This window comes from Gossypium arboreum, chromosome 5 (assembly GCF_025698485.1).
Source record: "Gossypium arboreum isolate Shixiya-1 chromosome 5, ASM2569848v2, whole genome shotgun sequence".
NCBI classification, from domain to species: domain Eukaryota; kingdom Viridiplantae; phylum Streptophyta; class Magnoliopsida; order Malvales; family Malvaceae; genus Gossypium; species Gossypium arboreum.
This window is the reverse complement of record NC_069074.1, coordinates 6,116,035-6,226,641: the sequence shown is the minus strand read 5'-3', so window position 1 is coordinate 6,226,641 and position 110,607 is coordinate 6,116,035. Positions and strand designations below refer to the sequence as shown.

At 31.8% G+C, this 110,607-nt stretch overlaps 9 protein-coding genes across 26 annotated transcripts; 3 read left to right on the top strand and 6 right to left on the bottom strand.

The window, feature by feature from the left end:
* Nucleotides 1-24,183: 24,183 nt before the first annotated feature.
* LOC108452628 (uncharacterized) lies at nucleotides 24,184-24,829 on the bottom strand. Of its 2 annotated transcripts, none has more exons than XM_017750430.2 (3): nucleotides 24,742-24,829; nucleotides 24,475-24,642; nucleotides 24,184-24,371 (listed from the first exon to the last, which is right to left on the bottom strand). In XM_017750430.2, the coding sequence occupies exons 2-3, from the start codon at nucleotides 24,628-24,630 to the stop codon at nucleotides 24,324-24,326; spliced, it is 204 nt and encodes a 67-aa protein (XP_017605919.1). In that variant the 5' UTR covers nucleotides 24,631-24,642; nucleotides 24,742-24,829; the 3' UTR covers nucleotides 24,184-24,323. The 2 variants fall into 2 exon arrangements, with proteins under 2 accessions (XP_017605919.1, XP_017605920.1); XM_017750431.2 differs by having other exon boundaries at nucleotides 24,475-24,631; nucleotides 24,742-24,806.
* A 19,630-nt stretch (nucleotides 24,830-44,459) lies between these two features.
* On the top strand, nucleotides 44,460-48,801 carry LOC108452973 (uncharacterized). Of its 3 annotated transcripts, none has more exons than XM_017750818.2 (10): nucleotides 44,460-44,852; nucleotides 45,601-45,734; nucleotides 45,948-46,092; nucleotides 46,190-46,317; nucleotides 47,187-47,258; nucleotides 47,359-47,482; nucleotides 47,558-47,682; nucleotides 47,827-47,868; nucleotides 48,107-48,319; nucleotides 48,481-48,801. In XM_017750818.2, the coding sequence occupies exons 2-10, from the start codon at nucleotides 45,603-45,605 to the stop codon at nucleotides 48,547-48,549; spliced, it is 1,050 nt and encodes a 349-aa protein (XP_017606307.1). In that variant the 5' UTR covers nucleotides 44,460-44,852; nucleotides 45,601-45,602; the 3' UTR covers nucleotides 48,550-48,801. The 3 variants fall into 3 exon arrangements, with proteins under 3 accessions (XP_017606307.1, XP_017606306.1, XP_052884870.1); XM_017750817.2 differs by having other exon boundaries at nucleotides 45,596-45,734; XM_053028910.1 differs by lacking the exon at nucleotides 44,460-44,852 and adding an exon at nucleotides 45,218-45,352 and having other exon boundaries at nucleotides 45,596-45,734.
* A 249-nt stretch (nucleotides 48,802-49,050) lies between these two features.
* Nucleotides 49,051-51,338, bottom strand: LOC108452975 (uncharacterized). Its single transcript, XM_017750819.2, has 5 exons — nucleotides 50,840-51,338; nucleotides 50,433-50,568; nucleotides 50,227-50,294; nucleotides 50,058-50,144; nucleotides 49,051-49,394 (listed from the first exon to the last, which is right to left on the bottom strand). The coding sequence occupies exons 1-5, from the start codon at nucleotides 51,245-51,247 to the stop codon at nucleotides 49,314-49,316; spliced, it is 780 nt and encodes a 259-aa protein (XP_017606308.1). The 5' UTR covers nucleotides 51,248-51,338; the 3' UTR covers nucleotides 49,051-49,313.
* A 355-nt stretch (nucleotides 51,339-51,693) lies between these two features.
* LOC108452972 (serine/threonine-protein kinase D6PKL1-like) lies at nucleotides 51,694-56,827 on the bottom strand. 12 transcript variants are annotated; one of them, XM_053028908.1, is made up of 5 exons: nucleotides 56,198-56,827; nucleotides 55,963-56,029; nucleotides 55,152-55,173; nucleotides 53,137-55,073; nucleotides 51,694-52,697 (listed from the first exon to the last, which is right to left on the bottom strand). In XM_053028908.1, the coding sequence occupies exons 4-5, from the start codon at nucleotides 54,867-54,869 to the stop codon at nucleotides 51,839-51,841; spliced, it is 2,592 nt and encodes an 863-aa protein (XP_052884868.1). In that variant the 5' UTR covers nucleotides 54,870-55,073; nucleotides 55,152-55,173; nucleotides 55,963-56,029; nucleotides 56,198-56,827; the 3' UTR covers nucleotides 51,694-51,838. The 12 variants fall into 12 exon arrangements, with proteins under 12 accessions (XP_052884868.1, XP_052884866.1, XP_052884867.1 ...); XM_053028906.1 differs by adding an exon at nucleotides 55,721-55,815 and having other exon boundaries at nucleotides 53,137-55,173; nucleotides 55,975-56,029; XM_053028907.1 differs by having other exon boundaries at nucleotides 55,975-56,029.
* Nucleotides 56,828-61,246: 4,419 nt separating this feature from the next.
* On the bottom strand, nucleotides 61,247-62,575 carry LOC108450253 (60S acidic ribosomal protein P2-1-like). Its single transcript, XM_017747788.2, has 3 exons — nucleotides 62,395-62,575; nucleotides 61,560-61,789; nucleotides 61,247-61,477 (listed from the first exon to the last, which is right to left on the bottom strand). The coding sequence occupies exons 1-3, from the start codon at nucleotides 62,480-62,482 to the stop codon at nucleotides 61,451-61,453; spliced, it is 345 nt and encodes a 114-aa protein (XP_017603277.1). The 5' UTR covers nucleotides 62,483-62,575; the 3' UTR covers nucleotides 61,247-61,450.
* A 200-nt stretch (nucleotides 62,576-62,775) lies between these two features.
* On the top strand, nucleotides 62,776-82,463 carry LOC108453596 (DNA polymerase epsilon catalytic subunit A-like). The gene is made up of 49 exons (XM_017751796.2): nucleotides 62,776-63,094; nucleotides 63,196-63,261; nucleotides 63,360-63,419; nucleotides 63,527-63,622; nucleotides 64,162-64,322; nucleotides 64,497-64,585; nucleotides 64,686-64,903; nucleotides 65,221-65,307; nucleotides 65,399-65,533; nucleotides 65,613-65,735; nucleotides 66,442-66,525; nucleotides 66,848-67,012; nucleotides 67,119-67,295; nucleotides 68,261-68,374; nucleotides 68,723-68,827; nucleotides 69,175-69,293; nucleotides 69,385-69,526; nucleotides 69,604-69,698; nucleotides 69,980-70,085; nucleotides 70,185-70,264; nucleotides 70,460-70,636; nucleotides 70,829-70,916; nucleotides 71,050-71,130; nucleotides 71,212-71,355; nucleotides 71,824-71,919; nucleotides 72,057-72,257; nucleotides 72,912-72,966; nucleotides 73,048-73,190; nucleotides 73,269-73,723; nucleotides 74,247-74,394; nucleotides 74,469-74,666; nucleotides 74,777-74,851; nucleotides 76,022-76,212; nucleotides 76,885-77,068; nucleotides 77,162-77,226; nucleotides 77,999-78,131; nucleotides 78,249-78,350; nucleotides 78,442-78,525; nucleotides 78,676-78,750; nucleotides 78,974-79,033; nucleotides 79,182-79,432; nucleotides 79,508-79,556; nucleotides 79,875-80,035; nucleotides 80,128-80,194; nucleotides 80,676-80,786; nucleotides 80,918-81,088; nucleotides 81,185-81,382; nucleotides 81,494-81,600; nucleotides 81,941-82,463. Exons 1-49 carry the CDS (start codon nucleotides 62,933-62,935, stop codon nucleotides 82,299-82,301), a joined length of 6,615 nt encoding a protein of 2,204 aa, XP_017607285.1. The 5' UTR covers nucleotides 62,776-62,932; the 3' UTR covers nucleotides 82,302-82,463.
* A 466-nt stretch (nucleotides 82,464-82,929) lies between these two features.
* Nucleotides 82,930-86,771, bottom strand: LOC108450401 (flagellar radial spoke protein 5). Of its 3 annotated transcripts, none has more exons than XM_017748006.2 (9): nucleotides 86,297-86,771; nucleotides 85,369-85,453; nucleotides 85,038-85,154; nucleotides 84,447-84,511; nucleotides 84,268-84,356; nucleotides 84,084-84,163; nucleotides 83,695-83,806; nucleotides 83,339-83,458; nucleotides 82,930-83,256 (listed from the first exon to the last, which is right to left on the bottom strand). In XM_017748006.2, the coding sequence occupies exons 1-9, from the start codon at nucleotides 86,628-86,630 to the stop codon at nucleotides 83,071-83,073; spliced, it is 1,188 nt and encodes a 395-aa protein (XP_017603495.1). In that variant the 5' UTR covers nucleotides 86,631-86,771; the 3' UTR covers nucleotides 82,930-83,070. The 3 variants fall into 3 exon arrangements, with proteins under 3 accessions (XP_017603495.1, XP_017603496.1, XP_017603497.1); XM_017748007.2 differs by lacking the exon at nucleotides 86,297-86,771 and adding an exon at nucleotides 85,796-86,112; XM_017748008.2 differs by lacking the exon at nucleotides 86,297-86,771 and adding an exon at nucleotides 85,907-86,112.
* An 804-nt stretch (nucleotides 86,772-87,575) lies between these two features.
* On the bottom strand, nucleotides 87,576-93,124 carry LOC108450036 (histidine-containing phosphotransfer protein 2-like). Of its 2 annotated transcripts, XM_017747463.2 has the most exons (8): nucleotides 92,981-93,124; nucleotides 92,587-92,678; nucleotides 90,108-91,268; nucleotides 89,671-89,801; nucleotides 89,519-89,587; nucleotides 88,680-88,751; nucleotides 88,311-88,383; nucleotides 87,576-87,787 (listed from the first exon to the last, which is right to left on the bottom strand). In XM_017747463.2, the coding sequence occupies exons 3-8, from the start codon at nucleotides 90,165-90,167 to the stop codon at nucleotides 87,743-87,745; spliced, it is 450 nt and encodes a 149-aa protein (XP_017602952.1). In that variant the 5' UTR covers nucleotides 90,168-91,268; nucleotides 92,587-92,678; nucleotides 92,981-93,124; the 3' UTR covers nucleotides 87,576-87,742. The 2 variants fall into 2 exon arrangements, with proteins under 2 accessions (XP_017602952.1, XP_052883776.1); XM_053027816.1 differs by lacking the exon at nucleotides 88,680-88,751 and having other exon boundaries at nucleotides 92,981-93,118.
* Nucleotides 93,125-103,233: 10,109 nt separating this feature from the next.
* Nucleotides 103,234-104,979, top strand: LOC108452299 (cytochrome P450 94C1-like). Its single transcript, XM_017750076.2, has one exon. The coding sequence runs from the start codon at nucleotides 103,354-103,356 to the stop codon at nucleotides 104,866-104,868; it is 1,515 nt and encodes a 504-aa protein (XP_017605565.1). The 5' UTR covers nucleotides 103,234-103,353; the 3' UTR covers nucleotides 104,869-104,979.
* The last annotated feature ends 5,628 nt before the right edge of the window (nucleotides 104,980-110,607 follow it).

Below are 110,607 nucleotides of genomic sequence, written 5' to 3'. Positions count from 1 at the left end.
CCAAACCTTCTATGGCGTTTTGGCTGAGAAATTATGAAGAAAATGTCTAGATTTTTCAATTACATCATTATTTAACTATTAACTTTTATCTATTTCCAATTTTGCCCTTGTTCACATTGTTTTCTTGCTTATTTCATACCCAAACCGTCCAGCCATTAACCTTTGGGTCTAATTGCTCTTTAAATCCATCTTTTAAATACTTAAGCTATTTACTCACAATTTAACAAATTTTGTGCTATTTTCAATTTAATCCTTTTCAATTAATTAGCCATCCAAACGTTAAAATTTTCTAACGAAACTTTAATACTAACTCAATGACACTCCATAAATATTTATAAAAATATTTATAGCTCGATTTTCAACTTTGAGGTCTCGATACCTCATTTTTGACCCGCTTGACCTAATAAATTCTTTTAATTCACTAATTTCACCATTTCACAAATTCTTCTAAATTCTTACTTGACTCATAAATATTAAATTACTATCTTGTTCAATCTTATTTGTCGAATTTAGTGATCTCAAATCACCATTTCCGACACCATTGAAAATTAGTCATTATAACTCTCCCCCTTTAAAAATTTCGTCCTCGAAATTTGTTACTGAAAATAGATTTGGATCTTGTGATCTCATCGACTCCTCTGTTTCCCAGGTTGCCTCCTCCATACCATGTCGATGCCATAATACTTTAACCAATGGTACTCTTTTGTTCCGCAATTCCTTAACTTCACGAGCCAAAATCTTCACTGGTTCTTCTGAATAAGTCATATATGGTTGAAGCTCAATTTCAGTATGGGGAATTACGTGTGAAGGATCTGACCTATACTGCCTTAGCATAGACACATGAAACACATTATGAATCTTCTCAAGTTAGGAGGTAAAGCCAAACGATAAGCCACAGGACCAACCCTTTCCACAATTTCATATGGCCCTATGAATCTCGGACTTAATTTTCCCTTTTACCAAATCGTAACACCCTTTTCCATGGTGAAACTTTTAAAATACTCGATCACCCATGCATATTCTATGTCTCTTCGTTTTAAATCCGCATATGACTTCGACGATCTGAAGCGACTTTTAGACTATCTCGAATAATCCGGACTTTCTCTTGATTTTCGAATCAAATCAACCCCAACTATTTTGATTCACTCAATTCAGACCAACACAATGGAGTCTTGCATTTTCTACCATAAAGAGCCTCAAATGGTGTCATTTTTATACTAGACTGATAGCTATTGTTGTAAGCAAACTCAGCCAACGGTAAATACCTTTCCCAACTGTCACCAAACTCGAGTATACAACATCTTAACATATCTTCTAAAATTTGAATCACTCGCTCCGATTGTCCATCTGTTTGAGGATGAAATGTCAGTACTAAAATTCAATCTCGGTGCCTAAGGCTTCTTGCAATTTATTCCAAAATCTTGAAGTAAACCTCGGATCCGATGCGAAATGATAGATATTGGAACTCCATGTAGTCTCACAATCTCCGACACATACAATTTCGCTAACTTATTAAGTGAAAAATCTATTCGATTGGAATAAAGTGTCTTGACTTTGTCAATCTATCAACAATCACCCATATCGAATCTTTCTTTCTGAGTCACAGCAATCGACACAAAATCCATTGAAATATGCTCCCACTTCCATTCGTGAATCATAATGGGTTGTAATAAACCCGTTGGCACTTGATGCTCGCTTTAACTTGCGGCAAATCAAACATTTTGTAATAAATTTAAATTTCTCTTTTCATACCAGGCCACCAATATGTCTTTTTCAGATCACCATACATTTTGTACTACCCGGATGAATAGAATACATACTATTATGTGCTTCGAAAGAATATCATTCTTTAAATCGAATTATTGGGAACACAAATCCTATTATGATAGCGCAATATACCTTCATCATCAATCTTGAACTCTAAATCTAAATTATCCCGAACCATTTGTCGTTCAAAGACCAATTTTGGATCTTCATTCTGCACTTCGAATTTGTTGAAGAAAAATTGGTTTTACCTTCAATTCTACTAATACAACACCTTCTTCATTAAGAGCCAAATGAGCATTCATTGCCGAAGTGCAAACAAGGATGACTTTCGACTCGAGGCATCAAGAACTACATTAGCTTTCCACGGATGATAGTCAATAACCAAATCATAGTCTTTCAACAACTCTAACCACCGTCTCTGTCTTAAGTTCGGTTCCTTTCGAGTCATTAAGTATTTCAAACTTTTGTGATCCGTATACATATAACACTTCTCACCATATAAATAGTGTCTCCAAATTTTTAAGGCAAAAACAATTGCACTAACTCAAGATCATGTGTAGGGTAATTCTTTTCATGTGGTTTTAATTGCCGTGAAGCATAAGCCACTACCTTTCCCGATTGCATTAACACACAACCCAAACCACTTAAAGATGCATCATCAGTACACAACATACGGTATACGATTCGGTTGAGTTAAGACCGGAGCTTCATTAACATTTTCTTTAATCGATCAAAGCTCACGACATTCATCGAGACCACATAAACTCAACATTCTTCTCGTAATAAACGAGTCATTGGTGAAGCAATCATGGAAAAATTCTTTACAAAACGGCGATAGTATCCTCGCTAATCCCGAAAACTTCGACTTCAGTTACATTCTTGGTGTTTTCCAATTTACCACCGCCAAACTTTACTTGGATCCACACGAATTCCTTGGTGATATAATATGACCCGAAATCCAACCTCATGAAGCCAAAACTCACATTTACTAAATTTAGCATATAACTGTTTTTCTCTCAAAGTCGTAGTACAATTCTCAAGTCTTGTGCATGTTCGGATTCTGTCTTTGAATAGACCAATATGTCATCAATAAATACCACCACAAATCTATCCAAATAAGACTGAAAATTTCGATTCATTAAATCCATAAATGCAGCAGGGCATTCGTTAAACCAAAAGGCATTACCAAAAATTCGTAGTGACTATACCGAGTTCAAAAGCGTCTTTGGCACATCACACTCTTTAACCTTGGTGATAATACCCGGATCTAAGGTCTATTTTTGAGAACACTGCAAGACCTTTCAGTTGATCAAACAAATCATCGATACGAGGTAATGGATATTTATTTTAATTGTTACCTTATTCAACCGCTCGTAATCAATACACTATCGCAACGAACCATCTTTCTTTTCACAAATAAGACAAAAGTGCGCCCCAAGGTGATGTACTCGGTCCGATGAACCCTTTATCCAATAACTCTTGCAATCGTGTCTTCAACTCTTTAACTCATTTGGTGCCATTCTATACGGTGTTATTGATATTGAGTATGCAGGAATTACATCAATTGTGAATTCAACCTCACGATCTGGGGGTAAACCAGGTAATTCCTCAGGAAACACATCAGTAAACTCATTAACAACTGACAATTGTTCCATCTTCAATTCAGAACCCCGAGTATCAAGAATATAAGCTAGAAATGCTTTATTACCTTTCCGAATCAATTTTCGAAGTGTAAAAGGTGAAATAATCTCGACATCATTCTTTTTATCCCCAAACTCAGCTGAAACTATTTCCCCTGTCTGACATTTTAAATCAATCCGTTTTCTCTACAATTCACTATGGCATCGTGTTCAATCAACCAATCCATTCCAAGAATAACATCAAATTCTCGGAAAGGTAACAACATTAAATCGCAGAGAATTCACGACCTTGTATTTTCGTGGACAATTCGACATATTAAATTAACCAACACACTTTGCCCTAGTGGATTAGTGACTTGCAATTCAAGGTCAGTGGACTCAACAGTCATTTTCTTTTCTGACACTAATGCAGTGCAAATATATGAATGTGTAGATCCAGGATCAATTAAAGCATATACAGAATCATCAAAAAGATAGAAATTACCAGCTATCACATCTGGAGCAGAAGCTTCTTCCCTTGCCCGGATAGCATATGTACGCGCGGTACTCTTGTCTCGATCGGGTGCAGATCTCTCGTTCCGAATGAACAGTCCAGTAGCACTACTTTGACTGAACGTTTACCTTTCGAGGAGTATTTGCTTGCTTCTCCCTTGTTCTCTATCTTCTTTAATAATTGAGGACAGTCCGAATAAAATGATCAGTTCCACCACATTTATAGCAAGCTCGGCTCTTCCCCAACACTCACCAATATGAAATCTACCACAATTTTACATCTAAGTCTCGGAATATTTTGCACACTACTAACACTAGCTGCTGGTTTCTTAGTTACTCCGACATCTTGTTGAGTCGTTTTATTGTTATTCGATCGTTCGGATTATAACAGTCGACCGAATCATTTCGAACTTTTTGGCGAAAAAGTCGAAGTTGGTCTAGAGAAACTTCTTTTGTATACCTCTTTACCTCTTCTTTCTCTTTGCATCTTTCGTTATACACTTCTTCCATCTTTTGAGCTCGATCGATGAATCACAAATTCCGAATCTCTGTACCTCCAATCATCATTCGATTTCATCATTAAGCCCTTCTTCAAATCTAATGCACATTTCTTCCTCTCAATTTACAACATCCCGAGCATATCTCTTGAGATACACAAATTCTCTTTCATATTCGCCTTTGTTTTATTCCCTTGTCAAGATCAAGAAATTCTCTTCTTCTTATCTAAATATCTCTTTCCCACATACTTCTTCTTAAATTCGTTTTGGAAGAATTCCCTGTAAGTTTATCTGCGGTACCACCGCCTCAATGGTTTCGCACCAATTATACGCTTCTTCTTTCAATAGCTAAATCGCACATCCCAAATAATCCTCCGGAGAACACATCATCTGTTTAAAAACTCTCTCCAAACTCTTTAACCAATACTGCTTTAACCGGATCATCGTCCGATCTCCTCGAAATTCTTCACTCCAAACTTTCGAGTTTTTCAATTGGTGTTCTTTTGCTAGATTCATCTATTAAAGGAGGAGCAACCGGGTTGTATGGCGGTGGTACAGAGAGGGGAGGAGGAGGTTGTTGTGCTGACTTCTTCCTTGTATTGTTTCATGATACCACCGATTCATTAATCCGTAAATCATATTTTTAAGTTCTTCCTCTCTCATCAAAGAAATCGGACATTACCACTTGTTCCTGCTCGTAAGTCTGTATTCTACTATTAACTTCCTCTTCCTGACTAGCACCATCGGGTCTATCAGACATCTTTACAATCTATAACAAAAATTAGTAATTAGATCGGATCATTCACATCACACTATCACAGATTTATATGGCATGTATTTTTAAACACTTTACACATCAAATTCGTTCCGAGAATCGACTAAACCAGGCTCTGATACCAATAAATGTAACGCCCCCTTTACCCGAGACCGTCGCCGGAGTCGAGCACGAGGCATTACTAAACTTATTTGAGCACTTAAACAAATTCAAACAATTTATATCACACTTTCCAGACAAGCTGTCCAACTGTGTCATAGTTGCTAAATAATTCATATCTCGAGTTATAAAACTCGAAATCCAAATCCGTAAATTTTCTATGAATTTATACTCATATATCTACTTACCAATTTTTTTCTAGAATTTTTGGTCAAGCCAATTAGTACAGTTTATTATTTAAAATCTCCCCTGTTTCAGGGTTTGACTACTCTGACCTTTGTGTATTACAAATCAGATATCTATCTGTACAGAGCTTCAATGACTATGCCGTTTGTCTCTAATAAAACTAGACTCAATAAGGAATCTGTACATGTAAAGTATGACTTCTAATTATCTTTGTAAAATTTATGGTGAATTTCCAAAGTCAGAACAGGGGATCCAGAAATTGCTCTGGCCCTATTTCACAAAAATTTAAACATCTCATAAAATATAGCTCATATACCTGTTTTGCTTCTTCCATATGAAAATAGACTCATCGAAATTCGATTCCATAATTTATTCATTATTTAATTCCATTTCTACTATTTTTAGTGATTTTTCAAAGTCAAACTACTGCTACTTACGAAAACTATTTTAGTACAAATATTGTTAACTAGTTTATAACATCTTTACTTCAATTCATTCAAACTCTATACATGCCATATAAATCTTCAAACATAAAACAAAAGCTACCGGAATTGATCCGGATAGTGTGCTTTGTTGTGTTGATCCGATCTACCCACTTCACTTCAAGTCAATCTACATAAAAATATTAAACACACACAAGTAAGCTTATTGAAGCTTAGTAAGTTCATAGGTTAAAAGTAATGCTTACCAAACATAATATTTCCAAACAATACCAAAACATTTACTAAAGTTTCCTGCGATTCACAACCATTGTTATAATAATTCACATAGTTGAGCTCAACAAGAATAACTACTCAATCTCTTTCATTTGGATCACTTCTCTTTATTTCTTATAATCAAATTAGGAAACGGCTTACGAAATTGAGTACGTCGTTGCTCAATGCCACGATTCACAACTCAGTATGGTTTTCCTCATTGAAATACCATACCTACATTTTTCAACTCGGTATGGGAAATGCCATACCTACATTTCTTAACTCAGTATGGATTTGATAATACCATACCTACATTTCACATTTCAGTATGGATAATACCATACCTACATTTCACATTTCAGTATGGATAATACCATACCTACATTTCACACTTTGCCATGGAACAACCATGGTCTTATCCATCAATTCATCACACGTCACGATACTGAACGTATTCAATCCTGCGTTTTCCTAATTTGCATTTCCACATTTATTCTTTCATTAACAAAATCTACACAATCCCACAACAAATTCAGTATATAATAACACATTATAAGCTTCAATCATTCACAAATAAACATTTAAATTCAACCATATGAACTTACCCGGCTAATTTGTAGAAGATATTGAAATTTTGGGACTATTCGCAACTTTTTCTTTTCCTCGTTCTTCTTTGGATTCTTGATTTATAATATAAAATATTTCTACTCATTAGCATTTATTTGATTTCTATTTCACTTCACAATTTATGCTGTTCAAATTTCGAAATTGCACTTTTACCCCAAAATTTGATTTTCACAATTTAGTCCCTACTCAATTCACCCATCAATTGAACTAATTTTTCTCAATTAACACTTTATTTTATCATTATAAACTATTTCAAAACCTTTTATATTCTTAATTTCAACAGCAACCTTCAATTCACAACTTTTTCACAATTAGGTCCTAAATATCATTTCCTATCAAAATCACTTAATAAAACCACCTTAATATGAAATTAGAACTTAAATTTCATAATAATTCATCATAAAATTCCCTTATCCATCCAGGGTAACTTCCAATTTCACCCATAAAATCAAAAACTAATGAATTCTACAAGTGGACCTAATTGTAAAAGTCATAAAAACATAAAATTATCAAGAAAAAGCAAGAATTAGACTCACATGATGTAAAAATATGAAAACCAGCTTTCTCCAGGCCTTCTATGGCGTTTTGGCTGAGAAATTATGAAGAAAATGTCTAGATTTTTCAATTACATCATTATTTAACTATTAACTTTTATCTATTCCCAATTTTGCCCTTGTTCACATTGTTTTCTTGCTTATTTCATACCCAAACCGTCCAGCCATTAACCTTTGGGTCTAATTGCTCTTTAAATCCATCTTTTAAATACTTAAGCTATTTACTCACAATTTAACAAATTTTGTGCTATTTTCAATTTAATCCTTTTCAATTAATTAGCCATCCAAACGTTAAAATTTTCTAATGAAACTTTAATACTAACTCAATGACACTCCATAAATATTTATAAAAATATTTATAGCTCGATTTTCAACTTTGAGGTCTCGATACCTCATTTTTGACCCGCTTGACCTAATAAATTCTTTTAATTCACTAATTTCACCATTTCACAAATTCTTCTAAATTCTTACTTGACTCATAAATATTAAATTACTATCTTGTTCAATCTTATTTGTCGAATTTAGTGATCTCAAATCACCATTTCCGACACCACTGAAAATTAGGCCGTTACAGACACACACGGCCAGTCCCATTGGTGTGTTGTCCGGCCGTGTGTTCCCTGCACGTAAAAATTGTAAGTCAGTATGTATGGTAGTAAACATACAGACAGAGACATGGTCGTATGTCTTAGCCGTGTGAAAGGCACGGCCTAGCACATGTACGTGTACTTTGGCTGTGTGACCCCTAAGGATTGCTGACATTAGAAAAAGAATGTTAAGGTTTTCGAACACGAGCGTGTCGAGGCCATGTGAGGGACACGAGCATGGCCTCGAGCATGTGTCAGGCCGTGTGAAAACCCCTGTAGGTTCGAATTGAAAAATAAATCTACACAGGTATAGGACACGGGCATGTCCCGAGGTGCTTAGGCCGTGCGTGGTACACAGGCCATCAGCACGACCATGTTCAAGTTCCACATGGGCATGTTGCCCATCTACACCGGCGTGTGCCCTATTTCAAAGGTCATTTTCTTAGTGTTGGTTAAAGGACCCAAGTGAGTCTCGAGTAGCTTCCAAGAGGTGTTTTGGGCCTTGTAGGCCCAAGATAAGAAGTTTCAAACAAAGTTTGAAAAAGTTTTAAGTTTTAATGAGCTAGTATAATACGACTTGTAAGTATATATGTGATTTGTGAACGGTAATGCCTCGTACCCGGTGTTGGTGTCAACCCCGGGCTAGGGGTGTTACATATAGTAGTATCAGAGCTATGGTTCAGTCGGTTCTAGGATTTACCTAGCGTAAGTATGAGTCTAGCTATACATGCCATAATTGTATATTAATAGTGTGACAACTCCTGACGAGATAAATTGTGTTTTTATTTATATAGTAAATGGATCCTAACGTACCTAAGGCAGATGATTTGGAGAGTAATGCGCTAGCTCCAGTTGAAGGGACCGTGCCGATGGATAGTGGTCCCGTGACACTAAGTTAACGCGAAGGGGCTAGAGAAGCTTACCTCCACATGATTGATGCTTGGTACACGGAGTTTGTCCGAGCAAATCCGAACACTCCACCTCCCCCACCTCCTTCAATTCCTCAGTATGCTCCTGTAGCTTTGCAAGGAGTGGATATGGTTAGGAGATAGAAACCCCCTGTAGATAAAATACGAAAGTAAAGGGCCGAGGAATTTCGGGCTAATATTGATGATAACCCAGAAAGAGCAGAGTTCTAGTTGGAAAATACCATTAGGGTATTTGATGAGCTAACATGCATGCCTGAGGAGTTTGTGGAGTGCGCAGTGTCACTCCTACAGGACTCAACCTACCAATGGTGGAATAGTCTCGTGCCCGTTGTACCGAGAGAAAGGATAACTTCGTAATTCTTCTAGGAAGAGTTCCGAAAGAAGTACATTAGCCAAAGGTTTATAAACCAGAAAAGGAAAGAATTTTTTAAGCTGAAGCAAGGTCGTAGAACGGTAACAGAGTAGGAGCGTGAGTTTATGAGACTCAGCAAATATGCACGGGAGTGTGTATCTACAGAAGATATCATGTGCAAAAGGTTTGAAGATGGTTTGAACGAAGATATCCGTCTATTAGTTGGCATCTTAGAATTGAGAGAATTTGTGGTGCTCTTGGTGAAAGCTTGTAAGGCCGAGGATTGGCCAAAGAGAAGAGAAAAGCTGACATTGAGTCCTGAGACTCAAGGAAAAGACAGATGGGGAAATCACAGCAGACCCCATCTAAGAGATCAAGAGAGTTTCCTACCCAATCAAACTCGTCAGTAGGTTTCTCGAGTAAGAGCAAGAACAAGCAGCACACAACGTCTAAAACTCAAACCACTTCTATCGCTAGTGTTGGTAGTGCTCGGCCAAATAGGCCAAAGTGTTCACAATATGGTAGGCATCATTTCGGCGAGTGCCGAGGGAATGAAAGAGGTTTCTTTAATTGTGGATCACTAGACCACTTCATCCGGAACTATTCAGAATTAGATGACAAAGAGAAAAAGCAAGATATGAGGGCGAATAGTGCTCATTTGAGGGGTAGACCACAGAAGAACCCGAGTAGTAGGGCCAGCAGTAGAGGTGCTCCTAGAGATTCAGCTGTGAGGTCCGAGGGCCGAGCACCTGTAAAAACTTATACCATTGACGCTCACGAAAAGGCATCTTCACCAGATGTGATTACGGGTACTTTTTCTCTTCACGATATTTCTATTATTGCTTTAATTGATCCAGGGTCTACCAATTCTTATGTTTGCATGAAATTAATACCCAGTACGAATATGTCTGTTGAGTCTACCGAATTTGTGATAAAAGTATCAAACCCGTTAGGCAGGTATGTGATAGTTGATAAAGTGTGTAGAGATTGTCCTTTAATGATTAAAGGTCATTGTTTTCTGGCTAACCTAACGCTATTACCGTTTGATGAATTTGATCTAATTCTTGGCATGAATTGGTTGACTGCTCATAATATGATAGTGAATTGTGGTAACAAGTTCGTTAAAGTGAAATGTGAGAATAGGGATATTATTCGGGTTGAATCAGGTGAACCGGATAACTCATCAATATTGATCTCATATTTGACCGCCGAGAAATATTTGAGAAAAGGGTATGAGTCCTACCTAACATTTGTGTTGAACACCAAAGAGTCTGAAGTGAAAATTGAGACAATGTCTGTGGTATGCGAGTACCCGGATGTATTTTTGGAAGAGTTGTCCGGATTGCCTCCAATTAGAGAAGTTGAGTTTGGTAACGAGTTAGTCCCTAGTACGACACCTATCTCGGTTGCTTTGTATAGAATGGCTCCAACGAAGTTGAAGGAGTTGAAGACTCAATTACAAGAGCTAACAGATAAAGGTTTTGCGAGACTCAATTACATATATATTTTAAATTATAAAAACATAATATTCATTTTATCCTTAATTTTAAGCATTTTACTTATTCTAAGCAAAAGTCAAATTTTAAACATAATTTTTTTATAAAAATAATCTCCACCAAGTGATAAGTAGCTCCTATTTACTTATCATATTTCATATTTTTATAAATAAAATTTTATGGGTTGTTTCCATTTTGAATTATCAAACATGTGTAAAAATTTAAATAATTTAATATGTTAATCTTTGTCAAACAATGTCTCTTTTTTAAATATGTGGCACCTAAAAGGGATGTTGTCATTGTGCCATTTATGTCTTCTTGAGTAAATTCTACAAATAGTCACCTAATTATTAGTGTGCTTCTGTTTTGGTCACTTGAGTTTAAAAAATTATATTTTAGTCATTAATGTTATCGAAATCTAGTATTTTAGTCACTCATCCGTTAAATCAATAATAGAATGTTGATTTGGCCATTCTTATTGGTATAATAACAAATTTAGCATTCCGATGTTAACAAGTTATATCAAATTGGTCCTAATTCTAAAAATTCTAACAAAATCAGCCCTCAATTTCACACATTTTGTTAATTTAACCTTGATCCTTAAAAATTTAAAAGGAACTTTTAAAAAAATTAAAAGTTCATTTTTCGCTAAAAATACATAAGATTTTTTAAAAAATACATACAAAAGTATAAATAAGTGAATATCCATTTTTCTCTTTCTTCTAACATGAAATTTATTTAATAAAATAATAATTTTAAAAATAAATTGTTGACTTAAACCAAATTCAAACTTTTCTTTCTCTTTTTTCTTTTGAAGTTTTATTTTACAAATAATAATTTATTCATTATATGTTTGGCCTTGTTCCCTAATCCTCGCCAGATTTGTAGAGTGTCAAGCACCACCTTCCCTAACAACAACCGACACTAATAACATTTTCTCCGAACTCCTTGATTTTCACATCCTCTGTCACCACGCCATCAAACTAGGAATCAATTGTGTAACTACCAGCATGGCCTTCCACATGCCAGGTCTCCAAGACCTCATCCTCGCTTACATATCCTGTAACACCCTTTACCCGTATTTTTACGCCGGAACAGGGTACAAGGTATTACAAGACTTAAACACAATTAAACACACCCAAAACCAGATCATAAAACTTCATTCCAAATTAACTATTATTCAAACACATGCTTAAAATCCATTATACGGGCCTACAAGGCCCAAAATATATGCTGGAGATAGATCGAGACCAAACTAAGAACTTTCAGAGCTTTTAGAAAACTTAAAAAAAAAATTATCATGAAACAGAGCCACACACCTGTGTGGGTAGGCTGTGTGGTCACACACACCCATGTCCCAAACCCGCGGAGCCCTCTGACTTGCATTCAAGAAGAAACTTGAGTCACACACCCGTGTTGCTAGGCCGTGTGATAATTAAATTTCACATTTAAAGTGCAGACTTCACACAGCCGTATCACACGACCATGTTAAACCCGTGTATGTGTCACACGGCCAAGCCACATACCCATGTGCTAGGCCATGTGCCTAAACCTGGACATTTTTATTTTAATTTTTAAGTTGCAGGGGACACACAACCTTATCACATGCCCATATGGTAGGCCGTGTGTCGCACACGGCTTAGACATACGCCCGTGTGTCTACCCGTATGGTTGAAAATAGGCTATTTAAGGCCGCTTTTCTCATCCTTTTAATATTTTCCTGCACAAAGTCACATTTATAGACTAATAAAGTCCAACAAATCAACTATTTCACGCCAAAACATGTATATTTCATTATCAAACACAACCATCACATTCAATTTACTTTAAATACTTAATCATTCATACTATTACATTATCAAATCAACCCATATACATGCCATATAAATCAAAAAGTTGTTTAACAAAATCTACCTGAATAAATCTGGATAGTGTGATCTTTGATGTAGATCCAATCCTCCGTATGTATATAAGTTAATCTACAAAACAAATAACATACACAAGTAAGTTTATTGAAGCTTAGTAAACTCATAGGCACAGAAAAATAAATCTTACCGAATATTGCACACAATCATATAATATTTAATTTCACTATACCTTCGTGTAAATCACAAAATCATTAATAAACTCATTCGATTGACTTCAATGTCACTATTCACAAATTTTAGATCTCTTGGGCCTATTTCTCATTTACTTTCATAGTCAAATTAGGGAACAATAATGGAATTGAGTGCTTCATTATCACATTGCCATGGTAAAACCATAGACTTGCATATAGTCACATATCACACACCGAAGCCATAGCCCAACCATGGTCTTACACGGATCACATATCATACAGATGTCATATTCCAGATATGGTCTTATACGGAAACAAATAATCACATCACACCGATGCCATAGTCCAGCTATGATCTTATACAGGAGCACATATTACATTGCACCAATGACATTGTAATACCTCGAAAATTTTTACAGTAAAATATTATCCGTGATATAGTAAAATAAAGAAATAAAGTGATAAAAAGAGAAATTTTGAGTTATGTCAATATTAGGAAGTATATTATGATATATTAATTCAAGAAAGGACTAAATTGCAAAGATGAGAAAAGTTTTGTTACACAAAAGTAAATACTCAAAATTTAAAGGGTTGAAGTGTAAATATAAAAAATTTGAAGGACTAATGGTGAAATATTTTAAGGGTGGAATGATCTAGAAACCAAGGAAAATTGATGAATTAGGACCAAATTGAATAGGTGAAAAATTATGAGGGACTAAATAAAAATTTTACCAAATTAAGTGATGACTCAAGGATGGAATTCTAAAAGATCATGAAAGGAAAAATGATCAATTAGTAAGAGAGAGAATTCTAGAATATAATAATTATGTTGATGATATTTTAAATTAATTAATTAGATAAATATTATTTTATTAATATTTTTATGAGATATTTATTATTATATTATTATTTACTTAGTATAAAAGGAAGGAAAGATGAAAAATTATCATCATATTTTTTCTTTACAATTTAGTCATTCCACCAAAAATTCATTATTTTCACCTAAAAATTGAAAGAATTTTCATAACCATCAAGAGAGAAAGATAGCAAGGAGATGATGGGAGCAAGAATATCAAGTTGGATTCAAGAAAGAGAAGTTGGAGGAGAGAGAAAAATCAAGTTAAAGATTGAAGTCAATAAGAAAAGGTAAGAACATCAAGATTTCAATATATTTTTAAGTTTAATATTGTTGAAAAAGCATGGAATTGATGTTGATTTAGAGTTTTCTTATATATGGTCTTATGTTCTTGTCATGTTAGTGAAGAGAAAATAAGAGAAAGTGATGAGAAATAGTGTAGAAAAAGAAAGTAAGGGTGTTATAAACATGGTAATTAATATCTTGCACTAAAATAGTTCTGGACAGCAACAATAGTTTAATTTTGAAAAATCACCAAAAATTGTAAAAATCGAATTATAGGATGAATAAAATATTAAATTAAATATTATTGGGTCTAGTTTCTTATAGAATAAATTATGTAAGAAATGGAATTTTAAATCATGAGAAAAAATAAATTTTGTGAGACAAGGTCAGAATGATTTCGGGTTCCCCTGTTCTGACTTTGTAAAATCATAAAAAATTGGAGAAAAATAATTATAGGTTTAAATTTATATTTTTAGAATCCTGAATGAGTCTATTTTCAATATAAATAAACAAGAACATCATTCTAATTCTTTAAGAAGAGATAATTAATTTTTAGTGAAGAAGGGTCAGAACTATTAGATAGCAGAACAGAGGTAAATTTAAAGAATAAAATGTACTTATTGGCTACACCAAAAGTTCTTAAAATTTTATGGTAAGAAGATATATGAGTCTCGTTTCAGGTAAAATTATCAGATATTAATTTGGAGTTCTATATCTCCAGATATGAATAATTTAGTGACTATGACACGATGGATAGCTTGAATATTCATAAAAGTAAATAATAAAAATTATAGATAATGTTACTTACAAGTGTGTTATATACATTAAGGATGTGGAATGGAGAGGAGAAGGAGGAAAATATATATGAATATTCAGCTAGCATGGCTAATTTGCATGTTTTGGGCTTAATGACTAAATTGAATAAAAGTAAAACTTCAGGGGTAATTTTGTAAAAATGTCAAAAATGACCAAATTGAAGGGAATTAATTGTTTTATTATCTAAATTAATAAATTGAATGAAGTTATCAATTTAAGATCGGGTGAAAATTGGAAAAATGGTAAATTACTAAAATGCCCCTGGATCTTGATATTTCTGCAATTTCGCCAAGTAAGTTCGTATAACTTGAATTATATTTTTAAATACTTGAAATGTATGTTATTGATATGAATATGATTTAAATATTCCTTGTATGAAAATTGATGAAACATTGATATATTTGATAAAAAAGGGAAGAAATCTCAGTTGAACGAAAAGAAATTGACAGTAAAAAGGATCAACCCCGGACGGGTGATCCTATCCTGATATAGCCCTCCCAAAGAATACGTGTAAAATGGTTTTAGCCCGGACGGGTAATCCGAATTAGGGTCTGGATTTAGCCTCGACTGGTAATTCAGATCCAAGCTCATTAGAGTAATTGTCGTTGCAGTGGGTTTAGCCTGGACTGATAATCCTGACAATACTCTATGAGTTTATATTACAGGGGATTTATCCTGGTCTGGTAATTCCACTGTAAGGATGAGGTTCGTGGGAGTGTGCTCTCTGATATGAAATGCGTAAGACCATGGTTGAAAGATACTTTGGCAATCTGATATGAAATGTGTAAGACCATGGGTGAAAGATACCATGGCAACCTAATATGAAATGAATAAGACCATGGTTGAAAGATACCATGGCAACATGACAGAAAATGAGTAAGACCATAGTTGAAAGACACTATGGCATCATGTCAAAGATAAATAAGACCGTGGATGAGAGACGCTATGACATCTATTGAACAATTGATTTTCATGTAATACGTATCAGATGACGAATGGTTATATGAAATGGTTGTGTGAAATGTTTACATGAACTGGTTATATGGAAATATATGTACAAAATAGTTGTATGAAATAATTATGAAAATAGATAAACGTAATAAGTATAAGTACATGGAATATAATTCATGTTAAGTTTGATATAAACTATTACCGAATAAATATACATAAAATATATGAAAATGATGGAGCATGAAATATTGATATAACGAAATGAATGATATATGCTTATGAAGAAACGGTAAGAGCATGATATGTTTCATGACATGTACATATATGATTATCTTTGATATGTTGATACAAGAAAATTATGTAAGTTGAGACTATTATTAAACTCAAGTGCGATATGTCGAGAAAATAGGTATATCAATGTTGAAGTTATATGAAATATGTGCTAGTATATTAACAATGTTGTTGTTTGACGCTTAGGCAAGTGCCAAGCTATTGATTGAATGGTAACATGTTTAATTATAAGGAGCATTGAAATGGTAAGTACTAAGATGAAATATAATTTAAGATTTTGCGAATTTTTTTCTATGATCCTGATTTAGTTCCGGTTGGTTTCTAATGTGTGTTTTGGGTTTTGAGGGCCCTATAGAGAGGCGTTATGATTATTTTCAAAATATGAATAATAAATGACTCAGAATTGTCTGAAAATGTTTAGTAAACTCCGGTAATGCCTCGTACCCTGTTCCGACAATGGATATGGGTAGGGGGTGTTACAGACATAGCCCAGCTATGGTCTTAAACGGGCGCACATATCACATTTTTTCTGTCAATTCATCATGGTCACAGAACGAAGGCACGCAAATCTATTGTTCCAACTAATTTGTACTTTTACTTAAATATTATTTCATAATTATTACAATTTGATAGTATTCATCTACAGTAATATATCTTAGCAAATCATAAGATTTTCATAACAAAACATTAAAATTTTCCATATGAACTTACTTGGGCTGATTTGCAAAAGTCGTGGAAATTTCAGGAACTATTCTTACAATTTCTCCTTTTCACAATTCACTTCGCTTTCTTGATATGCTGTAAAATATAAAACCAGCTTCTTAAAAGCTCTCTAATGGTGTTTTTAGCTTATGAAGATAAAGAAAAATGATGAATTCTCTAGAATTACCAACTACATCATATTTTACAATTAAATTTTACCCTATTTCCACTTTTGCCCTTTTTTCACACTTGATTTTTTTACATTACCTGCACACTCTTGCCGTCCAACCCACCTAATTTGGGTCTATTTACCTTTTAACTCCTTCCTTAATGGTCTCTTAAGCTATTTAATCATATTTTATAGTTTTATACTTTATTCATTTTAGTCCTTTTTCTTCAATTAATTACTGAAATGTTAAAATCTCTAAACAAAACTTTAATACTAACTTAGTAACATCCCATAAATATTTCTATAAATATTTATGACTCAGTTTATGAATTAGAGGTCTCGATACCTCGTTTTTATCTAGAAATTTCCTTTAATACACAATTTAACTAATTCAAAAATATTTCTAAAATCACTCTTAACTTTTACTTACTAATATCTAAACTCACATGTCAGATTTAGTGATCTCACATCACTATTCCGACACCACTGAAATTTGGGCCGTTACATATCCCCAATCATGTCTGGCCTTAAGCACAACCACAAATGCAACAAGACTATTCTAGGCAACAACCTAAAGGCATCAATTCTAACCATTTCCAACCCCAAGTTGTAATTTTTGATCCAATCTAAATATGATGATCGTTAATGTTGGAAAAATAGAAAAACTACATCTACTTAAGTTTTCTTCATTTTTTCCTTAACTTTTGTTGCTTATAAAAATATTGTTTTAATAAATAAATGTCATGTTAGAAAATGAGAAAATATATATTCATTTATTTATAAATATTTTATAATTTTGAATGCATTTTTATAAAAATTGGTGTATTTTTATCGATAAATTAACTTTCAGATTAACTTTTTGCTTTTAAAGTTTTTTTAAATTTTTTTTAAGAATCAAGACTAATTTAACAATGTACAAAGTTGTGGGTTAAATTTGCTTACTTTTTAGAATTAGGACCAAATTGATATCATCATAAATATTGGAAGGTTAAATTTGTTATTATACTAATTAAACAATTTTCATTTGTGATTTAACAAAGGAGTGACCAAAATATTAAATTTCGATAATGTTAGTGATTGAAATAAAATTTATAAACCTAAGTGACCAAAAGAAATACGTTAATAGTTGAGTGATTATTTATTTAGTTTACCCTATCTTTTTTATTTTGAATTCTTAACCAATATATACTAAATAAAAATAACTTTATTTTAATAATCTAAAATTATAAACATTTAATATTATACACATTATCTAAAGATAATAAATGCTATTCAAATTAGTTATTCATATGGACCTTTTAAAATATATATATAAGTATGGTTACAAATTATATCTATCTTGGCCCGGTCTGAATTTGAAAGAAAAAAAAAACTATTTTTTTTGGTGTTTTCTTGCTACTTTTTATTGGTTTGTTATTATTTTCTTGTTATTTTCTCACTATTTTGCTACTACTTCATTCTTATATTGTTATTATTTTTTGTTATTATTTAGATATTGTATAGCTATTGTTTTATTATTAATTTTGTTACTATTTTAGATGCATTTGCTTGTTAAATTATAATTATCTTAGTGTTATTTAAGTATACATGTATATATTATAATTTATTTTCAATTTTTAGGAAACATTTATTTTAATATTTTTAGTATTTTAATGTATTATATTTTTTAAAATTATATAAAATATTAGACTTGTTTTTAGGTTGAGCCTATGCCTAAAAACGGACTAAAATTTTGAATGAACTCGACGGACTCATAGACATCTCTATTACAAACACTACATAGTCAAATTAACTTTACTTAGAATCAAGAATAACATAGTACCTTTTATTGATAATTAAAATATATTAAAACTATGTTAAAATAGTTTTAAGCACCGGTAGGATTTAAGTAAAAATATGGAAATAACCTATCATACATGCAATGTAAGAATTCGACCTAAAACATTAAGGTATTATTTTTATGTAGGTATCCTTTTTTCTGTTTTGTAAAATAAAAATAAGTTAATGTACATTTCCTTAGAGTATACCCACTATGCAGGGTGAGAGCCGAATAAAAAATTAATGAACTTTTAAAAAAAAATAATTATTAATAAAGTAAAAAAATGCAAATAATTTTGTGTATTAAATTATGATAGTGTTGGAAAAGTTGAGTGCACCAAAATTCAAATATTTAGAAAAGTGAAATTTTATTTATTTTAAAATAAATTAAATTACGTTACTAGCTTTTGTTTTAAAAGTTTGATAGTTTATCAATATATAGGTTTTGTAAGAAATAATGGGCGCAGAAGCTAGTAATTGCAGAAAATAGAAAGAAATAGTGTATAATATTTCAAACATAGGAGTGGTGTCCATTGCTCCACGTTGTAGTTTTATTTGGTCGACTGATTTATGTGGTGGAAATTGAGCTTAATTCTTCACGCCCCAGCTAAAATCTTTGAATTACTTTCGTTGAACTCCAACTTCTCTTTCAATTCTCGATTTAGGGCTAATTTGTCCCAAATCTGTTTAAACATCAAAAACGACCGTCTTCTTAATTATTTTTTAACTCTATAATAATGTTAGGAACACGACAAGGCTTAAAAGTTAAAACAACTCAAATGCCACATGTAACAACGGGTACAATTAGACAAATTACTTGTTAAGTGTTATAAAATATAAACGAATATTATTTATTATTTGCTATTAAAGAAAAGAAAGAAAAAAAGTGTTTTGGAATAATTATAAAGGTGTTTTAAAATTATAGTAAAATGTTAAAAATGGTCATATGTTGCTATTCAATTGGTTAAAATGTCACATTAAAATTTGATTACTTAATTATAAAAATTACAAAATGATCACTCAATTATTTAATTTTATTTTTTATCACCAGCTACGTAATAAGAAAGTGAAAACATCAAAAATCTAAAATGGTTGAGTGACAAAAAAAAAGACAAATTAAATTGAATAGTTAAGTGATCAAATTTGTAATTTTTCATAGTTATGTGACAAAAAAAAATATTAATAAGTAGATTATTAGCAATGTAAAGTGAGTAATATCATATTGGTTGAGAAAATGCTTTTAAGAGAGTTTAAATATAACTTTGCCTTTTACCCTCGTTGAGTAATTGGGACTAAAAACTTAACACATGTGTGTCGCCACCCAATCCGTGTTCATGCATGTGTTTCTTTTTGTGGAAATTAACACTGTATGTTTTACCATTTTACTATTCAAAAAACTGTTTAAATAGCATACCATACTCCTCATTTTACACAATAAGAAAAACAACAACTTCGTATTTCTTTTCTCAATTCGCCTGTTTTCTTTTCTAATATCTTTTTTGGTCAAATTTTTTCAACCAAATCGTCAGTTTTATTTTCCAGACTATTTTTTCAATTCCTTTTGAGAAGAGTAATATCAATTGTGTTCCACTTTTTTTTATTCAAGTGTATGAATATTAAAATATTGTATTACTTTTAGGGGGCGACGTCCACTATACAATTATATCGATTAGGGTGGATTTGCTTCTAAGATAATGATTCTTTCACAGCACAATGATTATTTTTATTGATTTATGTTCTATTTATTTTATCTATCAGTACTAATAATTTTATTTTGTAAAAAAATTATTTTATCATAAGTAACTACTAATATAATTAACAAATTAAATATTCGTATAAATAAGACTGAAGAAACTACAGAAGAAAATGAATAGCAAATTAATGATATTTTGCCTTCAGAAATTAGAACTAGCAAAAGACCGACATCTCAACTTTGTGCATGCATTTTAAAACAGCTCCAAATCGAAGGGGAAGGTATTAAGATCCCAATAGAAAACGTGACTATTAAGTAAAGATATTCCACACTCAATAAAGTAAAATTTTTCCGGATATTAGTCATGTACCGTATTAGAATTTCTAAGTAAATTTTGACGCTTTCTTCGAGTTAGATGAATGTCTTATCATTGTTTGAATTAAATTGGTTCAATTAGTTAGAATTATAACCTGTCGAGGATCAATTTAATTTTGAATTGATTAGATAAAAATTAATATGAAGCAATTAAAAAATTGATTAAATTAATAGTTAAAGAAATTAAATTAATATTTTTATTTTTATAATTTTTAATTAAATTAATTAAACTAATTAAATTAATAACTTAACTGAATTAACTACTTATTCAATTTAAAAACATTGTGAATAGTAATGATCGTTTGAAGAAAAGCAGTTGCAGTAATGATGGGGATCACTAAACATATCAAAAAATTTAGTAGTAGAGTGTTGACACGTTTGGTGTCGAATCTGCGATTAGAGACTACTGTTTAAAATCAGAAACACTTGCCAATTCTCATTGAAGAACCAGTGAGAAAACGTGGACATGGAAACAGAAATGTATCAAAACATGGCACATCAATGTTTTTTCTTTAGGAAAGTGTCAAACATTGTTTTGCGAACGTGTATATACTTAGTTTTAACATTTTTTTTAAGATAAATAAGATTATGTTTAAAGAAATTAAGCATATAAGCTCCGAACAAGTATTAGCGTTACATCACTTATATCTCTTTTGAAAGCAGGAATGAACTTAGAAAATATTTTAGGAGGGATAAGAATTGAATTATAATTTTTAAAAGGTTAAAATATAATTTTATTATGTATTAATTTATAATTTTATAATTTTAAAAAATTATATAATTTTTTTTAAAAGTCAAAATATAATTTTATCATATATATATATATATATATATATATATTATAATTTAATAATTTATAAAGAAATAAAATTACAATTATTCAATTTTGGGAGTACACCTTAACCCCTTTACTTTCGCCTCTATTTGGAGGCAGAGGCAAATTTGGTAGCGGGGCAAGCAAGGGATTTAGATTAGAGGTGTTAATGGGCCGGGTTAAGTCGAGTTCAGGCTCAATAAAAAATTAAAGCTTGTTTGTTAGGCTTGAGTCCATTCAGCCCTAAAATGGGTTTAAAATTTTTTAAGCTTGGCCTAGATAAAATGCTAAAATTTGGGCCGGCTCGCCATATTAAATTTTTATATAATTTTTTAAAAATTTAGTACATCAAAAATACTAAAACATTCAAATAAATGTTTCCCAACAAATTGAAAATAAATTAAAAAATATGTATACCTAAAAAAGCATTAAGATAGGTGCAGCTTAACAAGTAAATGCCTCTAAAATAGTAACAAAATTAACAATAAAACAAGAATTATACAATATCCAAATAATAACAATAAAATAGTAACAATATAATTGGAAAATGGTAGTAAAATGGTGGGAAAAAATAGCAAGAAAAAAAAACAAGAATACAATAAAAAATAGTAGTTTTTTTTTTTTGCATATTCGGGCCTTTCTAATTGGGTTTTATTTTTTGTTTGCCCATTTTTAATTCATGTTTTACATAAACCCTTCCACTTTTAGATGAGCCTTTAAATTTGGGCCACCAGTCTACCTTGGACCTTCAAAAATAATTTTTTTAATCCAATCCTCTTATAATTAGAGAAATTTTATATTAATATATAGTTATTAATATAGTGAAATTGCTCTTTGACCTCTCAAAATAAAAATTTCAATCCAATACTCTTATAAATAAAAAGTTATAAATTAAAATATAGTAAAATTACACTTTAGCCCCTCTAAAATGAAAAATATTAGTCTCTTTAAAGTTGATGAAATTATAAATTAGTACATGATAAACTTATATTTTGATCTATGAAAAATTATAATTAAATTCCTTACATTACTAAAAAAATTTATGGATTCACCTCTATTTGGAAGAATAATTCTTGTCTAGAATAGTGTTTTTTTTTGCTTAATTCATGATTTGCCCCCTAAAGTAATCTCATTTTCTCCCTTTGGTGCCTAAACTGTTTTTGTCCCAATTGTTACCTATAGTACACTCGAATTCCTAATTTGGGACTTAAAGTATGCCCCGTTGTATTTTTTAGTCCATTTTTTGACAAACGTTAAAAAAATCTTATAGCCAATCACAAAGTACCATATGACATCTTTATATGAAAAACAAATGACGTCTTTATATAAAAAATAAACATGTTCTTTTATTAAATATATATACACATTAAACAATATAAAGATGGAAATAAATATATACAAAGTTCACAAAATATATAATCTAAAATATATAAAAAATATTTGCAAAAATTAAAAGAAATTAGCTGAAATTAATCTTATTAATATAAAAATGTAAAATTGTAAAAAAATAAAGTTTAAAATATTTTTATAAAATTCTAAAACATATAATTATAAATTTTAAAAAAGTATTTAAATTTCAAGTAATTTAAATACCTTTTAAATTTTTAAATTTTATTTATTATTTAACTATTTAAAATTTAAAATTATATATTTTAGAATTTTGTAAAAAATTATTTTCAAACCTTTTTGAATTTATATATTATATATGATTTTTATATTTTAATCAATATAATATATAATACTAAAACCACACATGGTGTGTTCTAATAGCTTCACATGACTGGTCAATGTCAATCAAAGTCAAAAGTATTTTTGATATTTAAATATTATATTTTCTATTTTTAAAATTAAAATTAAAATTTAATATTTTTATTTTAAATACTTAATTTTCTTGTGACATTTTTCAATAGCCAAAAAAATATAACGTGGTGTTTTTTCATTAGCGAAAGTTGTCTAATAATTTATTTTTAAATATTTAATTACAAAATGTACTAAAATAAAAATAAAATTGATACTTCAAATACGAAATTGAGACCAAAAATGAAAATACTAAAATAAGAAAATAGGCATACTTCAAAAACTAAATCTTAACTTAATTTTTTTATTAAATTATTGTCTTGATTAATTGTTTAGAATGTCTAATTTGAAAACAATAATTGTAATTGAAAATATCTACTTGAAAATAACAGCAATTCAAATAATTTCTATTTAGAATAAATTTTTTCAATATGAATAATTATGTTTAAAAATAACCATCCTTTAGAATAAGGGTCCTAATTCTTAAAAAATTCAAGACACATCTTTTGTTCCCTTAAAGATGGAGCGCTTAGAACTCAAATTTTTCGTTTGAATTATTTAAAATCTTTTCCTAAAAAGATTGAATTCAAATACGTTTAAACATGAAAAAAAAGAGTTGGATCGATGTGTACCAACTAATACCAATCATCAACATATATCTTTAACCCTTTTTGATGGCCATAATTGGCCTCCAAGGCCGAGGGGTGTGTTTTTGTGGTTGTATACTTGGGATAAAAAGTTTAAAAAATTGGAAAATTGAATTTAATAAGAAACCTACATTTTGACTAGACAGAAATGATGTTATCTTAAAACATGTTTATTTATATTGTTCTGAAGGAATTTTCACATTCTTCATAAACATGTATTAAAACATTAGAGCTAATGAAGATGCTAAAAAAACAAACAAAAGTCGAGTTTTCCAACCATGAGTAGCGTAGGCCTCATTCTTTCTTTCCAATCCCATGAGACATATTGTAAATCCCTTCTGCCTGTAACAACACACACAAAAAAAAATAAAAAATCACAACATCATCAATAGCTACATCTCTCAAATCTAACAAAGAAAACCTCAAAAAGTAGAGATAAGCTGACAATGAAATAAAGTGAAGTTGCAGCCAAAGCAGCGGGAATGGCAATGGAAGTGATCTTATCATATCGTCCTTTAAGGTAAGTCGGCTTATGGATGCTTTGAAACTGTTTTTGTTTCTCAATAAGCTTCTCCCTGGGCCTGAACGGTGGCTCCGACATTCTGCTTCACAACTAAATAAAATTCAGCTGAGTCAACCACACATATTTAACACAAAGGAAAATAATACCTGTGAAATCAAACACCTATCGGAAACAATAGAGAGTTAGTACCTGATAGAAAATTAACTCCTTCCTTGGATGCCAAAACCTTAGAAATTCTAGATGAATCTAAGCATATCACGAAATGGTCTTTATAGTTATTTACAGGAGACTACGAATTGTAGTAAATATTTGTACGGGCCTAGAGTGGCTTGGCCCACATGCAAAATTATTATCTAATTGGGCCTAGACTGATCGGCCGAAAAACGCTGGCCTAGGAAATCAAGTTAGAAATCTATAAACCATATTAAATAAATTTTATGTAGCAATTTATGATTTTTCCTTCAATTCAAGTGAGTCGTCTTAATGGACATATAATTTATTGAAGCATTTACAAAACATCAATAATATTAATAGATACATAAAATGATTTAATGGGATATTACTTATGAATCAAGCTTAAAGGGAGGATTCCAGCCATTAGAAACTTAATCCCTTGATACCTAGCATTTGCTAGAAACTCTCATAGCTGGAAAAATCGGAATCGATAGATCACATTTTTTTTGCAGAAATCATCGATGGATTGAACGCACATAAAATCACAATTGATAGTATGTATTTTTATTTTAATAAGTTAGACATACTTGAACAACTTGACGACATTACAGTCACATGTAGCAAGAAAATATATAAACAAGTCCTGTTTACTGCACTGGGTCTGGATCCTCGACAAGCAGACAAGGGGAGAGGTAGTAAGTATGTAAACAACTCAACCACCGCAGCTAAGAAGCAACCTATACTAAATAAAAAAAGACTTTAAAAGAAAAGGTCAGAGTTGAAAAACTAAAGTATTAAGGGTCACAATTAGTGCGTTGTCTTCTGTAATGAGCTTCGTGTTTAAATTGAAATGCTCGCTAGGATCACCGCTTTAGCAGGCGCAACAAATCTGGTTCTGGGTCTCGCTTGTTTCTTCTCACACCATTTTCCTCGCAGGTAAACCCACAAAATCTTCGGCTTCTTTTAAATATAATTTACCTCACTCTCCGATTCTTTATTTCCACTGATAATGATTTAAGAATTAAATTCATTAACTTTATCATTAAGTCTAGTATTGAACAGTTATAGATATTTCATTAGAATTTGCAATTGGGTTGTGCTTGCAATTGTATTTCTCAGTTCAAAATAATTAAAAACAAAATTAACTTCTTCTTTTTTTTTTTTTTTTTAAGTGAAACAGACATAAAATTAAATTGACTTACGAATAAATGTATTAGTTCCTTTAAATAATATTTAAAAATAAATAAAAATATTTTACAAGTATAAATTTTAATTAGATATGAGTAAATGTTTGAAACCAACACTTTAATATTCGTTCTTTCCATACCCTTTAAATATATTATTTAAAATTAAAATAATCATTATTCGAGTAATATTTAAATTTAGTTAAAATATACCATATGTCTTTATATTGTTTACAAATTTAGAATTTAGTCATCATAATTTTATTTTTAAGATTTTTTTAAGATTTCATATTTCAGATCTAAATTTTAATATTATTAATTTTATTAAATTTTTGATGTTATATTTTGAAATAAAAAAATACTCACTTAATAATATATGCAACAAAAAAAGAAGGTTTTAAGAGTTGAACCTAAATTTAGCAAAATAATATTAATAGTATTAAGAGTTGAACTTAAATTTTAAAATTGAAAAATAAAAAACTAAACTTCTAGATAAAAAATGTATAAAAATTAAATTTTAAATTTACAAAAATACATAAACTTATAATCTATTTTAACCTTTTAAGTTTTTATTCAATACAAATCTTTTAAGTAAAGGTTTGAGTCAATGAGTAAACTTAAAACTTTAAATAGAATTTGTAAAATTAAATAATATATATTTAAAATAAAATTAATTAAGGAATAAAATGTTTTCTTGAATTTAATCATTATAAAACCCATTTAAATAAATTTATATTTTAATATTTTACATAAACATTTTTTAAATCAATTATTTGGCCAAATCATTATGTAAATCCAATAATTATGAGGGTTTTTACATGATTAAATAAAATAAATGGCTATTTTACCCTCTAATTCAAATTTTTTAATATTTATAAAAACGATCCTGGTTCAAAAACATTCATCCAAATGACTTTGAATGGACTGTAAATTTAGGTTATGAGAACCTAATAGCCGGCAGTTCTTTGTATTTTGGCCTCATAATTGCCTGATGTGTCAGGCTTTAAAAAAATATTTTTTTTTTTATTTTAGACCATCAATGGCCGGTATCAAGGTATTTTTCTTAAACCGTATCATACTGGTATACTCAAATATCAGTATTTGAAAAAAAAATTAGGTTATGGCCTTCTAATGGCCGGCACCAAAGTACATAAAATTTTTTTTTTATGCTGGCCAATAGATGGCAGGCACCAACACTTTTTTCAAGTCCCAATACAATTTTTTTTTCTTTGAGACACTGATGGCCGACACCAACTTTATCAGATTTAAAAAAAAAATTGATTTTGGGACATTGATGGCCGGCACCAATCTTGTCAGATTGTTTTTTTGTTCTGGGACACTGGTGGCAGGCACCAATTTTATTAGATATATATTGGTGTTTTGTCTTATATTTGAGTTTTTGTTTGCTTTATTAGTTGAAAATCAAGATTAAAAATATCAATTTTTTCTTTTTTGAGAATGAAGCAAAAATTTTTTAAGATGAGTTCGTAGATTTTGTTTGGTTATATTCATTTTGATGGAGAAATGATAAATAAAATTGAAGAAGGTTGTGTCTTTCAAAGTAGAAAAAGAATAGGAATAAGATTCAACAAATGTGTTTCGCTAGCGGATTTAAAATGAAAGATAGGTATAAAGATAGCTACCCGTTGCGGGAAGCAAATGGTGATACTGTTTTACAAATTTCTGGTTTCAACAGATCCGCTCAAGTTCTCGGAAATGGAGCTTGAAGATGATGATGATCTATCTAGGGATAATGATATCAATTTATTGTCCCTTGAGATAGACAATCCCAACCCAGTTGAGTTGTTTGCGGAGATAGCTAAATTGAATCCCATTCAAGTTGTAATTCTAGCAAGCCGACATTCTAGAATTGATTTTGATCTTAACGTCTGTTGGGAAGATCAATCCGGTTGTGGAGGGTTAATGCCAACTCTCGAAAATCCAAACACCCATGGATGTTCGTATAACATCTCAAACTCGTGTACTCGTCTAGAAATTCATCCAGAGGTATTGGCCACCATAGAAGATGGTAATGAAGGTTCCGATAATGATGATCAGCTCCACCGTGATCTTAACGATGATTTCAGTGACCCTAATTTGGATGACATCCCTGAAGACATAGACGATGAGGGCTCGGTGGAGGGTGAAAATGTAAACCCCTATTTAGTAGGGAACACGAGCCCCAGTATAGTTATAAGGAATAATTTAAGGTCTTTCATGACCGACGTGGATCCTAATGCGACTCTTGCACGCGAGTTCCCGGAATATACAAACATTATGTCGGCTCACCTACTTGATGAAAAATTCGACAGTGAAAAGTTATTCGTAGGACAACAATTCGATAACAAGAAATACTGTTTACATGCAATAAAACAACACAACTTGAAGTTAGGTATAGACTATAAAGTGACGAAGTTCGACGCAGTCTTTATACATCGGAGAATGTTGGAAAGCCTCAAGTGGGTGTAACTAGCGTGTTCGAGCCGCATTAATGCAACAGACTTAGATGTAGATGACAAGGAAAATAGAAGGTCCAAACACATGCACGACTGCTCATATGTCGCAAGATCATCGAAAGTTGGATGCAAAAACCATATGCAACTGCATCATCCTTTTGGTGAATGAATTGCCCACTTTTCAGGTGTCGGTCCTTATTGCGGACATGCAAGCTCGATTCAAGTACAAAATGTCTTACTGGAAGGCATGGTAGGCGAAGCAAATGGCGATGCGGGAGTTGTATTGTAATAATCCGAAAATTTTTACAGTAAGATATTATCCTTGATATAGTAAAATAAGAAAATAAAGTAACAAAAAGGGAAATTTTGAGTTATGTCAATATTGGGAAGTATATTATGATATATTAATTCAAGAAAGGACTAAATTGTAAAAGAGAGAAAATTTTTGTTGCATAAGAGTAAATACTCAAAATTTGAAGGGTTAAAGTGAAAATATGAAAAATTTGAAGGACCAATATTGTAAATATTTTAAGGGTGGAATAATCTAGAAACTAAGGAAAATGAACAAATTAGGACCAAATTGAATAGGTGAATAACTATGAGGTACTAAATTACAATTTTACCAAATTAAATAATTACTCAATGATGGAATTTTAAAAGATAATAAAGGGCAAAATGGTCAATTGAAAGAGAGAGAAATCTAGAAAGTAATAATGATGCTAGAGATATTTTGATATTTTATAATTATTTAATTAGATAAAATTATTTTATTAATATTTTAATAAAATATTTTATTATTATTATTTTATTAGTATATAAAGAAAGAAAGATGAGGAATTCTCATCCATTTTCTTATGCAAAACCAACGTGAGAAGAAGAAGAAGAAAAGAAGTTTTCATTTATTTACAATTTGGTCCTTTTACCAAAAATTCACTATTTTCACCCAAAAATCAAAAGAATTTCCATAGCTATCAAGAGAGAAAAATGTTAAGGAAACTATGGAAAGTTAGAATATCAAGTTGAATTTAAGAAATGGAAGCTGAAGGAGAGAGAAAATAAAGATGAATATTGAAATCAATAGAACAAGGTAAGAACATCATGATTTCAATATATTTTTAAGTTTGATATTATTGAAAAAAGCATGGGATTAATGTTAATGTAGAGTTTCCTTACATATGCCCCTATGTTCTTGATATGTTAGTGAAGAGAAAATAAGAGAAAGTGATGAGAAGTAGTGTAGAAAAAGAAAATAAGGGTGTTATAAACATGGTAATTAATATCTTGCACTAAAATAGTTTTGAAAAATAGCAGTAGTCTAACTTTGAAAAATAACCAAAATTATAGAAATCGAATTATAGGATGAATAAAATATGAAATTAAATCTTATTGAGTCTAGTTTCTTATAGAAGAAATTATGCAAGCAATGGAATTGTAAATCATGAGATATAATAAATTTAGTGAGACAAGGTCAGAATGATTTCGGGTTCCCCTATTATGACTTTGGAAAATCATAAAAAATTTGAGAAAAATAATTAGGAGCTTAAATTTATATGTTTAGAATCTTTAATTAGTATATTTTCAAGATAAATAAATGGAAACATCATTCGAATCCTTTATGAGGAGATAATTAATTTTTAGTGAAGAAGGGTCAGAACTGTTAAACACCAGAACAGAGGTAAATTTAAAGAATAAACTGTACTTATTGGCTAAACCAAAAATTCTTAAAATTTTATGGTAAGAATATATATGAGTCTAGTTTCAGATAAAATTATCAGATCTTAATTTGGAGTTCTATAGCTCCAGATATAAATAATTTAGTGATTATGACATAGATGGACAACTTGAATATTCATAAAAGTAAATAATAAAAATTATAGATAATGTTACTTACAAGTGTGTTATATACTTTAAGGATGTGGAATGGAGAGGAGGAGGAGGAAAATATATATGAATATTCAGCTAGCATGGCTAATTTGCATGTTTTAGGCTTAGGGACTAAATTGAATAAAAGTAAAAACTTTAGGAGGCAATTTTGTAAAAATGTCAAAAATGACCAAATTGAAGGGAATGAATTGTTTGATTATTTAAATTAATAAATTGAATGAAAGTATCAATTTAAGATCGGGTGAAAATTGGGAAAATGGTAAATTACTGAAATGCCCCTGAATCTTGATATTTCTGCAATTTCACCAGGTATGTTCGTGTAACTTGAATTATATTCTTAAATGCTTGAAATGTATGTTATTATTGTGAATATGATTTGAATGCTCATTGTATGAAAATTGATGAAACATTGATATATTTGATAAAAAGGGAAAGAAATCCCGGTTGAATGAAAGGAAAATTCGATGGATCTTTGAAAAGGAATTGACGGTAAAAAAAAGAATCTAGCTCGGATGGGTGATCCTATCCTGTTATAGCCCTCCCGAAGTATATATGTAAAATGGTTTTAGCCCGGACGAGTAATCTGAATTAGGGTCTGAATTTAGCCTGGACATGTAATACCCTAAAAATTTTTACAGTAAGATATTATCCTTGATATAGTAAAATAATGAAATAAAGTGACAAAAAGGGAAATTTTGAGTTATGTCAATATTGAGAAGTATATTATGATATATTAATTCAAGAAAGGACTAAATTGTAAAAGTGAGAAAAGTTTTGTTGCACAAGAGTAAATACTCAAAATTTGAGGGGTTAAAGTGTAAATATGAAAAATTTGAAGGACTAATAGTGTAAATATTTTAACTATGGAATGATCTAGAAACTAAGGAAAATGGATGAATTAGGACCAAATTGAATAGGTGAAGAACAATGAGGGACTAAATTACAATTTAGCCAAATTAAATGATGACTCAAGGATGGAATTCTAAAAGATAATAAAGGGCAAAATGGTCAATTGGAAGAGAGAGAAAACTAGAAAGTAATGATATGTTGATGATATTTTATGATTATTTAATTAAATATATATTTTTTTAATGAGATATTTTATTATTTTATTATTAATTATTTAGTATAAAAGGAAGGAAAGATGAAGAATTTTCATCATCTTTCCATGCATGCAACCAACGTTAGAAGAGAAGAAAAGAAAGAAATTTTCTTTTCTTTACAATTTGGTCTTTCCACAAAAAATTCACCATTTTCACCTAGAAATCAAAAGAATTTCCATAGCTACTAAGAGAGAAAAATGTTAAGGAGACCATGGGAAGTTAGAATATCAAGTTGGTTTCAAGAAATAGAAGCTGGAGGAGAGAGAAAATAAAGTTAAAGATTAGTATCAATAGAACAAGGTAAGTATATCAAGATTTCAATATATTTTTAAGTTTGTTATTATTGACAAAGCATGGAAATAATGTTATAGTAGAGTTTTCTTACATAAGGTCCTATGTTCCTGATATGTTAGTGAAGAGAAAATAAGAGAAAGTGATGAGAAACGGTGTAGAAAAAGAAAATAAGGGTGTTATAACATGGTAATTAATATCTTGTACTAAAATAGTTTTGGACAGCAGCAGTAGTCTAACTTTGAAAAATCATAAAAAATTGTAGAAATCTAATTATAGGATGAATAAAATATGAAATTAAATCTTATTAAGTCTAGTTTCTTATAGAACAAATGATGTAAGCAATGGAATTGCAAATCATGAGATATGATGAACTTTGTGAGACAAGGTCAGAATGATTTCGGGTTCCCCTGTTCTAACTTTGTAAAATCATAAAAAATATTGGATAAAAATAATTAGGGGATTAAATTTATATGTTTAGAATCCTTAATGAGTCTATTTTCAATAGAAACAAACGGAAACATCATTCGAATTTTGTACGAGGAGATAATTATTTTTTAGTGAAGAAGGGCCAGAACTTTTAGGCAGCAGAACATGAGTAAATTTAAAGAATAAAATGTACTTATTGGCTAAATAAAAAATTATGAAAATTTTATGGTAAGAAGATATATAAGTCTAGTTTCAGGGAAAATTAGCAGATCTTAATTTGGAGCTCTATAGCTCCAGATATAAATAATTTAGTGACTATGACGCAGATAGACAGCTTGAATATTCATAAAAGTAAATAATAAAAATTATGGATAGTGTTACTTACAAGTGTGTTATCTACATTAAGGATGTGGAATGGAGAGGAGGAGGAGGAAAAATATGTATGAATATTCATCTAGCATGGCTAATTTGTATATTTTAGGCTGAGGGACTAAATTGAATAAAAGTAAAACTTTATGGGTAATTTTGTAAAAAATGTCAGAAATTACCAAATTGCATGAAATGGATTATTTTATTATTTAAATTACAAAATTGAATGAAATTATTAGTTAGTTCAAGATCGAGAGAAAATATGTTTTAGGGATTAAATTGAAAAGTGTTGAAATTATGGAAAATTCTGATATTTTATAGAATTCATGGACTGTTATCAATACATATGAGAATAATAGCTGGAAATAAATTGTAAGAATTTTATTTTCCTGACCTTAAGGATGAAATCGTAATTAATTAAAAGTTCAGGGGGAAAATGGCAATTTTGCCTAGAGCATTAATTAAATGCATTAGAATATGAAATGAATGAAAATGATGATCAAATTTATTTATAAAGATCCGGATGACTCAAATATGAGACTTGATCGTGGAAAAGAAAAGATATCAGATTAATGAAATTATAAACACAAACAAGCAATTAGGTAAGTTCGTGTAACTTGAATTATATTCTTAAATGCTTGAAATGTATATTATTGATGTGAAAATAATTTGAATGTTCATTGTATGAAAATTGATGAAACATTGATATATTTGATAAAAAGGGGAAGAAATCCCGGTTGAATGAAAAGAAAATTCGATGGATCTCTGAAAATGAATTGACGGTAAAAAGGATCTAGCCCGGACGGGTGATCCTATACGTGTAAAATGGATTTAGCCTGGACTGGTAATCCCGAAAATACTCTATGAGTTTATATTACAGGGGATTTAGCCTGGACTGGTAATCCTACTGTAAGGATGAGGTTCGCGGGAGTGTGCTCTCTGATATGAAATGTGTAAGACCATGGTTGAAAGATACCATGGCAATCTGATATGAAATGTGTAAGACCATGGTTGAAAGATACCATGGCAACGTGATATGAAATGAACAAGACCATGGTTGAAAGATACCATGGCAACATGACAAAAAATGAGTAAAACCATAGTTGAAAGACACTATGGCATCATGTCAAAGATAAATAAGACCGTGGATGGGAGACGCTATGACATCTGTTGAACAATTAATATTCAGGTAATGTGTATCAGATGACGAATGATTATATGAAATGGTTGTGTGAAATGTTTACAATAACTGGTCATATGGAAATATATGTACAAAATAGTTGTATGAAATAATTTTGAAGATAGATAAACGAAATAAGTATAAGTACATAGAATATAATTTATGTTAAGTTTGATATAAACTATTACTGGAAAAATATACATAAAATATATGGAAATGATGGAGTATGAAATATTGATATAATGAAATGAATGATATATACTTATGAAGAAGCGGTAAGAGAATGATATGTTTCATGACATGTACATATATGATTATCTTTGATATGTTGATACAAGAAAATTATGTAGGTAAAGACAATTATTAAACTCAAGTGTGACATGTCGAGAAAATAAGTATATCAATGTTGAATTTATATGAATATGTATTAGTATACTAACAATGTTGTTGTTTGATGCTTATACAAGTGCCTAGCTATTGATTGAATGGTAATACATTTATTTATATGATACATTGAATCGGTAAGTATTTGATTGAATTTTTTTTAGGTGATTTGTAAATTCTAGTAATGCCCCGAAACCCTGTTTCGACGTCGGATATAGGTTAAGGGTGTAATAGCCTAAATTTTCAGTGGTGTCGGAACAATGATTCGAGATCACTAAATCCGACAAATGAGTAGAAAATATTAATAATTTAGTGAATATAAGTTAAGTGTGAAGTTAGGAAAATTTTTGAAATAGCGAATAGTGTACTAGAAATAAAAATTTTAAAAATTAGAATCGGAAATGAGATATCGAGAGTTTGAAAATTTTAAAACGAGCCATAAATATTTCTATAAATATTTATGGAGTGTTAATAAGTTAGTATTAAAGTTTCGTTAAGAAATTTTAAAGTTTCGATAGTTAATTGAATAAAAAGGATTAAATTATAACAAATGTAAAATTATGGGAAATGATTAAATAGCTTAAATGATAAAAGAAAGATGGTTTAAAAGGAAAATAGACCCAAGATCTATTTGGGCTGGACGGCAAGAGGCATGAAATTAGCAGGAAAATTGATGAATTAAGGGAAAAATTAGAATATTGCAAAATTTACTTAATAAACCTAGGACTAAAGTTGAATTATCTAGATTTCTCATTATTTTTCTGCATTCTCATCAGAAAAAACACCATAGAAGGGTTTTATTAAGCTGGTTTTTCATATTTTTACTGCAAGTAAGTTCAATTCTTGATTATTTCTTGAAATTTTTGTGTTTTTATGACTTTTACAACTAGGTCCACTTGTTGAATTCATTAGTTTTTGATTCTATGAAAGAAATTGGAAGTTTCTATGAATATGTGCTGGAAGTATATGATGATTTAGCATGGAATTAGAGTTTTAAATTGTTTATATGCTGATTTTATTGAAAGAATTGAATAGAAAGTGAATGTTTGGGACCTAATGGTGAAAAAGTTTGAAGTTAGGGTTTTATGTGGAAATTATGAATTTAAATAATTGTGAAATAACTTATAATGTCTAGGTAAAGCATTAATTAGGAAAATTTAGCTTCATTGAGGGATTAATTGAGTAAGGACTGAATTGTATGAACTGTGAATTTTGGGGCAAAAATCGAAATCAACATTTGCACTAAAACAGTTTTGGACAGCAGCAGTAGTCCAACTTTGAAAAATCACCATAAATTGTATAAATCGAATTAGAATATTAAAAAAATATGAAATTAAAGCTTATTGAGTCTAGTTTCTCATAGAAGAAACGGTGTAAGCAATAGAATTGTAGATCATGAGATATAATAGATTTTGTGAGACAATGTCAGAATGATTTTGGGTTCCCCTATTTTGAATTTGGAAAATTATCAAAAATTGGAGAAAAATAATTAGGGGCTTAAATTTGTATTTTTAAATCTATTTTCAATAGAAACAAACATAGACATCATCTGAATTCTGTATGAAGAGATAATTAATTTTTAGTGAAGAAGGGTCTGAATTGTCAGACAGGAGAACAGGGGTGACTTTAAAGAATAAACTGTACTTATTGGCTCAACCAAAAATTCTAAAAATTTTATAATAAGAATATATATGAGTCTAGTTTCAAGTAAAATTAGCGGATCCTAATTTTGAGTTCTTTAGCTAAAGATAAAAATAATTTAGTGACTATGATACGGATAGACAGCATTGGAATATACATAAGTAAATAATTAAATTATAGATAATATTACTTATAAGCGGGTTGAAGATGAAGTCAATACTGATAAGTGAATAATTTTACAATAATAGATCGAGAACCCAAGCAAGTCGAGGAAAAGAAAAAGTAGTGATTAGTCCCGAACTTTCACAAATTTTGCAAATCGACCAGGTAAGTTCATATGGTTGAAGTTTAATGATTATATGTTAATTTTATGAATTATATAATGTAATATGTATGATGAAATATATTTATTGATAAATAGAGAATAAAATAACAACCCGAAAATCGAATAAATGATTAAATTGAGCGGAATGTCGGATTTGAGTACTTCGATCGGTGACAAGTGATAAGTGGTAGCCTCACTACACTTATCGATCGATGATAAGTGACAAGTGACAAGTGATAAGTGGTAGCTTTAGCTACACTTATCGATCGATTCTAAGTGATAAGTGATAAGTGGTAGCTTTAGCTACACTTATCCGATCGATGACAAGTGATAAATGTGATCGATTGTAAGACCGTAAGCGGGACTATGACTTCAAAAGGTGATAAGTGATCATACGCAAGACCATAGTTATACTATGGCAAAGTGAAAGTGAAGTACTCAATTTTCCGTAACCATTCCCTAATTTGGTTAAAGAATGATATGTGACAAATGGGCCCAAAAGAATTAAAGGAAATGGATAAGTGGTAGTAAGTTTATACAAGGGAACTTACCAATGGCTGTGGTTGACAGGTGAAGTTAATAATTGTGTATATTGTATAAGTGTATAAATATTTGGTAAGATTTATGTTTTATGCCTATGAACTTACTAAGCTTCTATAAGCTTACTTGAGTGTAATCAATGTCTCTTGTAGATTGACGTGGAAGTATACGGAGGATCGGATCAACACAGAGGATCACACTATCCAGATTATCTTCGGTAGCTTTTGTAAATTTCTTTTTGATTTATATGGCATGTATAAAGGTTTGATGATTATATAAATACTAAGACTTGTTTAATAAATATACATTAAAGTAAAGAATGATGAATATGTTAAATAGTATAATTATAATAGAAGTATAATTTGGTATCAAATTGATTGAAATGAATTGGTTGGTTGGATTGGTTTCGGTTTTAAAATTTGCAGGGAATGTTAGATATTTATAAAGGGGTTATATTGAGCAAAAAAAAAAAAAACTTATTTTGCGAAAAATTCCCTATGGTTTTGATTTAATTTTGATTTGGTCTCGAAGTATGTTTTGGGCTTTGGAGGCCCATCTAAAGGACGCCATGACATGTTTTAGTAAATGAATAGTATTTAACTCGTATTAATGGAAAATTAATTTGGTAAACTCCGGTAATGCCTCCTAATCTATTTCGGCGACGAATATGGGTAAGGAGTGTTACAAAGGGTGTTACACGTATGGTGACTAATATGCATCATACAACGAGCTTCAATGGTGAGTAGCCACGATGTGGGAGTATGTGCTGAGGACGATGAGTGATTTGTAAACACTATCGTATAAAGGCCCAAATGGCGAGATACAATCGAGGAAATGAGTTTTTCACCGATTGTTTTGGACATTCAAGTTGTGTGTTAGAACCTTCCTTTACTGCAAGCTAATGGTGCAGGTAGATAGAACCTGGTTGTACAGTAAATACATGCAAATACTCTTGATGGCTGTTGCACAAGACAGCAATCGAAATGTACTTTTGATCGCTTTTGCCATCGTGGAGTATGAGTGTTTTGAGTCCTGGGAATTTTTCCTCAGAAATCTGCGGAGGCACGTTATTAGAAAAGGCAACATTTGCCTTATATCGGACAGATCAAAGGGACTACTTGCTACAATAAGGCGATCAGAGGTTCCATGGAGGTTTATTTATTGTATCTGGCACATCGCAGTAAACTTCCACAGAGATTATAAAAGTAGAAAATGGGAAAAAAAACTCGTGAACATGGTTAAAAAATATTGTTTGTATTTATTTCAAAAATTCATTTTCAAATTTTAGCAGTCTGTAATCTTTTAAAATACTAATTCCAAACTGCATATGCAGCTCATGAGTTAGAATCGCAAAAATTTAGGCTAAGGTTTGCGAGGCTTGAATCTTAGATGTTATCTTTACTAATAGATCTCCGGATATGGTTGGGTAGCATGAAGAACTAGCAATGGACTCAAAGTTATGATGAAGGGTTTTTATATTGCTAGATGACGACCGACCTAGTAGAAGCGGTTAACTCCTTCTTGAGGCGTACACGTCATCTGCCATTTTCTATTGTTTTCTCGATAATATTCTATAGGTTGGCCACATTGATGTCCAGGATAGGGTTGAGACAAGCTAAGCAGATCGAGGCTAAGCACATGTACGTTGAGGCCATCCGAAAGGCCACGGCGATAGACAATCGAATGACGCAAATAATGAATGCAGAATTGTATTCGCGCTACTTGGAGACTTTCTGGGTTCAAAAGTACATCAGCCATCGCTCAGGTCTTCTACCTAGGTCGTACCTAGTTGATTTATGAAATAGGCGTTGCGAGTACGAGATATTTTGAACTCTCCGATATCCGTGTGCACATGTTCATGCAGTGTGTGCGAGAGCAAACTTAAATGTTGAACAATTCATATACGAGATCTACACGTTGCAACGCATATTGCGTATCTGGGGAAACAATTTCCTATAATCCCCGATGTCTTGAACTAGGAAATTTCATCGCCTACTTTCAATACGGTGTCTGACCTAGTCTCCGTAGGCATCCTAAATTTCGACCACAATCGACGAGAATTCGAAATGACATGGACATCAAGGAGACATGCAAACCCAAATTGCGCACAGTGTGTCGAATATCCAGACACAACCGATTAATTTGCCCACATCGTGTCTATGTTTTCAGTCAATTGTCTCGTGAAGATGACGAATGATATATTATTGAGCACATGTTCTTGTAAAAACATTATAAAAATATATAAATTATACAAATGACATACTTTATTCAAATGATACAATTGATTAAATATATTAATTAATACATGTTTTCTTAAATAATATACAAATTATAATACAATATACATACATATTTAATTTAAAACACTTTAAATATATTAATTAAAATTAGAGGTGATCATGGGTTGGGCTATCCGGCTCAGCCCGAAGGGCCGCCCTAAAAATGGGAGGGTTCGGGTAAAAATATAGGCCCGAAATATGGGTAAAACTTTTTTTTCCCGGGCCCGACCTGAATTATATACTAAATAATTTTTTTATTTTTAATCATATTTACTTTTTATTTTCAATTTTAATATGACCACTTTTTATTATATTTTCAATTTGTGTATTGTTTTAAGAATTATTTTAGTCTCACTTTATATTTGTTTCTTGTTTTAATATTTGTTTTATGTTTTAAATGTATTTGATTTATTATATTTTTAATTTTTATTTAATGAAATAAGCTAAAAAATTAATATGGGCGGGCTCAATTTAGCAATTTTATTTTGGGTCGGGCTTGGACAAATTTTCAGACTCATATTTGGGCAGCGTTGGGCGAGCCTATAAAATGGGTCTAAAATTTTGTCAGGCCCGCCCATGATCACCTCTAATTAAAATTGGGAATGAAATGAAATTAAAATGGAATTATATTTAAAAAGATATATGAGTAAAATTTAAAAAGAAATTAAATTTTTATTGAAATGAAGTTGGAATGAAATTAAATTAAATTAAATTAAATTTGGGAATGAAATGAAATTATATTTAAAAAGATATGAGTAAAATTTAAAAAGAAATTGAATTTTTATTTAAATGAAGTTGGAATGAAATTAAATTAAATTAAATTTGGGAATGAAATGAAATTATATTTAAAAAGATATATGGGTAAAATTTAAAAAGAAATTGAATTTTTATTGAAATGAAGTTGAAATGAAATTTAAATTGAATAGAAATTGAAATGGATATATAATTAAAAAAATTGATTTAAAATCACAGGCCTTTCAAAATTTGTCTTTGAATGGCCTGCACCAAGGTCAAGGCACGCATATCAAGGCCTGTTTTGGTTAAATTGATTTTTTAATAAATTTCAAAATAAATCAAATCAAATGAAATGAATTGATTTTTTTGGCTAAATTGATATTTTTAATAAGTTTAATAAGATTTAAAAGAAGATATTGGAATTCAAATGAAATTTAAAAGAAATTGAAATGAGAATAAAATTGACATGACATTTAAAAAAATTAAAATTAAAATTAAGTTTTAATTAAAAAGAAAAAAATTCAAATAAAATTCAAATGAAATGAGAGAAACGATGAAATTGAAATGAAAATGAAATAAAATTAAAAAACAAATTGAAATGAAAAAAAAAAGTGACAAGACAGCATGACAGGCCTGTGTCAGGCTTGTAACACTCCTAACCCGTATCCGTCGCCATAATAGGGTTACGAAGTATTATAGGATAACATAATAGTAAATAATTCAAATAATACATTAATACAAACGTAATCAAATTGCTTGGACCTTAAGAAACTCAAATACTAACTAAAATACAAAATTAAAATGACATTAATTGGGTAAAAAACACATCAAAACCAACCTAATATGTGCCTAACCAATGTACCCTAATTGGTACCACAATTATATACAATTTAATCTCCAAATACAAATTAATTCAATTCATCAACTCATTCAAGCAATACCAAATCAAAATACCTAACAAAGTTACCACAACCACAACAAATCAAATATAAGTAAGCCACACATACTAGCATAACAACTATACCTCATTTTCATACCTTTTGCAAATTGGTTACTGGCACAAAATATCATTCATAACATTTACATAAGCCAAACATTAACCAAAATAGCACAAGAGCCTATACATGTCATATAATCCGAATTTACCGTTTCAAGAACTACCGAGATAAACTGGATAGTGTGACTTGAGTGTCGATCCGGTTGTCTCGATCCGATTGTCTAACCTTCCGAAAATTTACAATAACATTAAACAATACAAGTAAGCTTAATGAAGTTTAGTAAGTTCGACGAGATAAACAAAAATCTAACCAAACTAACTTTAATAAATCAAATAATAAAAAACATCCATGACAACTCCTTGTCATTCACAACTTCAATCGATAAATACATCCATATTAAAATCAATACAAAAATAAATAACATGTCTTTCAAATTCGTTAAATAAATCACCTTACTGAGATTTTTCCATTCGAAGAATGACTTTTGGATAAAAGTACATCATCAACAAAAGCTCATAAGAGTTGGTCCTCTCGAATACGCCAACAAAAGCTCGTAAGAGCTAAACAAAAGCTCGGTTTATAGAAACAAAACTTTAAAATTTTTCAATGAAACCTTAATACCACCTTAATGACACTCCGTAAATATTTATAAAAATATTTATGGCTCGGTTTATAGAAACGAGGGCCTAATACTTCACTTTCTAAAACCACTTGACCTTATGGTCTTACCACTTGAACCTAATAAATCATTATAAAATATAAATTACCAAATCAAAAACCTTTTTAAAAACATATTTGACTCGTAAATATTAAATAATAATATTTATGAATTTAGTCGCAATATTTGGTGGCCTCGAAACCACTATTTTCGACACATCTGAAAAATCGGGCTGTTACAAAGCCTGTCAAAACAGGCCATCAATTGGTCAACACCAGTCAGAGCCTAGGTGGCAAACGATCTTTGAATGACTGGCACTAGCAGCCTAAGCCTATTCAGACGTGACTTGGCAGGTCAGGGCCTAAAACTTTGATTTGAAAAAAAAATTAAATCAGAAAAAATTTGAATTTAAATGAATTTTAAAATTTTGAAATAAAATGAAATTTAAAATGAGAAAAATTAAATAAAATAAAATTTAATTAAAAAATAAAAAAATTGGAATGAATATGAAATGAAATGAAATTTGAAATGAAATTAAAATATAAATTGAAATGAAAAATAAATAAATTGAAATGAGAAAAAATGAATATGAAAAAATTGAAATGGGAAAAATGAAAATGAAAAACAAAAATGAAATGTGAAATGAAAGTTGTAATGAATATGAAATGAAATTAACATTGAAATGAATATGAAATAAAATTAAAATATAAATTGAAATGAAAAAATGGAAACAGAAAAAATGAATATGAAAAAAATAAATTTAAATAAAAATTTAAATGAAAAAATAAATTTAAATGAAATGTAATGAAATGAAATGTGAAATGAATATAAAATAAAATGAAATTAAAATATAAATTGAAATGAAAAAAAAAAGGGAAAAAGGTGACAATACATTGCATGATAGGCTTGTGTTAGGCCATTCAAAACGGGCAATCAATTGGTCGGCACCAACAGGCAGCCTTTGAATGGCTAGCACTAGTAGGTTATGCCTGCTCTGATGTGACACGACGGGTTAGGGCCTAAAACTTTTTTTTTTTTCAATTTTTATCCTTGCTCAGCCACTATGGTCCTCCACTATAAATGGCATACTTCAACCCAGAACCTGACCACCACCACTGATAACTGCCATTCACCGTTGACCGTCGCCGATCACCTCCGATCACTGTCGTTCACCATTGATCATCGCCGATCACTTGATGGATCCTAATTGAAACTAATTTTTAAGAAAAAAATTACAGATACAAAACAATACAAACATTTTAAAAAATTATTACGAAAATATAAAATTGAAACTACAAATAATATCGACTAAATTAAATTTATAGATACAAAAAATACAAATATTCTAAAGAATTAATATAAAAATATAAAATTCGAACAACAAATAATACAAACTAAATTTGATTTAAAGATACAAAAGTAATACAAAATTTTTAATAGTAGTTTCTTCACAATTAGTCGTCTTCTGCTTGGATCAGGCCTACGTTGCATCAGTACCCCACCTATAAGTTGCGGAATAAATGCTCTTACAACGTAGATAATGTCAATTTGTGTTGGACATCTTAGTTAGTCATCTATCACGCAGAAAGTCATCCAACTCTTAATGGCATAACCTTTTACGGTTGACATGATAGTATATAATTCAACTCAGTTAAAATATGATAGTATATAATTCAACCCCTAAATTCGGTTGTTCACTACAAAAAACTCTCATATGCAGTCAACTACAAAATACTCATTTGGTGATACACTGCAAAACACTCTCATTTTAATGCCTCTTTCAAATTTTTTTTTTTTATTCTCATCAATTGACATTATCAGAACCCAAACAAAGCCCCTATATATAGAGTGAGGGAGGATTCCGACCATATGATTCCCAAAATTAAGAGAAACAATTTTTTAATACTTGGTGTCAGCCATTAGTGTCCGAAAAAAAATTTCAGGTCCTAAAAAAGGTGGTGTCGACCATTAGTGTCTCAAAGAAAAAAAAATTGTCTTGGGACCTGCAAAAGGTGTTGGTGTCGGTCATTTATTGGCCAGCACCCCAAAAATTTTTTAAAGTACTTTGGTGTTGGCCATTAGATGACCATAACCCAAATTTTTTTTTCAAATTCTGGTATTTGAGTATATCGGTATGATACGGTTTAAAAAAAACCTGATGCCGGCCATTGATGTCCCAAAATAAAAATAAAAAAATATTATTTTTAAAGCATGACACAATCATCAGGCAATCATGGGGCCAAAATACAAAGGGGGTGCCAGCCATTGGGTTCCCATAACCCAATTTTACTGTTCATTTTAGGTCATTTGGGTAAATATTTTTAAACCAGGGTTATTTTTATAAATATTAATTTTTTTGGGTTAAATGGGTAAAATAGCCAAAATAAATCAATATATACGAAAATAGTATAACATGAATAATATTTATGAGAATAGGTAAAGTGCACAATAAAATACAGGTGATTCCTGACCAATCGGCGGCATCACTTTATTTCTAATAAAAAAAATTATTTTTTGGGGTGTAGCCGGATCAATTGGCGGCACACGTATTTTGTATAGTAAATATGAGTTTCTTTTTCAACAGACAAAAGTATAAAAAAATTATTTGATGTCACCGATGTTTCAGGCGGCACCCAAAAACATTTTGAAAAAAATTAACTAAAAAAAAACTTATGTTTTAAATTTTTGTTGGGTATTAAAAATACGAACTTGTGACCGAATGGTCATACATCAAGCTAGTGCCACTTTGACTTATTTTGCACTGACTGACGGTGACACGGAAGCGCCATTTGATCACAAATTCGTGTTTTAATATCAAAAAAAAGTTAAAACATGAGTTTTTTTCAACTTAAATAAAAATAAATTGAGATTTGATATAAAAATAACTTGATAAAATAATTAACTATCATGCAAAAAAATTGAAAAAATATTAAAATTTATTAATAAAATTTAAAGATAAAATCCTAAAAACAATAAAAACAGTTTACTTATAAAAATAAATATAATTAAAAATTTTAAAATAATATTTTAACTTTAATTATTAAATATTTTAACTTAATAGTAGTATGTTTAGATTTTTATTCAAACTGTAATTTTATTACAGAATTAATAAAATTATCACAAATTTTAAAAAATAAATTTATAATTAATAGTTTAAATTAAATTAAATTATAAATATTTTTAAATGATAATTTAGTGATACTGAAAATCAACTTTGTTTTATATATATTTTAGATAGATTATAAATATAAACCCGGAAAAGATAGAAGCCGTTACACAGAACAGTTAATAACTCGTATGTTCCAAGAAAGTATATAAATAAATGAAATCAACAACCAGAGCTAAGAAAAACCCAATAAACTTTAGAAGGAAAAAACAGAATCAAAACCCTAAACCCATACACATGTGAAAGAACAAATACCAATATTACGACGAACTTCGTCAGCATTTTATAAGGGGAAATTGGGGATAACCCCAATATTATGATTAATTAAAAATATATATAAGGGGGGGGGGGGTCAGAGACTCACAGTTAGTGCAGGCTGCTCTGTGTTGAGTTTCGTATTTAAATTGAAATGCTCGTTCGGTGTATTAAAAGGCAGATTGCTTTAGCCAACGCCAAAAATCTGATTCTGGGTCTCACTTGTTTCTCATCACCACTTACTCGCAGGTAAACCACCAAATCTTCTCTCCCCGATTCTTCTATTTGTTTTCTAACGTTCCTTTAAAAGAGAAGCATTTTAGCGGAAGGTTTGAGATGAAAATGGAATTTTGTAATCCTTGGTTTTCAATGGGAAAGAGTCTATTTAAATTGAACCCACTTTTGTTCTGGGAATAAACTCAATGTTACTTGAGGTACTGTAGAGAAGAATTGAGACTTTCTCATTCAACAAGGGGGAACTCTGTTTAACCGTGTTAAGGCCTATGAAATCAAAATGTTGATTTCCTGTGAAATGTGATCAGTCTTTCATAGATTATCATGTCCTAATCGTCCTCGGATATGCTGTGAGAGTACTTATTTTCTTCCTTATACAGCTACCCTTGCTAGGCAGTTGTACAAGTAGCATCCAATATAATTTTCATAATGGCTAGAATTTGGTGCTTTACCGCCCAAACTAGTTTTTATCTGCAGTACCTGATGAAATGAAGGTCATTACATACCAGATTGAGGTAGTTAATTTCTGCTCTAAAGGTAGCCCGGGTTTGATTCAATGTTTTTTTTAATGGCAATACATGTTGTCTTTGTTATAATATTGTATCTTGGCAGACTTACCGTAGTCTTTGTTACAGTAGAGGTTAGACGATCAGATAGAGAAATGCTTCAGGAAATTTTGGATTGCATATAGTTCAATTATAATTTGCTTTGTCTTCTAATTTTCCAAGGTCTTTTGTGTTGATTTTGAGGTCCTTCAGTGCAGGTATGTCTTCGATGGCAGAGAAGAAAGATGTGGACAACGATAAACCCATCACTCGTGTTCTTTTTTGCGGACCACATTTTCCAGCTTCCCAAATTTATACCAGAGAGTACTTGGAGAAGTATCCTTTTATCCAAGTACTTTTCTCAAATTGTCCTGCTTATGTACTTTTTTGCTATAGAGTAGCACTTAAATATTAAAGCATTATCATAAACCAAACATGCACTAACAAGCATATGCCGAAATGTTCCAATGAAATGCAAGCCACACAAATTTCTTGTTTTCCTTTTCTGTTGAATTTGAACCTTTCCTATTTCATATTGATCTTCTCTATATTGAACTTCTTGTAGGTTGATGATGTGCCCCTCAAGCAAGTTCCTGATCATATTGGGAACTATGATCTTTGTGTTTCAAAAAACATGCGGTTTGATTCAAATGTCTTATCTCGTGCAAAACAGATGAAGCTTATAATGCAATTTGGTGTTGGCCTAGAAGGTCCTTATTCTTTTAATGTTAACATTCCATAGCTTAAAGCTTTTGCCACTTTACATTTACTGTATTAAATTTTCGTTTTTCATACTTCGGCATGAAGGCATTGATATTGATGCTGCTAAAAAGCATGGGATAAAAGTTGCCCGAATTCCTGGTGATGCTACTGGAAATGCTGCATCTTGTGCTGAAATGGCTATATATCTAATGTTGGGCCTTCTTCGGAAACAGGTTTATTTATTTTATTTAGTAACTAAAAGTTGCATTTTTCTGTAGCATGTTCTTATGATTATAGTTAAACATGAAAAATAGCTGACTTTATTTTTATTGTGATGTAGTTCACTATAATCTTATTGGCTTGGTTGTTGCATACAATTGAAAGCTGTATCCACTATCCGGGTTACAGAAATGAAAGAGACTTTGCAATGCAATTTGTTTATCAGTTGAATAAACCATGACCAAAATGTGGTAGATTAAGCAACCCGTGGAAGGGGACAGTAGGCTTTACAACTGCTATGAGATCTATGGCTGTTTATCAGCTAGATTAGCCTCCACAAGTCTAATTGGAATGGATATAAATGTTTGCTGGCATGAGTGCTCTATCTTCCTTTCTATTACCAGAAAACTTTGATCAAGCCTCGAAATTAAGGATGTGTGTCTAATATAGTAATATGAAAATATGAATAATTCAATAATGCAGTCATACCTTGGTTTATGCATATTGAAGGTGAGCTTGATCACGCATCTCTTTCACAATTTGAATTAAAGAGAGATAGCATTGTTTTCTTTCTTGCATTTCAGCTAGACTGCAAACTCATTTCCGTACTTTTTCGTTTGATTAAATACTATTTTGTTCAATGCATTGGATAGCCATTACATCGCAAACTAAATTTCTAGTAGGTTTGTCATCATTTCAGTCAATTTCTTATGCAAAGCTTCACCAAATTTACTTCATATACTTCATGACTGGCAGCCTTTTATCATCTCTTGTCTTCAGTATCTCTTTACCATTTACTCGACTCACATTTTAGCATATTTCTTTCAAACCTGCACCTTTAAATTCATTTTCTATTTTTTCATTGATTATGGTGGTGTTGCAGAATGAAATGCAAATATCTGTAAAGCAGAAAATGCTTGGAGAGCCTATTGGGGAAACACTTCTTGGGAAAACAGTCAGTTTCTACTTTATCTCTTCAATTTTCCCTTTGCTTTGACATTAATTTGAGATTATGTTTCAGTTTATTTTTCACATATTGTCCCCTGCTTGTGTAGGTCTTTATAATGGGATTTGGAAATATTGGAATTGATTTGGCAAAGCGCTTGAAACCATTTGATGTTAAAATTATTGCTACAAAAAGGAGCTGGCCCTCCAACTCGGTAGTTCTTAACTCAAAAGGTATAGAGGATTTATTATGTAAATAGTGTAGCTTAGTTGGATGGCATTTTCATTCATTATGTATTGAACATTCAGACTTTCCAACTCAAAACGGGGTTGTTGATGATTTGGTTGATGAGAAAGGCAGTCATGGTGATATCTATGAGTTTGCAAGCAAGGCCGACATAGTTGTCTGTTGCTTGAGTATGAATAAAGAAACAGTAAGGCTTTTCTTTTCCTTCTTTACTTAAAATATCTGCTTTCAGAGGGAATGGTATTGTCTTCTTATGTTTTATGTACATACATATGCTAAAATACTTTTCTCCAACCGTAGTTAATACAATAAGGATATTTCAAATTTTCAGGTTGGCATTGTGAACAAGCCCTTCATATCTTCAATGAAAAAGGTTTGTTTCAAATGCACTCCAAAATTGAGGAGAGAACTCTTAGTTCTTTTTTTAGTTGCAACCATAGATATGAAAACAGGAATCAAAATTTTCAGAAGGCATGTTTTCATAGCATTTGTTTTATATTTATGTTAGCTCTCTTCTATAAATTTTCAACTTTTAATTTTGTATTGAAAGAGCTGCACCCATGGTTGATTTAAGTTGTTGGATGTTTATGTTAACAATAGTGTGATTTCAGGGAGCCCTTTTGGTGAATATTGCTCGAGGGGGTCTTCTTGACTATGAGGCTGTTGTGCAACATCTTGAGTCTGGACACTTGGGAGGCTTAGGAGTTGATGTTGCATGGAAAGAACCATTTGACCCTAATGACCCAGTTTTGAAATTTAAGAATGTTGTACTTACACCTCATGTTGCCGGGGTTACCGAACATTCATATAGATCAATGGCTAAGGTTTGCTTCTTATCAATATTCTTAAAAGTAACATGAATTCCATTTTTCATTGTAAATGCATTCTCTTACTTTGCTCTAATCATCATTATTATGGCTTGTTTTACTAGTTGTTTAATGTTGATTTCCAAGTATGATTTTGGCTCATATTTTGTTAATTTCAGGTGGTTGGTGATGTTGCCTTACAACTTCATGCTGGAAAACCCCTGAAAGGGATAGAGCTGGTCAATTAGTTGACTCAGAATCAAACCTATCAATGTGAGAATCAAAATCTAAATAAAATTCCATTTAAGGTTCAGTAGATTGACCATCCTGGGCCCTCCTAAATCTAGAGGTTTAAGCCCCTGAATAGTTTAAATGGCAGAGAGATTGGGAAATATATTCAGTAGATTGCTTAGAGGATCCTGTTCAGCACGTTGCTTTAGATTCAGTATTTTATTTGAAACTTAATATTTCCATGATTTTAAATAAATATTTGTTTTAAATTGGGAATATCCCATTTGACAATATTTTTTTCTTTTTTTGAAATGCAATAACAAGACAAAGCCCGAAGTGCTACTCAAATCTAAACCTCACTTAAGACAATAAACATCCTACCATCAAATCATTTGACAATCAATTTTATTATGTTAATATCATAAATTTTCTCAACTTTCAAAAGATGGCCTTTCGGCTCAGCCATCACCTGAAAAAGAAAATGACACACCAATCACCATCCAACTGGCCAATATAAGTAGCATAATTTCTGATGTAATATATTAAGAGAAATCATTTCATGGATCGTCAGTGAAATTTTAAGAGTGACCTTAACAGGGGACACATTGCTTTTCAACAACAACAAAAAAAAAAAAAAAGTTTAAATACATGCAAACACCAATGGAAGTCCCTTTCAAACACATAATAAGTCGTTAAATACGTTGGGTATATGAACAAATTTCTCGGCCAATAACTATGGCCTATATTGGAACTGGATCAAACAGAGGTTTGAACTAGACACTTATGACCCATGAATGTTGCTGTTTTCGGCCAAGATGTTATCCAGTAAGGATTCGCAAGCATCTTCAAGCAAGTCTAAAACCTGTTACACCAATTGCCAACACAACACATAAGAAAAAAAAAATCAAAACATGGGAAGCTCGGTAAGGTAACAAAAAAACCACATTACCCAATACACCCAATATCGTTTTAGCTAATCAAGAACTAAAAACGCAGCATCACAACCAGCTCAATGGCAAGATATACATATATATACATATGCCAACTTCCAACCTCACATGTGAAGGCATTTCAAATCGTTCATACTTTATAGTTGTATCCTTGTGTCTTTCAAACCTTACAATGAAGTACATGTAAAAGATCATATATATATATTCTCATACTCGAACCTCATACCCCTGAAGAAAGAAAAGGGTGGCCACAAGAATCCTAAGCCTCAAATATAATAAGTGGGAAAATACTTGCAAACAGAACTTTCAGTTTCCTCCCTCCCATCTTTCCTTTTTCCTCATTATTTCTTTTCAGATCACAAAAAATCACCATAATTCACCATATCCACATGCTTCTTCCTTCTCTCCTTGCCGTAACTTTTCCCACAAACCTCTAATGACCTAAAAAGCTCACTGTTTTGCAAAGTCCATCAAGTATACCCCAGGCTCCAGATATGCCAAGAGAAATACTATGATTTGAATACCGTATCAACTTTTAAAATCTACCTTAAAAATATGAAACGCCCGTACATTACCTTCTCAAAACCTTGCGCTCCGCCATAGTATGGATCCGGGACTTCTGTCTCGTCATGTTTCTTACAATAAGAGCACATCAGTCTAACCTGCATAACCATTACAAATATCAGAATAAAAAGGCCACCTACATAATTGACTGATAGTCTTCACTCTGAACATTCTACTAACTTTTTTATAGGCATCAGCGGGGAGTTTGTCTCTTGATTTCCACCTATTGAAAGCCTCTAATATATCCTCTGCATGCAATAAAAGCAACCATCACTACACAGATATCTAACACTATTTGCTACATAAGTGAATCTGAGCAATCAAGTGAGAGAACACCAATGAATTCAATTTTAAGGCTAATTAAACAGCCAATCCATGAATACTACCTCTATTTCGCTTGTCCATTGCAATAATAAGATCAAAATCTCTAAAGTCCGATGGCCGGATTGGCCTTGAAATAGATGTTATCTCAATGTCACGCCTTTTTGAGGCTGCCCTCATTCTTGGGTCTGCCAAATTTCCCTTCACAAACAACAAAACAATTAATTTTTTTTTTTGAAAATATTAAAAGGTTAAGGAAAAAGTTTCTAATCACATCAGTCACATTGCTCGGAGTCCTAGAAGATATCGATCTTTATCCTTTAAAACCTTTAACAGAAAGCATCGATCTGAACTTATACTGATTCTATTACCAAAATCATAAACCAAGACCAGGCAGATATTTTACCATACAGAAAATGTAAAAACTCAGTCCAAAAATACCATGCTTTAGCATCTTTGAAATGGGCTATACCTCATGGTAATTAATGGTGCCAGCAGAGTCAATGTTAAACTTGGATTCAAGGCCTTTCTTTTTCACAATATCTCTAAAGACACCTTCAGCAGCTGGGCTCCGGCAGATGTTGCCTAAGCAAACGAAAAGAACAGAGAAAGGCTTTGTCTCTGTGGCAGCCCTTCCTGATGATGCTGAAGAGGCCATCGATGCTTTCACTAGGGACACAAAAGCAGGAAAATTGGTGGGGTCTTGCAGGGGATATGAAGGGGATTTCGGGTTTTGAAGAGTTGGGTATTTGGTTGAATGAAAGAGAGGAATAAAAGAGGTCTTGGGAGAAAGGAAATGCGAGTGGTGGTAACATGGTAAATATGGAGGAGTTGCTGATGATGATGGTCTAGTTGTGGCATGGTTCAGATATGGCCTCATAACTCCTGCAAATGTGGAGATTTTAGAAGCAACAAATAAAAGCCTGTCGTGGGAACCGGATTGGATTTAGATAAAAAGGAGTTGGGACTTGGGACTGTTAGAAGTAGATTAAGATTTAAAATAGATAAAAACATAAAGAGAGGCTGATAATGGATTTGGACTTTCGGAAATGGGTTGGGTTAATGGCTTAATGCTCTTCAATCTTCAAGGAGGCGTTCGAATATTAAATGTATGGGAATTGTTAAATTCTTCTTTCAGACACCAGAGATTTGAATCCCCTTCTTCAAATAATGGAGAAAAATCAATGTTTTAGACTATTAAGACATTAACATCGTCGAAGCATTCAATTAAATACAGCGCGGCTCGCAAGCTTGAAAGATTGCAGTACTTTTTGAAGACGACTAGCTTTACCGTATAGTTATATGACAGTAATAACTTGCCTCAACTTTCTGAAATACATTTACACTATATATATGCTATATGTATGAGTATATATATATATGATCAGTTACAACAGGATCGTAAAACAAACTCACTGTTAAAAAGAGAAGCTAAAATATCTTCCTTTTCGCACATTGGATAAAACCTAAGCTAAAACATATCAAACTCAACGTGGTCTCCAGTACCCAGCAACTCGTCGCCTCTGGAGCTGTCTTTTTTCTGGAAAGCTGCAGTTGGCAAACAGATGCCCGAGTCACAGAACCTAGGCATCTCGGGTGGTATTGCACATCGTATCAAAGCCCAATTTAGGCCTTCAAAGAAAGGGTGTTGTTTGATCTCCGTAGCTCCTTTCACTGATCCTAACCGGTTCTCAGGTTCCTTAACTAAAAGCCCTCTTATCAGATCTCTTGCATGAAAACTAACTATAGGGCTGCTAGGAAACCTAAGGCTGTGTGACACCACATTGGATAGTGTTTCATCGTTTCCTGAACCCTTGAAGGGTGTTTTACCATACAAAAGCTCAAACAGAAAGATTCCAAACGTCCACCAATCAACGGCATTCCCATGACCCTCACCTTTGATGATTTCTGGAGCAAGGTATTCATGAGTTCCGACAAATGAGTTTGACCGGGCACTGGTTGGCTCCACTACAAGCTGTGGCATGGGGCTAATCTGAGTAGCTAGATCAGATTTTATCTTCCTTGATCTGGAAGCAAGCGATAGAAGCCTAGGAGTGAAGCATGGTACTTGAAAGGATGGATTGAGGCACAAAGGCTCTATACAGCTGGACTGAGAGCATGGACTTGACATCTTCTCTGCAGGCTCAGCAACGGGTGAAGCGGACTTGAGCAGCACTGGATTAGCATCACATCTGAGTGACAAGTCAAAATCCGTGAGCATGATGTGACCATCTTCTCTAACCAAGATATTTTCTGGTTTTAGATCTCGATATACAACACCAAGCATATGCAGGTACTCCAACGCAAGCAGGACTTCAGCACCATAAAACCTGCAAGAATGAAAAGCAAAAATCGGAACAAAAATATCAGACAATCAGGGCAACAAGAAATCGTGGATGAACCATAATAATCTATTCAAATCTAATACTAACAATCGTTATTATGATCAAAACCTCACAAGTCCATTGTTATGAATTTCACTTTAAGCTCAATAATTTGCCTGAATTTGACTATAACCTCTGAGTTTCCACATAAAATCCGTAATCTTTTTAACTTGATTACAAATGACTAAATGACAAGAAAAACGAGTACCAAAACGATTGGGTAATTCAGACAAAAATGAGACAGTGTTTTCTCTTCCCTATTTTCTTGTATGTCCTTCTGGAAGAAATAGATAAAATTAAGAACAGCAAACAATGCATGCACACTAAAGTTCTTGTCAGCACAAACTAGAAGCATGTTCTAACATCATTAAGAGATAGATGTTACCTTACTGCTTGTTCAGAGAAACTCCTGCCAGGTTGCTTCTGTCGTAAAATATGCAAATCTCCACCTGGACAATACTCCATAACCAAGCAAGAAAGTTTTTCTGTTGCGAAATAGGCATATAATGTGGGAAGAAAAGGATGATCCAGCATTTGCATTATCTCCTTTTCTGTTTGTGCCCTGAGCATTTTCTTGCGACTCAACAAAAAATCATTGTTCATCACTTTCAAAGCAAATAAGCCGTTTGTACCAGTCAGCTCGGCAAGGTAAACAGTGCCAATGTCCCCACCACCAATCTTCTTGAGGAGCTTGAAGTGCCTCAAACTCAAGCTTCCATGCTGCTTGCGAATGGAGCGAATAGCTTCCCACCTCAAATCTTTTGACATGTGAGGTCTACTACCAATCCGACTAGACCCACTGATATTGCTTTCTTCACTAGTGGCAGTGCTACTACTATACTCGCCAATACTACTTTTCGAGCTCTGGGAAAACTCTCCCTTTTCCCTTGATCTTGATTTGTCATCAGCTTTGGTCAACAATCCTTTGGATTTGTTACTAGAGTTTGAACTCAAAATAGACTTGCCACTTGTACCCACCATGCTTGAGTTAACTTCATTGCTGCAACTTGTACTGCTGGAAACACGAGACACTTCCATATTTTCCTTTGTTCCACTGCCTGAAGCAGGCTTCTGTAGTTGGCTATCAGAATAACTAGTACTAGGACCAAGATCATTGCCTAAACAACCATTGCAAGAATTGGAATTACTGACAACGGTAGTTGATTCCTGTTTTGCTTTCTTCCTTATAAAGCTTTTGTTTCTCAAGACTGGCTTGATTAGACGTGGATTTTGGCAGACAGATTTCACCTTACCAGCAGCACCAGAGACTGATTGAGAAGATTCAGCAAGCAAATTTCCCTTTGGCTCCTTATTAGGCATTGGAGTTTCAACACAAATCTGGATAGAGGAAGAACCAATCTCCAAAGCTTCCTTGGCAGCATGATTAACAGCTGGAGAATCTATAGAATTTACTTTTTTAAGTTCTGCTTCTGATACTTCACTTTCAGGCTCCATGACCAAAGGGACAATCTGATCTGGGGATGGCAATCTGGTGGTTCTTACCCGTTCTGTTGTTGCATTATCTAAAATACTAGAATTTAGGTTGAATACCTCCTTGTTTGACACTTGCAAAGATTCAGGCATCTTTTCCGAACTATTGGATGTAATCTTTTCGGGAACAAGTGATATTTCCACCAACTTCCCTTTACCTTCATTCAGAGGAACTCTTGATCCATTTTCTTCAACTACTACAGCCCTGTACAATCTTTTGATGGTTCCTGCTTCTGAGACCCCAGATGAACCTGATGGCTTTGATAATCGCTTCTTCATAGCAGCCATCTCTGATGCCTGAGATATAGACAACCCTCTAAGTGCCTGCTTCAAACTCACTGGTTCAGAAATTCCAATCCCTGAAGCATGAGAAGAACTAACTCTAACTGGTCTTTTCATTGCACTCTTCCGTAAAGCATCTCTACCGATTTCTTTAGAGAAACCAGAAACCCTAGAAGCTGCCCTAACTTCGATTGCTTCAAAAAGACGGTTAATGTCATCTTCAATAGAATACTTATTTCCTGATTTTGGCATATACCAGTTCTTAGCAGGTTCTCCCCTTTTCAATTCAGCATCTAATTCATCAATCGATTCGACGATTTCAGAAGTACTAGTCCCCATATCCATCTTTTCAGAATTCAACTCAAAGACGACACTAAAGGGATAAGGAGAAAACTGTGTGCTTTGCACACTTACTCTAACCCAATTCCGAAGAAGCTTCTCGATCTCGAAGATTGAGTAGAGCTGAGCAATAAAACAACCTCACGTATCCCTAAAGATTACCTTGGATCATAATGGTCCTCAGGTTTGGACGGCCAATCAAAACCCCACCTTTTTAATTTCAAACCAGATCATTCAAATTCCACAATGATGACAAAGTTTAAGACAAATAGAAGCCATAAAACAAACCTGTCATTGAAGAAGAACAAACCTGCACAAATACATGAAAGGGTGTGAATAATTAATTAACAAAATGACCAAACTTCATCAAACCAATTAAATCGTAAGTACTAAAAGGTTCTTTTTTTCCTTCCCATTTTCGAAATTAAAGAAGCTTAAGACTAACGAAACCCTAGCTGTACAACAACTGCCTTTATGAATTTTTAAATTTTATTAAAAGCCCTATTGATTGCAAACATGAACACGGAGTTTCAACTGAAATCCCATGCCCACGTCAAGGCTTTTGGCTTAATGAACACAACCAACCACCATGTGCAAACAACAAATTTTAGCACCTAAACGGGGCATAAAAGCTTAAGCTTTCAAATCCAAAAAGAGCAACTTTAAAGAATCAAATAACTTTACCTCTCAAAGACTTGCAAGAGCAATAAAAAATATACAAACTCTAAAAGCACAAAGATAACTTTAATAGCAGAAGATTTGAGTACAAAAAGGAAAGCACGGTAAGAGCTAACTAAAAAAAACCCCAAATCAGAGCAGTTCAAAAATACTTACAGAGGTAAATATCAAAAGGGTACCTATAAACTGGGAATTACGTAGAACCCAGAAAAGAGGTGGCCTTGAAGATGCCAAACAAGAAGAAAAAAGAATGAAAAGTCGGAAATTTGGGCATCTAGAGAAAGAGAAAGGGTATAATTAGGGTTGGGACAAAAGGAGGGAAAAAAGAGAGAGGAAAAAGAAAAGGAAATTGTGAATTGAACGACCGAAGAAAGAAAGAGGAGATAAGAGGGAAAGGGAAAACAAAAGTTAAATAACTCACGAGAAGTTTCACCTTGTTCTACTAAATGCTACTACGACCTACTGCTGCTCTACAATTTCTTTTTACTCTGCAATGGCGGAATAATAAAATTAAAAAAATTGTATTATAATAAATGAATAAATAAAATGAATTCTGCTTTTAATTTTCTTTTCATCTTCCAAGTTTTAACTATATTTTCCACCTAAAAAATAAAAATGAAATTTGAGAGAGAAAAAGAATGGAAAAAAATAGCAACCATGAATTGCCATCGTATAACAAACTAATTACATAAGGGGGAAAAAACAATAGAGAAAAGAACAGAAGTGCATGAAATCGAAAATGTACTAGCATCTATATATATGTATATGGTAAAGCGGTGGCATGCACTTTAGATTCAGAAGGAGCAACATGATGGTTCACAAAGGGATACGAGACAAGAACGACAAAAAATATGCAAAATCAATCAAACTCCCAACTCTCTCTCCCTTTCTTCTTTTTTCAACGTTGGGTAGTCAAAGCTTCTCTACAGTTTTACACTTTTTCATTTACTTCAAAAAAAAGTTGAAAGGCTTGGCTACCTACTGCCTACTGTTTCTACCCTCTTTCTTTTCCATTTCAAAACTCTTGTTTGTTTGTTTTTTTTTTTTTGTATAAAAGAAAGAAATAGGTTTCTTTTTCTAACGAATGCACCACCTCAGACGGTAGGTGATCCTATACAAGCATATCAGTATGCAGAGTTCCCCTTATTTTTCGAGCTGGTTAGCACAATCATTCACTTTCCGCTTCACATGGCGCAGTTGTAAAAAGCCAATTCCTCTCACAAAAATCGCGAATGTGTCATATCTCTAGTATTACATGAGGATCATCCAACTCAAAATATGTAATGTTGAGTTTTTTGAAGGACACTGCGTTTGATTATGATTTTTAACGCTAATTTATTGGTTTTATTCCATTTAAATGTAACGATAACTACTTGTATTATTACCCTTTTATAAAAGAAGCAAAAAGAAAAAGAAAATAAAAATTATTTCGTGAAGTGTCTCTCGTTAATAATTTTAATGTCTTCAAACCAATTCCCAAGTGTTTTTTTGTTACGACGACAGAAAAATCATGGAGTAAACTTGAATAATTTTGACGTAATTCAGTGGTAAATATTGATTTTGATAATAATAAAATATAATTTTATCATTTTAATAGATTATATTTTTATATTTTTAAATAATTAAATCAAATTTTAATTATTTTGAGAGAGCTAAAGTATTAATTTAAAATTTTATAAATTTTAAATGACATAAATAGAAAAATTTCATTTTAGGGCTCCAATCTTTATTTTTAAATAGGAAGATAAATGTGTTTTAATTTTCTTATATCGACAACAATACTAATATCAATTGAGCTAAAACACAATGAGTAATTTTATTTTTGTTACTTTATGTTATTACACATTAATATTTAGGTTTAACCCTTTTAATAGAATCGTGAACTATGCTTAGTTAATACAATAAATATATAAATAATAATGTGTTCTTTATTGCAATGAATAAAATTAAATGCAAAATAAAAAAATGCAAAACCAATAATTTATATTTAAAAGAGCTATTTAAAATTTTTAAGGGACCTGAAAACCTCCTATTACAGTCCATATACTGTGTCGGTAAAGAAGTGACAAAATTGAAAATTAAAACCATGAATGGAACATCAATTGAACTAGGGATATATGGGTGTAAGATTGAAGAGCAATTCAGTAAAGCCTCATAAAATTGTTATTTTATTATTTTTAAATTATGCATTAACACCGCTCAAAAATAAAATTGCACATAAACTTTTAATTTTATAGTTTTATTTATAACATACATATATTTATTCGATATAAAAAATTTAATATATCTCTTTCTTTTAATACATATAAATGAATTAAAATTAAATTTTATGTATACATTTGAATCATAATTAAAATTTTATTTATATAATTTCACAAAATAAAATTTCACGTATTAAATTACACATTGACTAAAAATTTATATATAATTTTAATATTTATCTCTTTTTAATAAGCAGGAATAAAATTAATAATTACATACAAATCTTTTACCAACTCATACGTAAATAAGTTAATTTATAAATCTGTAATTTATACCTAATATAAATTGGATGCAGAAGAAATAAAAGTTTATTCAATAAATACAAGGACAATGATGATTTATAAGCGAGAAATAGATTATAAATATTAATTCATTTTAATGTTAACTTTTAAAGTTAATTTATAAAAATAATTAGATAAGTTAGATTAAGTTTTAACTCGATTGGTATAAGTATTGTTAGCAATATATGAAGACGTGATTTTGAATATATTGAAACACATTATTCTCCTATTTTATGGGTTGAGAAGAGAGCTATAAGTAGTTTTAAATGTTATCTTAAAAAAAAAATGATTAGATTGAAAAAATCTTTTTTACAATATTTTCTGTCCATGCACGCATCTATGGCATTTATAACCTTGGACTTTTTTTAAGTAAATTATAAAATTGAATTAAGAACATGCATATGATTATGCATACAATGATTTAGCCGTCGATAGTTGAGTGTTTTTTTTTTTTCTCCAATGAGATTAATAATTCTAATTATCTTAGATTCTTTTAGTGTCAACCAATTGCTGTTAACATTTCACGGTAAAATTATCCTTTTTTCCCAGGACTTTCTCAAAGTGTTATATATATTGAAAGGTTAATGGATAAAAGTTGAAGAACACGTGAATAAAAAAAGTTAAAAAAGAAAGAAACAAATAACAAGGATTGGTGCTCCACCGAATGCTTTAAACTTGGAGGCAAATGATATACTTTACAACGAATTTGACTTAATCTACAGATTATCTTGTACTTACTATGAGAGAAAAAACATATATGCATAAAATATATCTGTTAAAATTTTATACAAAAATCAAATAATGTTTTAATTTAAATGATAAAATTAAATATATAAAATTTATTGTATTGCGAGTTTAAATATTATTATCAAATTTTATTAATTTATAAAATGTAAAAATAAAACCATTTGCCATGATATAACTTATTGTGTGCATAAAATAATATTTTAATAAAATTTTAATTAAATTAATATTCAATTAATTCGAAATATAAGTTCAATCAAAAGCAGTATAGGAAGATGTGGAAGAGTTTTAAAAAACAATTTTTGGTTGCTTTTACGTGTTTGGTAGGTAAAAAAAAGGTTAACTATTAATGAACTTTGACTGATGGAGCTAATTAATGATTGTTTGAATGGGCGGCAATTTCTTCGAAAGGTTGGTTTAGAGTTATTGGTTTCGAATCATTCATAATACCCCTTTTTTAAAAAGGGGACAAAGAGAGAAAAAACGATGAAACAATACAACAAAGAAGAAAAACAAAGCTAGCTACGGGTAACTGAAGCTGAAATTGAATCCAGCGAGTGATCCATATTACGTTTGGAAACTATAATTGTTGGACAAACAAATAATTCCAAGTAATTTACGTGGAGTTTTCATCAAGTTATTAATTGCTTATTAATCTTCTTTTTTTTTTTGTCCATAAACTTCACCACCATTTCTGAACTTTAATTAGAAAGAGAAAATTCCATGTCGCATGACGCCAATATAAATGAAAACGTTAAACCCGATTAGTTGTCATACTTTTATTTTCATTTGCAAACGTTAAATCCAATCGCTTATCATACATGTGCCGTTTTGCTATAAAATGCTGGGAAAATATTCCTGATGATGGTAAGATAAGCAGCACATCAAATCAAAGCACTACATATTCTTGCTTTCCCATTCACACTTCTTATTATTTCCTTTCGGTATATTTGTACTTATTGTCTATAGGTCTCAATTCTATGCAAAATATGAAAAATTTTGAGTTTATTTTGTATGTCAAATGTAGGTTTAGACCAACTTATCCTATACTTAATTAAGTTCAAATTGGAAAAAAATATGGTGCTACTTACACAACTAAGCTTACTGAGTCCAGAATTCAGAACATAAATTACTAAATCCAACATCAATATAATTAATAATCCCTTCTAGATAATCTATTTGTTTATTGCTTTCCGGACACAATAAATTTTTTTTTTCCAGGAGGGATAATGTTATTTTTTTTATTTTCTAAATATACAATTTATTTTAGTGACAAACAACAAGGTATTAAACTTAGTGTTGACTTGATTTTTAATAGCAAACACTTGAAAAGTTTCAAGGAACACCTCGTAGTAAGAGGAAGCTAAATATCAAGACCTAACCAATTGTTTAGGTCCTTTTTTAACCCCAAGTCCAAATTCAACCCATCAGCTCTTCGAATATCAAATACATTTCTTCCTTACTCCAATTTTCTTCCTCTCTTTTATCTTCGTGCCTCGAAGACTTGGTTGATAATTTCAGAAGCCCAAGCTTCACCTCCACTTCCAACACCACCATAAATCGCAATGCTAGTTCGGGCTCTGCCTCCAACTCTGATTCTTCCTCTCTCACTCCTCCCGCTCATGGCTCCTCTTCCAAATCCCCTCATTCCGACTCCCTCTCCCTTGATGATTGCTTCTCAAACCTGGGAACGTAGGCTTCACTACGTCTAATAAGTTGATTGAACTAAGGTCTCAACCCCTTGGATCAGGGCTTTCCGCGGTCCTTTCCTCGACTACTTATCCATCCAAAATTTGACCATTGAGCCATCCCCGACCGTAAACCTTTCTCAAGAAGGCTACTCAATTTTCGCCCCCGACTTGTGGCTTTCATTAATGAGCCGCCATTCAAGTTCGAGGATAAAGGCTTCATTTTTAGGCTTTGAAGCTCTAATGCCTAGTCCTCCCATTTCTTTGGATTTTCTAACAGTTTCCCTTTTTTCACATCAATTTTTATAACCATGTCACCCAAGCACACTGAACAAAGCTCCATTATAAAGGCGATATCAGTTTATCAAGGAAACATCTAATCCTGCTGAACATTTGCTTGGTAATAAATTTACAAGAAGCGTTGCCCAAGCTAATGGATCTGAAGATTTTAATTGATTCAGGTTCTTGCACTTTTTCAGATAAGCACAATAGTGTTTCAATGATACCTTCGAGTAATTTAGACTTCCGAATGGGCGGAGTCCATCTGGCCTTGGAGATTTCACTGGTCTAAAGGATCATACTGCTTTCGCTATTTCCATGCGAGTATTGATATTTCTTATCCGTAAACCAAGTCCCTGGGAGTCCTTTAAACACGTAACCATAATTCGGCTATAACTTAAAAGAATTAAGTAAGCCTGTATCTGAACTTCATATCCAAACACATAAAACATAGAAAATAATTTGTTTTAATCCAAAATTAAAGTAACAACTTGAATGGATTATCTTTAACTACATTTTCCAAAGAAAACTCGAACCTAAAAGATGATAAAAAAACAACTTTCGACCAGAGAGTAACAAACATACAGAATCATATACCGCTTGAAATAGAAGCACTAACTGCATAAGAAAAACCTTGACATTTGCATTACTTGGCTTAATCGAAGAGACTGAAACCCATATCCTGAAAAATGAAAATTATGTTAGCGAAGAACACATCAATAAAGAATTATATAGACCGTAAAACTTTAGCAAACAATCATTACATCATCGGACTCTTCCTTCTCTTCGACCTTCTCCTCTTTCTTGGCCTCAGCAGCTGGTGCAGCACTGGCACCACCGCCACCAGTGGTAGGAGCAGCAGCAGCAACAGCACCCCCACCTGAAGGGACTGAAGCCAACTTCTCCCTTCCAGATGCAATTAGCTCGGTGATATCTTTGCCTTTAACTTCGGACAATAGCAACTCTATCCTATCATCATCAGCCTCAGCTCCAACTATAACGTACATGATAGAAGAAAAATAAGTCAATACTGTCTAGATGCTAGTTTGCCAGAATTTGGATTTCGCAAAATTGTATAAAATTGCATAATACAGCACACGGAAACGTATCATTCACAGTTGATTTTTCCAAATTCATAAATTAATTGGACGCCTATTTTGTGATCATGTTTTTATACTATTTAATTACACAATCATATTGCATCTTACCTAATTTATGAGCAGTATATGCATTTCATTCTGACAATTTAGATAGAAAATGAAATAAAACCCCAAAATTTACAGTTCAAGTTTTCCAGACATAAGAAGTCCACTAGAATCTAATTCCAGTTCCTCAATTTCATTTGGATATTACTTCCATAACAGTTCCATGCTATTTCGCTAATATTCACTATTTGCAAATAATATATTTTGATATAATAAACAACAAAAATTCCTTACGTAGATTTCACTAAATTCGATTCAAATCCAACTAACATAAGAACAGAAAATTAACAAATCATAGCTCAACTAAACATAGATAAACGAAGTGAACATCATTGGATCAAAGATAGAGTTCAAAATATAGTAAATGGAGAAAACAAAAGAGTAGAAAAATGACCAGATCCGAGAATATCCTTCAAATCATCGGCAGAAGGGGAAAGGTTCCCTCCCAAGACGGCAAGCAAGTAGGCAGCGACCACCTTCATTTTTTTACTTGACCAAGAAAACCCTAGAGAGCGAGAAGGAAAAAGGAGCCGCGGAGGAAAAACGCTTGGGTTTTCAGAAAAAATGAATATATAGTGACAGGTGTCTGTCGACGTTGCTAGGGTTTTTTTTTTGGGTTTTTGGTGAGGACCGTCTAATTTCAATCGTGGCCGTTCATTTGGAATTAGTATTATCTTTTCCTAGTAAGCAAAATGCCCAATGTCAAAAGGACAAGAGGCCCTAAAAGGATACCCGGGCCGAAGCCCATATATCAAGGGCATTTGGGTCATTTAGTTCCTCACAACAAAAGCGCGGGAAAACGCTTTATCCCTCCCTCCCCCCTTCACTGCCTGAGGTTTTTCTTTGTCTTGAAATAATAATAATAAAAATCCTCTTTTTATTCACTAACTAGTAATAGGTTACTAGAGCAATTGAAAACACCACCGCGCGAAATGAATGGCGGAGATAACCGACGGCCGGACCGGCGAGACCTTTGGAGATCGAAGAAGCAGAAGCTAATCCGCAGCGCAGAAGAGGAGCTCGAGTCCAAGCTTGGCTTTGATCTCTTCACTGAAGGGGAAAAACGCCTCGGATGGTTACTTACTTTCGCTTCGGTAGTTCGACCTCTTCTTCGTATTCAGCAATTGAATCAAATGAGATTAACATTTCTCACTATTACTTATACAAAAAGGGATCTCATTATTTTAAATTGCAGTCATCTTTGGAGGATTCGGATGCAGGAAAAGTATATAGTTGCGTCGATCTTTACTTTGTTTCTCAGGTAAAAATTAAAGTTCTCGTTCGTTGATGAAATTCATTTTGAAAATTGGTTCTGTTTTGGGAAATTATTCATTTTTTAAATTTTAAATTGAAATTTAGGATGGTTCTTGTTTTAAGTCAAAGTTCAAATTCCGTCCTTACTTTTACGCAGCTGCAAAGGTACATTTTCTATATATGTTTATTCTCTTTCTAATGTTGTTTTTCCATGAACTATTAAGTTGATGCTAATTCTTTGATGATAATGATGAGTGATTGTGTTATGACAGAACAAAGCAGAAATGGATGTGGAAGCCTATTTGAGACGACGATATGAAACTCAAATTGCAGGGATTGAAATTGTGGAGAAGGAAGATCTTGATCTTGTGAGCTACTTTATCGCCTGTACTTTGAAATTGGCTTCATAATTAAAACTAGTCCTTAATATCAAAATATAATGTTGTCTAAGCAGTGGATTTGCTAAAGAGAGCATTTGGTTTTGTTATATTTTGATTTCTTTGTTGGTTAATCGGGTTTGGTTATCTCATTTATTGTTCTAGTTGTGGGTAGAGTTAATGATGGAAGAATTAGATCCCCTGCCCTTTTCGATTGCTCTCCTCAAATTTTCATCTTTTTGAATTATGTTGTACTGTCGTAATTTGTGGCTTTTATCTGGTGCAAGCACGTTGCTATTATATTGTTTAATACTTTCCCATAATTTGAATTCATTTATTCATATAATTGACATATTGGTACCTCAATATACTTTTTCTAGCTGTTTATTTTAATGTATCTTATCTGGTTATTGGAATTGCTAAATATTTTGTGAATCATCATGGTTATTCATGGTGGATTTGGATAGCTTTCATTACATTTGTGTTTCTCCAAACAAATAGTTCTGATTGCTTCATATGCTTATGGACAGAAAAACCATTTGTCTGGTCTACACAAACGTTATTTAAAAATATCTTTTGATACTGTTCAACAATTGATGGATGTGAAGAGAGATCTAGTGCATGTTGTTGAAAGAAACCGGACAAAATTTGATGCTGCTGAAGCATACGAGTCGATATTAATGGGGAATAGGTAAGGTTCTATGGTCCTTTGGCAAGTTCAGCTTGGCTTTTAGTGCAGGTCTATTCATTAATAGAATAGTACCAATCTTTCTTTTGGCAGTTCATAGTTTGAATTCCATTCGTCAAGTACTTATTAGATGGTAATTCCATGTGTGTTCTGAGCATAATCTGGCTTATCTTGCAGAGAACAAAGGCCACTAGATCTTTTAGATCTTCTAGTTGATCTCCGTGAATATGATGTTCCTTACCATGTTCGTTTTGCCATTGACAATGGTAATTTCTTCCTTTATTCTTCGGATCTTGTAACTTGTTATTATTTCCATAGTTGTATTGCACTTGACTTTTCTAACTCCGAGGACTTGATGGAGCACAGATGTGAGATGTGGCCAGTGGTACAATGTAAGTGTTTCTAGTACTGGAGTCATGCTAGAGAAGAGAACTGATCTTTTGCAACGTGCTGAAGTGCGTGTCTGTGCATTTGATATTGAGACGACAAAGCTTCCTTTGAAATTTCCAGATGCCGAGTATGATTCAATAATGATGATATCATACATGGTTGACGGACAAGGTTACTTGATTATTAACAGAGAGGTATATATGATGTATTTTTATTACTTCATTCATTTATTCAAAGATTGTGATTCATTTGTATCTGTATTTGGCCCCAAAGGTTTCCTGAGTCATTTTTGTAATATGTGCTATTTAGTTGTTTGTATTCATCAATAATTTATGGTTAATTGTATTGTATGTGTTTCTGTTAGTCATCTACTGCCGTTGCGTAATTTTGCATTTTCCAGTTTGTTATCTATTTTCCTTTAGTTGGAACCACACTAAACGTGTTTCCAGAAATAGTATTCTAACCAAGCTTTTCCTTTCAACTTAGTACGTGATTTTTCACTTGTCCGCAGTGTGTAGGGCAAGACATAGAGGGCTTAGAGTATACTCCTAAACCAGAATTTCAAGGATTTTTCAAAGTCACAAATGTGAAAAATGAGGTAGCAGAAGTTGCATACACATTCTTCTGATGGGGGCTGCATGATGCTGATACTGATTTTCCTTAACTATATATTTTGATGTTTCTTGCAGATAGAACTTCTACGGCTGTGGTTTACCCACATGCAAGAGGTCAAGCCTGGTATTTTTGTTACATACAATGGTGATTATTTTGACTGGCCATTCATAGAAAAAAGAGCTGCTTATCATGGATTTAAAATGAGTGATGTATGTATTTCAACTTCAGTTCATTTACTCCATTAAAGAATTGTGCTTTATTTGTCACTCTTTTATGGTGATTTGGCAGGAAATAGGGTTTCGATGTGATGAAAATCAGGGGGAATGTCAAGCCAAATTTGCTTGTCATTTGGATTGTTTTGCTTGGGTCAAACGTGATAGTTATCTTCCTCAGGGGAGTCATGGCCTCAAGGTGCATACACCGCAAACTGAGTTATTTTGTTTGTTATATTTAGTTTTTATTCTGTAATAATTCTTTTTGTTCAACTGAAGGTACTTATATCTATGTCTCTGTATTAATAATGACATCCTCACTAGTTTTCTCAAGGAATAAAATGGCTAATATAGAAACATGCTGCCTTGTACTGATAGTGCTATTTTATTTATTCAACCAATAATTATGATCTACTTAATGTCCATGCCTTGGTGAGAGATACGGGTAATGCTACAATACTATCGCAGCATGTCCAGGTTTTGACCACATTATTTTCTAAATACAATGAATTTAATTGTATGCATAACTATTAGTGCTTAAACTTTCACATCATACATTCAGTCCTGAAATTAGAGTTATGTTTCACATTTAAGGCAGTTGGGTAATTAATTTGCAGGAGAAAATTAATATTTCTCAGTCATGTGAAGAAATACCATGATTTTCTGAAACAAAATGCATTGTGTTTAGTTTTGTTGGGTAGAAGTAATCAACTAAATATTTATGTTCTAAGGAATGCTAAAAGCATTAAAGCCCCAGAATTTTTTGTACTTTGAGCAATGAAATATAAATTTATTAGTCATTCTAAAGTTTAATTTAGGTAGAATGATTTTTTGTTTGCAATTAAATTGATCTTATATGTTTCATGACACTTGAGATGGTTAACTTTCTTGTGTTAATATGTTAGGCTGTTACAAAGGCAAAGCTCGGTTATGATCCACTAGAGGTGAATCCAGAGGATATGGTTCAATTTGCAAAGGAAAAGCCCCAGGTATAACTGGCTAAAAAATGAATCTGTTTTCTTTCCTGTTTTGGTTTATACAAGTGAAGATGGTTTAGAGGTGATGCAGGAATTGTTGAAGAGTAGAATAGGAGTACTTACAGATATGCATTTATCTGCTTGCTACTTCAGGATGAGTGAATTTATGAATATGATTAGTTCTTGCAAATTGCTATGATATTAATGATATGTCCTGTCATTCATCAAGCTTTTAGCAAACATCTTTAAGGCACAGAATTTTGCCTACCCTGCATGTTTTTCTAGAGCTTTTCTCACTCAATTTCTGTTTGGATTGCTGGCAATATTATGACAGATGATGGCCTCCTATTCTGTTTCTGATGCTGTTGCAACTTATTACTTGTATATGACCTATGTTCATCCCTTTATTTTCTCTCTGGCAACTATTATTCCCATGTCACCTGACGAGGTTTTGCGCAAAGGAAGTGGGACACTTTGCGAAATGCTTCTGATGGTTCAGGTAGTTTTAGTGAACATTTTTACTGAATTTTGTTGCTTCTTCACTGAACAATATTGTTTTTATTTTTATTTTTTCAAAATTTTAATATGATATTGCATTTTCACAGGCCTACAAGGCAAATGTTATCTGCCCTAACAAACACCAATCGGATGCTGAGAAGTTCTATAAGAATCACCTTCTTGAGAGTGAGACCTATATAGGTGGCCATGTGGAATGCCTTGAAAGTGGTGTTTTCAGATCTGATCTTCCAACTAGCTTTAAGCTTAACCCATCTGGCTATGAGGTATGTTGTTTTCAAGGGTCTTCTATTCTTCTATTGTCGACCATAGTGCCTTTGAATTTGTTGTATATAGTGTAGGAACAGGCTTGACAGGTTTATGCTAAGATTTTTCTGGCTCTCTAGTACAATGGCTTGGCAGAAGTCGTCTTTATTCATCTACACATTAAGTCTATATGGCATCTAATATGTGTTCATTTTGCTAGCTTCAACAATCAAATACCGCTTTAGGTATTGGCAGATTGTATCACTCATTTTAATATATTCAACAGATTATTGTTATGAACTACTGAGTGGCTGCTATGGTTTTTCTTTTTGCTAGCCAGAGTTGTTCTGCAGTTGAATATTTGCTATTTCAGTCTATTTAGATTAAGGTTATGCAATTAGATTTTACATTATACCTGTGAAATAATAATGGAAACTCATAGACTTGAAATTGTTGGAAGTTATAAGAACACAGAGAAATGCATTTCTTTTAATATTTTTAACCAAACTGTTGCGTCCTTGATACATCATGAAATCTGGTGGAAAATAATGTTGATATATCATGGTTCTTTTATTTTTTTGTTCAAAGTATTATTGGTTTACCATCACCTAACCAAATAAAGATTGGGGTGAAAACCATCAAGACCTGTTTTTTTTTTCTTAATGTTCATATTTGTGTTTGACAGAAATTTTCAATAAATGAGCTTGTGTTGAAACTTGAAATTCAAAATGGGTAACACATACCTCATATAGGTGAAAACAAACATTGTTGCCCATCTTCTGTTTGAAAGAAGTGCTTGTTTCTATCTTTGATGCCATATGCTTGAGTTGGTGTGCATTATGTTATCTTTTGGAAAATCTTAGTGTGGATGCACTAACATAATCTGCACCATTTAATTGTCATATCCTTGAGTGCATGGATTCTTAGTACCTGAGATGTAAACTTTATTAACTTTATTGGCTAACTTTTGCTACGTTGAATCCAGCAACTGATCAGTAATCTTGACCGAGATCTACAGTATGCTATTAGAGTTGAGGGGAAGATGGACTTGGAATCAGTCTTGAACTACGACGAAGTAAAGAATGAAATAATGGAAAAGGTGAAGATATTTTGTTGGTTGAGCTCGATGTCCATGTCTCTGATTGCTGCCTTGATACTTGTGCTGCAATTTCCAACTTATTTGCTTAAAATTATTCTTCCTTGCTGTTACTTTGAAGTTAACTTACATGTATTTTCAAGGTCATCTTTTTATTTATAATCATGCATGCTGTCAAATTTGGTAAATTGTTTTTTTTATGTACTTCTATCCAAGCATTCACTCTTCTCATTATAGATGCGTTGGCTTCTTTTCTAAGTTTTTTTCTGACAATTTTAAGGCTTGCAATTTATACTTATAATGTCATTTGAGTAAGAAAATTTTATTTATCTATTATTTCTTTTGATGCAGCTTGTGAAGTTACGAGATGAACCTATCCGTGAAGAATGCCCTCTCATTTATCATTTAGATGTTGCTGCAATGTACCCGAATATTATTTTGACAAACAGGCTTCAGGTTTGCTACTGATAAATTGCTTTTGGTGCATTGTGATGACAATGTCAATGATTTTGATTAATTTCAAGGATTACTTGTTACTGAGTTTCAATTTTGGTAGCATGAAAGTAATTGACTAGTGCATACCTATGAACTATTTGGTGGCATGACATTAGAATATAGATAGCAAAAACATGCTGATCTACAGTCTTTAATGTTTGAACTAAACACTGTGTGCTTACACAAGTCATTTTTTTAGTACTAGGTGCTTCTGATCTGACAGTGTTCTCATTTCATTTAAGGATCTTTATCCTTTAGAAGTTTCTTTTTAACTAACAAGCAATGAGGTGTTTCTTTTTGAATTCCAGCCACCATCAATAGTTACAGATGAGGTCTGTACTGCATGTGATTTCAATCGTCCGGACAAGACTTGCCTCCGGAAACTTGAATGGGTTTGGCGTGGGGAGATATTCATGGCAAAGAAAAGGTTTGCTTCTCTTACTTTGTGGCTTTCTGTTTGTACAATTACCAAAATTTAACTGAAATCTGTACATGAACATCATTCTCAATGTTTTCAGTGATTATTACCACCTGAAGAAGCAAATCGAGTCTGAATTTTTTGATGGTACTGATAATCAGTTGTCAAAATCTTTTCTTGACCTGCCTAAACTGGAGCAGCAGTCCAGGCTGAAAGACCGATTGAAGAAATACTGTCAGAAGGTAAGATAAGGGTTGTTTTTAGTAAGCATTTTTGCTTGAGTAATAGTTCACATAATGGGATTTGGTATCTTCTATAGGTTTACAGACGGGTATTGGACAAGCCAGTCACTGAACTTCGAGAAGCAGGGATCTGTATGCGTGAAAACCCCTTTTATGTTGACACAGTTTGCAGGTAAGCTATTATATTTCCCGTCTTACATTTGATATGCTAAATTCTACCACTAAATAATCATTTCTATTTTGTTAGTAGCATAATCTATGTTGATATATAGTGCTTTATTTTTTTCCTGTCGATATACAGCACTTCTCATCATGGATGGATTATAATTGCTGTAAAAGAGCATCTGTGATTATTATTCAGATGTTCTTCTAATGACAAGAAGTTGAGTTATTAAAGTGACCTTGAGTAAATTGGTTTCTTACGAAATCATATTTTCTTTATCCTTATTCAAGCTTTCGAGATAGAAGGTATGAATACAAAGGACTGAATAAAGTTTGGAAAGGGAAGCTGTCTGAAGCCAAGGCTGGCGGAAACCCTATGAAGATCCAAGAAGCACAAGTATGCTAAATGTTCTTCATTTTGTCTATCATTATAGTCGACTCGCAATAATCAAATAAACTTCTTATGGTTTTTCCTTTTCTTCTCAATATTTTTCAGGACATGGTAGTGCTTTATGATTCCTTACAACTTGCCCATAAGTGTATTCTGAACTCATTCTATGGATATGTCATGCGCAAGTAAGTTGTGACTTCACTTTCTTTTCTTTATTTTGGGTGGGGTGTGGGTAGGCTTCAAAGCTTGTATTTACTTCTAAATTCCCACAATTTGAACTTGGTTGTCTACTTGTTCTGTATATATCTTCCTTTTTTAGTATAAAAAGATAGAACATATCTTTCATGCTTAGAGTAATGTTCTAAATATGTCTGCTGCAGAGGTGCGAGATGGTACTCAATGGAAATGGCTGGTGTAGTTACATATACTGGTGCTAAAATCATTCAGAATGCCCGCTTACTTGTTGAAAAAATTGGGAAACCACTTGAATTAGACACAGATGGTATCTGGTGTGCACTTCCTGGGTCTTTTCCAGAAAATTTTACTTTTAAAACTAAGTAAGCTATATTCATGACCTATTTGCATATGTGCTTTGAAGTTGGGACTTGTGATCGATTTCTGAATACTTTTTCATTGTATTTAAAGTTGAAACGAAATATGATTCTAGATTTCATATTTGGAGAGAATATGTTGCTTTTTTTTCATGATTTATTTAAAGATTCTAATAATCTGTACAATATGTTTGTCAGTGACTTGAAGAAGAAGCTGACTATCTCTTATCCATGTGTTATGCTTAATGTTGATGTGGCAAGAAATAATACAAATGATCAGTACCAGGTTTTCATGGAACTTTGTTCTAATCTATGTTCAAATTGTTTTCTTCCAAATGCATTTGATAATTTCTTTTGGAAGCTTTGGTATTTTGAAAGACTTGTTTTTGTTCAACTTTCTAAGTTACGTTTTTTGACAGACACTTGTGAATCCTGTCAATAAAACATACACAACTCATAGTGAATGCTCAATTGAATTTGAAGTAGATGGCCCATACAAGGTAATACTGAAAACTAAGTTGTTATTGACTGTTAAATTTCGCATTCCTTTTTTGAGGGCTCAAGTTGGTTATGGGATTTAGGCAATGATTATACCTGCGTCTAAGGAAGAAGGAATATTAATCAAGAAAAGATATGCTGTTTTTAATGATGATGGAACCCTTGCGGAACTGAAAGGTTTTGAGATAAAGCGTAGAGGTGAGCTGAAACTCATCAAAGTTTTCCAGGTACCCACTCTCTTCGATATACCCTGTTTACAGTATGCATCTTGAGATGGTTTTTGCCAAAATAACAAAGCTAATGCTTTGACCTTTGGGGTTATGATTTTTAGATATTTAGTTCTTGCGCTCCATCATATTACATTAATTTTTGGTGCAGTGCGTGGCATATGTGTGTGCACATATTGTTAAAGACAATTCTATGTGATTTCTGTAACTAGCTTATGATAAAAGAGAATTTTCAGTTCTTTGTATTTGAATGCTTTAGGTCTTAGAAAACTCGATAAAATTTGTCTTCCATTGTTTGTTTAGCTTCAATACATTCCCAACATGGAACAAAGTTAAAAATTGTTTTCGTTCTTCAACTGTTTGCGTTATGTTATTATTGTATGTACCGCAATTTTCATATTTCAGGATTAGGACTTCTCTCCTCCACATTTTGCATTTTCTAGACATGAAATACTTTCTCTTTTGCAGGCAGAGCTTTTTGATAAGTTCCTTAATGGATCCACCTTAGAGGAATGCTATTCAGCTGTCGCTGTTGTTGCAAACCGCTGGCTTGATCTTCTTGATGTATGAAATTAAGCTCCTAAAATTTGGTCTTCCATCATCATTTTTGTGCTCTTTACCTGTGTAATTTATATATATAAATTTAATGTGGACCAAGCAACTTGTTTTATTTAAAATTTTTTCTTTTTGTTATCTTACAGAGTCAAGGAAAGGATATTGCGGATAGTGAGTTATTGGATTACATATCGGAATCTAGCACAATGAGCAAGTCTTTAGCAGATTATGGTGAACAAAAGTCATGTGCAGTGACCACAGCAAGGCGTCTTGCTGATTTTCTTGGTGATGCTATGGTTAAAGATAAAGGACTGCACTGCCAGTATATAGTGGCATGTGAACCAAGAGTAAGTTCTATTATTTAATATTTGATAATGTGATGAATCTTTTCTTGTGTATTTAATCTATAAAATTCTGTAAAAGTACCAATGTCAAAACTTCAACCATGTGATCATGCTTAATTTGGAAGTGGAGGAACAATCAGAGCTGGTTTACAATGTTGAAAGAAACACAGGAAAATAAGAAGAGAGTCGTTACTTGGATGCCTTTTTTTTTTCTTGATGCTGCCATATCATGAGAATTCTTGTTTCATACCAGCCAAAAGTTTCAAACGTTCATGCTAACCAAGCAGGCTCTTACCCTGTATTTGAAAGTCTTATCGGTAGCTGCTTTTCCATGAAAAACCAACCATAAACCAACATTACTGCAAAATTGTTAAGATACTTTTCATTTTCTCCTATTCTAGAAAGCTTGGAGCAATCTTTCAGAAGCCATATTGATCCAAATACTCAACTAATTCAGTTCTGACTTCCATTAAGGAATTCACGTACATGCAACTAGTTTATTAAGATGTAGGTGGTCTGACATTTTCTTCTGACATTCTTACTCTTAGGTTTTTAACTGTCTTGGAAATAGTCAACACCATGCACTTGGCATTTCAATTTTTTTCTTTTTCCCTGGAATGTTATGTTTTGAAGATTTCATAATTGTAACGTGAGCAGGGTACACCTGTTAGTGAACGTGCTATTCCTGTTGCAATATTTGAAACTGATCCTGGTTAGTTCTGTTATTTTTAACTTCAATTGGTTGTTTCTCTTTTTAGTATAATAAATGGGATAACTAACTGCTTCTAATCAGAAATAATGAAGTTCTATCTACGCAAGTGGTGCAAAACTTCTTCAGATGTTGGCATACGTTCTATTGTTGATTGGTTGTATTACAAGCAACGGCTTAGCTCGGCAATTCAGAAAATTATCACTATACCTGCCGCAATGCAAAAGGTTCCATTGTTTGTTTAACATCACTTATCATAATAATCTCTTCTTTTATCACCTGCTAAAATTAGTTGGATTTGTTAGGTTACAAATCCTGTCCCAAGGGTCGCTCATCCTGATTGGCTTCATAAAAGGGTTCGTGAGAAGGAGGATAAATTCCGTCAAAGAAAGTTGGTTGATATCTTTGGCTCATCAGTTAGAAATGATACAGTGAAAAAGGCAAATGATGCTGTTCTCACCACAGATGTGGTTGGAGATCTAGAAGACTTCCAAAACAAAAGGGGTTCTAAGAAAGGACCTGTACCAATTGTTCGTAGTTATGAAGTGAATAAGGATCAAGGTCCAATCGAGGCAGCTGTCCAAGGCAATACTATGCAACACCAAACTGATCATAGAGGAAGTGAGCAAAATTTGTCGTCAATATTGCAGCCAAATGTTCAATCCACTGAAAATATTGACAGAAATGTTGACTATCAAGGATGGCTTGAACTGAAGAAGAGGAAATGGAAGGATAATCTGGAAATAAGGAAGAGGCAAAGGTAGTTTTGTTGTTGCTTATGGATATATTCTATTTTAATCATTCCATAGAGCTCCTGTGTGCAATTGGTATTTATTGGAGGAAATAGTTCATACATATAATGGTTACATTACACATCTTTCTTATTATGCACTTCCATTAAAAGAGACTTTTTCAGATACTAACTAAAACTTTTCTAATGCAAAGTCGGTGAATGGAGATGCATGCTTGTTGCTTCTTCTATCTATAAGGGCTGAATTCTATGGTTTAACCAAAATTTTCATTTAGTAACACATTTTTCTCTGATAATGTATATGGAAAGGTACATCATTGTTTTTTGACGTGTTTAATTTAAGCAAATTCATAATTCTAGTTGTCAGTTGGATGTTACAGACCAAACTTTTTTAATGCAATCTTGTTGAATAACTCTCAAGCACACACCGTAGTTTTAGTTGTCTTTCATTCGGGCTTGTGGTGATTCTAGTTTATGTATCAAAAAATGTTTTAATGTCATATATTTTTTAAAATGTCATTTTCTTCGGTAGGTTGAGTAATCTAAGGACATCACATCACGTCAGTCACAATTCTGAAATGCTGGGTGCCATGGAAAACCATAAAGATGCCTCTGGAAGAGCTGGTGTTGGTTCATATTTTAGAAGACATGAAGTATCTCTAACAAATTCCTATTGGCAGGTAGTTTAGTTTTCTTTCATGGCAAAAATGTGGCTGGAATGCACTTGATCACTTTATCTTCTTTTATGTTTCAGATTATGCAGCTAGTTCCAGGTTCACAGAATGGTCAATTTTTTGCTTGGGTTGTTGTTGAAGGAATTATGCTTAAGGTTCCTATAACTGTTCCAAAAGTGTTCTATTTGAACTCTAAAGCAACTATATCAGAAAATTTTCCTGGAAGACGGGTAAACAAGGTTCTGCCTCATGGAAGGCACAGCTATAACCTATTTGAGGCAAGTATTTTGGCATTTCCATATTTAATGCTAGATCCTGCCTCTATTTATTTTACATCTATGAAAGTTTTGAGATTTACTTTTTTTGCTCTTTTATTTGGATTTAATAGGTTATAATTGATGAAGATCAGTTTAGGAGGGAGAGCAAGAAGCTTGCTGCTCTTCTTGCTGATCCAGAAATTGAGGTGAGCATACTATGTCCTTATGTCCTTGTATATCAATCATTTTGAGACACAATGCACACATATGGATATATCAATGGTTTGACTTTTTTCAAGATAAAGCTTATTATGTTGTTAATAAGTTGGTAGTTTTCATTTGGTTAGCAGAATTTGACTTCATGAAATACTTGAACTTCTTATTTAGTGATAAAAGCCCATTTTTCATTGTGTTATCTTAATTTGTTTCCTTTTAACCAATCAATAACTTGTTAAAGTATATATTATCTGTTGTAGCTAATATTGTTTCATGTTCTTGCTTATAAAGGAAGCTTAAGGTGCCTCTTGTCTTGTTTAAGCATCACTATTCTCACACCACCTTCCCAGAAAATAGACAAGAATTAACAACACCTGGAAAAAAATGGCCAAATCCAAATGGTTTCCGCCAATGAAACATGCAATCTATTTTAGTCCATGGGTAGAATAATTCCAATGTCTTTTGTGACTTTTATAGGTTATGATTGTGTTTCTTGGATAATACTGCTCCTTCCCTTGCAAAGACCTTGTTGATTTTCATACACATTATGCTTTTATGCGCAACTAGGCTATGGTAAACTTGAAGAGTAATTTGACTGAACATCAATGAGTATTTTACTATTAAGAATCTAGTTAGCAATGGATAGTGATATATTATATTATAAGATTTTATATGCGTGTCTAGCATTGTGATTTTGTCAGAAGGACCTTAAGGTATGATAATGATTTTCTATCTTAACAAAAACTTGTAAAGAAACCTTTTGTTAGGCAAAGATGTTCCTAAAACAGTTTTCATAGTTCCCTTCCATTTCTTTTCTGATTCATAGTGAACAAAGTTGTTTATGAATTAATTTCCAAGTCCTGATGGAAAAGTGATATAGGTTGTGAGTTGGTTTGTCAGTTCGTCCAGTTGCATGGAACCAATAACTAAAAAAGTACATGAACCTTTCTTCTTTGAAACTTCATCTGAGAGAAGAATTGATAATATTTTTGCCCTTGAAACCTGTTATCCCTATGTCATAAGGCTGAACCAACAATGAGTTAGTTGTTGCTTGAATTTTATTTGTACTCTTATAATCTTAAGTATGCTGTTTGTGGATGCCTAGTTAAATGGATTAATTATCTTAATCTCTAATTGATAAGAATGCGTCTTTTGATCAGGGAATTTATGAAAGAAAGATTCCGCTGGAGTTTAATGCTATTCTCCAGCTTGGTTGTGTTTGTAAAGTAGATAAGACAGCCAAGAAACGAAATGCCCAGGATGGTTGGAGACTGAGTGAACTGCACATGAAGACTACAACTGAATGTGCATATCTGGAGCAGGCAATCCCTTTCTTTTACTTGTATCATAGGTAATTACAGTTCCTTGTTTCTTGGAATGAGGCTTTACCGTAAGAAGTTGAAATGTTGCTTTAGTAATTTGTACTAATGGTTTAGTACTTTTACTTTGACCATGACATGCCTTGTTAATTCTACTTATTCCAAAAGCATAAAATTCACCATTTTTTAAAGTTTAAGCATCTGGAGGCAAACTAATAATGTGTAAGCAGATGTAAAAAATTTTCAAGATCATATACATTATATCATAAATCTTGATGCCAAACAATACCTTGTCACATCACTATTTCCCTTATTATTTCGATTTGCAGAACATTTTATCCCTCGTATTAAAAGCTACCTATTGGTTTAAACAGAGAAAACTTGCAATAATGATGCTCTCAAAGTGGCACTAAACCAATTGTTTCTTCATGCACATGAATATATCTGCCCCTTTGTCTACGAATGTGGATATTCTGACTTTTGCAGGCAGGCATCTCTGAGTGATAGTTTGCCAATTCAACCAACTTTTCAATTTAAAATTCTTTTATTCTATGGTTTTGGACAGTCTATAGTTGAACCTTTAATTAGGAAAAATCCAATATCAAATGGTCTCGAGCTTCCTTTTCATTCTTGATGTTGTCTTTTCATGAAAAAGAAGAATTGCAAGTGCCACATTGTTGATTTTGATTTGCTTCTTGCTTCAGTATTTGTGAAGGCCGTGCCATATATGCTGCTTATTTTTCTTCATCAGGAGCAGTGTTTGTGGTGGTAGTTAATCCTTACCATGAAAGTGAAAGTATATCTCCATATATCCTTGAAAAATATTTTCGCGAAGCTTGCCAGGCATTGTCTATTGAACCACCAACTCGTAATGGTATTTCTTTCAAGGCAAGTTTATATTTCTTTATTGTAGCTTTCCTGATTTATTCTTGTCTATATTGTCTGTTATCTTTATGTTATTCTTGTATTTACTTATCTCAGGTGAACTATGTTGAACATGTCAAGGATGCTGAAAAAAATTTACAAAGAGCTATAAGTGAACACAGGTTTTACTTCATACTAATTATGTTTTTATCCAAGATTTTTGTAACAATTTATTACAATTTTTGTATATTAAAGTATTTTTTCCCTAGAGGTTTTATATACATGCATATGTGTGTATAACTGTCTTTATCGTAATAGCAACATCTGAAGTATTTCTGGGGATACCAGGAATTAGGGTTCCTGAATCCTGATATGAACTCTTACTTCCATTTGTTACATCAAGTTATTAAGTATATTTTAGAATTTGAGCATTTATTATTAAATCTGGTAAAATTGAGATTTTGTTAGGGAGTTGGGGAATCTAGAATCTCTTTTGTTTGAAAAACACAACTGAAAATTAAAAGAAAATTCAACTACAAATCTAATTTCCTATAATCCCATAGAACTTACCTGGTTAACTTTTAGGATATTAAAAGGAGAAAAGGATAGTGAGTTAATTAAGTTGAGCCTTTCCCATGGCAACTATTAAAAACTTATTAGAAATGCAAGACAACCAATTAGAAATGTCACGAAATCCCCTGCTCTTGGGGGATGTCCTCAGCCTGAGGAATACGTACTAGGGTGAAAGTGCGGCTTGTTTAGGTCATGGGCTGAGAAAAGAAACAAAATTCAGTATCAAAGATCAGTACCAGTGAATAGAATGAGGTTCATCTTGTTTAGCTAAGAGGTTATCATCTTGTGATTAATCATTGCCTGGTTTTACTTATTTCTTTTGTTTACACAAGCCCTTTTGTTTACACAAGCCAGCATCAATTTACCTATGTTGCATGACAGGCATGAACATCAAGGACCTATTCTCGCTGTCATTGAATGCCCAAATACTCAAATGATGAAGTCAGGTATACAAGCTCTAGAAGATTTCCCTTGTGTGAGCATACCTTCCAATGCTCGTGATAATGATTATCAGGTACCTGAGCTGTGGTTTAATAGATACTTGATTCACATATTTTATTTTGCAGTTACTAATGGAGTGACATTGTTTGTCTAAACTCATTTTTTTGCTTAATTTTCTTGTTCGATAAAGCTTCTTGTATGGCAACAAACAGCAGCAAAAATTGGAATGCAGCGGTGTTCTGCATCATCTCAGTGGTTGAGTGAGAGGATCTCTCTCTCAAGATATGCACATGTAATACTTTTACCTCCATGTTTACCTTATCTATTCCTAAATATCCTTGCTTGTTACTATGGATGCTAGCTTTTAAATTTTGCTTGGACAGGTACCCTTGGGCAATTTTCAATCTGATTGGCTGTTATATACAGCAGATGTCTTCTATTCTAGAGCCTTGCGTGATCAGCAACAGGTTTTTCTATGGGTGCTCTTGATAGTTTAAATGTTTCAAGATTACTGGTTGATGCCTTAGGCAAACCAAAGGCTTTTCCATTTGTAATTTGTAATTTGCATTTTTCATAGCAGTTTTCTCATTGAAACAAAATCAAATATTGACTTTTAGGTACTCTGGATATCTGATGATGGTGTTCCTGACCTAGGAGGCATTGGTGAAGAAGATACATGTTTTGCTGATGAGGTTAGTTTGACTAATGTTTAAGCGTAGCAGGTTAATAATCTTTTCCTTTTGGGTGCTGTAATGAATATGGCAGTTTATTTTGACAGTCTCTGTGAATAAATTTAATTCCTCTTGTAACCAGACAGTTGCTTCCTCTTATTTATTATGTTAATGTCAGTGTGTCTAAATTGTCTGGAATGCCAATTTTATTCAGTGAACTTACTTTTTGTCTACATTCATTTAGGTCTGTCAACCTGTTATCACATACCCTGGAGCATACAGAAAAGTTTCCGTGGAGCTAAAGGTCCAGAATATCTATATTGTTTGCTTCCTTCTGCTTTTCTTTTTTCTTATATGTTGCACTGTGTGTTTTTATCTATATTAGTAGGGTGGTATAATCTGGTTGTTAACTAAGGTGATTGTGAATAAGCTAGTTTATTGTCTGTGTTCAGATTCATAACCTGGCTGTAGATGCTCTTCTTAAAAGCAACCAAATCAATGAAATGGAAGGAGGAGCTTTATTAGGATTTGACCAAGATGTGCATTCTGGAAATGAACAGTGTGGTTTTGATGAAGCTAATGCATCCGCTGCTGCATTTCGAGTCATGAAGCAACTGATACAGAGGTGCCTTGCTGATGCAGTTTCCTCTGGAAATGTGTTTGCTGATGCAATACTGCAACATCTTTATCGGTGGCTTTGCAGGTAGTTTCTTATCTTCTTTCATTTTCCTTTCACCTCTGTTTTGGATGATTATATATTTTTCATTCTATATTACAGTCCTCAGTCAAAGCTTCATGATCCAACTCTTCACCGCATACTACACAAGGTATGTACCATTTGGGTACTGAGAATCTTCTTGTTAATCAGTAGAATATTTACTGGTCGAAAATTGGACTCAAATGTCACTCTCATCTGATGATCTTGATTTCGCTGTGCTTGATTAAGTGCTTTATAAATTTCTTCCAAAAGCAATACTAACTTGAGGCAATTTTCTGATGAATAAGTTTCTTTTTTTCTGTGTTAGCCTTAAGATAAGTTGCATTGAGCTTGTTACAATTAAAAATCTGATTTTTTATTTTTTTTAATAATTCTTCTGGTTTGTGATTTAGGTCTTATATGTCTGATTCGTTTCTGATATCTGCAGGTCATGCAAAAGGTGTTTGCTTTGCTGTTGGCCGAATTCCGCAAATTGGGTGCCACCATTATATTTGCAGACTTCTCCAAGGTTATCATTGACACAGGAAAATATGATATATCAGCAGCTAAAGCTTATTGTGATAGCTTGCTGAAAGCTCTGCAGAGTAGGTTGGTGTTTGCCTAGCTAGATCTTTCATTTTTTTTTTTAAATTTTTGGTATGTATATTTATATATTTTAAATTTTTACTGTGGGTTGCTAGAGAGCTATTTGAATGGATTGAACTTGAGCCGATTCACTTCTGGCATTCCTTGTTATTTATGGATCAGGTATGATTTCTTCTTATGGTTTAGTTATTTCATTACTGCAAACGGGATTGCTGTACGCTGTAATAATATATAATTAGAGCTACAACCTCAGAAATTATGTCTTGTGAATATAGCCTTAATGAAATTTCAATATCTTGATAGTCTCAAAACCCGATTAGTGTGGAATCTCCATTGAGTTTCACGTATTGGAGAATTACCAATCTGATTCCAAAGTGAAAGTCTATTGGGTGATGGAGTTGTCTGCCATGGCATCGGTGTCCTGTAACTAGCATTGCTCATGATCGCTGTATTTATGGTGCCTTCAGTCGTGTCACATTACTTTCCCATCACAATCCATAGTTCTGGAATAAAAATTTATCAATCAAATGGTTCAAGTGGTTTTCAATCATATTGCACTAATAGCTGAGAATTTGAGATAATTTACGTTTATCTGTCTGCTCGTTCATGTAAACCTATGATAATGTTGCTTTACCTTTGATAGTATAACCATGGGGGAATCTTGGCGGAATCTCATGAAAATTCACAAGAAAAGTCAGAAGTGGATATTGTTTCTAACTGGAACATTGCTCAGTATTTACCTGAGAAGATTCAGGTATGCTGGCTTCCGTACACATTTCCCCTCTATCTTAGATATTGAGTTTACTTCTCTCAGTGTCAAATGACATCATACGAACCTCAGTTGCATTTTGTACTTCACTTGATTATCTTCTGGACTTTTGGCAGGATCATTTTGTTTTAATTGTCTCCGAGTTTCTGCATACTCCCTGGAAATATGCACAGGAGCAAGCTGCAAATAGAAAATCCTCTCTGGATGGCAGCTTATGCACTCCATCAATCACTATTACAGCTGCTGAGAATTTTGAGGCCCATATCGTACAATATCTCAAAGGGCAGGTAGGAATTGGGAATATGGTGGTTAAAGGTTGTTTAATACCTTGACTTGCTGCCTGTGGATTCTCAATCAGATTAACTTGTGTGCATGCTCTACAGATTAGCTCCTACTTCACAGAAAAACTTCTAGGGATTGTTCGTGATATTGTGCTTCATATGAAAGGGTTGAACGGATCTGGAAAAGTTGGTCAACAGAGTGTGCATAATGTTCCTCACAAAGGAGATGCTGCACTGGAGTTCATTAAGCATGTCTGTACTGTTCTGGCCCTTGACCATAGTATTCAGCATGATGTTCTGGTAATAGCACGTGCTATTTAGCAGGCTTCTGCAATTTTTATTTGTGTTAATTAACTCGATCAATAATTTCATACAATAAGAAATTGTTTTGTTCATGGGTCCTTTATACAGGTGTTAAGGAAGAATCTACTGAAATATGTACATGTCAAGGAGTTTGCTCCCGAAGCTGAGTTTCATGATCCATGTCCTTCTTTCATCTTACCCAACGTGATTTGCAGGTATTGAAATTGGCGCTAAATGTCTTTGTATTCGGTTAAACTCATGTAGATAAAGACTAATTAATTGCTTTTACTGGTTAATGTTAACTGACAGTTGCTTGAGTTCAATGTTTTGGATAGAAAGGTGTTAAATTTGTATTTCTTAGATAGAAGGTTCATCTGGTCTTCCTAATGAGAATGTGCACTTAGTCTTTACCATGAAATTTTTATTAAGGCTACGTGTTGAACATGCTTGAGAAGCTTCTGATATTGACTTAGATATCCAACATCTTATCAATATGCAAAAATAAATTTTACTGTCTTTGAAACTTGTTGCTGATTTTGCATAATTTTTTGGCAGCTATTGCAACGACTGTAGAGACCTGGATTTATGCCGGGACTCGGCTTTACTGGCTGACGAGTGGTGCTGTGCTGTGCCCCAGTGTGGGCAGCCTTATGATCTGGAGGTGATGGAGAATGCACTTTTGCAAATTGTACGACAAAGAGAAAGACTGTATCATCTACAGGATCTAGTGTGCTGTAGGTGCAGACAGGTGAAAGCAGCACATTTAGCGGAACAATGCGGGTGTGCAGGGTCTTTTAAATGCAAGGAAGATGTATCTGAGTTTCGCAGCAAAATGCAGATATTCTTGAACATAGCCATTCGTAAAAAGTTTCAACTCCTCCAGGAGTGTACTTCATGGATCTTACAAATCAACTAGCACTCAACCCTAAGTTCTTTTTAACATAAAATCTTTGAAAATGTACATATATTATTATTAGATTTGTTTATTAAAAATGTATTGTATATGAAATGTATCATGCGTATGTCATAAGGTTCAATTTTCTCTATTAATGAAATTTTGCTAACGGTTCCAGACTGACCATGCTTTTTTATTACATCATAAAGTTCAAAGTTTCGTATTGGTATTTGTATCATTGTCGATCAAGATACTAAAATATGAAATACATTTTGATGGATTAAACAAATGATTTGCATAAAGAACAATGAAAAATATGTATAATTTATTTATACTCTAATATAAACGAATTAGTAGAGTACAGTTCATTTAATGTGTTTTACTGTGTAGTATGTGTGATATGCTTACCAAGTAATAACATATTTGTTCTCAATTTATCGAATTAAGATAAATTATACATTGAGGTTTCATGCATAAAATGACGGGGATGTACGCTAGCTGCTAAACACTGCAGTAAAAAGTTGATGATCTTTACTCTGTTAATATTTGAATATCTGCTTGATTATATCTGAATGGGACCCTGGAAACCCTAATCATTTACTGATGACCAGAACATGATTTGGAAAGAAAAAAAAAAACACAAAATGAATTTACATGGAAACATCAAAATTTTATATAACACATAAAATGTCAAAATTTATATAAAATATATAACATCTTAGACAGGAAAAATAACATCACGAACATGACATAAATTTTGGTCTAAAAGACACAACGGCAGCAGTGATTCTCATGCACGCCGGTACTCATCTCCGCAATCCCCAATCACTCTAAGCAGATCTTTCCCTCTTTGCGTAACTTCTTGTATGCTGTTCACATCCTCCTCATCCAGAACAAGTGAAAATATGGCATTTGTGTCTTGGATATGTTCTGACAAACCAAGTCTAACACCTACCATCGATCCTGCTACTGCTGTCTGTAAGTCAAACAGAAAGTTTCTCATATTTCAATGCATCAAACTAACCCCAACCAAAAATAAACCCTTGCATGTAAATTACCTGATCTAGTATGTATTTTACAGCAACAGTTGGGATTGTGACTCCATGCTTAGATGCTACTGTTTTTAGAGTCTTAAGCAAAGTTTGGAATAAACTCCATCCTCCCCAAGCATCAACCATCTGCCACATCCATATTGACGTTAAAATACCACCAGCAAAAGGTAAAAGGGTATATAATATATTCACTCTAAAAAGACATATTAGTACTAATACATGTTTATCAATGGAGTCGATGTGTTTTTAACAATTGCAAACTGGTTACATAGAAGATGAAATTTTGACGAGAAATGACATGTAGAAGACAAACTTAATCAAATGCTTTCTTAAAAATATGCGAAAAAGGAAAAAGTTAGTACCCTTTTGTACTTCTGCAGAGAGGGAGTATTTAACGGAGGGCCAGCAAAGGGAATGGTCAAGTTTGTGTCAAGGAACTTCTCAGATAATAGACCGCCCATTACCGTTCCATACCTGCATTTGAAATTCCCATCAAACTACTAAGGTAGAGCATTGCCTAGTCATCTAATAGAGATCAATAAACATAAAATCAGTGTAAGCAAGAAATTAGGCCATTATCTAAGAATGCCGTATTGATTGAGTATACACATTTGGCTTCAAATTCACTACTTGTCATTGGAAGATTTATCCTGGTTAGCTGGTTCTATATCTGCAACGCCCAAGTTAAAGGCAGACAAGATGTCTGTGTGGGGTAGGGGATATATATATATAGAGAGAGAGAGAGACAAACGTTATCAGTTTGACTCCTGTAAGCAGACAGAGCTCCGCCATTTTCTGCTGGGGGCGCATGTCAACAATTGAATGTTGCACCTGATGGAACCACCATATATATTATCAGCAATGCCACAGAAAATATAAATTACCAAGGAAAGCAATAAAACAAATACGTAATTACTTGTCGAAAATATATATACCTGATTACTAACAACAGGAATTCCATTCTCTAGTATTATTTGCAGCCTTTCCGTATCAAAATTTGTCAAAGCAACAGTTTTAATTTTACCTGCACATTGATCAGAGTAGTAGTTTGATTAAATCGAGAATTGCAGGCTACTCAAAATTAAAACTAGAATAGCAGAGAATGAATTCTAACCTTCCTCTTTCAGATCAGTAAGGTTTTTTAGAGCATCAAGGTAGCCAGGATTTGAATAATCCCACCTGTTTCAAATAGATACAAAGAAACATTCGGTACTCAGTAGGAAGGAAATTAACAAGTCAAGTTCCCTTATCAAACAAATATGAAAATTCTCCAGAATCAATACAGGATTGCTGATGTTGAAACTTCATTATAATTAAGAATTGAATGATAGATGAAGCAAATATCACTAGAATGCAATACATAGTCTATAAAAAGGTTTATATTTGATACAGTAAGAAAGTAAATTAAGCAAATACTTTCACCCAATTCTGTCTACCTTAATAGACAACAATGCTGAAGTCAATAATATATTCTGTAACAAATAATGCGAGCTTTTACCTAATGCCATTACTAATCAGAACAAACAATATAAAATCAAACAGAGACTTTGAAGCTTCTAACTCCCTATCCCCTTAAGGAAATATGGTTCTCTGTGAAATTAAAAATCAAGCTTGCATCATCCTATCAAGTTTTGAAGGGAGGTTTTAAATTTCCGCAGCAAATTACTCTAAGTGGAAAGAAAGTGTGACAGATACTTAATAGTACCAGTGAAACTGAAGCATATCCAATGAAGGCACATCCATCCTCTTGCGTGAGACATCAATGTTCTCCCTGACATAGCCACTTGTCATCTTTACTGGTGGAGGTACCCATTTAGTGAGACTGCATGAATAATGCAACAGGGTAAGGAAAACCAACAAAATTAATCTTCCCAAACTATTTTGGTCCACAAGCTTTTATTAACCCAACAAAATTAAGTAGCCTACAAAGTAGAATAGCACAGAGTAAACTAGTTTAGTGCCCAAGAAAGCTTTTATTAACCCAAATCTAGCAGAACATAAACATTGTGCTGCTTATGGATATGGCTACGACTCACCCTCTGACTTTTTCCAAGTACTCTGGTGGACGCTCCCGACGAACTCTATTGATAAAGATGCCATAAAGATCTTCTGCAGGCCCGTCTGCGAAACCATAGAAGCTTAACAACAAAAGAAATCGTAACACTGTAAGAAATTCAACTTACTGAAAATTCACATATAGACCTTTTATATGCTTCAAATACTTAAAAGAAGAAAGTCCACAATCAACTAAACTTGTCTAGACTCATGCAAAGATCTTTACCATTAAAAACTTGGGTATCCTAATTTCTCAAACAATCATTTCCACTTTATAAACTTTCTACTTAACCAAAACAGATGCAACAAATGCGCCCAACAAACATATGCAAACACTGGCGCACATACTACATATTTCAAAGTAGGACATTCATTTACAAAAAAGTAAAAAAGCAATAAGGGGATCACATATATCGGCCATATCAAAAGTGGTAAGTCCAGCATCAGCATATCGAAGCATAGCATCAACAGCATTGTCTCGATCAATTCTACCCCATCCCCCACTTGTTTGCCACATACCATTTACAACTCTACATATTTCCAATGAGTCAGTTCCATTCTTAACTATGCTTCTTCTTTTATCTTCAGTAATGACACATTGAATTTGGTTTGGGGTCAACTTTCTTATTGGACTACACCCAGTTTTTGCTTCCCATTTAACCGAATTCAATGTAAAGTTGCTTAAAGAACTCTGTAAGAATTCTGCCATTCAAATTGTTTTTCACCTAAAAAAGCATCCAATAGTGCCATATTAGTATGCCAAAAATATAAAACATGAGGCATAGGAACGTGGCAAATGAAAGAACGTGACACGTGGATTTAAGGAAGCTATCTTGGTTGTGTGGTCAGGAAAATTAATAAAACAAACCGATTAAATAATGCCACGTCTACGGAAAAAATTGAACGTACAGTGGTCGGCCATGTCGAAGGTGGAGAGACCGGCGTCAGCGTAGCGAAGCATGGCTTCAACGGCGGCGTCTCGGTCGATTCTGCCCCAACCTCCACTGGTCTGCCACATGCCGTTAAGGACTCGACATATTTCGAGCGAATCGTTCCCGTTCTTCACCGTGACTAGACGACCAGTCGCCTCCTCCGTTGTTGCGGTGGTTGTTTTTGAGCAACATTTCACTGAGTTGAGGCTGAGTTGTTGCTTGGAGTCGGAGAACCGAGTTGAAGTGATGAGTTTAGTGGAGTTTTTGGACTTGAAGAGGCTGACACCGGTGAAGACAGTGGATGAGGCCATTTCCCGTAAAACCAAAAATAATGCGTGTCCAAACTCAAAACTCCAACATACCTTAAAAATGAATTTACGAATACAATTTTATATTATTTTAATATTAATTAGAATTCTAGAAATATGCACACTGAAAAGAAAAGCAAATTATGACCTTTATAAAACATTTTGTTAACATTTTGATTTAACTTAATAACATCAACTCAAAAAAATTATGAAATTACTTTTCATAATTAAAATAATTTATATTTTTAGTTTTTAAATATTCATATAACCTAAATCGACTAAATTAATAAAATTTGTAATTCACCATTCAGCTGACTTTATTTTAATATTTTTACACATTTTAATTTTATTATACATATTCTATTACTTTCATTATTTTAATATTTTTACACATTTTAATTTTATTATATATATTTTATTACTTCCATCAATTTTATTATATTTAATTTTATTATATATATTTTATTACTTCCATCAATTTTATTATATATATTTTATTACTTCCATCGATTATATATATTAAAAATAAATTTGTGATTTCTACGCTTATACATGTTTGTGATAAAATTTTTAGTTAATGTTAAAACTTTTATTATCTCAAACATAATAATGATATATAATTTGAAGTACTATTCATAAAAATTAAAAAAAAGTAAACATTATTTTTTATTAATTTTTATTTATAATTAAATAAAAATATTGTTAATTATTTAAAAATTATCCATCCAGCTCGAATTAGAAAACACTTAATTTGATCGAGGGGAAAGCCGGAGTCTTGATGGAATGGAATTAAGGGACAATCCATTTATAAGGGCAGTGAGTGGCAGTGGAAGAGAAACATAAGTAATAGCATGAGTTGTTGGTAGGTTCTGTTTCTCATCCGTGTTGTGGATGGAACCATCACAAGATGAGCAGAGCAATATGAGACTAACTACTCTGTGAAAAATGTTCTCTTTCCAAACTACTGCCTCAAGTTTCCTGCTAACATTTATATTACGATTGCTATTACATTGTCTTTCCCAAACTTTCCCAACGAAACCACCAAGGTCAGTTCGAAATTTCTATAGGCTGGCTCATTACAAGTATACTACTCCATATGCAGCAAGCACCATCCACTAATTTTTTTGTTTTGCTTCCAGTCTCATGATCCTCCGCTCCATCTGCATTCAATGCAGCCGAGGCAATAATAATTAACAACCTCAAACCACCACTACACAATTATTATTACTGTTATCGATCTCATATGCAAAGTGTATCATCTAATAACCTCATAATTTATGCTCAATGAAGTTCAAATTCAAGACAATAAGATATCAATGCGCTAAGTAATAAATTTCCATAAATGCAAACTCTTCATACTAATTAAGGTTAGCTTCTAATGATCGATACGCTCAACATTACTCATTGTGGATAACTACGTCTAAACACTTAACCTGATTTATGACGTATGGTCTGTCATAAAGAGATTAAACTCTTCTCGCCTGGGACCTCAGGACATGACGGTTCAGAAAACAAAACCAGAAAGGCATTACCAAAAATGACCGAAGTGATCACAAACTAATGCAAGGCCTAAAATGGTAACCAGCTTGATTGGATCTGAACTTACTCTCTCTGTGTGGTTTATTTTCATTATAAAAATTTCATATAATGCAATTGTCATATGAATTGAAGTTGAGTTTATACCTGGACAAGGACCTGCAACTTGTTCTGGGTTTGAGTGAACTCAGTCTTTGTCCAGTCCAAGGCCAGGAGGAATCTGTAATACGGATATTTATAGAAACACATGGCACATGCTTAAATAGAAAATTCCTTAAAACATAAGCAGATTATACAGCATAAGGACTGAATGACCTCGACCAGATAAATGCATGTGGGATAAATAAAATCAAACACCACAAACACCTATTTCAATGAAAAGATTAGCTATGCCATAAAAGTAAAAGCATGATAATAGTGCAGCGTTGATGAATACACATGTCAACATTTTCTCACGTGGCAGCACATGTAGATAAAAAGATCAGTGAAAAAAGTGCATTCAAGAAAGTTTCATACTTCTGTTTCTGCATCTGCTCACAGGCCCGCATTAGATCCACACATGCGAGTCTCACGTGCTCAGCACCAATACTGTTTAAATGCATTTGGTGGGGGCAAGGGATATTATCCACTCAGTAATCCGTAAATATGATTGCATAAATTAAAACTAAACTACATAAAAATATTATACCTTAACTTTCAATTTAAACAAGACAAAGTAAATATTACTTTGGACATAAATGTTTTTCTTAAAAAATGCTAAAGCTGCATAAAATGAAGCATCACAAATCCTTACAAGATCAAACGTTCAATCTTTTAATTATTTTCCTGTTTCTTTCTCTGCCAACAGGTCTTCCAACTGCAAAATCTAATGATGTATACTGATACGTAAGAAAACGCATTCTAGCTATACATACTTGTTTGTCGCCTTTTGAATTTTATTTTTGGCATATATGGATGCTTCTATTTAATCAGCATCCTATTTCAGCGGAGATGCTCCACATCTTTTGTTCATTTTACACTGCATCTGCAATGATTTTAGATCAAAAGGGACAGATAGGCAGTGATTCTACTAATGTGTTAGTTGTGCATTTTGCAATACCTCCCATCTTCGCTGCAGACCTAAAACACATGCCTCACCTATAAATACATGCACTCTTTTCTTAATCAAGGAACACATTATTCCACGTTCAACATTAGTTTTAATACTTTAAGCATACAATGAAGAAATCATTTACTACTACAATTTTCTCTTAAAAGAAAAACACCATCAGACAAAAATTTCAATCAATATTCTTCATCTGGCAAACATCCTATAAGATGAGCTAAACCAGGATTCAAATTAAGGTCAACATTACCGGGAGCTTCTCTCTGTTACTTCTGCAGCAAGAGCAGCCAACTTAGAAAAATCCACTTCAGGGAGATCACTGCAAATATGTAGCCCCATTAAGATAATCCAAATAAAAGAAAATTAATTTCTTGAGTTCAAACAATTTAGAAACAAAAATACAAGGAGCTTGCAAGTTGTGCTAAGATGCTTTCCACATCGAGGCAGTACGAATTGATCAACTGGACAAAATGTTCAGTTCTTCCAACCATTTTCAAATGTTGAATACGAGAAAACTGTTCATTTATAATTCCCTGTGAAGAAAAACCATAAAACCACACAGATTCAATAGTAAGTTAATGCAAAAATGCCATAAATACTTGAGCAATTGCATGTCTACAATAGAAGCTATAATCCAAACAGGATAAAAATATATAAAAGAATTCAAATTTTTTTAATATAATCCCCAAAATTTTACCTACAATGCTTAGACATCTGATTCAAGGTCAAATGGAGAATTAACCAAAAGCCCCATGCATAGATAGCAAATTAAATCCAAAGGACACTCATGGCACCAAAGATACTAAAAAAAATTTAAAAAGGGAAGAGAAACCAAGAACCTCATTGAACAGTGATTGCACGTATTGTTCAAGCAGTCCTTTGACAATAGACAAAGCCATTTCTGATGCTATTTAAATGAACACAACTGAAAATGGAGGAAATATTCTATCCAAGGTGAGAAGAAAAGGTCTTTGCATGAGATGCACCCCCTTTAAGTGACAATTTAACAGGCAAAATGTGTTGCAAACAAAATGTGTTGTCAGAAAACACGAGTTTAGCACAGCGTTTCATTGATAACACCTACAACACCTAATGACAAATGTCAAGAAATTCTCTTTGTCCTCTTGCATTGAGAGTTTCTGGCACTTATTACATCTTGTCTGGTTTAGTGAGAAAACACCTGAACTGTTGTCAATCAAAAGGTCTTTGGATAACTTTGAAATGTGGGGTTAGCTTGTGATCGTTTGTAACTGATAAATCAAGAGCAAAGCCTTTTCCTGGAGATCACACAACACATTAAGAAAAACAAACCAAGGACTCCAAACACATCCTGAAAACGATGAAGGATCTAAATTCCAACTCATAACTGATTATATGCAACTCAATATATGATATTTAACCAAAAGATAATGGTTCTAACCATGACGCAATTAAACACAGTAAATTTTTTTGCCATTGAACTTCCAAAATTTATCAACTTAAAAAGCACTCCCAATCTAATCCTGCTTGGCAAGTTGACAGGCATTGGGGGTCCACTTTACACCTTATTGACACATAAGGTGATACAGCATGTCCATGCCACATGTTCAAATTGAAGAAATATTTAAACTGTCAACTGGGCCCCATTATTCTAATCATAATGTAACAGTCCATATACAGTTGTCTTATTTATTGTAGCTGCAATAGACAAAATAGTATTACTCAGATTCTTCGTTAAACATCTCATTGATCAAAAGCAGTTCAAGTTCACCCAGGAGCCTATCCCACAACTCTCAATGAACTAACGGAAGCTAAATTTGGTTCAAAGCCAACTTACGCTAGTATATGATCAGCTAGTTCCTTGGAATGGGTTGAAGAATTAATCTCAGCGCAGCTAGAGTTTCAACAAGATTGATGAAGGGGCTAGCAAAATACTCTGCTTAACCTAGATAACATCGAATTCAGTCCTAAGACCTTCCCTAGGAGATCAAATACACCAGGCTGATATATATCATGCAGTCCTACATCATGAGCAGAAAAACACGAAGAAATATTATCATTAGTTGGTATAACATGCTGAAAACTAGTAACTTGAAAACACTTAAATGGAAATACAAATTATTAACATTCATGTTTTTCTATTTAAGATGTAGGCATGCATCTCGTATATTTTAACTTTTATTACACAGAAGTAGATGGAGGTGACATCAGTTTCTATAAAGATGTTAATATCCACTTTTCTTTGTTTATTTGAATTTCTATATGGAGATGGGCTTTTTTTTTTTGTCCCTGAGACACCATTTTTGAAATTTAAGGGTTTTTGGGAAGAGAAACTTAAGAATTTAAGTTATTGAATTCCATATTACTTTTCAAACTTAATACTCTTTGAACTTTAGTATTAAAGGTCTTTCAGTTTTGCATGTAAAAACAAATCCAATTTCCTAATGTTTATGGTTTACTACAGAAATCCACAGCGGATTTTTTTTTTTTTGTAAATGAAGCTAGAAAGCTAAAAGCTTTTGAAATACTTCAGCCTCTTTAACAAAACACCTGGACAAGAGTGCTCAAAAGAAACGATTCAATAGTGAAAGATCAGAATGTTAATGAGCAGAAAGACAGCTACTCCGCATGAAAAGTAGCTTTGAGATCATAACCCCTTTCAAATATATTGCATAACTTCAAAAGCACTCAACAAGCTTGACCACTAGTATCAATATGGAATTAACAACGGTTAATGGTAAGCAGAAAACTAGGTGGTTATGGCAAATTGTTACATTTTCCTTCCTTCCTGATGACAAAGAAACAAAGCTCCCCTAAACGAGAGATAGCTCTACCCTACTAAAATGTTCCTCCTTCATGTTTAGTATGAACCTTCAAAAGTTTTGTTGAAATAAACCCCGGAATTTAGGATTTCAAGCAGTGATTTTTTGAAACAGCTCACAATGCCAACTCAAAGGATCTATAATTGACATATTCATATTGATAAAATTTAGAAACGATATACTCCTTACTTTTTAGTTGCAACAAATAGCTCTTACAACTTAGAAACATTGCTAGTGATCATAAAACATAGAATTCATTGCCCACTTCATTGTCCAAAGCTTAAAATTCTAGATAAATGAGTGTAAACTTTATGGGGCTTAGTATGATTTGCTACTTTAAGGAACAAGATTCATCATATACCATATGCATACTCGTATTTGGCATTCACCTATGTTAGGGTAAACATAGATCTAGAGAAGTCATCAGGGTGACCACTCACAAGATAAAAAGAAACATTCCCATCAAGAAACCTGGCATGCATTAACATATCATATATTACAAACCCTATTTCCAAACCTGAGATTAATGCCGATGCTCCAACAATATAAATAGGCCTAACTGGGCCCTTCATGGTTTCCAGCTGACAGAATTGGTGATAAAAATTTTCCCTGAAATATCAAGAGACGAAATTGTATCACTAAACTGTTAGCATTTTGTTTGAAAGAAGAGTAATTTAACACGTCAACAACTATGAGCAATTTCACATTCATATAGCTATCACATCCGGGAAAAGATTTAAAAAAAAGCAAGCAGTTCATCAATTCGTTCAAAACTTTATGATGATTTTCACAATCCATAAAGTATTAGCAATTAAGTTGCAATCAAACAACAGAGATAAACAATGAAAAATACAAAACCCAAATTGCATTAAAACAGCTAAAAAGTATATTAGAAAAGGAAAATGGGTTACCTCGTCATGCATGAACTGAATCAACACCCAGAAAGCAGGACTTTCAGGATACTCAATGCCATTGTCAATAATTGTTTCTTGCATGGAAGGGTTTATAAATTTTAACTGTTTTTTCTTAGCTTTGGAAAGGTTTTTGTTTAACAGAAAAACACGAAGAAATATTATCATTAGTTGGTATAACATGCTGAAAACTAGTAACTTGAAAACACTTAAATGGAAATACAAATTATTAACATTCATGTTTTCTATTTAAGATGTAGGCATGCATCTCGTATATTTTAACTTTTATTACACAGAAGTAGATGGAGGTGACATCAGTTTCTATAAAGATGTTAATATCCACTTTTCTTTGTTTATTTGAATTTCTATATGGAGATGGGCTTTTTTTTTTTGTCCCTGAGACACCATTTTTTGAAATTTAAGGGGTTTTTTTGGGAAGAGAAACTTAAGAATTTAAGTTATTGAATTCCATATTACTTTTTCAAACTTAATACTCTTTGAACTTTAGTATTAAAGGTCTTTCAGTTTTGCATGTAAAAACAAATCCAATTTCCTAATGTTTATGGTTTACTACAGAAATCCACAGCGGATTTTTTTTTTTTTTTTTGTAAATGAAGCTAGAAAGCTAAAAGCTTTTGAAATACTTCAGCCTCTTTAACAAAACACCTGGACAAGAGTGCTCAAAAGAAACGATTCAATAGTGAAAGATCAGAATGTTAATGAGCAGAAAGACAGCTACTCCGCATGAAAAGTAGCTTTGAGATCATAACCCCTTTCAAATATATTGCATAACTTCAAAAGCACTCAACAAGCTTGACCACTAGTATCAATATGGAATTAACAACGGTTAATGGTAAGCAGAAAACTAGGTGGTTATGGCAAATTGTTACATTTTCCTTCCTTCCTGATGACAAAGAAACAAAGCTCCCCTAAACGAGAGATAGCTCTACCCTACTAAAATGTTCCTCCTTCATGTTTAGTATGAACCTTCAAAAGTTTTGTTGAAATAAACCCCGGAATTTAGGATTTCAAGCAGTGATTTTTTGAAACAGCTCACAATGCCAACTCAAAGGATCTATAATTGACATATTCATATTGATAAAATTTAGAAACGATATACTCCTTACTTTTTAGTTGCAACAAATAGCTCTTACAACTTAGAAACATTGCTAGTGATCATAAAACATAGAATTCATTGCCCACTTCATTGTCCAAAGCTTAAAATTCTAGATAAATGAGTGTAAACTTTATGGGGCTTAGTATGATTTGCTACTTTAAGGAACAAGATTCATCATATACCATATGCATACTCGTATTTGGCATTCACCTATGTTAGGGTAAACATAGATCTAGAGAAGTCATCAGGGTGACCACTCACAAGATAAAAAGAAACATTCCCATCAAGAAACCTGGCATGCATTAACATATCATATATTACAAACCCTATTTCCAAACCTGAGATTAATGCCGATGCTCCAACAATATAAATAGGCCTAACTGGGCCCTTCATGGTTTCAGCTGACAGAATTGGTGATAAAATTTTCCTGAAATATCAAGAGACGAAATTGTATCACTAAACTGTTAGCATTTTGTTTGAAAGAAGAGTAATTTAACACGTCAACAACTATGAGCAATTTCACATTCATATAGCTATCACATCCGGGAAAAGATTTAAAAAAAAGCAAGCAGTTCATCAATTCGTTCAAAACTTTATGATGATTTTCACAATCCATAAAGTATTAGCAATTAAGTTGCAATCAAACAACAGAGATAAACAATGAAAAATACAAAACCCAAATTGCATTAAAACAGCTAAAAAGTATATTAGAAAAGGAAAATGGGTTACCTCGTCATGCATGAACTGAATCAACACCCAGAAAGCAGGACTTTCAGGATACTCAATGCCATTGTCAATAATTGTTTCTTGCATGGAAGGGTTTATAAATTTTAACTGTTTTTTTCTTAGCTTTGGAAAGGTTTTTGTTTAAAGAGCAAAGAAAATTTTTGGTGAAAACTACATTAGTTATTGCAGCCAAAACTGGCTAAAGGACAAAAGGGGCTTTCATAATCTTGGTCAATCTTGGTGGGTTTTAACATGAAAGAATGAGAAGGCTTAATGTTAAAAAGATAACGAAAAAAATGCTAACTGGAATGTAAAGAAAGGCCCAATTTCCTTGAAGCCCGATTAAGATGAGCCGGGCTCCATAAAGTTTGATCAAGTTCTGGTTTCTCAAAAATGGGAAAGCAGGATTCAGTAATTCACTACCTATTTATTCCATAGGATTTATAGTAAATTTAAAGCTGACATAAAACTGTTGTGAAATGTTTGTTTAATTTAAGAGTAAGTTTAAATTTCAAAATTTTCAAACACGGAAAATTAGAAAATAAACTATAATGATATTGCCTTGTGTTTTTAATACAAATAAAAAGATAAAAATAAAATTGTTTCTACAACCAAACACGCCCTTAACTTTGCATAAATAATATTCTCTATTCTACTATCATTTCCTAGGTTTATTCCATTGCATAAGCATCTTAGGTGGTCGACTTTAAAGCTCTCATTGACTAAAACAGGGAAGCTTGTTTTTTTTTTTTGACAACTTCTTTCAAGCGAATCAATCAAAATTAATTTAAATATGTGCAGTATATAGTAGAGATCGTGTTTTCATTCTTTTAAAATAAAAATTTTTCATTTAAGTTCTTTAAAATTTTAAAAATTTTATATTAATAAAAGTAAAATTATATTTAAGTTCCTTTAAAAATAATAAAATTTTAATTTAATCTTTTAAAATTTATAAAGATATAAAATATTAAAATAATCAAATTATATTTTTACTATCATAAAATTATAATAAAAATTATAATTTAATCTGATTCTATAAAAAAATTCTAACTTTTATCTCTAAAATTCAAAAGTTATGCACACATACATAATACATATTTAAATCAGAATTTAGATTCCCATTAATTATCATGTGATAAAGAAGACCAATAAAATAAAATAATGATCCTTCTGATTCAATTCAATTTCTTGATTAAAACCTACACAATATGCATCAACTGTTTAAATTGACTGAATTTTCTTGAAGAAATAAAATAATTCAATAATTAAAATTACGAATAAATTATACTAGTAATTACTTAATTATTAGTAATTCTTTTGGTCACTCAATTATTTAATATTATCTTTTGGTCACTAATTTGTTAACGGTGGCAGTTTTTAAAATTTACATAATAGCAACTTTAACTATCAATATTTATAAATCATGTCAATTTAGTCTTGATTCTAAATAAATTTAACCCTCAACATTTACACATTGTGGAATTTGGTCTTTTTTGTAGTTTTGTTTTTCTTTATGACATTGGGGTTAATTTTAAAAGAAGGAGAAAAGATGAAATTTATTATCAGTGTTTTCATTTTTTGCATATTTTGAATAAAATTTTGTTGATAAATTTATTTTTTAGCTTTTTAGGTGAAATGGTTATAAAAAAATCAAATTTGCAAAAAAAATCAAATTACACAATATATAAATGTTGAGGATTAACTTTTTAGAATTAATGTATAAATGTTGAGAGTTAAAGTTACTATTATGCAAAATTTAAAAGTTACCACCAGTAGTCAACTGATGACAGAAAAGATAAAATTAAATAATTGAATGACTATTTTGTAACTTTTTATAATTAGATAATTATTATTGTAATTTACCCTAAAATTATTTAGCAAAGAAGTTGTAAAGCAAAGACTGCCACCTCTTTGACATTTGTATGGAGTATTTCGAAACTGTTAAATACATTTTTCCATTAAAAACCGGCGAAAATCTATCTACTTAACTTTCTGTTCTCTAAAAATGAAAAACATGTGAAAATCGAAAGTTTATGCAAATTTCAAAGTGGGGTGGCAACATTATCTTCATGACTCAGTTCAAAAGGCGAAAACAAAATCACTTTTTATTTTATTTTATTGGATTTGATGATTTTCTCATTCAAACTCCAAAATTAGTATTGGATTAATTCTACTTCACTTCCCCATCATTCACCTATGTTGAATAACGATTGTAAACGGTAATCAAATTGTATTCCTCGTTGAAGTTAAAACATTTATTTCGTGCTCCCTTTTGTTTTATAAAGAATTTGGTGTGAAAATAAAATAAAAATATTTTACGAAATGATTGCATAAGAGCTTGTTCATATTTATTTATAAAGAGAAGCATCCTAATCCTGTTATAAAGTTAACTTTCTCAACAAGAAATAGATTTCAAAGTGGACCTTAATGGATTTCGTGGATAAATTTGAAACATTAACGTCAAATTTTAAGTGTTGTAACGTAGGTTTGAATAAATGACAAATCATTCTTCAAACAAAATTGATCAAAAGAAAAAATAAAAACTGAAATTGGAAAGGCAGAAAAGACAGGTAAAGGACTTTGTGCATTGTAATACGTTTCGAGGGAAGGCTTGGTTTAAATTAAAGGGTTAAATCTTTGGAATTCAACTTGATAATTATCTCTATTGAGGTTTATATTTTTATTTAACTTAGATCTTAGTAATTATGTTTTATTGATATTTAAATTAGGTAATTGTTTCTATGTTAACGTTGAATATTTTTGTTATTCACACTAGTTCTTAAATCGGGTAATTATTTCCATTTTGGAGCATAAATTTAATAATTATTCTCACATTAGATCTGAATTTAAATATTTTTAAGGAAATATCACAAACATTGAAAAAAAATTCAAGCCCTAAAGTGGAGACAATTACCAAGTTCAAGGTCTAACTCAAATAAAAAAAATTTAAGTAGTAATGTGGGAATAGTTACCAAGTTTAAGCCCCATATAATGATTTAACATTAAATTAAATTCCCTTTGTCTAAAACATTTTAGAGTAAACTATGCCATTAGTCACTAAATTATGGGTAAGTTTTTATTTCGGTCACAACTAAAAAAGTTACAATTTGGTCATTGAACTATTAAGAAGTTTTCATTTAAGTCTTTGGGTTGTTAAAATTGATGCTATATAGCTTTCTCTATTCGCACTACTTATTTCCCCTTCTTTTTTTATAGTTTAGCTTCTTTTTTTTATGAAACAACATTGAAATCACGAATCTGCAAATAAATTTTTAAACAACTTTTTTCTCTGATCTCCAACACTGAACACCAGAATCGATTTGGATCTAATATATATTCTTCTATCCATCGATGGGTACTGATCTATTATACTAATCATCGAATTGTCACTTGAAGCTCGTTGGTACAAATTTTTTTAAAAAATACTTAACAACCTAATGACTTAAATAAGAACTTTTAAATAGTTCAATGACTTAAATGAAAATTTTAAATAGTTTAGTAACCAAATTATAACATTTTTAATTAAGTAACCAAAATAAAACTTACTTATAATTTAGTAACTAATGGTGTAATTTGCTCAAAAATTCTCACCCTATTCCTATTTATTAAAACTATAAAAGATACTTGTAAAAAAATATTATTAAAAATACAATAAATTAAAATATATAAAGTTTTAATTTTTATTTAAAAAGTAATTTCCTAAAAATCGTAATTAATTTATTCTATTTGGATTAGAATTAAATTTGAATTGTTTTATATCAAAATATAAGTTTCTGACACCCACACGATGTGAACTACCTATCAAATTTTATATCAACAAAGTTAAAAGAATATTTTATTTAAGAAAATCATATTACTACACATATTTCGCTAAAACATGTTGTCTAAGTAATTAAATTAGATAATAGAATAATTTATCGTCTCGATAAAGTTGTTTTTAATTGAATACTTAAGAAAAAAGATAGGGTGGCTATAGCCGCCATTTATTTTAAGAAAAAAAGTATACATTAAGCACTATTTTTATCAAAATATAAAAATTAGAGCAGTAGTTTGCATTTTTTCTTTCTATTGACGCCATTTTAACCGATAACACTTTAATTATTTGAAAAGTCAAAAAAAAAAAATTTTAATTCTATCCTGGCTATACTTTGACTCAATGAGCTTAACTTGTATGAGTCGAACGAATAAGATTTAAAAGTCTCACAAGTCACACTTACTCAAACGACTACTTTTTTTCTTAAAAAGAACAGCAAATTATTATTTAATATTAAGAATACATTACTTATTTAAATTTAATTATAAAATGTATAAAATTATTAATGTAAAAAATAAATGTACCCGAAAAGGTTTAGAAAACAAAATTGAAGGTGGGATCCAAGTCGAACATAAACAACTCATAACAAGGAAAATGTGTGATGGGACAAGTTATGTACAGGTCTCATGGAGACATAGGAAAAACAAAACAGATTGTGGGGCAGCTTTTTCTTATTGAGGAAGCAGATGCATATGTGATGTACCCAGGTTTGGTATTAGAAAACGTGGATGAACATGTTCGAAAATGACACTAGCTTTGCTGGAGACAAGCCTCAAAGGCTAGTCGGTCGCAAAGGGACAACAAATCTCAAAGGAGGGGAACTCGGATATTTATACCATATGATCATAATTGAATAATTGTTTAATCCAAAATTAGAAAATATTAAATAATGATCTAATTGAACTTTCATTTTGTCGCGGTGCGGTTCTAAAAGTAAAATAGAAAACAACTTCTGAAATTTGAATGTAGAATTTATAGGTAAATTGGTGGGCAGCTAAAGGCTAATTCCACATTGGCTTTGCATATGGCAAACCAAGTGCCATGCACGCCCATCCCTGGTCGACACAACCTCCATCTTCATGCATATTATTATTATTTGTTTGTAATACAAAAATTGAGTGATTTGTTATGAATTTTCAAATAGGTGCTTAGAGTTATTGGCTTATTCTGCAAAAAAAACGTCAAGATTTATTAAAATTTAGAAAATTGATGGAATGTGGTAGAGTTTTGACAAAGTGAGATTTAAGTGCGTTATTTTTTGTTTCCTTTACCTCAATGATTACAACTGTTTGAGTTAAGATGGTATCATACGTATGACAATTTAGGACATTGTAGAAGTTAATCGAAAAAGATGAGACTAGAGTTTTTGCTTAAGATTGATGGATGCCATTAAAGGCTTTTTCAAAATATTTTGTGCAAATTACATGAACCCATTAAATGTAGTGTTTAAATGAGGGTATAAGGTCAATTTCCTCTATTGAAGTTGAGTCGTTAAGTTGATCAAATTTTCTATTTATTCTAGCAAATGGATCTAAGATAGAGGTATAATATTATTAATAATTCTAACCAATTTACATTCGTTGCTTTTATATGTTAAAATAAAATGAAGTTGAATCTATATGATACATATAAGTTGTATGTTTTAATTAATTTATTTTTAAAATTTATACATGTATATTTATTTTATACAATACAAACTTTTATTAATCAAATAGAATCAACATTTTATTAATCAAATAGAATCAACAAATAAAAATACCAAGTAAAAACCACCTAACCCCAAACCATCAAGCTTATAACCTTTTATACCCGACCGTAAAGCTGCCTGCACTCATTAGATTCATAATCAAATCAGCATGTAAAGCATTGATAATACATCATAGGAAACACCCAAATTAAGTAGTTGGCATATAATAAGGCACCCTATGGAAAGATAAAAGAACTAAAATGAGATTTCCTGCAATGCAATATTCACTATTTATAGTTGATGTTAGAATTAGGGTGATCAAATTTCGGTTAAGATCGAATTAATTTAATTCGGTTAATCGATCAGTTAACTGATTTAATTTGGTTAAAGTTCGGTTAATAATTTTTTAGAAGTTTGGTTATTGGTTAATTCAATTTGAAATCAGGTAATTAACCAAATTAATCGAATTAATTAAACTTAATAATTAATAATATAAATTATATATAGTTTTAATTCGGTTAATTCGATGAACATTATCAATTTATTTATTTGATTTTTTTATACTTGTTTTAACGAAAAAACAAAATATATAAATTTTGGTTAGTTTAGTTAATCAACCGAATTAACGAAATATTTCAATTCAGTTAATGGTTAAATGATTAAAAATTTTAATTAATTCAATTAATACTAATTCAGTTCAGTTAATTAATTAACTGTTTGAACACTTTTAAATAGAACGATTTTCATTATATGAGAATTTAAATTTTAAAAAAAAAGAAGAAAGATAAAATCCTATTCTAAATATTCAAAACCTACAAACTAGAAAATTTGTCATTAAAACGAGACATTCATTTATAATAATAATGTTAAAATATGTCTAATAGAATTTATTCTATTATTAAATAGAAGTAAAATTAAATTAATTTTAAAATAAATGAAAAATAAAATTATCGTGATTAATAGCGTATTCTAATTTTAATTTTGATATATAAAATGTTGATGTGTCAATTAATGAGGCCCGACACTTATTGCACTACCAATTTTTCCATTTAAGATTATTTTATATTTTACATGAAAAACTTATTTTAAATAACATATACACGATGTCTTGATTTATATAAATCAATATTAAAACTCTTACCAAATGTTGATTAAACATAAGCTCAATTCGTAATATCACATTCCCACCTTATATTGTATTAAAATTACTATCTTTTAAGATACATTTTGTTATTTGCTAATCTAAAGCATCATGCATGCACTAGTTAATTGAGTCAAATATTTGATTTTTTATCATAAATATTTTGATGTATAACAGTAAAGACATGTAAAAAAAAAATTCAGTTTTTATCTTTCAAAAGTGTAATTTAAAAGGAAAAAGTAAATCTTAAATTTATAAATAAATTTTGATTTAATATGTAATGCTATGTATTGATTTTGATTTGGTATAATTATATACCTAAATCTTTAATTTTAATTTAATTTTCACATTTAACTAACATCATTATTTATGTGATACTATTGTTTTAAGTTATGTGAAAATTATTAACGATATTTTATTAAGTATAATGATTTTATTATTATATCAATAAAAATATTTTAAACTTATGTAAAATGATTTAATTATTTAAAAATATTTAATGTTACGTAGAAATTAATATTATTTTGTGAATATTAAAATTTGCTCATTCATTATTTTAGTTTAGTAAAATGCCACTTAATAATTTCCACATAATTTCAAATGAAATAGTGTCATATAAATAATGTTAAAAGTGTTATGTAAAAATTATTTTATATATAAATTCACATTAAATTAATAGTTATATATAATATTACATATTAAATTAAAATTCTTATAGTAAAAAACTCATCTACCTTATTTAAAATCTACTTTTCCACTGAGTAAACTTTTTTTTCTTTTTGGTGAATTAAATATATATTATGATTTTTCATGTTGGTGACATTCAAAGCATGTGCTTTGTTGATTCTCCGTTCTATCAAAATATTCTTAAGCACCGTCAAGGAAAAAAAAGGTTAACTTACATGAAAAATTCTAGTGTTTCAAAACAGATTTCTAAAATTATTATATTAAATAATGTTTTAACAACACAATGTTTACTGTTTATGATCGAATTTGACAAAAATATTAAAAATTATTAAAATATATTCAAAATCATTTCACAATTTTAAAAATAATAAAATATTAAAAACTATAGATAAGATATATTTAAAATTATTTAATTTAAAATGAAAAAATAAATTAATCCAAATTTAAATTATACCTATTCAATCAAACAACCAGTCGAACAGTTCACTCCAAATAAATATTAATTTTGAAAACAACATTATAAAACTGCAGGTTAGAAAGAAAAAAAAAAGCACATTGATGTAGTCAATACTGCATCGTTGTGTCCAAATTCCAAGCGTCAAAAGCGTCATTCTAGTCTCGTCGGCATGATGCAATTCATCAAAAATAATTTAATTTAAAAATTATAAATAGAAATATAAAGATGCATATATAAAATTTGTATAAATATATAATATATTAAAAAAAGGAAATGAAAGCTTAAAGTGAGATTCGAATGAATGGTTGAATGTGATACGTAAGTTTAATTTATTTTTATCTTACATCATAATATCATTATAATATTTAATTTTATCATTACTATTATTTTTACATTAATTATAAATAAATTCATCACCATCGAAACTAAGCTAGCAACACTTGAAATGAGAGGTTAGAATGGTTGAAAAGGGACGTCCAAATTGGCTGTTCTCCTTTTTCTCATAAATGGACCCCAGTGTTTATTTTGCGCACGCGTTATTCATGCAACAATCAGAATATTTTCTCTCGTGTCAAACGGCTACAGACTACAAATTAGTAAAATCTGTGCGAATTTATTGGTCCCACTTTCTTTTCATTTTCCTGATAAACAATTGATAGACCAAATGTTATAAAATGGCATGATTCTCGTCATTCCCTTCATCTTCTCATTGTTAAAGCTTTCTTTACTATTTGATTTTTTTCAATGGTTTCAGGACTTTACTCGTGGTTTTCCTCCATGTTCACTGCTTTCTGCTTCATGTTCTTCTCTTTTATACTCTTGTTGTCTTTGTTTTCGGTGGTGATCTTTGTTTTGAGGTTGAAGCTTGGGTGTAAGTGCGAAATCTGTCACGCTTATCTCACTTCAAGCTGGACCGAAGAATTCGATAATCTTTGTGATTGGTTCACTCACCTTCTTGAAAAATCTGCAACCGGGACCATCCATATCCATGTTCTCGGCAACACCATCACTGCCAACCCTGAAAACGTCGAGCACATCCTCAAAACAAGATTTGAAAACTACCCGAAAGGGAAGCCTTTCGCTGCTATCCTCGGTGATCTTCTGGGTAAAGGTATTTTCAACGTCGATGGTGATTCATGGAAGTTTCAAAGGAAAATGGCCAGCCTTGAGCTTGGCAGCATTTCCGTAAGAAGGCACGGGTTTGATATCGTCAGCTCAGAGATTCAATCCAGGCTTCTCCCTCTTTTATCATCGGTTTCTGGTAAACAACAAGTTTTAGATTTACAAGACGTGTTTCGAAGATTTTCATTCGATAATATCTGCAAATTCTCCTTCGGGTTAGACCCTGGTTGCCTCGAGTTATCATTGCCCGTTTCGGAGTTCGCTGAAGCTTTCGATTTAGCGTCTAGATTATCGGCACAAAGAGGGCTGGCATCGTCGCCTTTGATATGGAAATTCAAAAGGTTACTGAACTTGGGCACGGAAAAACAACTTAAACAAGCCATTAAAATGGTGAATGAGTTGGCTCAAAAGATGATTAACCAAAGACGCGAAAAGGGTTTTTCAGACCGTAATGATCTTTTGTCGAGATTTATGGGAACAATCAATGACGACAAGTATCTAAGGGACATTGTCGTAAGTTTCCTCTTGGCTGGTCGGGACACAGTGGCCTCGGGTTTAACGAGCTTCTTCTGGTTATTATCTCAACATCCAGAAGTGGAGTCAGCCATTCGAGAGGAGCTCGAAAGGGTCGTGAGATCGAGCGATGGTCGACAACAAATTGCAAGTTACGATCAAATGCGAGACATGCACTATTTACATGCAGCATTGTGTGAAAGCTTGAGATTGTTTCCACCAATCCAATTCGACTCAAAGTTTGCTCTTGAAGACGACATTTTGCCTGACTGTACCTTCGTGAGGAAAGGGACAAGGGTGACCTACCATCCATATGCAATGGGTCGGATGGAGCGGGTTTGGGGCCCGGATTGTCTTGAATACAAACCGGGTCGATGGTTGAAAGACGGTAGATATGTTCCTGAAAACCCGTTCAAGTACTCAGTTTTTCAAGCCGGGCAGAGGGTTTGTTTGGGGAAGGAAATGGCTTTGGTGGAGATGAAATGCGTGGTTCTAGCCATTATCAGTCGTTTCAACATTCGGGTTCCCAATCAGAAACAAACACCAAGGTTTGCCCCTGGTCTCACCGCCAACGTCAGAGGTGGCCTGCCAGTTCTAGTCCAAGAAAAGGCCATAGTTTCATAAATGTATTTTTTAGTATATCATCAGTTACAGAAGTAATCTATATTAGAACCATGTAAATATATTTTAAAATATCGAATTTTTATATAATAACCTAACATATTTAGTATAGAAGTACTTCTTTTTTTTTTTTTTTTTTATCATCTAAATCGGCACCAAAAGCTTATTATGGGGTAAGCTTTTCAAGTTTAGACATTAGCATATCAATGTTTGTCAACACTAATTCATGGAATTTAGCGTGGATACACGAGAATAACGAAGTGTAATGAATGCAATATGAAAACGTTATATTTTTATTAAACATAAAATTATATATAATAAATAATATATTTAATATAAATTATATGTTTATTAGAATATGAAAGACTGTAGACGGTGACCATTGAATATTGACAAAAAGGTAGAAATGATTGTATATACTTTATTCAGCCGTTAAAAAACTTATTAATAATGGAGCATACCGTAATATAACCTTGGGAATTTGGAAAGCTAGAGAAAATAGCCTTTGTATAATACACACTATTTCTCACATGATCCAAGAGAGACATATTAGAAAGATTGATTCAACAGTTTTAAATGTGAATTAGGGATAGGGGATCGGGAGCTAGTATATAGCTATTATTAGATAATAGTTATGTTTAAGATAAGGTTATTAGAAAAAAATATAAAAAGAAAGTTGGGGCCTTGGGGGCAGGCGCTTAGCCTGCTGGCCCCTAAAAGGAAAAAAAATATTTATTTCTTTTAAATTTTTTGAAATTTTAAATTACTGAAAATAAAATTATATCATCGTCCACCATGAGAGGTCGGCGACGGAGGAAAAGGTGGTCCGTCGCCCAAGGGCAAAGCCAAAAAATTTTTTTGAGGGGGCTGGTTAAAATTTTAATTTTTATAGTTTATATTTTTATAATTTGTAAAGGATTAAATTAAATTTTTATAATTTTAAAGAGACTCAAAGTGTAATTTTACCTTTATTAATTTAAAATTTTTAAAAAATTTCAAAAGTCTAAAATATAATTTTCCATTTTAAGGGCCGGGCCATGCCAGCCCCCCCCTGCCGCCGCCCCATGATTTCATTTTTGTAATAAATATATAGGTAATATGCTAAGGCATTGATAAGCGATAAGGGTCTATAAATATATATTATAATTTTTAATTAAAGTTCATGTTACTTAGAAATTAGCTCAAGAAAGAACATAAAAATCAAATTATAAAATAAATGCCATATACTTATAAGATTATGTCTGTAATTTAAATTTTAAGAAAATAGTAAAATAAACATAAAATTAAAAGTGTGTCTACAGTTTGGTTTAAAGTAATCATTATTTTTTTTATTTGAAAAACGAGGTATGCATTTCCCCAACCACCAAACAGTTTAACAAAATATTAAAAAACAAAACAAAAGATTTCAGCCACAATATTTTGTGGGTTTTCTCAAAATCTATTTTTCCATAAAATTTATTAAAATACTCATATTTAAAAATATTTGCTATCAGTATTTGAAAATAAAAGGAAATTGCTATCAGTATTTTAAAATCTATTTTTATCTGTCTGTAATTGTAATATATAAGTCTTATTCACAATATGTATGTTATATATGGTTTTATTTGATTCTTCATTCACATAATATGTAGGGTTTTTTCTCGAACTTTTAAGGTTAACGTAGGAAAAACATCTATCACTATTCTAATAAGCTATTTTACTTCTAAATTTAGAAAGATGAAATTATAAATATACTTTTTTTTGTATTTTTTTTTACTTTTAAACACAATCTAGTTTTCATTACGAAAATCATGTTGAAATGTTAATTAAACTGCTTTAACTAATTACAATATAAATAATAAAAATGGGGGCAAGTCATATAAAGCAGCAGAGTACAATTTCATTTTACATTATATTTCTCACAATATAATTAATGTAAATTTAGAAATGTTATTGGTTTGAGAAAAAACTTCGAGTGGAATTTCCCAATTCAATGATGGAATTAAATAAATTGGTTAGTACACCAGAAATGCTAATTAAATTGTTCATAATAGAAGATTCCGTATGGCTCAACATTATTGCCATTGACTTCCAAGGAAATTAAATTCATGAACTAATAATTATTCATAATTAACTATTTTCCATGTCTAGCACAATAAATGAGGAATCTGACTAAGAAAATAAAAAAGATATATTAATAATATTTTAATGCTAACTAGTTTTCAAAGGCAGAAAATATTTATAAAAATAAAAGTATAGCTAGTATATTTAAATCGGCATCTAACTTAATCCTATATTATATAACAGGATAAATGATGAATAAATTATGAATTATACCCTTAATATAATAATACTATAAATAATATACTAATGAAGTAATTTTAAATTATGTAATAACAGAATTCATTAAAAAACCTTAAAGAATAAATATAGATAGTTGGCAGGTGTCCGGGTTGGTTGTTTCTGTGTGGAAGGAAATTTGACCAAAAAATTAAATAAAACAAATTAATTCTTTTAGGAAACAAATTAATTATTTTTATTATATACTCGAAAAGTAGCTAAGCTAGCAGGAAAACCGTGGCAATGTAGTAAAAAATGTGTACCTTGCATCTGAAGTAATTATTTATAGTAATCGTTACAATCAATTTTTTTTTTTTGTTTTTAGGATATTTTATTTGTTCTTTATGTGATTGGATTTCTGTTGTTGCTAGATAAATATGAATATCTATGAATTGATGTTTTATTTATTATAATATTTTTATAAAATATAAATTGAATCAATTATGTAATTTAAAAAGATTAAGTATTTAAGATTTAAGTCATAATAATTAAAAATATGAAAATAACTAATAAATTTTTCTTGTCATAATTAAAATATCCATTATTAGCAATAATTAATTTTTTTACTCTTAGTGTTTTTGAAAAATTAAATAATTAATCATAAAATATGTTTCATTATTACGGATAAAAACCTATCATAAGGTATAGTTAATAACAGAATCTAACTTAAAACTGAGTTTCTCAATAACAATTCCCGTAATACATGCCATGATAGTACTAAAATATTATTATTTTTATATAATTTTGAAACATCAATAATTGGCATTCTTAAATTATTATATAAAGTTGCAAATATTATATTACAGTGATGGATAGATATGCCATGCGGAAATGCAAAGCAAAAGAAACGTTATAAAATTCCTGGACAACATGGGCCGCACGTTGGAATTGTTGAAACGGATCTTTTCAGCAGCTGCATTTAAGCATTACCAACCATTATATATAAAAGTAATATTACACTAATTAAGAGGAAAAAAAATACAAGTAATTTGAAGAAAATGTTTTTATAGGCTGAATGTATGTTTTAGATATGAAAGCATATACATTAAATTTCACTAAAATATTAATCATTCAATAATTTTGTATAATTTATTAAAAAATATTATTCTTCACTTTAAAATTTTAAAAAATGTTGCAGCATTAATTCATCATGCTTTTGAAAGAATATTTATTAGCTGAAAATTAAGGTTGAAACAACATAATTATGTTGTTCTCGTTCAAATAAATAAATTCAACAAGCCTTTGTTCCCAAAGATAGAATTTAATTGCGTGTTCTGTTTTTCTTTTTCAATTTGTATGTGTACCTACCGGATGGCGTTTGATTATTTTTGTGGCGGAGTTTAATTGTGTGCAAAATTTACATTTTTGGAAAAAAACATCGATTATGTACATCCTTGAACACTATCTTCCCTGGTTAATCGTAGTTGATTAGATGGTTTGAAAATTTTTAAAAATTGTGGATATCAGAGAGAGGTTTATGGGCCAGGTCAGTTAGGGTATTAACAAAATTTTAGGCTTGTTTGATATGTCTAGGCTCGGTTCGACCTAAAAAATGAGTTAATTTTTTGTCTAAGTTTGGTCTGTATAAAGATATTAAAACTCGAGCTTAACTCGGCCGTATTAAAAATTTTTATATAATTTTAAAAAAATATAATACATTAAAAATACTAAAATAAATATTTTTCAACAAATTAAGAATAAATTTTAAAAATTATACTTAAATAACACTAAAATAGTTGTAACTTAGCAACTAAATATCTCTAAAATAGGAGCAAAATTAACAGAAAAATAAGACTCATATAATATCTAAATAATAACAACAAAATAGTAGTAATATAATAATGAAATGACAGCAAAACAATAACAAATCAATATATTTATTTATTGTTTTCATAAACGAGTTTTTTTGTCTAAACCCTTTTATTTTTCGCGCGGGCCTTCGAATTGGGCCATGAATAATTTTAAGTATAATTTAATTTTATATTTTATGAAAATAATTTAAGAGAAATCAAAGAAAAAAAATAAATTAATTTGCCAGCTATTGAAAAGATCAAAGTACAAACCATAATTATACTCGAATAAATTTAAGGATGAAAGTGAAATATGTGTAACTAGATATTGGGGGTGAAGTAGGGTAAGGAAATTTGCATGTTGTGCACGTTTTAAACAAGGAAAGACATAGTAGTACGGGAGAGACTGATAGAAGTGAAATGAAATGGATGGTTTAGTTGAAGTGGGGCGTTGAAAGATGAAATATAATTGCGGCATTGAGCAATAATGTTGAAATAAAGATGTAAAATGATTGCGGCCATTGGGCAACGATGTTCATATTTATGGACCCATCAGTTGGATTTGACCTCAATAAACTACACGCATGGCTTGCGACGCTGCTCCATCCTTTTGACCCGCTTCATATATTTGTTCTGAGATTATTACTAATTCCGCCGCTTATTTTGATATATTGATGGTTGCTTTATTTGATGTTGTTCAACTATTGAAACGGTGGGTTTTAGCAATGCATTTTATGCCTCTTTTTACTTTTCCTCCTTTGACATTATTAATGGCGGCATGGCAATGACTATATTAAGCAAAGCAAAAATGGAAGGAGGTAATGAACTTTATCAATAACCACACCCAGAAATACAAAAATAAGAAATAAAAATCATAGATCGCCTATGATAAAAATTATATTGTATTTTGATTTTTAATTAAAATGGATAAATTAGTCTTTATATATTAAATTAAAGAGTAATTTAATCTTTATTTAAAATTTTCATCTATTTACACTCATAAAAACTAGTGTGTTTATCTGTAACCTCTTGATTTAATAGCAATAGTATAATATTGTAAGCATAATAGATTGGGTTCGATCCCAAACCACCCCATTTCCTATTCTATATTCTCAATTATAAAAATAAAAATAAAAAATTACTGTGTCTAATGGAATAACCAAATAGCGACACATGTCTTATCATACAAAGATAGTTTTTAACATTAGAAATAGATGAAATTATTAGCAAAAGAGTCATTTTACACTTTAATCCCACGTACATGAACTAATTTACCTATTTTTAAGTAGAGGGGCAAAATGTAATCTAACTCCTACTACAAAGGCCTTTATGGTACTTTTATCCATTTCACCACGTTCTCGGAAAATGATTATTAATCAAATATTAAGAGTTAATTGCATCAAACAGCCCTAAATTATGATATTCGTTTTAAACTAGTTCTCAAACTTCAAAAAATTTTAATTACTTCCCTAAATATCCATGTTATACCATAAGTCCTTCAATTATTAAATTTGTTAATTCAACCATTAAATGACATGCCAAAACTTAATTTAAAATGAATATTTAAAGAAAAGTAAAATTACTATATAAATTTTAAAAGTAAAAAGTAAAAATAAAGCAAAAGTGAAAAAAG

Excerpts from the sequence above, each read along its gene's own strand:
- LOC108452628 (XM_017750430.2), bottom strand. The coding sequence starts at position 24,630 with ATGTCGGAGCCACCGTTCAGGCCCAGGGAGAAGCTTATTGAGAAACAA. Across the intron at positions 24,372-24,474 it reads CAACTTCACTTTATTTCATT|GCAGAAGGGATTTACAATAT; the intron begins GTCAGCTTATCT and ends GTGTTGTTACAG.
- LOC108452973 (XM_017750817.2), top strand. The coding sequence starts at position 44,758 with ATGCTCGTTCGGTGTATTAAAAGGCAGATTGCTTTAGCCAACGCCAAA. Across the intron at positions 46,093-46,189 it reads ATTTGGTGTTGGCCTAGAAG|GCATTGATATTGATGCTGCT; the intron begins GTCCTTATTCTT and ends TTCGGCATGAAG. Across the intron at positions 47,259-47,358 it reads AAACACTTCTTGGGAAAACA|GTCTTTATAATGGGATTTGG; the intron begins GTCAGTTTCTAC and ends CTGCTTGTGTAG.
- LOC108452975 (XM_017750819.2), bottom strand. The coding sequence starts at position 51,247 with ATGAGGCCATATCTGAACCATGCCACAACTAGACCATCATCATCAGCA. Across the intron at positions 50,295-50,432 it reads AATGGACAAGCGAAATAGAG|AGGATATATTAGAGGCTTTC; the intron begins GTAGTATTCATG and ends TATTGCATGCAG. Across the intron at positions 50,145-50,226 it reads CCGCTGATGCCTATAAAAAA|GTTAGACTGATGTGCTCTTA; the intron begins GTTAGTAGAATG and ends ATGGTTATGCAG.
- LOC108452972 (XM_053028902.1), bottom strand. The coding sequence starts at position 54,869 with ATGGATATGGGGACTAGTACTTCTGAAATCGTCGAATCGATTGATGAA. Across the intron at positions 52,698-53,136 it reads TTCTCTGAACAAGCAGTAAG|GTTTTATGGTGCTGAAGTCC; the intron begins GTAACATCTATC and ends TCATTCTTGCAG.
- LOC108450253 (XM_017747788.2), bottom strand. The coding sequence starts at position 62,482 with ATGAAGGTGGTCGCTGCCTACTTGCTTGCCGTCTTGGGAGGGAACCTT. Across the intron at positions 61,790-62,394 it reads GAAGGATATTCTCGGATCTG|TTGGAGCTGAGGCTGATGAT; the intron begins GTCATTTTTCTA and ends TGTACGTTATAG. Across the intron at positions 61,478-61,559 it reads AGAAGGAAGAGTCCGATGAT|GATATGGGTTTCAGTCTCTT; the intron begins GTAATGATTGTT and ends TTCATTTTTCAG.
- LOC108453596 (XM_017751796.2), top strand. The coding sequence starts at position 62,933 with ATGAATGGCGGAGATAACCGACGGCCGGACCGGCGAGACCTTTGGAGA. Across the intron at positions 64,323-64,496 it reads TCGATATTAATGGGGAATAG|AGAACAAAGGCCACTAGATC; the intron begins GTAAGGTTCTAT and ends CTTATCTTGCAG. Across the intron at positions 65,308-65,398 it reads TCACAAATGTGAAAAATGAG|ATAGAACTTCTACGGCTGTG; the intron begins GTAGCAGAAGTT and ends TGTTTCTTGCAG.
- LOC108450401 (XM_017748006.2), bottom strand. The coding sequence starts at position 86,630 with ATGGCCTCATCCACTGTCTTCACCGGTGTCAGCCTCTTCAAGTCCAAA. Across the intron at positions 84,164-84,267 it reads TTCCTGTTGTTAGTAATCAG|GTGCAACATTCAATTGTTGA; the intron begins GTATATATATTT and ends TGGTTCCATCAG. Across the intron at positions 83,257-83,338 it reads TAAAATACATACTAGATCAG|ACAGCAGTAGCAGGATCGAT; the intron begins GTAATTTACATG and ends TTTGACTTACAG.
- LOC108450036 (XM_017747463.2), bottom strand. The coding sequence starts at position 90,167 with ATGGCTTTGTCTATTGTCAAAGGACTGCTTGAACAATACGTGCAATCA. Across the intron at positions 89,802-90,107 it reads TGCAATCACTGTTCAATGAG|GGAATTATAAATGAACAGTT; the intron begins GTTCTTGGTTTC and ends TTTTCTTCACAG. Across the intron at positions 88,752-89,518 it reads GTAACAGAGAGAAGCTCCCG|TATTGGTGCTGAGCACGTGA; the intron begins GTAATGTTGACC and ends GCATTTAAACAG.
- LOC108452299 (XM_017750076.2), top strand. The coding sequence starts at position 103,354 with ATGGTTTCAGGACTTTACTCGTGGTTTTCCTCCATGTTCACTGCTTTC.